The 144,179-nt window shown below is 47.0% G+C and overlaps 2 protein-coding genes and 1 long non-coding RNA gene across 4 annotated transcripts; 2 read left to right on the top strand and 1 right to left on the bottom strand.

Moving 5' to 3' along the window:
• Window positions 1-1,796: 1,796 nt before the first annotated feature.
• LOC144603870 (uncharacterized) lies at window positions 1,797-17,614 on the bottom strand. Its single transcript, XR_013548668.1, has 3 exons — window positions 17,307-17,614; window positions 7,995-8,151; window positions 1,797-2,371 (listed from the first exon to the last, which is right to left on the bottom strand). It is a non-coding gene; the product is annotated as an uncharacterized LOC144603870 (long non-coding RNA).
• Window positions 16,931-20,951, top strand: LOC144603869 (actin, cytoplasmic 2). The gene is made up of 6 exons (XM_078417641.1): window positions 16,931-17,059; window positions 18,348-18,483; window positions 18,566-18,805; window positions 19,315-19,753; window positions 19,913-20,094; window positions 20,318-20,951. The coding sequence occupies exons 2-6, from the start codon at window positions 18,361-18,363 to the stop codon at window positions 20,459-20,461; spliced, it is 1,128 nt and encodes a 375-aa protein (XP_078273767.1). The 5' UTR covers window positions 16,931-17,059; window positions 18,348-18,360; the 3' UTR covers window positions 20,462-20,951.
• Window positions 20,952-37,887: 16,936 nt separating this feature from the next.
• fbxl18 (F-box and leucine-rich repeat protein 18) lies at window positions 37,888-85,059 on the top strand. Of its 2 annotated transcripts, none has more exons than XM_078417642.1 (4): window positions 37,888-38,337; window positions 47,830-49,409; window positions 59,395-59,613; window positions 84,215-85,059. In XM_078417642.1, the coding sequence occupies exons 1-4, from the start codon at window positions 38,098-38,100 to the stop codon at window positions 84,369-84,371; spliced, it is 2,196 nt and encodes a 731-aa protein (XP_078273768.1). In that variant the 5' UTR covers window positions 37,888-38,097; the 3' UTR covers window positions 84,372-85,059. The 2 variants fall into 2 exon arrangements, with proteins under 2 accessions (XP_078273768.1, XP_078273769.1); XM_078417643.1 differs by lacking the exon at window positions 84,215-85,059 and adding an exon at window positions 74,135-74,423.
• Window positions 85,060-144,179: the final 59,120 nt, after the last annotated feature.

Raw genomic sequence — 144,179 nt, forward strand, 5'->3', positions numbered from 1 at the left:
CACGCCCTCAACAGCAAGAATATCCTTCCTCAAATTTGGAGACCAAAACTGCACACAGTACTCCAGGTGCGGTCTCACTAGGGCATTCTCCCTTTTTTATTTTATTTTCCCTTCCTCAAGACTCCCTTTGCCCACCTTTGCTGAATTCTAAACTTCTCCCAGTCCTCAGGTTTGCTACTTTTGCAGGCCTTTTTATTTTTCTCTATTTGGAACTAATACCATTTGTAATTTCTTTTGAAATCAGCAGCAGAGCTGGCTGAGCTGCTTCCACACAACTGCAGCGAGCTGGGACTCAATCCTGACCTCTGTTGCTGTCTGTGTGGACTTTGCATGTTCTCCCGATGACCACAAGTGCTTCCTCTGCGTGCCCCCACCTTCCAAAGACCTTGTGGGTTGCTAGGTTAGTTGGGCCTCTATAATTTGCCCCTGGCGTCGTTTGATACTAGAATTGATGGAAATGCGGTGAAGCATGGGGAAATGGGATTTCTCTGTGGGCCAGTATTGACCTAATGGACTGAACGGGCTCCTTCTGTGTCAAATGAAATGTGGAAACATGGTCGAGTTACTTTGTCTGTTTTAGTTTTGTGCCAGACAGGATTGAACAACGGTTGTAATTCATTCATGCACTCCTTGGAAGGAAGCCATTGGCTAACCACTGTGAAGGCTTTATGTAATATTCCCCAATCGATCACAGGGAAGTCACATCTCATTCTTTCATTGTTTCCTCTGCGTGGATTCAGGATCCGAGTTGCAGAATCTACTCCCTTGTCCTCCATCGCATTGCACAATTCTATCATTTCTGGCTGTTCATCGCAAGGGACCCTGCACAACAGGTCTGTTTATGAATCTCTTCCCCTTATTGGGAAAGGGGATTTCCGGACTGCAGTTTCCACAATTCATTTGACACAGAAGGAGCCCGTTCAGTACATTAGGTCCAGGATGGTCCTCTTTCGGGTTGATTCCTCCACATATTGTTTCGAAATGCCATCACAAATGCAATCCAGAAATTCCGACCCTTTTACTAAATTGGATTGCCCAATCTTTAGGTGGATTATGTAGATTGCAGGCACTCATAATTGAAGTCATACCTTCAATGCATGTGCTTCTCGTTTCCTGTTCAATGCAACCTCCTACATTACTGCATCTGTGTGGGGGTCTATATAAAAATCCACCGATATTTCCTGCCCCCTCGTGCTTTTTAGCACCACCCATGCAGATTCCTCAATGGGTTGCTTGGGGCAAAAGCCTTTCCTCGCTGTTGTGTTTGCAAATCTATGCAATGTCTGCCTGAGTACAGGTGTGCAAATGTAACAATTTCAAAGCAAATTAAAGTAGATGAATGTTGGAAAATATGTTTAAGGTTAAGAAAATATGCACTGTAACAATCAAATCTGAATTGGTGAACTGCACAATATTGAAAACCGTAAAGCACTAATATGTTAAATAGTGAAAATGCATCATTTCAACATGCATAATTTTGCTAGATATTCATAAAGTCCATGCAAAAGTTTGCAATTTTACAATAAGCTAAGCTTTTCCAACATGTAATTGTGTAAGATTAATTTATTTTAAACGATTTATAAAAAATCAGAGGTTTTGAGCAATTTAAGAAATAGGTTAATTGAAAACAGTTATTTACTTTCAAAAATGTTTATTTATTAACTGACTATCCATTCAACAATTTGTGAGTTTTGGAGTTTATATAAAGCTGTAATAAAACTGAAAGATCATATCAATTTATAGGCTATTTCTTCTAAATAATATTTTTTAAAGCCTTACTCTTATCAAGTTGTAACTGAAAATGCAAATTATAAATAGGAGGTGAAATAACATGTTCAATAAAGTTTCATTCCTAAGGAGGCTTTAACATTTTGACCTTCTCTTCGGTCACCAGGGGATATTGTATGTTTGCCCGAGTTGAACTTTTCATTATTACAGGATGTTAGTTTCTGCTTCAGAGCACTTCTGGTTCTTTGGTGATATTGATTGGCTAATGTACTTCACACGCTGCCTCTTTAAAAAAAAAAAAATCAACTTTAGAAAAGTCCATATAAAGAAAGGTTTTCTCATGAGTTTCCCCTGGTCCATATCCTGTTTTCGTCCATCTCCATGTTAGGGCTTGAAGGTCATTTAGTTGAAATTCCTGAGCAATATGAAGCCCTTTTGAATGCTTTAAACAAAAGACAGATGAACTTTGGTGATTTTATACACCATTATACCACGTGAACAGGCCCTTCTCATAATGTTCATGCTGTGTTTTAAATACATTTGCTTTAAAGATGCATCAAACTTTCTCACTGAACACCGTCTGTGATAATTATCGTGGGTATGTTCAAATCTTCTTGTCATTCCTATTATTGTTGCCATGCATCTGATAAAGGAAACCAATGTTTAAGTTAGTTTAAGCCCAGCACAAATACCGCGGATAGCGGCACACAGTTCTACTAGTGTTCTTTAAGCAAAATTAACAGATATCACATTGTCCATGTGATCTTCTAAACTAGTTTTGATCGCCTGAGGGAATTTTTCAGTATTATTTCGCTTGGCACTTGATTTTTCTTCATTTTTGGCATTAGCCTGGGAGGTCACATGAGTGGGAGGGATTAGGAATGGGTGTGGGGGGATTTGTCTAAATATGATCCTCTGATTACCATGAATATTCCGTGGATAATCTTTCCTTTGGGGCCTTTTCTTCCATCAGGCAATATATTTTCAATTCTCAGAATGTACACATCAACACTTGCTTTTCATTCTGCTGAGGCTACCATGTTGGACTGCCTATGAGCAGGAGATGGATTTCTATCATTCATAATTTCTATAATTCCGAAGAAGGGTCTCGACCCGAAACATCACCCATTCCTTCTCTCCTGAGATGCTGCCTGACCTGCTGAGTTACTCCAGCATTTTGTGAATAAATACCTTCGATTTGTACCAGCATCAGCAGTTATTTTCTTACAAATTTCCATAATTCGGTCATTTCCTGCGTATAGATTTTAGATTTAGAGATACAGTGCGGAAACAGGCCCTTCGGCCTACCGAGTCCACGCCGCCCAGCGATCCCCGCGCATTAACACTATCCTACACACACTAGGGACAATTTTTACATTTACCCAGTCAATTAACCTACATACCTGTACGTCTTTGGAGTGTGGGAGGAAACCGAAGATCTTGGAGAGATCTTGGGGAGAACGTACAAACTCCGTACAGACGGCGCCCGTAGTCAGGATCGAACCTGAGTCTCTGGCACTGCATTCGCTGTAAGGCAGCAACTCTACCGCTGCGCCACCGTGCCGCTTAATAAAGCACGGCCATCAATAAAAGCTTTAAGATTTGTGCATTCATTTACCCATCAGAGTTTTTAGGCACCACAAGGACAATAGACAATAGACAATAGACAATAGACAATAGGTGCAGGAGTAGGCCATTCAGCCCTTCCAGCCAGCACCGCCATTCAATGCGATCATGGCTGATCACTCTCAATCAGTACCCCGTTCCTGCCTTCTCCCCATACCCCCTCACTCCGCTATCCTTAAGAGCTCTATCCAGCTCTCTCTTGAAAGCATCCAACGAACTGGCCTCCACTGCCTTCTGAGGCAGAGAATTCCACACCTTCACCACTCTCTGACTGAAAAAGTTCTTCCTCATCTCCGTTCTAAATGGCCTACCCCTTATTCTTAAACTGTGGCCCCTTGTTCTGGACTCCCCCAACATTGGGAACATGTTTCCTGCCTCTAATGTGTCCAATCCCCTAATTATCTTATATGTTTCAATAAGATCCCCCCTCATCCTTCTAAATTCCAGTGTATACAAGCCTAATTGCTCCAACCTTTCAACATACGACAGTCCCGCCATTCCGGGAATCAACCTAGTGAACCTACGCTGCACGCCCTCAATAGCAAGAATATCCTTCCTCAAATTTGGAGACCAAAACTGCACACAGTACTCCAGGTGCGGTCTCACCAGGGCCCGGTACAACTGTAGAAGGACCTCTTTGCTCCTATACTCAACTCCTCTTGTTACGAAGGCCAACATTCCATTGGCTTTCTTCACTGCCTGCTGTACCTGCATGCTTCCTTTCAGTGACTGATGCACTAGGACACCCAGATCTCGTTGAACATCCCCTCTTCCTAACTTGACACCATTCAGATAATACTCTGCCTTTCTATTCTTACTTCCAAAGTGAATAACCTCACACTTATCTACATTAAACTGCATCTGCCATGTATCCGCCCACTCACACAACCTGTCCAAGTCACCCTGCAGCCTTATTGCATCTTCCTCACAATTCACACTACCCCCCAGCTTAGTATCATCTGCAAATTTGCTAATGGTACTTTTAATCCCTTCATCTAAGTCATTAATGTATATCGTAAATAGCTGGGGTCCCAGCACCGAACCTTGCGGTACCCCACTGGTCACTGCCTGCCATTCCGAAAGGGACCCATTTATCCCCACTCTTTGCTTTCTGTCTGTCAACCAATTTTCTATCCATGTCAGTACCCTACCCCCAATACCATGTGCTCTAATTTTGCCCACTAATCTCCTACGTGGGACCTTGTCGAAGGCTTTCTGAAAGTCGAGGTACACCACATCCACTGACTCTCCCCTGTCAATTTTCCTAGTTACATCCTCAAAAAATTCCAGTAGATTTGTCAAGCATGATTTCCCCTTCGTAAATCCATGCTGACTCGGAATGATCCTGTTACTGCTATCCAAATGCTCAGCAATTTCGTCTTTTATAATTGACTCCAGCATCTTCCCCACCACTGATGTCAGACTAACTGGTCTATAATTACCCATTTTCTCTCTCCCTCCTTTCTTAAAAAGTGGGATAACATTTGCTATCCTCCAATCCACAGGAACTGATCCTGAATCTATAGAACATTGAAAAATGATCTCCAATGCTTCCACTATTTCTAGAGCCACCTCCTTAAGTACCCTGGGATGCAGACCATCAGGCCCTGGGGATTTATCAGCCTTCAGTCCCATCAGTCTACCCAAAACCATTTCCTGCCTAATGTGGATTTCCTTCAGTCCCTCCATCACCCTAGGTTCTCCAGCCCCTAGAACATTTGGGAGATTGTGTGTATCCTCCTCAGTAAACACAGATCCAAAGTAACGGTTTAACTCGTCTGCCATTTCTTTGTTCCCCATAATAAATTCCCCTGCTTCTGTCTTCAAGGGACCCACATTTGCCTTGACTATTTTTTTCCTCTTCACGTACCTAAAAAAACTGCAAAGGAACTGCAAACGCTGGAAAGCGGGTCAGACTACATCTGCGGAGGATTTGGATGGGCACCATTTTGGATTTGGACCCTTCTTTAGACCTGAAATTATTCAGACTTCTTAGGTGGCTTTTCAGTCAGCTGGCCAGCACTCATACCTAAATATCCAAGAGACTTTCCCAAAAGTGTTCCTCATGGTTCTAGGCATACTGTTCACTTTAAACGAACTGCTCCCAAAAATAATGTTTGCAGTTTTGGACTTTTGTCAAGGAGAGCTGAGGATTCTTGTGAGTTTAACCTAGAACCATACCAGCAACAGTGTGGTTTCAAACAGATACCAGGCTGAGAGACGGTCCCAGTAGTTAGGACGCAGGGCCGGTTGGGTAAAGTAATCATCTCAGCCCTGTCCATATTTAATTGCTGGCAATTTCTCCTGTTGATCACACAATCTGGTAATTTAAGACTAACTGTGGTAAAGAGAAGCAGGGTGTTGTCAGCATTCGTGGGCATACTAAAGTTGTGTCTCCAGGCAATATTGCCAAGGGACATCACAGAGATGAGACCCGAGAGAGAACAAGCATAGATCCTTCAGAGGCACCAGATCATATGATTCCGTACCTCTGTGGATAGACAAGAGGGGAACATGAAAACAGACAGTGCAGTGCCACCCAGCACTGGTGAACGATGGTATGTATCAAATGAGTCCAGAGTTGTACGTCAAATCAGATAAGATGGGATGAATATTGTGATAGCCGTTAAAATATTCATCATTGCAGGAGATCTCTGGTGCTTGTATTTCATGGAATTCAGTGGCAATTGCGTTGCATCTTAAAGTTGTAGGATAACACAACTGGAATCTTTTTCTATTCATTATTCTGGGTGCAACATCATTGGCAAGACTAGCATTTATTACCCCTCTGTGATTGCCCTTCAGAAGGTGGTGGTAAACCATCTTCTTGGAGTGATGCAGTGCTTCCTCAGGTAGACACAAAGTGCTGGAGTAACGGGCGGCATGGTAGAGTTGCTGCCTTACAGCGAATGCAGCGCTGGAGACTCAGGTTCGATCCTGACTACAGGCGCCGTCTGTACGGAGTTTGTACATTCTCCCCGTGACCTGCATGAGTTTTCTTCGAGATCTTCGGTTTCCTCCCACACTCCAAAGACGTACAGGTATGTAGGTTAATTGACTCGATAAATGTAAAAATTGTCCCTAGTGTGTGTAGGATAGTGTTAATATGCGGGGATCGCTGGGCGGTGCGGACCCGGTGGGCCGAAGGGCCTGTTTCCGCGCTGTATCTCTAAATCTAAAATCTAACTCAGCGGGCCAGGCAGCATCTCTGGAGAACATGGATAGGTGACATTTCGGAACGGGACCCTTCTTCAGACATAACACACCTCTCCATGTTCTCCAGAGATGCTGCCTGGTCTTCTGAGTTACTCCAGCATTTTGTGTCTATCTTTGGTATAAACCAGCATCTGCATGTCCTCCCTCAGGTATGTTTACAATGACCAAAACACAAAGTGCTGAAGGAACTCAGTGGGTCAGGCGGCATCTGTGGAGGGAATGGGAAGACGACTTTCATGTCGGGACCCTTCTTCAGTCTGAATAGATCATTTGCTTCTATGTATCACTGGAACTGGTTTGTACATTCTCCTCGGCAATTATCAGCCTGCATCATATCCCTCACCACGACAAGTGAACTCCATGTCATCTCTTGCATTCCTTCCCTCCGCACACATACTTTCTGCTTGCTGCCTTCATTTCTTCTACTCATAACATTTTGCATCCATCTGGTCTTTTGATGAACCACTCCTCGTCCTGACATCACTTCCTCAAATCATGCTTTCCATCTTCGACACTGCATGTAAAGCTTCATACATGTAGCTCCCTCTGCTCGGACATCTGAAACTCCTTCGTTACCACGCTGTCACCAAAGGCACCATGAAACACGAGGCAGGGAGTGTTACAAATTGTTACCTACACCTAGCTGGTTCAGGTGGTGAAGGAGATGGGAAACCTAAAGCAGGCATATTAGATATTATGGACTAGTGAATCAGGAGAATAGCTGCTTTTCACTTGCAGCCATTATGAACCATGGAAAAATCACAGGTTAAACCAAATTCACAGCCCAACCGTCATGAATATACATACAAATTCTCATGGTCATTCTAACTCTTATTGCATTCCTTTCATTCTATATCGCCACACCACTTCAGTGGTGTCAGGGGTTATGGGGAGAAGGCAGGCGAATGGGGTTGAGAGGGAAAAATGGATCAGCCACGATTGAATGGCAGATTAGATGCGATGGGCCGAATGGCCTAATTCTGCTCCCAGAACTTATGAACTTTGTCGCAGAAAGTCAAACTGCAATTACCCCCAATGATTACATTCCTTTTCACAAAAGCTTTTCACTGTACCTCAGTACATGTGACAATAAACTAAACAAAAGCTAAAACAGAGGACATACGCTGAGAAGATTCCATCCAACATTGGAAACTCGCCGTTCATGAGCAGAGTCAACAGCATCGTGCATTGAATGCTAAGTACCGGTGAATCATCATCATCACTGCTGCCACCATTTAAAAAGAAAATTGGTCTCCTTGTGGTAAGCTTACACATTGCTGAGTCCTAGATACGCAATATCCTGAGTTACACCCTGGAAAGTTTCAGAAACAGGCAATGGTTGGTACTTTAACAACCACCAACAATTAACAGCCACTAGATTTAGAGTCACCATATTCCCCAGTGTGACAGAGAGCGAGTCTTACCGTAGGAAGTGGCAAGGGTCAGAAATAAGTTGAGCCCTCAGGCACTGCTCCACAGATCAGTCTGGACTCTACTGAGCGGGTTACGAGAAACCCTCTTCTCAGGGCTGCAACCTCTTCCGCACATTGGGAATTCCATCCGTGCGTTTAAAAGAAAAATCTAGGCCACAGATAAAAGATGCATCACCACAAGTATTTAATAATTTGCCCAAAAATAGATGTCATGCCAGATGATCGCTAGATAGTTATTGCAATACCTTTATTGATGAAGAGGATTAATGTTCAGAGAATCATGGACCAATCAGCTTACCCTGAGTTGTAGTAAAAATAACAGAATCTTTACTGGGATAGAAGAATCTCCAGAGATGAAAAGTACAAAGTATAATAATGACTGATCATCAACATGCATTTCAAAAGGGGAAACTCACTTGAAATGTTTGAGCTGACAGAAAGAAAACTATGGTAATGCAGTAGATTTGAAGTTATCTAGGATTTCAAAAGGCCTTTGATAAGGTACTCCATAAAACACTATGGTCAGAGAATTCAGAGACAGGAGAGTCGTAGCAGAATAGATTTCTTGTGGGAATAATGGATGGCTTTTCACAGTAGATAACGGTTTGCAACTAGCATTGAAGAAATGGATCGCGGAATCAAAAAACATAATTTCTAAATTTCCAGATGATTCCTAATCAAGGGGATGTAATTAATAACGACAAGAGTAGCATTAAAAAGGAGAATTAGATGCAAAAATGATTGGGAGAGATAATTAGTGTCGTATTTCGGATCAGGCAAAGATGGTGTTATAAAATTTAAGTAAGATGCTCCACATCTGGTGAACAAGATTGGTGAGTTGCAGCAACATTTACCAGGTGGGTGCACAATGTCATGGCAAAAAACAGACATTAAAAAAAAGCAGGAATGGATTGTAAATATTCCTCGATACAGGATATGTAGGAAAGATGGCAAAGGGCAAAAAAGATGGGAAGTGGCATTAATGATTAAGACGAATTGGAGAAAGTGGATGCCCTTGAACGATCAAGAAAATAAACTCTCAATTTTTAATTAAGAAACAACAGAGATGTGGTTGAGATTCTGGATGGGATAAAACATGATAAGGAAGAGATCTAAGCAGGTCTGTCAACACAATGCGGCACGGTAGCGCAGCGGTAGAGTTGCTGCTTTACAGCGAATGCAGCGCCGGAGACTCAGGTTCGATCCTGACTACGGGTGCTGCACTGTAAGGAGTTTGTACGTTCTCCCCGTGACCTGCGTGGGTTTTCTCCGAGATCTTCGGTTTCCTCCCACACTCCAAAGACGTACAGATATGTAGGTTAATTGGCTGGGTAAATGTAAAAAAATAAATTGTCCCTAGTGGGTGTAGGATAGTGTTAATGTACGGGGATCGCTGGGCGGCACGGACTTGGAGGGCCGAAAAGGCCTGTTTCCGGCTGTATATATATGATATGATATGATAATGAATGAAGCACATGGTGCCGCTGCGATGCATCATAGATTGGTAGAATGAATGCAGAGATAGAATTGACACTTGTGAAAAGGAACATTCGTCGAGGCTGTCAGTATGTGACAGTCACCAAGTAATCCAATAGCAAATTCAAGGGAAACATGTTTACTCAAAGAGTGGTGAGAATGTCCAGGAGCAGTGAATACCTGATCTACATTGAAATGGAAGACAGACACAAAAAGCTGGAGTAATGGGACAGGCAGCATCTCTGGAGAAAAGGAATAGGGTCGAGACCCTTCTTCAGACGTCTTCATGGTCTACCAGACCCCTTGCTCTACTATCACTGATGATATATGCAGAAGAACATGCTTGGAACAGCACCAAACATACCAAATTATGTTGAGGTATACTGTCACATATATGTGAGAATCCAAGCTGGTGAAAGTGGAACAAACACAAGACAAAATGCATGCTCGACAACAAAGACAGAGCTGAATGATCTGCATATAACAGATTAGATCAGAGCTCTGTGGTCCTGGCAAATCCAGCCATCAGCGGGAGTGGACATTTAAACAGCTTAGGTGCAAAGGGGACTCCAAGGAGCTCCTCATTCTCAATGACAGTGGAGCCCAGTAAGTGACTGCTGAAAAGGATAAAGTGTTTTCAATCATCTTCAGTGACAAATGTCACATAGTTGATCCATTGCAGCTTCCTCGAGATTCTCGCTGTCACAGACGCCAGTGTTCAGCCAATTCAATTTACTTCAAGTGATGGAAATGGCCGAATGCCCAGAATACAACACAAATGATGGGACCACACAACATTCCAGTTTATCTCCCAGAACTCTGACCACACTATTGATGGTCACAATACTGGCATCCACCTGACATTGTGGGAAATTGCCCAGTGTGTCCTGTCCATAAAATGTACAACAAATCCAACCCAGCTGAAACGATCAACTCTGAATCACCAACAAAGTGACCGGATATATAATTATGCTGCACTTACTGCCAGTAAGTTGTTCACTAATGCGTAGGCTCAGGTTCTGTGTGGATCACTTGACTCGAGATCTCAGTCCAGTTCCAAACCAAAGAGCTGTGTTTCACTGGGGAGGTCATGGTGACCATCCCTGCCTTCAGTGCAGAGACTAACTGAGTGCGGAGGTCTGGTCAAACAGGAGTCAATGCGGACCTTTCACCGTCCGGCGCGGCCTGGAACGTGGCAGGTACAACAGCCTGACCGCGGGAGAAGACGGCAGGGGAAGAGAAAAGACATTCTGGCCTTCCATCACAGTGAGGAGGTGACTGGAGGAGACTCGCTGTGATGGATGTTTCTTTTTTTTGTGTTTTGTGTTGGTTGGGGTTGTGTAATTTGCTTATTTTATTGCTCGTATTGTTGGACTGTGGGTGACGAAATCTCGTCCAAAAAACTTGTTTTTTGGATGACAAATAAAGATATCCTGAATCCTGAATCCTGGTTCTCCACTGGTTGCAGTCATTCCTCAGACAGAGGAAGGTGGTTGTAGTTGTTGACGGTCATGCACCGCAGCCACAGGATATTTGATGCGGATATTCTCAGCAATGTGTCTTCGGCCCAATAAACTGTCAGCTACACCAATGATTTTCGTCAGTGAACCGAAAGAGGTTATAAGTGATGGTGGAGATAAATTTTGTCTTTTGCACTGTTGACTTCATTTGGAGAGTTTAATGAGGACAAGTTTCCAGTGTTCATGGAAATCCTGATCAAATGTCAAGCTTCAAGTTTCCCGCCAGTTGCAAAGAAGCAGAGAAATATGCACAATGGGCCAAACGTGGAGACATGAGACTACATTTAGACAAAAGTAGTAGTGATCTTCATAAAGCAGGTGGAAACCACAGATTGAAGTATGGGGAGGTTAAATCTCCTGCCAGCTAATCCACGCAGGTTCTGAGAACACGGCTGGGGACTCCATCTGGGCTAGTCACTTTTGTAGGTTTGCTCTCAGGAAAGTGATCTGATGTCTTTAATGGTGACCGAGGATACAAGTTCACCCAAGACTGCCAGGACAGGTTTACATTATTCCACTGTCTTTCTGTTCTGTACAAGCATAGAATGCCTTGAGCTCATTGGGGAGGGATGCATAGTGCCAACGAATCTGCCCAGTTTCACTTTGTATGGCTCTTTATTGCATGCAATCTTTGCCAATTTGTGTCATTAATCCGGGACTCTAGCCTGGTTCAGCAATGTCCCTCGACATTCCTGATGGCTTTGCGAAGGTCATTGCACCTTCCCTGTGCAGGTCGGAGACTACCTATTTGAATTCTTCAGACTCGGATCATCTAATCAGAGAAGATTTTGTCTACTTTGCTTTTTGCCCACAGCAGAAGAGGAATTTGTCAGAATTGCAGACAGCCATAGACTGAAGAAGGGTCTCGACCCGAAACACCACCCATTCCTTCTCTCCAGAGGTGCTGCCGCGGAGTTACTCCAGTCTTTTCAGTGTATCTCAGCCATAGACTGTAATCATCTCGAGTGATTGAGGACCTGATGAGCCTTTGTGGCTCCTTTATAGTGCTTTTACCACCCTGTCTAGATTTTTCCGAAGCCCTCCTTCCCATTAATGCAACATCATTGTTTAAGCAGATGCACAATCCATTAGCCAAAAGTATGCTCTTGTAATGTGGCAATTCCCATTAAAGTCCATCCGCCAAGGTTGCAGCTGCTAGGCTAAGTGCCAGCAGTTGCAAGATTTTGCAATAGATTAACAGGATCTGAAAATGACAGGGGATGGCATTGCACGGGGAAACTGGACAACACTATTCTGGAACCTTTGCAATTGAAGATCAGCATGTTGATGGGATTTTTTAAAATAGCACTTGGGCAATAAATTAAAATGGTTTAACGTAATCAAAAGCATTGCTTGAGCCAACAACTCCTGATCTAAACACTCTGGACAGAAGAAACCACTTCTCAGCGTTTACCCTGTCAGTCCCGATCAGAATCCTACACTTGATTAAGATCGCCACTTATTCTTTAAGTTTCATTGAGTATTAACATATCGTACGCATTTTATCCTTGTAGAATTAATCACTCTTTTCAGGAATCAACCTGGTGTATCTAGTCTGCTCGGCTTCAGGGGTTATTATGTCCTTCTTTGGTGACGGACATTGTTGCTACTCTTCAGTTGCTACCCCCAAGTCCTGCATAATTGGACCATTATATCTTTATTCTAGTACTCCAACAACCTTGCAATATTACCATTTGTCTTGTGTAGGAAGAAACTGCAGATACTGGTTTACTCCGAAGATAGACACAAAATGCTGGAGTAATTCAGCAGGTCAGGCAGCATCTCTGGAGAAAAGGAATAGGTGATGTTTCGGCTCGAAACCCTTCTTTCCTGAAATGTCACCTATTCCTATTCTCCAGTGATGCTGCCAATGCCGCTGAGTTATTCCAGCTTTTTGTGTCTGCCATTTGTCTTCATGGTTTGTTGTACCTGGAGCTAACATTGTGTACTGCTACAATCCCAAAAAACAATATTTACCAATTTATCACCATTTTATCTATTCTTCCTCATGTATGAAATGCCTCCTACTGTGTTATCAGCCACCCTTTTAACCCACAAACTCATTAGATCCTCATACAGATCACTTTCTCAGGTGTGGCATGGTGCTGTTAGCTTGCAGCTTTAGGAACAGTGGTCCAATCATGACCTTGAGTGTGTTCTTTGCAAGTTCTCTTTCTGTGGTTGTGTGGGTTTCCTTTGGGTACTCTGGTTTCCTCTCACATCTCAAAGATCTGCTAATAGTAAACCGGGTCATGAACTTAACGGCAAAAAGATCAAAACCGAAGCCGATGGGCTTGTGTGCGAGAGAATACTTTGCCAGGGTACAGGAAAAAATGGGAAGGGGAGGGTATGGGACTAAATAGGATTGCTCCTCTGATAATCAGCATGGATGAAATGACCTCAGTCTGAAGAAGGGTCTCGACCCGAAAGGTCACCCATTCCTTCTCTCCAGAGATGCTACCTGTCCCGCTGAGTTACTCCAGCTTTTTGTGTCTCTCTTCGGTTTAAACCTGCATCTGCAGTTCCTTCCTACACGTGTCGTTATAAGAACTGCGTACGTGAAGTCTGCCGTATGATTTTACTGGATTGCACGCAACAACAAGAATTTCACTGGACCTAGTTATATGTGACAATAAAGTATAATCGTATCATTGAATCATTGAGATAAGATTATAATCATCGGCATGCAACATGAACCGTTTCTCTCTCTATGGATGCTTGCCGAGCTTCTAACTATTACTAGCATTCTGTTTTACATTGCCAACAAATATGGAGACAATACAATTCATTATGTACAGGGATTGCAAATAGCTTGGGAGTCAACACTGATCCTTATGTAAAACCCCACCAGTAAACCTTTCTGGGGCGTCCTGAGGACGAGTGAACTGTTTTTATTTTAATACATGTCCTTGTTCAAAAGCACAAGTACATGGTTAGTGTCGGGAGGGATGATGGACCACCCTTCAATTGCTATATCAAGTGCTTCTCTTAAATGATGCGATTCATTCAGGTGACATTTATGGGGACAATAGGAGATGGAACTTATCAAGGTTGGATTGAGGGTTCACGACTTGTTTAGTGGTATAAATACGAGATTGTCCGAGAATGTTAAAATCATGGTGCGTTATGTTTTTAAATAAATAGTGCTTTTAATAATAGCAAGTGATTTAATAAGTGGTTTAAATAGTTTTGTGTTTACTCCACAAGGACGATTTTTTAAAGTCCAATAAATATTCCTGGTAGCATTTATCTGTGTTAACAACAATAATTTAAATGATCTGTTTTTCCCCAGCCAGGGTATGGATGGGACAGCTAACAATTGTTAAGCTGTTTATGATTGCAGCTCAGTTGAAAATTGAAGGCCTCTTGCAAATGCCCTGCAAACAGTATATTGAATGTATTTTTGTCTAAACATTTTAGCGTTGCCACACTGAATCCTGAAGTTCGAGTGCAGCAAATCACGTGGTTAACAGATTTTTTTTTCACTCCTCTGAATTGCAGAAAGCAGAAGTGTTTCTCTCCCCACCACAAACATTTCATTAAGAATTATAAATAGCGGAAGCAAAAATGTATATAATGGTGGTCAGTCAGTGGATTAATCTCAGCCCTTTTCACTGATTATAAACCACCCTTGAGCAATAATGTTAACAGTCTGTGCAGTAATAGTTCTTTCTGCTTTGCATGTTTCCCATTTCACTTCACTACCATGTTTTACAGTAAGCCCTGGTCTGAATGTTCGGTTCCACAAGTGGAGCGCACTGATCTGTAATTAACGAGAAAATGGAATCGGAGAACTGCACCGTAAGGAAGGATCATTTGGCCCATCCTGTTTGCAAGACTGGAAAAAAAACGCCCTTCTTACGGGAGCCCTTTGTTTTATTCATCCTCTTTAAAATATTTATCCACTAAATCTGTAACGTGTCCTGCTTCCACCTATTTGCATATGTATTTTGTTTTTTTAAGTGGAAATAAAAGCCCCCAAGTCAAGAAGGGGAGGAGGTGGGGGTCGTCATTCCCAATCCACTAGCGGCCCCGAGGTAGAGCAATGATCCAGTGTTGGATGGAGAAGGCGAAGGGAGGTGGGGGAAGGGAGAGGAAAAGGGGGGAAGGTGGTGCAGCCTTTCCCAGCGTGAATGCATTAGGGGTTGGGAGAGCCAAGGGGCTTCGGACACCGTGGTTCCGAGGTAGAGTAATGACCCCATCTGTTACTGGTGGGGATGGGTTGAGGGTTATTTCCTATGTGAATGCACAAGGGATTAGGGATGGGGAGAGCAGCGGGCGTTGAGGCCCCAGAGGAAGAGCAATTGCTGCTGGGGAGCAGAAGGAGGGAGGTATCGCCCTGTCCGACGTGATCACATTGGGGATGGGGGGAGCAACGGGGGCATCGGACGCTGCTGCCCCGAGGTAGAGCAATGATCTTGCCATGTTACCGGGGCGAGTAGAGGAGGGGGGAAGTGGGAGAAGATGAGTATGAAGGAGATGGGGAAAAGTGGAAGGGAGCAAGTGGGAGAAGAGGAGAGAAGGGGAGTACAGAAGGGGCAAGAAGAGTAGAGGAGGGGAGAGGAGGAGGAGAGATATGGAGGAAGGGAGAGGGGGGGGTGGGGTAGCTATTTCCAATGTTCATGCATTGAGGATGGAGAGTGCTGCCCCGAGGCCGTGCGATGGTCCTGTGGTGGGGGTGGGGGTGGGGGATGGAGATGGGGAAAGTGATGTAGGAGAGCGAGGGTGGTGGAGGAAGGGGGAAAGGAGGATAAGGGGAAGAGGAAGGTGATGTGGGAGAAGGAAGGGGTGATGGGGGAGGGGGTGATGGGGAGGGGTTGAGAGAGGTGATGTTGGGGGGGGGGGGTGATGCTGGGGAAGGGGATGTGAGCGGTGATGTTGGGAGATAGGGGGAGATGTGATGTTGGGGGGGGGATGCCGTGGGGAGGGGATGTGAACGGTGATGTTAGGGGGAGGGGGAGATGTGATGTTGGGGGGCGAGGGGATGCTGGGGGGAGGGGGATGTGAGAGGTAATGTTGGGGGGGAGGGGGAGATGTGATGCTGGGGGAGGGGATGTGAGAGGTAATGTTGGGGGGAGGGGAAGAAGTGATGTTGGGGGAGATGTGACGCTGGGGGGGTGATGCTGGGGGGGAGGGGATGTGAGCGGTGATGTTGGGGGAGGGGGAGATGTGATGTTGGGGGGGGGATGTGAGAGGTAATGTTGGGGAGAGGGGGAGATGTGATGTTGGGGGGTGATACTGGGGGGGAGGGGATGTGGGAGGTGATGTTGGGGGGGAGGGGGAGATGTGATGCTGGGTGGGGGAAGGGGATGTGAGTGGTGATGTTGGGGGGAGGGGACGTGTGAGGTGATGTTGGGGGGAGGGGATGTGGGAGGTGATGTTGGGGGGAGGGGGAGATGTGATGCTGGGTGGGGGGAGGGGATGTGAGTGGTGATGTTGGGGGGGAGGGGACGTGTGAGGTGATGTTGGGGGGAGGGGGAGATGTGATGCTGGGTGGGGGGAGGGGATGTGGGAGGTGATGTTGGGGGGAGGGGGAGATGTGATGCTGGGTGGGGGGAGGGGATGTGGGAGGTGATGTTGGGGGGAGGGGGAGATGTGATGCTGGGTGGGGGGAGGGGATGTGAGTGGTGATGTTGGGGGGGAGGGGACGTGTGAGGTGATGTTGGGGGGGAGGGGACGTGTGAGGTGATGTTGGGGGGAGGGGGAAATGTGATGTTGGGGGGTGATGTTGGGAGGGGAGGGGATGTGAGCGGTGATGCTGGGGGGGAGGGGCGACCTCGCGAGCTCGAGCAGAGCGGGCGGGCGCGCGCGCTGGAGGGAGGGAGGGGGTGGTGGGCGAGGGGGGAGGAGCCAACCCCACTGACGCTCGGCCAATGGCGGCGGCGCTTTCGCAAACCTTCCCTTATATGGCGGTGGCGGGGAGTGGGCGTGTCCGGGGCCGGGTATAAGAGCGGCGGCGCGCCGGGTGCCCGCACTCTGAGGCGCGGCGTCGGGACCTTGCACCTGCAGTAGCACCAACAAGCGGAGTACGGCTTTTGCACTTGTGGAAGGAAACTAACGGTAAGCACCCAAATCACTAACAAGGGGCCCGTGAACCACCTCGCCTTTTTAAAGAAGAAGAGAAAAATTTTAAATCCACCAGCCATCGGTGTCCTCTCGTGAGTGGGTGGGTGGGTGAATTTATGGGGGAGTTTATTCTCCGGATGGGTTTGAATGGATGGGTCGTTTGGTGATTGGTGTTTACATATTAAATGAGATATATTTAAACTCTTAATAAAACGGAGTTTGGGGGTGTGGGAGTATTTACCGTCGGTGCCTGGGGGTGTGGAGCTGCCGGTGTCCGCGTCCTCCTGCCGGGTCTGAGGTGAGGGGCGTGCCGTGCCGGGCTGGCCATGGATCTTTCTGGAAGCGCTGGCAGACGCAGGGAGAGGTGATGGCGGGCGAGCGAGCGGCTCCGGGTCCGAAGGTTAATAGTTCGGGGGCGTGGCTCGTCTCCTTTCTTCTTCACTCCACTCACTCATTATTCTCGCCGAGGGGTGGTGTTTTGGGGGACAAAGCCTCGCTCTCCCGAACACAAAAGGCAAGGCGGGATGGGAGGGGGAAGGGGAGGCGTAGATGGCGTCGCCGCCGGCTCCTCACGGATAACGGGTCCGCTCGCCGGCGCATGCGCCACGCCCATTTCTCAACTACAACTCCCAGCGTGCCGCGGCGAGAGAGGCTTTATCTGCGCGTGCGTCGTGCCCTGTGGAACTCCAACTCCCAGCCTGCCCCCACCCCTTTGGTTCCGCACATGCGACGCGAATTAGGGCGACTACATCTCCCATCGCGCCCCGGGAGCGAGGGGTCGGCTCTGCGCTTGCGTAGACTGCATCTCCTGGCATTCCTGGTCAGTGTATGGTGAGAGAAGGTTGGCTCGCTGCGCTTGCGTCGTGCGGCAGAGGGAGGGGGGGAGAGACTACACATCTCCCTATCTAGATGAGGCTGTGTGACATCCTGTGGAGACTTGGGCGTGTGTGGAGTCTGTGTTCAGGGAGTGGCAGCAGCCGTCTCCCGAGTCTGGCCGAGTGCCCACTACCAGCCATTGCCTTTTATGGTCGTGAGAGGTTCGGCCGGCTGGCGCTCCTTTGTCTGTGCCGGGAGTGCAGTGACTGCGCCCTCTGCTGCTGGTGCAGGGATGGGGCAAGTCTGCACAGCACTCGGGCGGACCAGCTGAGATGCCGGTACTAAAAAAAATAGCTGTTTGCCTGTACTTGCAACAGGCTGCCATAGTTCCAGCTTTCATTTTCACATGAAATCTGAATTTTATTTTTCGTTAAAATCAAATTTTCTGCTTTCTTTTTTCCCCCAGGTAAAATACAGCCATGGACGATGAAATTGCAGCACTGGTGGTTGACAATGGCTCTGGTATGTGCAAAGCTGGCTTCGCTGGAGATGATGCCCCACGAGCTGTCTTTCCTTCCATTGTTGGCCGCCCAAGACACCAGGTATGGAAATGACTGGATGTTTTTGCACTAGATTGTATTCTTCACATTGGCTGTTTGCTATAAATGTCTTTATGTTCTTCAGGGTGTGATGGTCGGCATGGGACAGAAAGACAGCTACGTTGGTGATGAAGCCCAGAGTAAAAGAGGTATCCTGACATTAAAATACCCCATTGAGCATGGCATTGTAACCAACTGGGATGACATGGAGAAGATCTGGCATCATACTTTCTACAATGAACTGAGAGTTGCACCTGAAGAACACCCAGTCCTGCTTACAGAAGCTCCCCTGAACCCCAAAGCCAACAGAGAAAAGATGACACAGGTACTGAAAATGAAAGTGACCACATTGTGCCACCTTGTTGTCCTTCCTTTTTTCCTTCTCTGAAAACTCTTTCATTCTTTCCTATCCTTGTTCACAGGGAATCTTTCAAAGGTGACATTCTTTCCTGAAAATTTCAAGGTTTCATTTGCTTTCTCACTGAGTTCCATTAACTTATGCATGTTTTGTGTGCTGTTCTAATCTTCAGTTGTTTAGCTGGTATTGCAGGTTGGGGATCTGGGTATTGATTTGGACCAATCTGCAATTTGGGGAAGGTGACTAATAGTTTCTGTAGATGGGTTATGAACTAGTAAGAGTGAGTTGGCATTTTCATAACTGGAATAGAATTTTGCTGTAAACCATTGCATGCTTAACTTTTTGACTGGTTATGATACACAAGGTCTTGGTTCAGCTTGTTGATGCCTCTAATTCCTTAATAGTTAATTTCCTTCAATTCAACTGAAATTTGGACCAATAAACATCACACTGAATGTTTGCTCGTATCTTTGCAGATCATGTTTGAGACCTTCAATACCCCTGCAATGTATGTTGCCATCCAGGCTGTGCTGTCCCTGTATGCCTCTGGTAGAACCACTGGTATCGTGATGGACTCTGGTGATGGTGTAACCCACACTGTGCCCATCTACGAAGGTTATGCCCTGCCCCACGCTATTTTGCGTCTGGATTTGGCTGGCCGTGATCTGACAGACTACCTCATGAAGATTCTGACAGAAAGAGGCTACTCTTTCACCACCACAGCTGAGAGAGAAATTGTCCGCGACATCAAGGAGAAACTCTGCTACGTTGCACTGGACTTTGAACAAGAGATGGCCACTGCTGCTTCATCGTCTTCTCTGGAGAAGAGCTACGAGTTGCCTGATGGGCAGGTGATCACCATTGGCAATGAGCGATTCAGATGTCCAGAGGCCCTCTTCCAACCATCTTTCTTGGGTATGTAGATCACCAGTTTCATTTTACTACACATTTATGTGTATGTAACAAATAAACGACTATTGATTGACCAGCACTTTATAAACAGTAAATGTCACTAGTACTTGGCTCTTATGATAAGAAGGCAGTTTGTTGATTTAAAAATATTTGTGCCAACAGGTATGGAATCCTGTGGTATACATGAGACCACTTTTAACTCCATCATGAAGTGTGATGTCGATATTAGGAAGGATTTGTACGCCAACACTGTCCTGTCTGGTGGTACTACCATGTACCCTGGTATTGCTGACCGAATGCAGAAGGAAATCACCGCTTTGGCTCCAAGCACCATGAAAATCAAGGTAATTAAAATTAAATTCTACATTCTAATTGTTTTGGGATAAAGTTGATGGGTGACATTAAAGTTGGTAGACACAATGCTGGAGTACCTCCGTGGTCAGGCAGCATCTCGGGAGAGAAGGAATGGGTGACGTTTCGGGTCGCGACCCTTCAGACTTCAAACTCTAAAGTTGGGCTGATTAAAGCCATCAGTGTGGTGTATTAATGAACTTAATTTTGTTCCAGATCATTGCCCCACCTGAGCGCAAGTACTCTGTCTGGATTGGAGGTTCTATCCTAGCTTCCCTCTCCACCTTCCAGCAGATGTGGATTAGCAAGCAAGAATACGATGAGTCTGGACCTTCCATTGTCCACCGTAAATGCTTCTAAGTGGACTGTAACTATCACAAGTGATTGCGCGAGATGAATTGGCATGGCTTTAGTGCTTGTCTCAGGAATAAAAACTGGAACAGTGAAGGTGTTGGTGGTATTTTTGGCAACAAGCATCCCAGAAGTTCTACAATGAGTTTCAAGGACTGAATTGTACATTTAGGCATTCCAAATATTGATGTAAAGGATTGCATTGTCTTAAGGTTATAAAGCCTCTGTGAAGGCTGCCCAAAGTGGGAGCAAATACTTAACCTTGTGTAGTATTGCTTATATGTAAATTATGTAACCGAAAAAAAATGTCCCGTTTTGTACTTTTCCGCCTTAAATTTTCGGTCCTCTTTGATTTTGGTATGCAAAAGCTTTACCTTTATACAAACACACAAGTGAGGTTTACATCCCCGGGCACAAGACAAACCATTTAAAACTTCATGATGCCAGTTTGTGGGACCTACACTGACTAATACAATAAAGTGCACATGTTTAAATGGAACATTTGAGCTTTGTGTACATTTGTTGTTCAGAGAATCTGCTACTGTGCTGACTTGAATTCCTGTGTTGGGTGCAGGATGGTCTGCAATTCAAAGTGCTTATTTTTGGTTGTATTAGCCCTAGCTGAGATTCTGTCATCCGTGTTGTAACCTTACTCTGCCCCTGACTTGCAATGGGTGTAGAAGATGCATCTTTCCTCAATTAAGTTACATTGTTCTTCCAATTGTAAATCATGCAGCCACAAAGGCAATGCTGTCTTAACTAAACATTTAAAATTCACAGTAAAAAAAAAATCTCTGCAATGTTCCAGAATGGGGAATTAACTAACTTGGAGGATCAAAATGTCACTACTTTGTTTGTCAATTTCAGGGTATTTAAGGACAATGGATTTATCTAATATTCTGGGTAAAGTATGATCCTATTAAATTGCAATTTTGGTGATCACAATGACATGAGGCTATATTGTATATTCTCTGAAGACTTGAGTCTTGGGTCAGAATTGTAGGTAAGTGGGCCAATGTATTTATATAACACAGCATTCAACTATTCCTTAAATCCTGGGAATGTGATTAGCCATAAGTATCCATGGCAACAAACTGGTAAGCTCGTGTATTGTGAGAAAAGAAAATAGAATCAAACTGGCTATTTGACCCATTAACATAAACTATTGAACCACCATGTAAATGTCATTTTGTATGATAGAGTGGAGAATTTTGTTTCAGGAGGTGATATATTGCTAAACTAATATTTATTCAGTAAGGCCATCTTTGTTTAATATTTTCAACTATTAACAGTTCTGTTGCAAAGAGTATTTAGTCATTAGAATCATGTTGGCAAGAGTGAAATTCTATACTGAAGCTAATGCTTAACATGAAAATTACTAGGCTGACTTTTGGGATGGAGATGGAATTTTGGGCTCATGGTAGTCTAAGAAATCAAGATACTAAGGCGTGAGGAATGTTTGAGTTGCCTTGGGCTAATTTGTCGGCTCGACCAACAATTCAGCAGTAAGATCAAATGTTCAGACATTTCAATAATACTATATACAGGATAGACACAAAAAGCTGGAGTAACTCAGTGGGACAGGCAACACGGGAGAGAAGGAATGGTTGACAAGTCAGGTTGGAACCCACGAAGGGTCTTGACCTGAAACGTCACGCATTCCTTCTCTCCAGTGATGCTGCCTGTCCCACTGAGTTACTCCAGCTTTTTGTGACTATCTTTGGTTTAAACCAGCATCTGCAGTTCCTTCTTACACAACATGATACAAGAATCGTTTATATTATTTGAGGGCTGACTTGGGCGTGATGAGCTGACCTCTTTGTAAGAACAAGAAAAAATAATTCACTCAGCCCATGGAGCCAGCTGTAATATTCAATAAGATGACTAATGTTATCTTGGCCTCAATTACTCACCCGTCTTTGAGATGTGGGAGGAAGCCAGAGTTCACTGAGGAAACCCACATAGTCGCGGAGGATGTGATGTGCAAGCAGCAACCGAGGATGATTGACGGAGCCGCTCCACCCAACACTGCCATGCTGTCCCTCTCACTGACCCCAGAATTATGAATATTACCCCTCCTCCAACCACGTCCTTCATCAACTTAATGTCCGTACAAGTTCAATCTGGCTTGTCTTTGTAATCATTCTAAATAGAACCAACAGTGATGGAAATGGCCACTTTAACGGGGATGCATGTACCCCATGTCTCAGTTCTACATCATATCTTCAGGTAAATCCAAATGTCTGCAGAACCAGCAGCATAGGTGTGTGTTACATTTTAGCCCAAACACCCCTACATGCCTTATAAATATTTGTAAATTAAAGATCAGGAGTAGGATGATACTACATTGTGACTACTCGCTGACCTGAAAATCAATTCTTTGTCCCATTCTCTTGTGTTAATTAGCTAATCCTCTACCCATACAAAAGGTATTGTGGTCGATGCAATAAACTTGTGCAGGATAGTCTTTTATCCAATACTACTCAAATGCATTATCCAAGCACACCAGATTCATCGGCTTCCTTTTGTCCAGTCTGCTCCCAAAGAGGCTTCTTTTTGTCCAGTCCGCTCCCAAAGAATTAAAATAGACACCGTCTTACTTTCACAAAACCCAGTTGGAGTTTTATTTCATTGTATCAATAAAATGAAAATAGGATACAGTGATACTGCAGCAGTTAAATTAACAAACATGTAATCCAGATCTACAATCAAGTGGCCCTCTGCAGCTGAAGGTGAGGGGCAAAGTTTATGTGGGGCGCAACTTTTTACAGGTGGGTGGGTGCCTGGAACGAGCTGCCGTGGTTGATGGTTGAGGCAGATACAATAGTGGCATTTAAGAGGCTTTTGGATAGGCATGGATACACAAGGGATTTGTGGATAATGCAGTAGATAAGAGGTTCCTGGTGTCATGTTCATCACAGATAGAGCTCTTCAGGATAGCGGAGTCAGGGGGTATGGGGGGAAGGCAGGAACGGGGTACTGATTGAGAATGATCAGCCATGATCACATTAAATGGTGGTGCTGGCTCGAATGGCCTACTCCTGCACCTATTGTCAGGCACTGTGGGCTGAAGGGCCTTTTCTGGTGTTGTAGGGACATAGGGATTGGCCAGGTAATAGAACCCTCGGATTGGGTTACGGTCACGGGGTGAGGAAGCGCGGGGTATTTAAATGCTTGGCGCCAAACTTTAGATTAGAGATTAGATTAGTGAGTGAAGTTAGTGTTTGTCCAGAAAGAAGTCTGTCGCGTTTGTTACGGGTTTTATACTAATAAAGGATTTAGATAATACCACTCGTCTGGACTCACTACATTGGTGACCTCGACGTGATCCGAACACCCGACAAGCTGGCCAGGGCGCGAGAGGAGTTCCTAAACTTGGAGAGGTTGGGAATTATTCGGCCTTCGAGTAGTCCGTGGGCCTCCCCCTTGCACATGGTTTCCAAAGCATCTGGGGGGTGGAGACCATGTGGTGACTTCCGTCGACTCAACGCGGCAACACGGCCGGACCGCTACCCGATTCCACACATTCAGGACTTTTCAGCTAGCCTGGAGGGGGCGACAATATTTTCAAAAATTGATTTGGTGCGGGGATACCATCAGATCCCGGTCCACCCGCCGGATATTCCGAAAACAGCGACCAGCACCCCGTTCGGACTGTTTGAGTGGTTGCGTATGCCTTTCGGCCTTAAAAATGCAGCCCAGGCATTCCAGCGTCTGATGGACCGGGTGGGTCGAGGGTTGCCGTTTGTCTTTATTTATCTAGACGATATTTTGATTGCCAGCCGTTCGGTCCAGGAGCACTTGGTCCACCTCCGCACGGTGTTCCAGAGGCTGCAAGACCATGGCCTGATTCTCCATCCGGACAAGTGCCAATTTGGCCTGTCCGCGGTGGATTTTTTGGGTCATCGGGTTACTCCGGCCGGTGCCACTCCCTTACCAGCTAAGGTGGACGCGGTCCGCTCTTTCCCCCGCCCGACTACCATCAAGGGCTTGCAGGAATTTGTGGGCATGGTCAATTTTTATCATCGGTTCGTGCCTGCAGCAGCTCGGGTTATGCGTCCCCTTTTTCAATGTCTCGCAGGTAACCCCGCGGAGTTGGTATGGTCCGTAGCTGCGGAGACGGCTTTTGTTGCGGTCAAACAGGCCCTCGCCAATGCCACCATGCTGGTGCACCCGCGCTCCTCCGCCCCCACAGCTCTGACGGTGGACGCCTCAGACGTGGCGGTGGGTGGGGTTTTGGAGCAGCAGGTTGACGGTGAATGGCAGCCTCTTGCGTTTTTCAGCAGGCAGCTCTCTCGAGCGGAGCTCAAGTACAGTGCGTTCGATAGGGAGCTCCTGGCCCTTTATTTAGCAGTCCGGCACTTCCGTTACTTTTTAGAAGGCCGTTCTTTCGTGGCCTACACGGATCACAAACCTTTGACATTCGCTTTTGCTAAGGTTTCTGATCCGTGGTCGGCTCGCCAGCAGCGGCACCTAACCCTCATTTCGGAGTTTACGACCGATGTCCGTCATATTGCGGGTAGGCTGAATGCCGTTGCTGATGCCCTGTCCCGGCCGGCCATTCCCTCCGTAGCCGTGGTTGGTAAACATGTGGATTTCCAGGAGCTAGCGGAGGCTCAGCGCCTGGAAGGAACTGCCGCGGTGTACGCCTCCACAACCTCGGGACTGCGTTTAGAGCAGGTGGCGTGTGGCCCCACAGGTACCAAGTTGTGGTGCGACGTTACTCTCCCGCGCCCTCGCCCGGTGGTGCCTGCCGCTCTGCGGCGTAAGGTTTTTGAGGCCATTCATGGCCTGGCACATCCGTCCATCAGGGCGACTTCAGCCATGGTGGCCGACCGGTTTGTCTGGCATGGCCTGCGAAAGCAGGTGGCAGCCTGGGCACACGCCTGCATTCCGTGCCAGACCTCCAAAGTCCATCGTCATGTCCAGCCCCCGCACCAGACATTCGTGGTTCCCCCCGCCCGTTTTTTCCACATCCATGTGGATTTGGTGGGTCCATTGCCCTATTCTAGGGGTTACACTCATCTACTGACGGTGGTTGATCGGTTCACTCGTTGGCCGGAGGCGCTCCCGTTGTCGGACACCTCGGCGGCCTCCTGTGCACGGGCCCTGGCGTTGCATTGGGTGGCTCGTTTCGGGGTCCCGGCTATCATCACTACAGATCGGGGAGCCCAGTTCACCTCGTCTCTCTGGGCCGCGCTGGCGCAGCTTTATGGTGCTCGATTACAGCAGACCACCGCCTATCATCCCCAAGCCAACGGGATGGTTGAGCGTTTCCATCGGCAGCTGAAGGCGTCCCTCTGTGCTCGCCTGACTGGCTACGATTGGGCTGACCAGCTGCCTTGGGTCCTCCTCGGCATCCGTACGGCCCCGCGGGCTGAGCTGGGCACATCTTCGGCCGAGCTCGTCTACGGTTCGCCCCTGCGGGTGCCGGGCGATATTCTCCCTTCCATTCCCGCCTTGCCGCGATCCGTCACGTCAGTCTTGGGCTCCCTCCGGGAACGGGTGGGTTCTCTGGCTCCAGTCCCCACCTCTAGTCACGGAAGCACAGCAGTTCACGTTCCTTCGGAATTGCGGAGCTGTGATTTCGTGTTTCTTCGGAAAGATTGCCACCGTCCCCCTCTTCAGCCGGTTTACCAGGGCCCGTTCCAGGTGCTCAAAAGAGGGACTGTAACCTTCACCTTGCAGGTAGGAAATCGTCAGGAGCTGGTTTCAGTGTCCCGTCTCAAGCCGGCCCATTTAGACCAGGACCTCCCCGTGTCGGTGGCTCAGCCGCCGCGCCGGGGCCGGCCTGTGGCTGCTCGACTGGTCCCGTCAGCGGCGCCCAGTTTACCACCTCTTGGGCCTCCGCCGCCTATGGTTGGTCCCGGGCTGCCGTTGTTCATCAAGTGCCCCACGTCACCTGCACCCTCCGCTCCAGTGGACCCCCCATCGCCTCCAGCGGCGGCGTCCCCCCTGCCTCCTGTCACGCTGGGGGTATCGGTTTCCCCCATCCGTACACGTTCTGGGCGGGAGGTTCGGCCGCCCGTGAGGTATGGTTTCGAGGGTTCTGGGGGGGGTCATGTAGGGACATAGGGATTGGCCAGGTAATAGAACCCTCGGATTGGGTTACGGTCACGGGGTGAGGAAGCGCGGGGTATTTAAATGCTTGGCGCCAAACGTTAGATTAGAGATTAGATTAGTGAGTGAAGTTAGTGTTTGTCCAGAAAGAAGTCTGTCGCGTTTGTTACGGGTTTTATACTAATAAAGGATTTAGATAATACCACTCGTCTGGACTCACTACAGTGTACCGTTTTATGTTCTATAGCAACTATGAAATTTAAATTCAGTTGATTTCTAAAAAAATAAGGCATAAGCCACAAAAACTCCGAATATTGTAAAAATCATTGTATTCACTAATGCCATTTTTCAGTTCGAGTGGTAAATTTTGACAAATGCAAGAAACAGACACAAAGAATTGCAGATGCTGGAATCTTGAGTAAAACAAACCGCGAGAGTAACTCAGTGGGTCAGCCAGCATCTGTGGAGGGAATGGGTAAGTGATGTTTTGGTTTGAGACCATTGGGACTAGGGTGAGGGGGGGGGGGGGGGGGGGGGCAGTGGAAGCTGGAAAAGAGAGGTGTGGATGAGACAAAGCTAGTCTAATGCTAAGGTTTATGTTAGGATAAATTAAGTTAGGATAACTTTGTGTCTACCTTCGGTACATGCCAGCATCTGCAGTCCCTTTCTGCACATTCTGTCTATCTAATGCTAAGGTTGTTGCCTGTTTCTATGTTTTAGTCAAATGGCTTGCTAACCATTACCAATTTGGAGTCAAGCACATTTCTTCATGCCTGAAAACACATGTAGGGCAGGTTCTTTCTGGAGGTTGGATTTCGTTCTCTTCGTGCCATGAGCAGATAAATCTTTAACGAATCAGGGAGTTTTATGATCACCATCACCGATGAGCTTTAAATTTCAGATTATTGTAGGCAGAGACCATCTCAGTGGAAGAGTTCTTTTTCAGATCTTCTTAGTGGTCAGTCCCTCAAGGGTGACGCCTGACTTGTTCCCAAACAGCAGCAGGCGGGCTGGCGAGGTGAGGATCGTCTAAGGGAAGGCCAACGTCACCAGGGCAACAGTACCAGTGCCAGCTGCACATAAGGCAACTCAGACTCTGAACGATGGCGCCAAAACCTGGCAACCCTTGTATATTGCCTGTGGACTATTTCCACTTATACTTTGTACTTAATCTATGATCATGTTTAAGTATAGTAATACTTTGTTGAACCGTATGCAAAAAAAATTTTCACTGTACCTCACTACATGTGACGATGAAGAATGTTTCGCTGAACACCTCCGCTCAGTCCACCAAAAAATCTACCCGACCTCCCGGCTGCTAAACACTAATTACCCCTCCCAATCCCACACTGGCCTTTCTGTCCTGGGCCTCCTCCATTGTCAGAGTGAGGCCCAGCGCAAATTGGAGGAACATCACCTCATATTTTGCTTGGGTAGTTTACACCCCAGCGGTATGAACATTGACATCTCCAACTTCAAGTAACCCTTGCTTTCCCTCTCTCCATCCCATCTCCTTCCCAGTTCTCCGATCAGTGTTACTGGCTCCGACTACATTTTATCTCTGCTTTGTTGTTACCTTCTCCCAGCTAACAATGATCTATTCTACATTTTCCTTGACCTTCATTCCCTTTGCCCTATTTGCACATCTTACACTTCCTTATCTATGTATCTCCCTCTCCCGACATCAGTCTGAAGAAGGGTGTCGACCCGAATCGTCACCCATTCCTTCTCCCCCCCAACATCACCTCTCACATCCCCCCCCCCCAACATCACCTCACATCCCAGCATCACCCCCCCAACATCACATCTCCCCCCCAGCATCACCGCTCACATCCCCTCCCCCCCCCAGCATCAACCCCCCTAACATCACCTCTCACATCCCCTCCCCCCCCCAGCATCACCCCCAACATCACATTTGCCTGTCCCGCTGAGTTACTCCACCATTTTGTGTCTATCTTCAGTTTAAACCAGCATCTGCAGTCCTTCCTACACTATTGAACCATTGTCAGATGGAGGCCCACAGCAGCCTGGGGCTTACCTGGAACAGGCACTGCTCATAATACAGAGAGCGTGACCTACAGGCCCATCAGGCTCTTGAACACTGCACAAAACTAACCTCAACTATGAACTTCTATGGACTGTCTTTGGTTGCACGAGTATTGTCGTTATTCATTTATTGGGCTTTTGCTTATTACATATTATCTGTAGGTATTGTGTCTGTGGGCCTGTTATGTTGCTGCAAGTAAGTATTTCATTGTTCCGTTGTCGGTACATATGGCAATTAAACACTCGAGATTCTTGAGATAATTTGCAGAAAGCAAGGCCGGACAATTTGCTCGTTGATTATGAATAATGGAGTAGGATCTTTTGTTTCCATTGTACGAGATACTTGGGCTCTCAGTACCAGTGGCAGGATTGCATCATTAGGTTTCCAACTGTAGTCTAATTAGTTTAAGGAAACAAATTTTGACCTTGCCAGTAATGTGACTGCATTTTAGTAGATGCAACGGAGGCGGGTTGAAATCCAGAACGGTATTGAGATCAGTGATCTCGCCTGAGAGTTCGGATATTAATACAAGTGTTAGACTAACCAACACAAGCCTGAGTTTGAAGGAAGGTCGTGACCCAAAATGCCGTCCATCAACGTTCTCCAGAGATGTTGCCTGACCCTCTGAGTTAGAACGTAGAACAGTACAGCATAAGAATCGGCCTGCAACGTCCCAACCATTATCTACCACATGATGCCACGACCATCTATCTCCCAGCGCATAATCCATTTTCCCTCCAATCCGCACATGTTCATGTGCCTGCCCAAAAGCCTCTTCAATGGCACTATCATATCCGCGTCAACCACCAACCCTGGCTACGCATTCCAGGCATTCACCACCCTCTGTGTAAAAAAGTACATCTCCTTTAATCTTTGTCCCTCTCACCTTAAAGCTATGCCCTCTAGTATTTGATTTTTCCATCCTGGGAGAAAGGTTCTGACTGTACCCGACGTATGTCTGTCATAATTTTATATACTTCTAACAGATCTCCCCACAACCTCCAGCGTTCCAGACAGTTACTCCAGCACTTTGTGGTTTACACCAGATCCCAGCATCTGTAGAGTGCCTTGTGTCTCCTATTTTCTCGTGTTCTTCTATATTTCCTACACCATTTGGAAAAATAACATGTAAACCTCCAATAAATTCTGAACTACATAGACTCGGGGGCATTGGTTTTGTCTTTTTGCACGATTATTGTTTGCTTACAGAGAAAATAGGTGCAGGAGGAGGCAATTTGGCCCTTCGAGCCAGCACCACCATTCATTGTGATCATGGCTGATCATCCACAATCAGTAACCTGTGCCTGCCTTCTCCCCATATCCCTTGATTCCGCTAGCCCCTAGAGCTCTATCTAACTTTCTTTTAAATTCATCCAGTGAATTGGTGTCCACTGCCCTCTGTGGCAGAGAATTCCACTAATTCGCAACTCTCTGAGTGAAAAAGATTTTTCTCGCCTCAGTTTTTAATGGCCTCCCCTTTATTCCTAGTCTGTGGCCCCTGGTTCTGGACTCCCCCAACATTGGAAACATTTTTCCTGCATCTGGCTTGTCCAGTCCTTTCATAATTTGACACGTCTCTATAAGATCCCCTCTCATCCTTCTAAACTCCAGTGAATACAAGCCCAGTCTTTCCAATCTTTCCTCATATGACAGCTTGTTTTTTTATGTGTACATATGTTTCTGTGTGTGTGTGTATTTATATGTGTGTATACATGCACACTGAACTGTTGTTTTCTTGTTTATTATATTATTTACCGTGTATGATGTTTCCATATTATAGACAATAGACAATAGGTGCAGGAGTAGGCCATTCGGCCCTTCGAGCCAGCACCACCATTCAATGTGATCATGGCTGATCATTCTCAATCAGTACCCCGTTCCTGCCCATACCCCCTGACTCTGCTAACCTTAAGAGCTCTATCTAGTTCTCTCTTGAATGCATTCAGAGACTTGGCCTCCACTGCCTTCTGAGGCAGTGAATTCCACAGATTTACAACTCTGACTGAAAAAGTTTTTCCTTATCTCCGTTCTAAATGGCCTACCCCTTATTCTTAAACTGTGGCCCCTGGTTCTGGACTCCCCCAACATTGGGAACATGTTTCCTGCCTCTAACGTGTCCAACCCCTTAATAATCTTATATTCTGTTGTGCTGCTGCAAGGAAGAATTTCATTGTTCTATCTGGGACATATGACAATAAAACACTCTTGAATCAATGTCAAGCAGCCAACTAGTGCACCTTTCATAGAAAGGAACTGCAGATGCTGGTTTATACCGAAGATAGACACATAGCTGGAGTAACTCAGCGGGTAAAGTCACCTGACTTTGAGTCAGCATCTGACTTTGCACTTTGTGTTGACCTTTACTGCACCTGTATTTTATTTTATTTTTCAATTTTTGGCGCCTTCATTTAAACTTCACACAGGTGTGTCTTAGATTTTTGTTAGCAGTGTGCAGAGGAACGGGGAAAGACGGGAAGGGTGATCATGCATCGATTGTATTTTAAACAGAGATGAAGAGGGTTCTGAATATTAGGGGAAACAAGGAATATTCGGATAGGTAAGCAAAATGACGTGGAAGCTGCAGATCATCCATGATATTGGTAAATGGCAGAGTGGACTTGAGTCACCAAATGCCTCCTGGTGGTCATACGTTATGTTTGTTTTAGTGGCGCAACTGGTAGAGCTGCTGACTCACTCACAATGCCAGAGACCCACCCGGGTTTGATAATCACCCTGGGTGCTGTCTGTGTGAAGTTTGCACGTTCTCCATGTGACCACGTGCTCAGGGCGATCTGCTTTCCTCCCACACCCCAAAGACGTGCAGGTTTGTAGGTTAGTTAGCTTCTGCAAATTGTCCCTAGTGTGCAGGGAGCGGAAGAGAAAGAGGTACTGTGTAACATAGAACTAGTGTGAGTGGTTATCGATGATCGGCATAAACCCAGTGGGCTGAAGAACCTATTTCCATGCTGTATAAGTAAACCGTACGATCCGAACGATTTATTTATCCTAGGAGGGAAATTGATCTACCAACAGTCATAATACACAAGATACAGTAAATTAAAGTGACGAGTGGAAAGGATTGGGGATGTGCAAAGATTTGGGGGGGGGGGGAGGAGTGGGGGGAAAGGGGAGTCAGTCTACCCCACGACAGAAGGGGGAAGAGTTGTACAGTTTGATAGCCACAGGGAGGAAGGATCTCCTGTGGCGTTCTGTGCTGCATCTTGGTGGGACCAGTCTGTTGCTTAAGGTGCTCCTCAGGTTGACCAGTCAGTGTGTCATGGAAGGGGTGAGGTGTATTGTCCAGGATGCTCCGCAGTTTGAGGAGCACCCTCCCGTCCAAGACCACCTCCCATGAATCCAACTCCGCCCCCAGCATGGAGCCGGCCTTCCTGATGAGCTTGTTGATCCTGTTGGCGTCCGCGGCCTTCGCCCTGCTGCCCCGGCACACGGCAGTGAAGAACATGGCACTGGCTACCACTAACTGGTTGAACATCTGCACCATCTTGAAGGAGCGGAGTCTTCTCAAAAAGTGCAGCTGGCTCTGTCCCTTCTTGTCCAGGGCCTCGGCGTTCCTAAACCAGTCCAGCTAAACTCCAAGGTACTTGGTAAACTGCACATCCACACCATTGATGGTGACCGGGGACAGGGGTGTTCCTCTCCTAAAGTCCACCACTAATTCCTTACTCTTATCGGTGTTGTGCTGCAGGTGATTCAGCCCAAACCACTCAACAATGTCATTGACTACACCTCTGTATTCAGCTCCCCTCTCCTCACTGATGCAACCCACAATGGCAGAGTCACCCGAAACCTTCTGCAGGTGGCAGGAGTCTGAGTTATATCTGAAGTCTGAGGTGTAGATGGTGAACAGGAAGGAAGAGAGCACACGCCCACTGTGGGGCGCCTGTGTTACTCACTACCATGTCCGAGACACAGTTCTGCAGCCTGACATATTGCGGTCATCTAGTCAGGTAGTTGGTGATCCAGGACATCAATGAAGCTTCCACCCACATCTTCGTCAGTTTGCTCCCTAGCAGTGCACGCAAATATGTCCTAAGAATATCAGTGCATGTACACAAACTTACTGAATATATTGAAGGTATCACAAAAACTGGAGTAACTCAGCAGGTCAGGCAGCATCTCTGGAGAGAAGGAATGGGCGATGTTTCGGGTCGAGACCCTTCTTCAGACTGATGTCGGACAAAGAAAGGATACAGGTGGAGACAGGAAGATAGAGGGAGAACTGGGAAGGGGGAGGGAAAGAGAAGGACAGAGGAACTATCTATAAAGTTAGAGCCGTCAATGTTCATACCGCTGGGCTGCAAGCTGCCCAAGCGAAATATGATGTGCTGTTCCTCCAATTTGCGGTGGGCCTCACTATGGCACTGGAGGAGGCCCATGATAGAAAGGTCAGAGTGGGAGTTGAAGTGCTCAGCCACTGGGAGATCAGGTCATACATTTCAGATTTCCAGCATATTTTTCATATAATTCAAATCTCCACAATTTTTTTATTTCATTTTTCCAGCAACCCCAGTTATTCCTCGGCTTGCCTTTTCTCTGACATCTGAGACACCTGTAGGTGGTGCTGTGAGACAGACTTTTCATATTGGGCTTTGCGCACAGGAGTGACGTTATTGTACTGTAAAGGACACAAAGTGCTGGAGTAACTCAGCCGTTCAGGCAACATCTCTGGAGAACACAGATAGGTGTTTGTTTCGAGTCGGGAGTCTTCTTCAGTTCAGCCTGATGGGGGGGGGGGGAGAAAGCTGGAAGAGAGAAGGGGCAGGAAAAAGCGTGACGGATACAGCAGATGGTTGGAACAAAAGCCAGAGATAAAAGTAGAAGGTGTGAGAAAGGATTGAAGAGTTGCAAGTTGTGAAGTCAGAAGAAGGAATGTAGGGAGAGGTGCAGGGTAGAAATAGGTGCTAGTCCAGGTAGGACACGGGGAGGAGAGGGGTGGGGGGGGGAGGGGGGGAGAAAGGGGAGGGGGGGTTGTTAAAGGTTACCTAAAATTGGAGAATTTTGATAGGGTGATGAGGGGAGATAAAGAACAATGATTGAAAGATAAACAAAAAAGTGACGATGATAAAGATGAGAAGCTGTTTGTAGGGTGAAAACGAGAAGTTAGTGTGACTTGGGTGGGGGAGGGATAGGGAGAGAGGGAATGCAGGAGATGCAGAACTCTCGTCGGACAGAGGAGAACTTCTTCAAAGTAGACATACCTTGAGGAGATTTTGCAGTGGAGCAGACGAAATGTGTAAGAAGGAACTGCAGATGCTGGTTTAAACCGAAGATAGACACAAAAAGCTGGAGTAACTCAGCGGGACAGGCAGCATCTCTGGAGAGAAGGAATGGTTGACGTTTCGGGTCGAGGCCTTTCTTCAGACTGGTTAGGGATACGGGAAAAGCGAGATACAATGAATGAATGAATGGATTAGTTTATTGGCCAAGTATGTGCACACACAAGGAATGTGCCTTGGTGCTCTGCTCACAAATGACAACACAAACATACCGTTAACAATTAAGAATAAAGCATAACCACATCAAAACAATAAGGGTACAACATTACGGTCTAAACATGTGGGTGAAAATAAACCAGAGCAAAAAGGAGACTACAGACTTTGGTTATTGAGCTACTATTCATGGAAAAAAAGCTGTTTTTATGTCTGGCTGTGGCTGCTTTGACAGTCCGGAGTCGCCTTCCAGAGGGAAGTGCTTCAAATAGTTTGTGGCCAGGGTGAGAGGGTCAGAGATGATCTTGCTTGCTCGCTTCCTGGCCCTTGCAGTGTACAGTTCGTCAATGGGGGGAAGGTTGCAGCCAAAAACCTTCTCAGCTGTGCGAACGATCCGTTGCAGCTTCCGGATGTCGTGCTTGGTGACTGAGCCAAACCAGACCATGATGGAGAAGGTGAGGACGGACTCAATGATAGCAGTATAGAATTGGACCATCATTGCCTGTGGCAGATTGTGTTTCTTCAGTTGCTGCAGGAAGTACATCCTCTGTTGGGCCTTTTTGACCGTGGAGTCGATGGTGGCCCTCCATTTAAGGTCCCTGGAGAAGATGGTTCCCCTCTGTAGGCAGATTCCTCCCCATCCTGGATCAGTCCAATCAGGGTAGTGTCATCCACAAACTTGAGGAGCTTGACAGAGGAGTCTGTGGAGGTGCAGTCGTTGGTGTAGAGAGTAAAGGAGAGGGGAGAGTACGCAGCCTTGCGGAGCTCCTATGCTGAGGGTCTGAGATGTGCTTTCCCAGCCTCACATACTGCTTCCTGTCCGTCAGGAAGTCGATGATCCACTGACAGAGGGGTTCAGGCACAGTCAGCTGGGAGAGTTTGTAGTGTAGTAGCTTTGGCACAATGGTGTTAAAAGCAGAGCTAAAGTCCACAAACAGAATCCTGGCATAGGTCCCCTTGCGGTCTAGGTGCTGGAGGATGAAGTGCAGGCCTAGGTTGACTGCGTCGTCCAGCGATCTATTGGCCCTATATGCAAACTGCAGGGGTTCCAGCAGGGGGGTTTGTGATGTTTTTCAGCTGGGCCAGCACAAGTCTTTCAAAGGTCTTCATGACTACAGAGGTAAGTGCGACAGGCCTGTAGTCATTAAGACCAGTGATCCTTGTCTTTTTGGGTACAGTGGAGACCTTGAAGCAGTCAGGGACAGTGCAGGTTTGCAGGGACTGGTTGAAAATGTCTGTGTAGATCGGTGCCAGTTGTTCGGCATAGAGCTTGAGGGTGGAGGGGGAAACATTGTCCAGTCCTGGCGATTTCCGGCTTTTCTGTTTTCTGAATAGTCTCTCCACCTCTGCAATTTCTATTGTTAAACTGGAGTCATTCCGTGAGGATGTGCAAATTGGTGATTGCAGAGGGGTTGGGGGGGGGGAAAGGGACAGTCTTTGCAAACTCCAGGCAGTCTCTGAGTAGGTGTGAATTGCTGCTTGGGGAGTAGTGGGTGGGGACGGATCCAGTCTTTGCAAACTGGAGTCAGTCTTTGAGTACGTGTGAAGTGATGATTGGGGGTGGGGGGGAGGGGGTCCCAGGGTTATGTTTCGGTTTCTCGAACCTGCAGTAAAAGTCGTTCAGGTCGTTGGTCAGCTGACGATTGTCCAAGGAACGTGGGGTTTTCCTCTTGTACCTGGTGATTTCTTGCAAGCCCTTCCAAACTGAAGAAGAGACATTAGCTGAGAACTTGCTCCTCAGCTTCTCAGAGTCCCTTTCCTTGGCAGCTCTGATTCCTCTTCTCAGCTTGTACTTGGCCTGCCTGTAGAGGTCTGTATCCCCGCTCCTGTAGGCCTCATCTTTTGACTGGCGGAGCGGTCTGAGTTCTGCTGTGAACCAGGGCTTGTCGTTGTTGAACCAGATCCGGGTCTTCGTGGGAATGCAACTGGACTCGCAAAAGCTGACATAGGATGTCACAGTAGGATATAGTATGAAGTAGGATATAAACGGTGATGCCAGGAAAGAAAGGTCAATATGGGAAGGGAAGTGATTAGCAACCAACCTTGGCGGACATTACAATTCAAATCAGAACTCTCATTGGAAAAATCGAAGCCTACCCAGAAATTAGGAAATCTTGCTGACACAGATTGGCATAATTTTGTTTTAAAGACAAAGCATTAGTCTTTAATGCTTAAGACAGACCTTTCCAACATGTTCTCACGAGAATGCACCCTGACTATTTGACATGTAATGCAGGTGTGCCAGGGGTTTGCTTACCATTACCACAGGCCACCAGGACTGTTAACCCTCATATCACCAGGGACTAATTAAATTTACTGTATTAATATATTTTTTGTGTTAATTTTTTTTTCTTCTATTCTGTTTTGTAGTTTAGCACAATCCGTAGGCGTTGCCACTTTAATTTCACTGCACATCTTGTATATGTATGTGACAAATAAACTTGACTTGACCATCCATGTCTGTTTAGTTAGAGCTCAGTCTCCTGACTATGATGTCTTTGATCTTCCATAGTAGGCATATATTAAATTATGAGAGGCGTGGGTAGGTAGGGTGGAGAGTCAGATCCTTTTTCTTCGGGTGGAAAAATCAAATACTAGAGGGCACAGGGTTAAAGTGAGAGGGGCAAAGTTGCAGAAGCGTGAAAGTGCACACCAGAAGACTCAGGTGTGCGTGTGTACGTAAAGAAATATGACAAATAAATTATATTAACGAATAATAAAAACTGTCTGAAGAAGGGTCTCGACCCGAAACGTCACCCATTCCTTCTCTCCAGAGACGCTGCCTGTCCCGCTGAGTTACTCCAGTGTCTACCTTTAATGAATAATAAATATATATAAATCAAATACATAAATAAAAATGAAGATTATATATATATATATATATACAATATCTACAATATATGTTACAGTTAAATATATATTTAATGTATAGTAAATGTATAACAAATAATGGACAAAAATTATAATATATACAAACTATGTAATATAATTATATATAAATAATCTATATAAAACATATAATGAATAAAATCTATATATATATAAAAAAATATAAATATTAAATATTAAATATTATTACAAACCTTAAAACTGAAGCCCTTTTGCGCGTTTGACAATAAATTGGATTTAGTTTGACCTGCGTTGGTTAATTTCTTTATTTTGTATTATCTCCACAGTTTTGCTGATAATCTCTCCGTCTAGAGGGGGCTGGGCTAGTACGGGCACGCCGGGCTGAAGGGCCGCAGGCTGGGCTGGCACGGGCTGAGGGGGGTAGCACGGGCACTCCGGGCTGAAGGGCCGCGGGCTGAGGGGGGTAGTACGGGCACGCCGAGCTGAAGGGGGCGCTGGGCTGAAGGGCCGCGGGCTGGGGGGGTGGGCTACCACAGGCTGAGGGAGGAGAGAGCTAGTACGGGCACGCCGGGCTGAAGGGCTTGGGCTGGCACGGGCTGAGAGGGGGGGGCTAGTACGGGCGCGACGGGCTGAGGGTGGAGGGGGCTGGGCTAGCACGGGCTGAGAGAGGGGGGGAAGGGCTAGTGCGGGCGCGCCGGGCTGAGGATGGGGGGGGGGGGGGGGGTAGTACGGGCGCGACGGGCTGAAGGGCTGCGAGTTGATGTGGCGGGGTTTGCGAGCACGGGCTGAGGGAGAGGGGCTAGTGAGTACGCGCCGGGCTGAAGAGGAGGGGCTGGAACGTGCGCGCCGGGCTGAGGGAGGGAGGGGGAGGGGCTAGTGCGTGCGCGCCGCGCTGAGGGGGGAGGGGCTAGTACGGGCGCGCCGGGCTGAGGATGAGGGGCTAGTGCGTGCGCGCCGCGCTAAGGGGGGAGGGGCTAGTACGGGAGCGCGGGCTGAAGGGGGAGGGGCTAGCACGGGCGCGCCGGGCTGAAGGGCCGCCGCTGGCGTCGCCGGAAGTGTGTGTGCGCGGGCGGGCGGGAGGTTCCTGTCGGTCGGTGCCGGGCCCGCGAGGAGGAGACGCCGCCGCCGCCGCCGCCGCCTTCAGTGTTAAACCGCCTTCAACAACACACACTTGCCCAGCGGTTTTATAACCCATCCCGTGCGGCCGCGGGAGGTTTCCCGTCCGTGTCCCGCCGCTGATGGAGAGCGGGGAGGACGCTGCTGAGGCGGAGCCAGAGTCTGGGCGCCAGCACCCTGAGCCCGGCCCCGGACCGGCCCGCAACTTCACCGAGTTCTCGGACGAGATCCTGCTGAACATCCTGGGCTTCGTGCCCAGCTGCGACCTGCTGCTCAACGTCAGGAGAGTGAGCAGAAAGTTGGCGGCCCTGTGCGTGGACAAGAGCCTGGTCAACTCCATCTCCCTGCACAAAGTGTACCAGGTAACCGCGGGGACCATTGCCCACCCCGCCTCATTGCAAACCCCCTGGCACCAGCGATGTAACTCACTGCCACACACACCAACAACAACAGCCCAGAGCACCAGCGATGTAACTCACTATCACACACCAACACAAACCCCCTGGCACCAGCAATGTAACTCACTGCCCCACACATCAACAACAACCCAGAGCACCAGCAATGTAACTCACTGCCACACACCAACACTAACCTAGAGCACCAGCAATGTAACTCACTGCCACACACACCAACAACAGCACAGAGCACCAGCAATGTAACTCACTGCCACACACACCAACAACAACCCAGAGCACCAGCAATGTAACTCACTGCCCCACACATCAACAACAACCCAGAGCACCAGCAATGTAACTCACTGCCCCACACATCAACAACAACCCAGAGCACCAGCAATGTAACTCACTGCCACACACACCAACAACAGCACAGAGCACCAGCAATGTAACTCACTGCCACACACACCAACAACAACCCAGAGCACCAGCAATGTAACTCACTATCACACACCAACACAAACCCCCTGGCACCAGCAATGTAACTCACTGCCCCACACATCAACAACACCAACAACAGCACAGAGCACCAGCAATGTAACTCACTGTCACACACACCAACAACAGCCCAGACCACCAGCAATGTAACTCACTGCCACACACACCAACAACAACCCAGAGCACCAGCAATGTAACTCACTGTCACACACACCAACAACAACACTAACCCAGAGCACCAGCAATGTAACTCACTGCCACACACCAACAACAGCCCAGAGCACCAGTAATGTAACTCACTGTCACACACACCAACAACAACACTAACCCAGAGCACCAGCAATGTAACTGTCACTGCCACACACCAACAACAACACTAACCCAGAGCACCAGCAATGTAACTGTCACTGCCACACACCAACAACACCCCAGAGCACCAGTAATGTAACTCAATGCCACACACCAACAACAGCCCAGAGCACCAGCAATGTAACTCACTGCCACACACACCAACAACAACCCAGAGCACCAGCAATGTAACTCACTGCCACACACCGACAACAGCCCAGAGCACCAGCAATGTAACTCACTGTCACACACACCAACAACAGCCCAGAGCACCAGCAATGTAACTCACTGCCACACACACCAACAACAACCCAGAGCACCAGCAATGTAACTCACTGTCACACACACCAACAACAACACTAACCCAGAGCACCAGCAATGTAACTCTCACTGCCACACACCAACAACAGCCCAGAGCACCAGCAATGTAACTCACTGCCACACACCAACAACACTAACCTAGAGCACCAGCAATGTAACTCTGGCACACACACCAACACTAACCTAGAGCACCAGCAATGGAACTCACTGCCACACACCAACAACAACACTAACCCAGAACACCAGCAATGTAACTCACTGCCACACACCAACAACCTAGAGCACCAGCAATGTAACTCACTGCCACACACCGACAACAGCCCAGAGCACCAGCAATGTAACTCACTGCCACACACCGACAACAGCCTAGAACACCAACAATGTAACTCACTGCCACACACCAACACTAACCTAGAGCACCAGCAATGCAACTCACTGCCACACACCAACAACAGCCTAGAGGAGAGGCACCAGCAATGTAATCCTCACTGTCACTTCCCAACAACAACCTTATGGCAGCATCAATAAATTCTCAGTATCACACACCGACAACAGACCAGTGGTATCGTCAATGTAATTCTCACTGTAACATACCAACAGTAACCCAGTAGTATTATCAATGTGATTCTGACTGTTACATTCCTTAACTACCCAGTGCCATCAGCAATTTGATTCTCACTATCACATACCCACTACAACCCAGTGGAACTATTAATGTGATTGTGACTAATATAATCCACAAAAATCCAGTGGTACCGTCATTGTAGCTCTTGCTGTCACACAACAGCAACAACTGTTAAGTATAAGAAAATAACTGCAGATGCTGGTACAAATAGAAGGTATTTATTCACAAAATGCTGGAGTAACTCAGCAGGTCAGGCAGCATCTCAGGAGAGAAGGATTGGGTGACGTTTCGGGTCGAGACCCTTCAGACTGAAACGTCACCCATTCCTTCTCTCCTGAGATGCTGCCTGGCCTGCTGAGTTACTCCAACATTTTGTGAATAAATACCAGCAACAACTGTTAATCTCACTGTCACATAACCAATGGCATTGTCAATGTAATCTCATTATCGCACTCCAACAGCAATCCACAGGCACCATCAATGTAATTCTGACTAATGTAGTGCACAACAACCCACTGTTATTCTCACTGTCACATACCAACAGTAACCCAGTGGTATCATCGATGTTATTCAGACTGTTACAGTCCTTAACTGCCCAGTGCCATCGACAATGTAATTCTCACTTTCACATACAAACATCAAGCCAGTGGCACCACCACTGTAATTCTCACTTTCACATACGATAAGTGCGAAATTCTCACTTTCACATACCAATATTAACTCAGTGGTCCGATTAATGCAACTGTCAATGTCATTCTTACTACCACATACCGACAATAGCTCAGTGGTACCGTCAATGTAATCCTGCCTATTATATTCCTTAACTACCCGGTGTCAGCATCCATTTAATTATGACTAATATCGTCCACAACAACCCAGTGACACAACCAGCAATGTCATTCTCACTGTCACATACGAACAACAGCTCAGTGGGCACGACCAGTGTAATACGCAGTGCTGGACTAACTTAATGGGTCAGGTAGCAGGTTCTCTGGAGAACATGGATTGGTGGCATTTCAGGTTGGGACCCTTCTTTAGTCTGAAGAAGGGTCCCCACCAAAAATGTCACCTGTCCATGTTCTCCTGTGATGCTGCCTGACCTGCTGACTTACTTCAGCATATGTCTCTTTTTGTAATCCAGCACCTGCAGTTCCTTGTTTCGATCACCAATGTAATTCTGACTATAACATTCCAACAACAGCCTAGTGACACCAGCAATGTAACCTCCTCTCCTTTCTTCCAGTGCCTCCCATCATCACCACCCCAATCCGTACTATTTCTCTCATTGTCCTGCCCACCCTCCCCCTGTCCCCTTCATCCCCCACCTCATCTGATCCATTTCTCATGCTATCCTGCCCCATTTTCTCTTGTGCCCCCTTCCGTCATTCATCTTATCTGACCCCTTTTGCCTTTTTATCTCTAGCATTTGACTATACATCTGCCCACCAAACTTCCCTCGCCTGTCACCGGTCACTTGCCAGGCTTTGTCCTATCCCAACTTACTTTCAGCTTTCTCTGCCTACTGCAATCAGTCTGCAGAAGGGTCCCGACCCAAAATTTTGCCTGTCCATGTCCTCCAAAGGTGCTGCCTGGCCCGCTGAGTTACTCCAGCACTTTGTATTTCAGCCAGCAATGTAATTCTAACTGTCACATTCCAACAAGAACATGGTGGTGCAGCTGGTAGTGCTGCTGCCTCCCAGTGCCAGAGACCCAGGTTGAGTCCTGCCTTCGGGTGCTGTCTATGTGGAGTGTGCATGTTCTCCCCGCGACCGCGTGGATTTCGTCGGTGCTCCGGTTTCCTCCCACATCCTAAAGATGTGCAATATAAGTCTCAACCACTCCTTATATAGATTGTAAACAGTTCAGGCTTGATTACAGCTTGCTGCTTTGAAAACAATCACTTTTGTCCTGACTTTCTGTGTTAGTTTGGCAATCCTCTATCCATTCCGATGTGTTGCTCCTCAGACCGTGAGCTCTTACCTTTTGTCGTCGTCTTTCTGGTGACATCCTGTCAGTTGTGTTGTGGAAAATTAAATGCACAACTGCTTGTTTCCCTTTATCTAGCCGACGACGTTAAAAAAACAAATACATTTGTCAAGTGTAATTTCCCTTTTGTAAAATCCTTCTTAATTATATTATGATTTGTAATGACCAGCTTTAAGTAATGGATTTGGCATGTTTCCAATAATGATGTAAGGTTGGCCCATGTTTAGTTTCCTACTTTGTCTCCTGAGTTACATTTCCTTCCTATGGGCAGCACCAGAGACTCGGGTTCGATCTGGACTACGGGTGTTATTCGTATCCAGAGTTTGTACGTTCTCCCTGCGTGGGTTTTCTCCGGGTACTCCGGTTTTCTCCCACACTCCAAAGACGTACAGGTTTGTAGGTTGATTGTCTTGGTATAATTATAATTTGTCCTTAGTGTGTGTAGGATAGTGTAAGTGTGTGGACTCGGTGGGCCAAAGGGCCTGTTTCCGTGCTGTATCTCAAAAAAAAAAAAAAGTTTAGTGAATCACCACCGTTGTATCCACCTAGGCACAAATTGCTGGAGTAACTCAGCAGGACAGGCAGCATCTCTGGAGAGAAGGAATGGGTGATGTTTCAGGTCGAGACCCTTCTTCAGTCTGAAACGTCACCCTTCTCTCCAGAGATGCTGCCTGTCCCGCTGAGTTACTCCAGCATTTTGTGTCCATCTTCGATTTAAACCAGCATCTGCAGCTCTTTCCTACACACGTGTTCACCTATCTGCAACCATTTCTCCTTGTGCCCTGGGACACATGTCAAGTTCAGCGTACTTCCCTGCCTTTTGATCTATTTGCTTTAATGCTTTTCACTCGAGTATTTGTTATTTTAAGTGCTTCCCTCCCCTCTCCCCCTGGATTTTCTACATTATCGTATTTCTTTTAATCATCTATAAAAATAGATACAAAAATATATGTTCAAGGTCTTGCCCTTTCCCTTATTACCCATTATTTAATTTCCTTTTCTCATCCTCTAAAGGACCAATATTTACCTCTGCTGTTTTCTTTTCAGTGGTTTTTAATGTCATTTAAAAAGAAATTCTTGCTACCTTTAGTCTTGCCATTGATTTTCTCTTTTCGTCATCCTTTGCTGATCTCTGATATGTTCCCAATTTTCTGAACTGCCACTAATCTTTGCAATAATGTTTCTCGTGTCTTTCAGTTAGGTACTTTCTTTAGCTGGGGGTAGATGGATTGTTCGTTTAGTATTTATTTCTCAATGGAATATATCTTTGTTGAGAAGTGAATTATCTCCTTGATTATGCCACTGCTTATCCACTCTCTTCTCTGTTAATTTATCTTCTCGGTCCACTTTAGCTGACTCTGTTTTTGCGCTTGGGACCTTTCTTCAGACTGAGCTGCTCACTATTGCATTGATTGCATCCTTTATTAATGTCGCTCCTTCATCTCCTTTTCCTTTTTGACTATCTCCCCCAAAAGCTTCATGGCAATAAAACTAATTCCAGATCATCCAGCTCTTGGTTCTCTTCAGGACTCTGATCCATCCGCTCATCCCCTTCAATGTTGTTCATTTATTCCGACAAAATATGTTGGCTATCTTCTCAATTGAGGTCAAATGATTTAAAGCCCCCAAAAAACGGATCTTCTTAATATGAACATCTATCTTCTATCTATATACTATTAAAACTCAGATCTTGTATGTATATATATATATTCCACTGATGTCGGCTGAATACGGCAATTCCGGCAAAACGGTGAACCGTAGCGAGCCCAACGGGCCCACTTTGTCTAGTAAAGATTAAAATTGAGAACTACAATTTGTGCAATAATACGGATTCTCTTCTGTGGCTTTGTGATTTAATGCATGAGCTGAGATACAGATTCTGTCTATTCTGCTTAACTGGATGAAATCTCTTGCAATAGTTACATTTATTGACAGCCAATCGTCAAAAATCTGACATTAAAAGGCCCTCTATCACCCCGGTCGGTGTGTGTAGAGTTTTGCATTATTGTGCTTGTCTATGGGACTGGAATCGTCTAAGCAAAGATAATGATTGCATCTTGTTCGTGACCTTTGCTGGTCTGGTAAGCAGTGAAGGAAGCGCTATCATTGAAGTGTTTGTGTTTGTCAGAATAAGCAGATGTAAGTCTTTGCATTGACCCCTATTTTAAGTTTTCAGTTGTCTCACCGGATTTTATTTGTGGAGAAAGCTTCAGCAAATTCAGTTGACATTTCACGGGCTTGATCCTCCATGCACTGGGCCTCCCCTCTCACCAAGCATGCGTCCTCATGCATGTGCGTCCATGTGTGAAAGCTGTGAGAGTAGATTAAACTGCTGCCACTGGCATTCCTGAATTCCCATCCAACATTAGGCGCCACAGTGGCACAGTTGCGTTGAAACGGCCATCTTATTGTAGCAGAAACCCGGGCTCGATCTTGACCTTGGGCGCTGTCTGTGTGGAGTTTGTGACCATGTGGGTTTCCTCTGGATGCTCCGGTTTCCTCCCACATCGCAAAGATGTGTGGGTTTGTAGGAGAATTGGCCTCTGTAAATTGCCCCTTGTGTGTAAGGAGTGTTTGCGAAAGTGGGATAACATTGAACTAATGTGAGGAGTGATCGGTTGTCAGTGTGGACTCGGTGGTCTGTGGGGCCCATTCCCATGCTGTATTTCTCAACCAAACATTATAGATCAATATGTCATTCAGCTCTGCTGCAAAGCAAAACGAGCTATGTGTGCACGAGGGTACATTGCTGGACAATGACCAGTTGTGGCTGCTGGAGCTGTTTTTGTTTCCCTGCAACTCAATGAATCTGCCCCAACCAGCCAGAAAAATCCTCAGGATTAAATCTAGGAACATTTAGTTTTGCACGATTTCATCACTCCACAACAAACTTCCTGAACCATAGGTTAGAGTGGGAGAGAAACATTGGCATAGCGCCTTCAATGTAATAAAACCTACAGCAAATTTGGACAAATGTTGACAGTGATGTAGTGGTTTAACATTTCTCAAACGTAGAGTGCCTTCCAGTGATGAAATGTGGGATCACTGCCTGGAATATCTCAGATTTCAATTCTAGTTATTCATTTGGCTGTGCGTCTAGTTTCAACTACTTGCAGCTTTTGGGCTAATGAGATACATCAGTCATTCTAAAAGAATAGGGGCACCACGGAGATGCTGCCTTGCAGCCCCAGAGACCCGGGTTCGATCCTGACCTCAGGTGCTTGTCTGTACGGAGTTTGTACGTTCTTCCTGTGACTGTGTGGGTTGTCTCTAGGTGCTCTTGTTTCTTCCCACAATCCAAAGACATACATGTTTGCAGGTTAATTGGCTTGGTATAATTGTAAATTGAAATATTCCAGGCAGTGATCCCACATTTCGTCGGCGTAGACCAGCGATCCCCGCACACTGACACTATTCTTCACATCCTAGGGATAATTTTACCAAGCCAATTATCCTCCAAACCAGTACGTCTTTGGAGTGTGGGAGGAAACCAGATCACCTGGAGAAGACCCACGCAAGTCACAGGAAGAACGTACAAACGGCATACAGACTGCACTTGTCAGTATCGAATATGGGTCTCTGGCACAGTAAGGCAGCAACTCTACCGCTGCACCACCCTTAAATAGGATGGTTTAGTGATAGCGTTGAAACATCTCTGGATCAAACATGACAAGGGGGCAAATTTCAGAGTAGCCAGAAATGAAAATTGTGTGTGTGGTCAGTAAATTCATTATCTGGTGGCGTAGATACTGCTGGGATGCATATGTAAACAGTTGCAACCTTCGTAGATAAGTATTCACGGTTAATCACGAGTGCTTTGTACAAATTACATTGACCATGTGTAATGAGTAAGCTTTTGTGGCAGAAAGCATCACGATTGGTAGATCCTGGTCTGGACTGTCATTTTGTATTTATATCTTGATTCTTTGAATGAAAGGGAGATAGAAAGCAGCAAAGTGCAGGACAGTTAGTTTAATGTGTGTTATTCAGAAAATATTCAAAGCTATTATTAAAGATGTTACAGCAAGTTACTCAGAAAAATTCAAGATAATCAGGCAAAATCAATGAGGTTTTGTGAAAGAGGAGATCAGGTTGACCAATTTATTGGAATTCTTTTTAAGAAATCACACGAGAAACTGATAAAGGACAACTAATGGATGCACTAAGTACTTGGATTTTCAGAAGACATTTGATGAACTGCCACATCTTATCAAGGAAAACAAAAGCTGACGATGTATGAGGTAACGTGTTGGCATGGACAGCTTGGCTGACTAACGGGAAATGAAGTAGGCACAATGGGAGATCGACACAAAAAACTGGGTCAGACCAACTCTGGAGAAAAGGAATGGGTGACTTTTCGGGTCGAGACCCTTCTTCACACTGAGAGTCAGGGCAAAGGGAAACGAGAGATATAGACTGTGATACGATGTGGCCTTTTCTGGTGGGCAATGATTGTCTTGCGGATCACTAGAGAGCCCTCAACCTCTGACTATTTATAGTGATGGCTTGGGAGAAAGTACTCCAAAATTGCTAAATGTGCTAATGACGTAAAGATTGGTAGGAAAGTAAGTTGTGAAGAAGATTTACGGGTGCTGCAAAAGGACACATATAGATTGAAAGGGCAAAGGTCTGGCAAATGGCTGGGGAAAATGTGAAATTGCCTCTTGTGTGCAGAAAAGCAAAGAAGTTGCATACGATACAACTGGCGAGAAGGTGCAGAGAGATCTGGGTGTCCCAGTGCATGATTCATAAAGGCTAATACACAGTAATTAGGAATTATTATTTATCACTGGTGGAATTAAATATAATAGGAGGGAGGTTGGGCTTCAGTTATATGCACATTGATGTAACCTCGCTTGACGTATTGTGTAAAATAGTGGTTTCTTTTTTTAAGGAAGGAGGTTAATACAATTCAGGGAAGGTTTACTGGAATGAGTGGGTTGTCTTAGGAGGAAAGGTTGGACAGGTCAGGCTTGGCTGCTTGAATTTAGACCAATAAGCTGTGAGTGGGGAACATAGAACTTCCTAGATTGTATTTAAGTTCCCGAGCAGTTTTACCAGAGTGGAATTAAAGAAGATATTTGCTTTTATCATAGGATCTACAAATAGGGGCATCCATGGAATGTAGAACAGTACAGCACAGGAAGGTATTTATTCACAAAATGCTGGAGTAACTCAGCAGGTTAGGCAGCATCTCGGGAGAGAAGGAATGGGTGACGTTTCGGGTCGAGACCCTTCTTCAGTCTGAAGAAGGGTCTCGACCTGAAACGTCGCCCATTCCTTCTCTCCCGAGATGCTGCCTGACCTGCTGAGTTACTCCAGCATTTTGTGAATAAATACCTTCGATTTGTACCAGCATCTGCAGTACAGCACAGGAACAGGCCCTTCGGCCCATGAGGGCTGTGCTGAATATGATGCCAGGTTAAACTAATCTCCTCTGCCTGCAAATGATCCATATCACTCCATTCCCTGCACATCCCCTTAAACGCCACTATCGTATCTGCCTCCACCACCACCCTGGCAGTGTGTTCCAGGCCCCCACCGCCACTCACTGCAAACAAAGAGTTGACAAACCTTGACTTCACTGTAAATATGCTTATTTATTTTGTGATAAATGAGGTTCTCCTCAAACTATTTACTGTATTTTCACAGTTTTGAACCAAGTTCTGCTCTGTTTGCAGGAAAGCGATGCGAAGGTGACCTCGCTCCTGAGGGAGCTAGGTGGCAGCATGCAGCTGCTGAAGCTGAGCGGCTGCTACTGGCTGTCGGGCTCAACCATCGACCTGGTGGCCAGGTGTAAGAACATCGTGAAACTTGACCTGACGGGGTGCCAGATGACGTCACAGCGACTCTCCAAGCTGCTGTCCTCGCTGCGGAGACTCCGCTCGCTGGCCTTGGACATCAAGCAAGGGTTCGACGTGGGCCAGCTGAGCAGCACTTGCAAGGCGACTCTTGGCAAAGTCACCGACCTGAAGCAGACCCTGTTCACCCCCTCCTACGGCATCGTCCCCTGCTGCACCAACTTGGAGAGGCTGCTGCTCTACTTTGAAATCCCCGACCGGACTCGAGAGGGCGAGATGCTCTCGGGGCAGCTGATGGTCGGACAGAGCAACATTCCCCACTATCAAAACCTCAAGGTGTTCTATGCAAGGTTATCACCAGGCTACGTCAACCAGGAGGTGGGGAGGTTTTACCTGTCAGTGCTGAGTATCCGGACTCCTGAGAACCTGCGTGCCTTTATCCTCTCCGTCCCGGGCATTTTTGTCGACACCGGGTGCTCCACGTGGAACTTCCTCGACTGTATGACCAAAAACTTCAGCCTGGAGGCATTGCAACTCCCTCGATCCTGGTTGAATGGGTCATCGCTTCTGCACTCCTCGCTTCTGCACACCATTACTTTGAGTAACCCGGTCTATTTAAACTTCAGCCACTGCATACTCTCCGGGTGCCAGCTGAGCCATCAGATCATTAACGGTGGCAGAAACGTTCAGTCGCTGGTCAGTCTGAATCTCAGTGGCTGCGTCCACTGCTTACTGTCAGACTGCTCTGTCTTTCGCAAGGCCAAAGATGACATTGATTTTGACGTGGTGGAAGCGCTGGTGAACTGCTGCCCCAACCTGAAGCACTTGAACCTGTCAGCGGCTCACCACCACAGCCCCGAAGGCACGGGGAAACACCTGTGCCTGCTGTTAGCCCGGTTGCAAAAGTTACGCTCGCTCTCGCTGCCTGTGTGCTGCATCGTGCAAAGCGGCAAAAGCGGCGACAAGCTGCCGAGCCACACGGTGTCAGCTTTGGGCCCGCGATCCGTGCGGCGGGGCGTGGGCAAGAAGGTGCGGATTGGAGTTGCCACCTATCCAAAGGATAGTCAGGAGCAGCCGCCCGTGGACACGCCAGCACCTGTGTTTGGTACTCTGCTGGAAAACGTTCCCTTCTTGGAAGAACTCGAACTGATCGGGTCGAGTTTCTCCTCGAACGTGCCTCGGAACGAGCCCGCCATCAGGAACATGCAGCCCCCCTGCGAGCGGGCGCAGGGCATCCGCGATGAAGAGCTGATGCTCATCGGACAGTTGCAGTATCTGCGCCTTCTGACTTTGGCTCAGCTACCCGGCATTCAGACTGGGTCGGGCCTGATTGCCATCGGCTTGAAGTGTCAGCAGCTCCAAACGCTGTCACTGGCAAACCTGGGTCAGCTGGGGAATGTTTCCTACTTGCCTGCTCTGTGTGAAATGCTGAAACACTGCAAACAATTGAAGGACTTGAGGTGAGTGCGACTAATCTGATTTTGATGAGAGATATTACAGGAGCGAAGGGTGCACTTTGTATAAGATATAACAACATTTTACATCTTATTGTGGTACAATTTGTAATCCCCCATGTGAAAACGGGAGATCACATTTTTATAGCCCTTGTTGCTAAACGCTTGGGGAGCCACAAGGAATATCGGATCCTGGTGATTTTAAGTGAAGTCATTCGCTGCATTGACAAGTGAAGCAGCAGCCTGCACGGAAAGTCCCGCAAATAGCACTGAGATAAAGAAACAATTATATTTGTGTTGTAGTTATGATGCTGGGCATGTAATCCTGAGACTTGGATTAATCTGGAGAAATTGAGTTCATATCCTATTATGATAGATGGAGAATTTGACTTTGATTCTTTTTCTTTCAACAAAAGACTGGGAAAGAAGGTGATTACATTAAAATTGAATATTTTTGATGTTTCCGAAAAAGAACATTGGTGAACTAATATCCCGCTGCAACCTGGAACAGACCTCTAAGTTGCCAAGCAAGCCAGGCCTTTTTATGAATGGACAAGCTGGAAAGGGTGCAGAGACGATTTACAAGGATGTTGCCAGGACTGGAGGGCCTGAGCTATCGGGAGAGGTTGAGCATGCTCGGACTCTATTCCTTGGAGAGCAGGAGGACGATGAGTGATTTTATAGACCAGTGCTTCTTAAACTGGTGAATGAAATTCTTTTTGGAGTGAATGAAACTAAAGGGATGAATGACTTAATTTATTCAGATATTTATATATATTTTGTCTATACATTAAAAAAAAGGCATTGCCATTAAAGTTGTTAGTCAGCTCTTATTGGTTTTAATGGCAGTGGAGCTGGAAATTTGATATATTCACAAAATGCTGGAGTAACTCAGCAGGTCAGGCAGCATCTCGGGAGAGAAGGAATGGGTGACGTTTCGGGTCGAGACCCTTCATCAGACATCAGTCTGAAGAAGGGTCTCGACCCGAAACGTCGCCCATTCCTTCTCTCCCGAGATGTCTGCCTGACCTGCTGAGTTACTCCAGCATTTTGTGAATAAATCGATTAGTTATTTTCTTATACTGGAAATTTGATATGTTTTTTCTCTCTACCTATGGTTTTCTAATTTCAAAGTAGCGGGATATTTCCCAAATTTACTGTAATATAACCTTTTAGTGAAGACCAGACGAGCTAATGGGATCATAAATTTATAAATGGCAACACTGGAGGATCGCTGTAGGCAACTGTTGAACTGTAACTTTACTTTGTGTTGCAAATTTAACTACTTTTCTGCTAGAACTAGAATTCTATATATATTTACTGTATTTCAATCTACCAGTACTTATTTGCATCAAACAACATGAATTCTAGCTATATTAAGGTGATTTGAGCCCCGTTTTTAGGCAATCTAAAGTTAGATTGTGCCATTTTCTTCTAGTGATGTTCTGCATTTTCTATTCTAGCAATTTCAGTATTTTGTGAGTTTGATTTGCAGATTAGGACACTATGCCTTTGTTGAAGTACCTAAAGAAACCAGATCTAGAGGTAGAGTGTGCAGGAGGAAGTAGTTCATTTCTGAAAGAAAGTGAAACGAACAGGACCTAAGAGGAGGTATGTTCAGGAGACAGGTCGCTTGTGAAGGGTGACAAGGAAACTGAGGATAACGAACAATTGTCGTTTCCCGGATCAAAGCTTGGGAAAAATTGTCGAGCATTTTCTCTTTTGCTTGCCAGTCGGAGAGCAAACTACAGGTGAATCTATATTCTCCAAGCTTGGCGAATTCATGGAAAATGAACATTTATCTTGGAGCAAAGGTGTTGCTGTGACTACAGACGGTGCTGCAGCCTTGATGGGGAAACATAAAGGAGCCACCCCTCGCATCAAAGAAAAATCCCATGATTGCACCTTTTTACATTGTTGTTTACACCAGGAAGCACTGGCTGCCAAGAAACGGAACACTTGTTGCAATGACCAGAAAAACGAGATGGAAGAATTGTGGCAAGATGTGGTGAAAATTGTCAAAGCTATTCACCCACAAGCAAAATAATGTCAGCTGTTTTCAGAGCTATGCAAGGATATGTCTGCAGATCACATGATTCTCCTCCGGCATTCTGAGGTTCGATGGCTGTCACGTGGAAGAGTCCTTGAAAGAGTACTGCCCCTGAAGAATGAACTGTCTGTATTTTTTACTGAGCAAGGTGGCGTGAAAGCAATGCATTTCAACAATGATTTTTGGCTGGCCAAATTGTGTTCTATTTTTGAACATTTGAATCGGCTCAACTAGTCACTTCAAGGTAAAGGAGGTGACATCTTCGATGTCCTTGGGGAAAATAGAAGCCATAAAAATGAAGATCACCATGTGGCATATTAACATTCGTAAAGACAATTTCTCCAATTTCCCACATTTGGAAAGCTTCCTCAAAGAGTGTGAGTGGGAAGAAAAGCAACCTAATCTGGAGAAAACACTGAAGGAAATCATTTCTGACCATCTGCAGTTGCTGTCTAAACACTTTGAAGCGTATTTTCCTCAGAGCATCTGCAGGACTTGGAAAATCAGATATGGATAGTTAATCCTTTTATCACCAGCCGCATCAAGCGAGCAGATTTTGGGGAAATGTCAGGTGTTGATAGAGCTTCATTACGACTTCACTCAAATTTTGAAATGGACTCCTCCTGTGGAGACGATTGGAGTACTTGCTTTCCATGAATACAAATCAATTGCCTTGAAGGCCCTTCAACCACTAGTAATGATGACAACAACTTTCCTGTCTGAACAAGGATTTTCGACCTTGGTAGAATTGAAATCCAAAAAACGCAATTCAATTCAGTATGTTGGTTCGGTAATGCAGGTTGCTTTGGAGTAGAAAATTGAACCTCGGTTTGAGAAGCTTGTCACAGGAGTACAGGAACATCCCCCTTAACCAACCTGATCTTCCGGTGGCTGAGCACTTCAACTCCCCCTCCCACTCCCAGTCTGACCTTTCTGTCATGGGCCTCCTCCAGTGCCATAGTGAGGCCCACCGCAAATTGGTGGAACAGCACCTCATATTTCGCTTGGGCAGCTTGCAGCCCAGCGGTATGAACATTGACTTCTCCAACTTTAGATAGTTCCTCTGTCCCTCTCTTCCCCTCCCCCTTCCCAGATCTCCCTCTATCTTCCTGTCTCCACCTGTATCCTTCCTTTGTTCCGCCCCCCTGACATCAGTCTGAAGAAGGGTCTCGACCCGAAACGTCATCCATTCCTTCTCTCCTGAGATGCTGCCTGACTCGCTGAGTTACTCCAGAATTTTGTGAATAAATATCCTTGTCATTGATGATAAGTGTAGAAGTATACTGCTTGTCATTTATTTGTGGTAAACGTACACAATAAGAAAACATTGTTTCTAAGAATCTAATTCTAAGTTCTAAGACAGTTGTTTACTAACTTTACTTTATGTAAACTAGAAACATTCTAATAATCTTTCTATTCTTAATTTTTTTGTCACTCCTAGTTGGGAGGTTGGGAGGGCGGCAGATATTCAGAACTGAGCAACAGGCAATGTTGTGATGATGTTTTGAGCATGCATGTGACATGTACATGTCAGTACACATGCACAACTTTTAAAATATATCTGGATTTGGAAGAGCCAACTTCTGGAGAGAAGTATACCAAATATTATAAGAAGATAACTGCAGATGCTGGTACAAATCGAAGGTATTTATTCACAAAATGCTGGAGTAACTCAGCAGGTCAGGCAGCATCTCGGGAGAGAAGGAATTGTACAATTCCTTCTCTCCCGAGATGCTGCCTGACCTGCTGAGTTACTCCAGCATTTTGTGAATAAATACCTTCGATTTGTACCCTCGACCCGAAACGTCACCCATTCCTTCTCTCCCGAGATGCTGCCTGACCTGCTGAGTTACTCCAGCATTTTGTGAATAAATACCTTCGGAGTATACCAAATATGGCAAGTTGATATTTGGCGGTATTGTGTGCTTTCGTCGGTGAGAGTTATATTAGTTGGATACTAATATATCCCATAATCCATGGTTTTTTGAACTAGTTTTCCCAAGAAAAGATTATTTTTCCAAGTAATCAAAGCCCGAAAGGGTTAGGATGGGGCTGAACCCCAGTGTTTAGATGTTGGAATGGTTATTAAATCATTAAATTATATATAAAATTAAACACATTTATATGACGAAAATTACCAAAAAACATAAGAAAATTTAGTCGAGGGTGAATTACATTTTGTGATAAAGACTCAAGGGTGAATGACACTGAAATAGTTTAAGAAGCACTGTTATAGAGGTACACAAAATCATGAGAGAAATCGATTGGGTAAACGCAGAGACTCTTGCCCAGAGTAGGGGAATCAACAACCAGAGGACACTAGTTTTAAATTAGGGGGGAAAGATGTAATAGGAACCTGAGGAGTCATTTTTTCCCCCACAAAGGGTGGTGGGTGCATGGAACGAGTGTTAGTGGAGGTAGTTGAGGCAGGGACTATCGCAAGGATTATGAAGCATTTAGACAGGAACATGGATAGGACAGGTTTAGACTTTTCACTGTTCCGAGGTACACGTGACGATAAACTAAACTGAAATTAGAGGTTTATGGGCCAGACGCAGGCAGGTGAGACTGATGTAGCTGGGACTTGTTGCCGGTGTGGGCAAGTTGGGCCGAAGGCTCCTTTCCACACTGTTTCACTCTATGACTATCTCAAAAAGGCAATTCATTTTCTGGTAATGTCAAAAGAAACTTCCTCTCAGTCTTCAGCAATTCTCATTATCAGTTGAAAATGTTGGGTGAAGGAAAACAATATGTATAATTATTGGAATAAAAGTCTGAGGAAGGGTCCCTCTGTTGCATCACCTATCCGTTTTCTCCAGGGATGCTGCCTGACTCGCTGAATTACTTCAGCACTTTGTGTCGATCTTTTGTATGATTATCGTTATTGATCTAGTTACAGTTATGTATCTGTCGTAACACAATCAAACTACATTTGATTGATTAAGCTGGAGTAAATCAGCAGGTCCGGCAGGAGAAAAGGAATCAGTGACGTTTTGGTTCGAGACCCTTCTCTGAAACGTCACCTATTCCTTTTCTCCAGAGATGCTGCCTGACCTGCTGAGGTACTCCAGCTTTTTGTGTCTGTCTTCAGTTTAAACCAGCATCTGCATGTCCTCCCTGCACATGTATTTCATTCATTGTTTGGTACCCCAGTTTTGTCATTGTACACATTTCACACTCATTCAAGTCTCTTGTTAGTCTACCCTATCTTATTTTGTGGCACATTTTTCTGCGAGTTTCACTGTCGTCCAGGTGAGTTCCATTGTCTGCAACTCGTTTTCACCTAGCCCACAGCTACCAATGGCCTGTTTCCTTTATCGCCGTTACCTTTTTGCATCTCTTTCATTCATTTGTTCTAGATCCCTCTACATCACCGTCTACATCTCTCGTTTCCCTTTCCCCTGACTCTCAGTCTGAAAAAGGGTCTCGACCCGAAACGTCACCTATTCCTTTTCTCCAGAGAAAAGTCGGACCCGCTGAGTTACTCCAGCTTTTTGTGTCCATCTTCTTTTATTTTGTGGCGAGTTTTATTTATTTCATGTCGAAGGTTGAAAACGGATACAATAACTGTGTGCATCGACAGGGAGAGTTACCATTCAGTGCGTTCCAGCTGTTCTGCTCGTGAACAGCTTTGTTAGGTGCTGCATTGTTCATTTGTGAAGGTCAATTTTGCGACACGTTCTTGGACCCCAAGGAGTAATATTTTTGTCCCAACAAATGCTTATTCATTCTGATGTCCAATTAACATAAGTAAAACTGCACATTTAAATAATGTTTATGTGATGAGACTGGAGTTGTGGCCACAGGGAATACTGCATCGGGTTTTAACTGCCGTGGTTATTAACTACCTAATGTTACTTGTACTGGCCAGGCAACCTCAGTCTTATTGCTGCTGCTGCTGCTGCTTGTTTTGTTTATTTATATATTGCAAACGTCTATCTTATTTGTCATCTTAATGTTGCTTTTTTCCCCCTCTTTTTGTTTCCTCCCCAAACTCTCCTTTATGGCATGTTGAAAGCACTGCCTAAGGCTTCATTTTCAGCAGTCTCTCACTGCTTTGGCTGCATTTCAATCGTGCCTTCCCTCGTCGCTCCTTGCAACATCCTGATCTTTTCCCCATCTCCACCATTTCCTGTCTTTCCTCAGCTTTCCTCATGCTACTTTCCCATTTCACTTCTTCCCCCCCTCCCCCCCCCCCCCCCCCCCCCCAATTCATTGTCACTAGAGGTGAATCTTTTTTTTTTTGACAATACCACGGTTTCATTGTTACAGCTTTTTCAAATTAGGTTTATTTAAATACTTACACTCTTCACCTGCCGTGGTGGGATTTGAACATGGCCCATATTTCCAGCTGCTAATCCATTCATTTAAGCACTGCCTTGAAAATCACTTGGACAAGGACATGGATAGGAAAGGTTTGGAGGGAGATGGACCAAACACATGCAATGGGACTAGCTTAGATGGGGCATCTTAGTCAGCATGGGCAAGTTGGGCCGAAGGGCCACTTTCCATGGGCTCTTTGACTCTCTCATGTAAAATGGATGGCTGTCTTCAGTGGGGAAAATAAGAATTTATTATTTACCTATTTTCTGCCATTATTTTACCCTTTTACCACCACCTCCATTCTTTATTCATCCTGCTTTCTACTCTCCTGGTCTTTGCAATACTCTTCTCCCTGTGACTCAGTTAAGTTTTAGAATTGAAAATTTAAATATCCTTTTCTGCATATCTTTGGGATTGGCACAGGGGCTCAGATGAGAGAGCTGCTGCCTCACAGCGCCAGAGACCCAGGTTCAATCCTGACCTGTGGTGGTGTCTGTGTGGAATGTGCATGTTCTTTCTGTGACCGCGTGGGTTTCCTCTGGGTGCTCCGGTTTCCTCCCAAATTGTAAAGGTTTGCAGGTTACTTGACCTCCGTAAATTGCCCCCTGCTGTGTCGGGAGTGGATGCCAAAGTGGGATAAGATAAATCTAGTGTGAAAGGTGATTTATGTTCAGCGTGGACCAAAGGGCCTGTTTCCATGCTGTATCTTTCAATCAATATCCCTATATCGTCCCTCACTAAGACAGTTCTGGAAATACTATCATCTTGTGGGAGGGGAATAAAGAAATTATTGGATCCAGTTATGCTCATGTTTAAAGCAGAGATCGACAGATTCTTGATTAGTACGGGTGTTGGGTTACGAGGAGAAGGCAGGAAAATAGGGTTAGGAGGGAGAGATAGATCAGCCATGTAGGAAAATAACTGCAGATGCTGGTACAAATCTAAGGTATTTATTTCACAAAATGCTGGAGTAACTCAGCAGGTCAGGCAGCATCTCAGGAGAGAAGGAATGGGTGATGTTTCGGGTCGAGACCCTTCTTCAGACTGATGTCAGGGGGCGGGACAAAGGAAGGATAATAGGTGGAGACAGGAAGATAGAAGGAGAACTGGGAAGGGGGAGGGGAAGAGAGGGACAGAGGAACTATATAGAGTTGGAGAAGTCAATGTTCATACTGCTGGGCTGCAAGCTGCCCAAGCGAAATATGAGGTGCTGTTCTCCCATTTTCAAGTGGGCCTCACTATGGCACTGGCTGAGGCCCATGACAGAAAGGTCAGACTGGGAGTGGGAGGGGGAGTTGAAGTGCTCAGCCACCGGGAGATCAGTTTTGTTATGGCGGATTGAGCGGAGGTGTTGAGCGAAAACGATCGCCGAGCCTGCGTTTGGTTTCGCCGATGTAAAGAAGTTGACATCTAGAGCAGCGGATACATAGATGAGGTTGGAGGAGGTGCAGGTGAACCTCTGTCTCACCTGGAAAGACTGTTTGGGTCCTTGGATGGAGTTGAGGGGGGAGGTAAAGGGACAGGTGTTGCATATCCTGCGGTTGCAATCAGCCATGATTGAATGGAGTAGACTTTAGTCTGAAAAAGGGTTTTGACCCGGAACGTCACCCATTTCTTCTCCCCAAACATGCTGCCTGACCCGCTGAGTTACTCCAGCTTCTTCCTTCGATTTAAACCAGCATCTGCCGTTTTTCTCCTACACGATAATTTTTTAACTTCTGTTTTCATTTCAACTTAATGCTTTAACCCGTTTCAGGGTCTTAATGTGCGTTTAATGTTATTTGTAATTATTCTCAGCATTTGTAGTATTTCCTAAGGTTCTCTGGGTATCACAGGCAGTGATTTCAGACAAAATGCCAGCAACCTTTCACTACTGTCAGTGGAGCAGCTGGTAGAGCTGCTGCCTCACAGCCCCAGAGACCTGAGTTTGATGCTGACCTCGGGTGGTGCCCTTGTGGAGATTACACATCTCCCTTTGACTGTGAGGGTTTCCTCTGGGTTTCCATTATGTTCAGTGTGATTTCAGTCAATCTTAAACTTTCCCTTTCTTTCCCATTGACTTTAATTTTACTCGGGGCCAATTGACAAGCCCTTGTGTGTGGTTCAATAACATCAGCTGTGATTCTTCTAAACTCTGGAGGTTAGATCCAGCCTGCCTAATCCTTCTTCATAGAACAATCTTCCCCTCCCCAGGAAACAATCTAGTTTACATTTTTAAGTGTAATCTTCCATTAGGTAACGAGGCCAGACCTGTACATGATAATCCAGGTGCAGACTTACCAGGGTCCCATTTAATTGCACAAAAAGGCCTTTATTCTTGCACATAAATCTTATTGCAATAAAAGCCAACATTTTATGGTGTTGAGTGAGACTGCTATGTGTTCAAACAAAGTCACAAAGCTAAATGTTTTCTTATCTGAGTGTGCAAAATCTGAGGCATGGAGTTTCCTCCTCCTTCCATAATTCTCCAAACATCACCTGAAGACTGACAGAAAGAAGCTCAGGTACAATGTCAAGGTTTACCTGCAAGGTCACTCCTTGCTCAAAAGGTTATTTGTTAGTTTAGAGATACGGCACGGAAACAGACGCTTTGGCACACCGAGTCCGCGCCGACCAGCAATCCCCGCACTATCTTACACACACTAGGGTCAATTAACAATTATACCAAGCCAATTAACCTACAAACCTGCACGCCTTTAGAGTGTGGGAGGAAACTGGAGATCCCGGAGAAAACCCACGTAGGCACGGGGAGAACGTACAAACTCCGTACAGACAGCACCCGTAGTGAGAATCGAACCTGGGTCTCTGGCGCTGTAAGGCAGTACTGTTCCGCTGCTCCACTGTGCAGGCCTTCTTGCTGTGTTCAGTGAATCTAACCAGACTGTATGATTGAGTGGTTGCAGTGCAGTTGTAGACTATTCTTGATGGGACTGCCTTTACACTAGTGGCCAATTAACCTACAAACTCGCACGTCTTCGAGATGTAGGAGGAGACCAGAGCACCTGGAGATAACCCACGTGGTCAGAGAGAGAGCCTGCAAACTCCACACATGCAGCACCCGAGTTCAGGATTGAACCCGGGTCTCTGGCGCTGTGAAGCAACAGAGCTACCAGAGGCGCCACTGTGCTGACGAAATAATTTCTGTTATAGATCTTATCGTTGAAACGTTAGCTGTTGGGGATAGGAGGTGGTGTGAGGAAACTGAGAGGAGCTGTGGAGATTTATCACTTATCTGAAACCTGGTGTAATTTCTTTCATCAGCTTGGTACTTTATCAATGATCTAGGGAAAGCCCAAGTAGATAGAAACGGAGGTTCCGCCTAAATCCAGTGAAAGACGCATATCTTTATTTATTACAATTAACGGAATATTTCAAGTTTTAATTTTTTGAGTGGGGTAGGTCTGTGCCTGATCTTTTTCGTTGCTGGCGATTCAAAGGTATTTTATTGTCATATGTGCCAAGCCACAGTGAAATTCAAATTTTGTGTACATACAGTTCAGTAAAAAATATTATACATAATCACAATCTTAGTGAAGTACAATTGGAGAGGACGTTATACGGCTGTGTCCACATTTGTGAGGTTTAGTCTTCACTATCTGCTGTTCCTTTCTCCTGCAGATTGGAGCAGCCGTACCTGTCGGCCTGTGCGCAGTTCTTCCAGGCGTTGGGCCACTGCTCGTCTCTGAGACGGTTGTGCATAGTGTCTCGTCACGGAACGTTCCAGCACGACGCAGTCCTCTCGTTCATGACCAAGTGCTCGGACGTCATCATGTGCCACATCTTCACGGGAGCAACCCTCGTGGCTTGCAAAAAACTCCAACACGCACTGACCCGAGGGTAAGTGGCTCGTATTCACAAGCAGCCAGTTACCAATGGTTCGCAAGTTCTCGGAGTAGATTAAGGCCATTCGGCCCATCGAGTCCACCATTCAATCCTGGCTGATCTCTGCCTCCTAATCCCTCTAATCAATGAATGGTTCTATGGTTTCTTTATTGTCACGTGTACCAAGGTACAAAGAAAAACTTTATTTCTGCATACAGCTCAGCAACACTATCCCCGTACATGAGCACTGTCCCCGTTATTACTGAATGTACAGAACAGCTCACTGAGTCCATATGCAAGTGAGCAATGGAGCAAAAATACTTGATACCCTGTCTAACAATGCCCATGGGTTAGTATCACCAACGATCGCTAAACAAATTGCATTGATTCCCCATATGTAGGTAGGAGCTGCAGATGCTTGTTTACACCGAAGATCGACACAACATGCTGCAGTACCTCAGCGGCTCAGGCAGCATCTCTGGAGAAAAGAAATAGGTGACTTTTCGGGTCGAGATAGTCTGAAGAAGAATCCCGACCTATTCCTTTTCTCCAGAGATGCTGCCAGACCCGCTGAGGTACTTCAGCATTTTGTGTCTATCTTCTGCATTTATTCAGCAACAGTTTATCCTTGTATCTCATCAATACATTTTTCATGAGTTGTCAGATGCTTTATGAAGGACGAGCAATTATTTAAAAATTCATAACAGCATCTTTTGTAACGTTTGCCACATGGTGACAGTCTACCGCTCTGGTTTCCAGCTTTTGGAACATAGAACAGCACAAGAACAGGCCCCTTTGGCCCACAATGTCTGTGCCGAACATGATAACAAGACCAACTCTTATCTGCCTGCATGTAGATTACATGCAGGCAGGTAAGGGTTATAGTCTGTCAGCATTCATTTCCATGTCATAGTCATGACATAGTCATACAGTGTGGAAACAGGCCCTTCAGCCCAACTTGCTCACACCGATCAACATGTCCCATCTACACTAGTCCCACCTCCTGCCTTTGGCCCATATCCCTCTAGACCTGTCTAAATGTTTCTTAAACATTGCGATAGTGCTTGCAAAGGCAGTAGTTGGTCTTGGTATCATAGCTATAATCCATATCCCTCCTTTCCCTGCAGGTCCATTTGCCTACCCAAAGGTCTCTTAAATGTCACGAATATATCTGCCTCCACAATCACCCCAGGCAACACGTTCCAGGCTCCCACCACTCTCCTTGTAAAACAAAAATTGTCATGCACATCTCTTTTAAACTTTGCCCTCTCACCGTAAAGCTATGCTCCTTAGCATTTGATTCTCTGTAGAAGGGCCCTGACCCAAAATGTCACCTAGCCAACGTTCTCCAGAGATGCTGCCTGATCTTCTTTTTGTTGGACATATCTTTACTTTGGCAGTAGGGGGCAATGTTGCCAGAGGTATTTGCCTGGAGTCGCCGTTCCAACTTCCATACGTGGCTGTCACCGAGCCCGTTCTACAAGCTGAATTCTAACAAAATATGAATGGGCCTAAAGTATTGTGTTTAACTGCAGCGTTGTGACACATTGAACACATCCTCTAAGTGATGTTTCAGCTGAACGGTTGCAAATAGCTCCGGATTTTTTTATTTTTGCTGCCCTTTACTGTCTCGTTCTTGTACTGAATCGCCCAAGCACGTACCGTGTGAATAAAAGAGTAGCGGCGCTGCAAAGTTATTAGTGGATTGTTTGATTTATACGGTCGATGTGGACTCATAAATGATTCATGTGTACATTATCCTTTTCATAATGGATAGAGGTACTTAATCCCTCTGGATTTCCTGAAAATGTTATCTGTAATCTACATTCCTGTGTGTGATGTATGTGCATTTGAGGTAACTGCGCTCGGGAAGGAGAAATGGGAGGGAAAGACGAAATGAATGGCTTTCGATCACAGAATAGTAAAATATTGAAAGACTGCATTCGGAGCAGTGTTGGGAGGAAATTAACAGCAATGGCAAATGGCACAGGGAATGTGCATTGAATTGCCCACTTTTATATCCTCCTAAAAGGCTGGAATTGAGTAGACTTTCCTCCTTACGAAGCATAAGCTTTATAATTTCATTGGAATAAGAGTGTGTTTTGGCAGATGTATTTAGATTTTAATGTACGTTGCTTTTGCAGAACCACTCGCTGATTCAGTTATGGAGCTCTCTGGAAAAGATAGCCTGAAGCACTTACCTGTCTATTCTCTCAAAGTTCTCCTATTGTAGGTTTTGCATTCACCCTCTCATCCCTCGTCGTCCCCCCCACCCCCCCCCCCCTCGTGTCCCCCCCCCCCCACCGTTTACCTCTACATGCTATAATTTCACTGCAGTGTAGTTAATCACACAAGGAACATGAAACAAAAAGATGTCTCTGCTGGCTTTAAATCCAGTTGTGTTCTTGGTTCACGTTGCGTGGAAATGTATCACAGTTCACACCTAACACAGTAACTGGATTTGCTATTTGGCAGCTCGCTAATAAACGCGATGCTTTGCGGTGGTTCTATTTGTGGGAGTCTTCGTGCCAGGACAAGATGAACTCACTGCTGGCTTCTAAGGGTAATAGAATTTTAGATGGGGGTAATACTTCTAACAGTAAAGAGCATTAGACTTTATTTGGTGTGTTCCATTGATCTTATTAGTTAATGGTGAGCGTCGGGGAGAATCTCTGCATTCTTGAACAACTTTCCCACCAGCCCCTTGTGATTCTAATTTGCAGTAACTTCATGATACATGGTTTATTTCCTGTAATTTCACAGATCATTTGGTGGGAGTATGCAGAGAAGCTAGTCAGGCAGGCTTGCTACATTTATTGGTGCATCCACAAGATGGGTTATCAATCATGCTGCATAGCCCTGGCAGGTAATTTTAATATGATGGTTGGCTCGGTACATTAAGCATGACATCTATTTATGTGAGAGCTTCTGCTCTGGTTGAAAAATAGAAAGGGTTAACCCAGAAAATTGATAAGAATTAAAAGTTAATATGTAGCTTCATTGGCAAAAGAGAAAAATTCAATTCAGAAACTGCATGGTGGCGCAGCGGTAGAGTTGCTGCCTTACAGCGAATGCAGCGCCGGAGACTCGGGTTCGATCCTGACAACGGGCGCCGTCTGTACGGAGTTTGTACGTTCTCCCCGTGACCTGCGTGGGTTTTCTCCGAGATCTTCGGTTTCCTCCCACACTCCAAAGACGTACAGGTATGTAGGTTAATTGGCTGGGCAAATGTAAAAATTGTCCCTAGTGTGTGTAGGATAGTGTTAATGTGCGGGGATCACTGGGCGGCGCGGACCCGGTTTCTGCGCTGTATCTCAAAATCTAAAAAATCTTTTAAAAAAATTAAAAATTATGAATCTAGAGTGTAATTTATCACCAATCTTGATTTAATTCAGTAATTTCTACCCTTCCTCTGTCTTCCACATACACCCTCGACTATAGCTTTTTCTCTCCATTGATTTGCCAACCAGATCCAAATCCGTTGCCGATTTGAAGAAATACCATCTGTTCCCCCACCTTCAATATATTTTGAGACTAACTATTTTTTCTCTTGTAGAAACAAGGAACTGCAGAAGCTGCTTTACAAAAGAAGGCACAAAGTGCCGGAGTATCTCAGCAGGTCAGGCAGCATCTCTGGAGAACATGGATAGGTGATGTTTCAGGTCTAAAGAAGGGTCCCAACCCGAAACATCACCTGAAACATATAAGATAATTAGGGGATTGGACACATGGCAGGAAACATGTTCCCAATGTTGGGGGAGTCCAGTACAAGGGGCCACAGTTTAAGAATAAGGGGTAGACCATTTAGAACAGAGATGAGGAAGAACTTTTTCAGTCAGAGAGTGGTGAAGGTGTGGAATTCTCTGCCTCAGAAGGCAGTGGAGGCCAGTTCGTTGGATGCTTTCAAGAGAGAGCTGGATAGAGCTCTTAAGGATAGCGGAGTGAGGGGGTATGGGGAGAAGGCAGGAACGGGGCACTGATCAGCCATGATCGCATTGAATGGCGGTGCTGGCTCGAAGGGCTGAATGGCCTACTCCTGCACCTATTGTCTATTGTCTATATTGTCTATCCATGTTCTGCAGAGATGCTGTCTGACCTGCTGAGTTACTCCAGCACTTTGTGTCTTCTATTTCCTCTCTTTCCCAGTTCGACTGAAGGGCATTCGACATAAAGCTTTAATTCTATTTCTCTTTCTACAGATGCCACCAGCCTGCATGTTTCTGGTATTTTCTGCATAAATTTTTTTTTTTTTAATGTCCATTTACAGGCTGATCAGCATGATGTATTTTGATGCAATCAAAATGGTTCAATGCAAAAGATACCCATGCTTATTTAAGAGGGAAGATCTGGAACACCGCCCACAGGCTGGAAGGTCACTGGTACATCTTTGCTGTACTTTGGTCTGCACTCGGTTGGGTAGTCTGGGCAAGACCGAGTCCATTAGGTCACCAGGGATAGAAACCAACTCAATAACATTTGTCTGACTGCTCAGCAGACACCGGTCGGAAGGCAATTTGGCCAACTGCATCTAACGGGTTAGAGGATTCACCAACTGCTGTGTTATTGACCTTATGGTGTTGGCGGTTACTATGATTTAGTTGACTTCAGCATTACTTTTTTTTTGTTTCTCTTCTCCCAGTGCCACGTATTCCCTGGATATATAAATCCTTTTTGTCAATATTTCCTCTCCTGATCATAATAACAAAATGGCCTCTTATCGAGTCACCAATGACAGTCCTATATCTATGTATTTTATTATTCCTTGTTTCTAAACCATTTTGAATCTGTTTGCTCGGTAGCCCTGGTGATTATTCCCCACTACCTCTATCAGAATCCTGCTTAGTGGAATCGTACTTGCTTTGTTCCATTTCTATCAATCCAGAGAATCAGCTGAAATGGTTTATCTTCCTGTGCCCAGGCAGTCAACATTGATGTTTACAATAGATCGGTCTTTGGCCTCATTCTGTTATTTTTATCTGCACGTTGACCCATGACAGCAACTTTGCAAACAAACAGAATCCGTCTGAAGAACGCTCCCGACCCGAAATGTCGCCTGTCCATTCCCTCCGCAGATGTTGCCCGACCCACTGAGTTCCTCCAGCATTTTGCTTTGCTTGAGATTCCAGCATCTGCACTCGCACGTGATTCCAGCATCAGTGTCTGCGTCTACACTGATGATCCCCAATTTAACTCCGCTGCACTTCTCTCACCCCCACCACCAACACAGTGGCGCAACGGTAGAGTTGCTGCCCTACAGCGCTAGAGACCCGGGTTTGATCCTGACTACGGGTTCCCCCGTAACCTGCATGGGTTTTCTCCGGGAAGCTCTGGTTCCTGCCCACACTCCGAAAACGTACTGGTTTGTAGGCTACTTGGCTTGGTATAAATGTAAATTGTCCCTAGTGTGTAGGATAGTGTTAAAGGGTAGTGCACACTTACACTACCCTTGCACACTAGGGACAATTTACATTTATACCAAGCAAATTAACCTACAAACCTGTATGTCTTTGGAATGTGTGAGGAAACCGAAGATCTGAGAAAACCCACACGGTCACGGGGAGAACGTACAAACTACGTCCAGACAAGCACCGGTAGTCAGGATCGAACCCGGGTCTCTGATGCTGTAAGGCAGCAACTGTATGGCTGTGCCACCATGCCGCCCTGATAATGGCTGAAGAATGCCCATCGAGATGAGTAGAGGCCATTAATGTAGTTGTAATACTAACTGTGTTTAAATTGCAGCCTCCAGAAGAAAGATGAGGGAAGAGAAGAAAGTTTCTGCCTTCTGGATTGGCAATAATTAATATTGCAAATAGATTGATCATATTCTTGTTCATTTTTGCATTCTTTGCAGCACAGAGATTAAAAACATGCCCAGATTCCTGAAATGTCATCCTTAGTCAACTGGAATATTGCTTTCATTGTGAAGCAATTCAATTCTAACTTGCTTCTTTGCTATGCATTGATAACTGGAGTGTATATTTTACATTGCAGCATAGTACAAGGGCACATCAGCTTTTGTTCAGGATTCTAAACGTTTTAAAGTTCAGTAGGCAAGCACTTTCCTTGGAAAATATATGCATATAAAAGCACAGCATTGTGTACCCCCGAGTGTTTTAGCCTGACTGAGAAATTACAACACAGATCCGGTGTGTCCTGACGCATGGGAAAAGCACAGATGTGTGCCTCAGTCATTAGCCATGCATTACGCCTCATTGAAGCCCAGATTTCTACACCCAGCTCGCTGTATCTGTCAACTACAATCTCAGCAGCAAGATGCGAATAAGCAAGGAACTAAGGCCGCCTTTGTTCTGCAGGCTTGAGCAGCACCAGCAACTAACGTACGAACTGCCAAGCTAGACTGAAGTTACCAAATGCACAGAAACATCTCTTTACTCTGCAAGTGGGGTGACGCCATCATTAGTTTGTGGGCAGCAATGTGAGCTTCGTTCTTCTCATTTGGAATATTTTTGGCCTAAACAAATCGGGCACGAATAATGTTTAACGTCTGACTGGGGCTCAAGGAACTACAGATGCTGGCATACAAAAAGAAAACTGGCAAAGTGCTGGAGTAACTCAGGGGGTCAGGCTGCTGCTGTGGAGGGCATGGATAGGTGACGTTACGGCGCCAGCTCTATCGGCTGCACCACTCTGCCACCCTAAATCTGTTTACATATTCTGCTTCAGTTAGCTTGGCTTTCAACCTGCTTTCCTCTGAATCCCAAAGTACCACATGAAAGATTGCACACCAAGGAAAAGGATCCTGTGTTAGAATTTGGGTCGGCTGTTAAAAAATGGAAGCTGCTGCAATTGAGTCCGTAGGACTCGCTGGAACAACATTCGAGAAGTTGGGTAGCTTTGTTTTGCCAAATGGAAGATGAACTAAACGTTGTTGAATTGGATTGTTTTGGGTTGTGCAGCTCAGTGTTCATTTACCCACTGAGCCCCTCCCGGGAAGAACCATCCTGTCACAGAATTCACAAATTGCCTTTAACAGGTTCCAACGTCTCCTGAGCTCCTTCTCCACAGAAAGCTCACGCAAACAGGCAATGAAATCAAATACTATGTATTTTGCTGCCGGTGGACAAATAATTATTGACCTAAAACTCAAAGGGAAAATTTCCCTGATCTTCACGACAGAGCCATGGAATGTTTTATGCCCATCTCAGACTTAGATGGCTCCCCTCACCTACCTGTGACAGGACAATCAAACAGCCCAACCTTGTGGCACGGTGGTGCAGCGGTAAAATTGCTGCTTCACAGCGACAGAGACCAGGGTTCGATCTTGACTACTGGTGCTCTCTGTACGGAGTTTGTACGTTCTCCCTGTGACCGCGTGGGTTTTGACCGGCTGCTCCGGTTTCCCACATTCCAACCACGTGCAGATTTTTATAGGTTAATTGGCTCCTGTAAATTGTCCCTAGTGTGTAGGATAGAACGAGTGTCTGGGTGATTGCTGGTTGGCATGGACTCGGTGGGCCGAAGGGCCTGTTTCCGCACGGCATCGTTAACCGAAGAAGGGCTCTGACCTGAAACGTCACCCATCCTTTTACTCCAGAGATGCTGCCTGACACACTGAGTTACTCCAGCACTTTGTGTCTATCTTTGCCCATCCTGGAAGCTCTTTATTGAAGGCTAATCCAGTGACTGGAGTGAGCTGTTTTTTATTCTTGCTGTTTGCGCCTGCTAATAACATTGTTCATTCTGATGCTGACCATTATCTCAAAATTGCTGAATGACTTGCTCTAGTTCAAACTGCTAGTAAATATTAATATGCTTTGCACAGGAGAAACCAGATTAACACTTGCCTTCCAGTCTGCAATTGCAAAATAAGGTCCAAACATGAAACATACAAACTAGTTGATAACACTGATAAATAGGAAAGGGTGAGGTTTGATCTTCTATGTAAGTAACACAAATAAATTGACTGACCAGTGTGCAATCTGATAAATTGGCAATCAAATGCATAAATTAATATCAAATTAAGGAACGTTAAAACAAGGCATCAGTGTATAATCCACTGTAATTATCATTTGGATACTAGTGAAAGCAGCTGTTAAGAGACTGCAGCTTGCAGGACCAACATAGTGAAAAGGTACAAGTACCAGGAATCGAGGCACAGTGAGTTTTCCATTTACTGACACAATGACCCCTTTGTTGAACCAGCTTGGTGGATTGTAAAGCTCTTGGTAAGAGAATGCAATGTTGAATATAGTTTTTGGCTCAAGGTTTTTTGATGTTTTAATAATGTCTAGTGCATGGTCTCGCTAGAAGGATAAGTGTTTTGTTGTCAGCAGTCCTGATTTTAGTGAATGCCTTGACATATCAGCCCTGCTAATGAGTAGAAGTACCAGCGACAGTTGTTGTTGTCGTTGCTGGTGTTGTTTTATCATTGAGTTTCTGAAGCAACTATATGTGGCTTGGATGTGGAGGCTTTGGAGAGGGTGCATAGGAGGGTTTCCCCTAATGCTGCCTGCATTAAAGAATGTTAGGCATAAGGAGAGGTTGGAGCTGGAGCATAGAAACATAGAAACATAGAAAATAGGTGCAGGAGTAGGCCATTCGGCCCTTCGAGCCTGCACCGCCATTCAATATGATCACGGCTGATCATCCAGCTCAGTAACCTGTACCTGCCTTCTCTCCATACCCCCTGACCCCTTTAGCAAAAAGGGCCACATCTAACTCCCTCTTAAATATAGCCAATGAACTGGCCTCAACTACCTTCTGTGGCAGAGAATTCCACAGACTCACCACTCTCTGTGTTTGAGACTGAGGCTGAAGGGAGAACCTGATAGACGTATATAAAATTATGAGAGGCATAGAAAAAGTAGACGATCAGAACCTTTTTCCCAGAGTGGAAATGTCAAAGACAAGCGGGCAGAGCTTCAAGGTGAAAGGGGCGACATTTAAAGGAGATGTGTGGGTCAAGTAGAGGGTAGTGGATGCCAGGAATTGGGGATATAGTGAGACTCCACTGTTCTGTTTGTAAGGAAAAGAATTTCACTGTTAACAATGAACATATGTGACAAAGAAACGCTAATGACTATTGACTATTAGAATGCGCTGTCAGGGGTGTTAGTGGAGGCAGTAATGATAGTGGCGTTTAAGAGGCTTTTAGATAGGCAAATCGATGTGCAGCGGACGGAGGAGTATAGATCATGTGCAGGCAGATGAGATCAGTTTAGTTTGGCATTGTGTTCTGCACGTATATAATGGACCGAAGGGCCCTTTCCCTGTGCTGTACTTTTCAATGCTCGATTCCGTAATGAAAATCAGGAACTAATTTCATTATTGCGATCTTTTGCTTCAGGTCAAGTCAAAATTATATCCAGCAGATAAAACAAAGGCTTAGTATCATTAATATTTTAAGCCGATGTCACCAGGTTTATCTGGCTATCATAACATTTTAGTTTGTGGGTTCTTGTAAAATTAGTTGCTCACGTACAGCTGCAGAAAACAAAAAAATGCAAGTTTTTCTTTATGTGAAGCCACAAAGAAAGCAGCTGGCTACCGGCTAATTCTTCAATGTTTAATAGACAATAGACAATAGGTGCAGGAGTAGGCCATTCAGCCCTTCGAGCCAGCACCGCCATTCAATGCGATCATGGCTGATCACTCTCAATCAGTACCCCGTTCCTGCCTTCTCCCCATACCCCCTCACTCCGCTATCCTTAAGAGCTCTATCCAGCTCTCTCTTGAAAGCATCCAACGAACTGGCCTCCACTGCCTTCTGAGGCAGAGAATTCCACACCTTCACCACTCTCTGACTGAAAAAGTTCTTCCTCATCTCCGTTCTAAATAGCCTACCCCTTATTCTTAAACTGTGGCCCCTTGTTCTGGACTCCCCCAACATTCCTGCCTCTAATGTGTCCAATCCCCTAATTATCTTATATGTTTCAATAAGATCCCCCCTCATCCTTCTAAATTCCAGTGTATACAAGCCCAATCGCTCCAGCCTTTCAACATACGACAGTCCCGCCATTCCGGGAATTAACCTAGTGAACCTACTCTGCACGCCCTCCATAGCAAGAATATCCTTCCTCAAATTTGGAGACCAAAACTGCACACAGTACTCCAGGTGCGGTCTCACCAGGGCCCGGTACAACTGTAGAAGGACCTCTTTGCTCCTATACTCAACTCCTCTTGTTATGAAGGCCAACATTCCATTGGCTTTCTTCACTGCCTGCTGTACCTGCATGCTTCCTTTCATTGACTGATGCACTAGGACACCCAGATCTCGTTGAACTCCCCCTCCTCCTAACTTGACACCATTCAGATAATAATCTGCCTTTCTATTCTTACTTCCAAAGTGAATAACCTCACACTTATCTACATTAAACTGCATCTGCCATGTATCCGCCCACTCACACAACCTGTCCAAGTCACCCTGCAGCCTTATTGCATCTTCCTCACAATTCACACTACCCCCCAGCTTAGTATCATCTTTAAGAGCCAACAGGATGTGCAATGAAGCTATCAGTTCATTGGGTCCCATGATATCGATCAATAAATACAAATGTGCCAATCCAGAAATCAAAAATACTTCAACCTTGCTTTCCCATGAAGTGTGTTGATGGTCAATAGACAATAGGTGCAGGAGTAGGCCATTCGGCCCTTCGAGCCAGTACCACCATTCAATGTGATCATGGCTGATCATTCTCAATCAGTACCCCGTTCCTGCGCTCTCCCCATACCCCCTGACTCCGCTATCCTTAAGTGGTCTGTCTAGCTCTCTCTTGAAAGCATTCAGAGAACTGGCCTCCACTGCCTTCTGAGGCAGAGAATTCCACAGATTTACAACTCTCTGACTGAAAAAGGTTTTCCTCACCTCTGTTCTAAATGGCCTACCCCTTATTCTTAAACTGTGGGGCCTGGTTCTGGACACCCCCAACATTGGGAACATGTTTCCTGCCTCTAATGTGTCCAACCCCTTAATAATCTTATATGTTTCAATAAGATTCCCTCTCATCCTTCTAAATTCCAGTGTATACAAGCCTAGTCACTCCAGTCTTTCAACATACGACAGTCCCGCCATTCCAGGAATTAACCTAGTAAACCTACGCTGAACAACCTCAATAGCAAGAATATCCATCCTCAAATTTGGAGACCAAAACTGCACACAGTACACCAGGTGCGGTCTCACTAGGGCCCTGTACAACTGTAGAAGGACCTCTTTGCTCCTATACTCAGCTCCTCTTGTTACGAAGGCCAACATTCCATTGGCTTTCGTCACTGCCTGCCAAACTTCAACCTTGCTTTCCCATGAAGTGTGTTGATGGTCAGTACGATTATCATCAAAATAAGCTACTTCATGTATGTGTAGGAAGGAACTGCAGATGCTGATTTACACTGAAGATAGACACAAAACGCTGGGGTAAATCAGCAGGACAGGCAGCATCTCTGGAGAGAAGGAATGGGTGACGTTTCGGGTAGAGGCACTTCTTCAGACTAAGAGTCAGGGGAGAGGGAAACTATACACCTCCACTCAGTCCGCCTAGACCTACGTGATCTCCCGGTGGCTAAACACTTTAACTCCCCCTCCCATTCTCATACTGAGCTTTCTGTCCTGGGCCTCCCCCACTGTCAGAGTGAGGCCCAACCCAAATGGGAGGAACAGCACCTCATATTCTGCTTGGGCAGCTTACAACCTCGCAGTATGAATATTGACTTCTCTTCTTCCAGTAACCATTGCTTTCCCCCGCTCTCCATCCCACCCCAACCTAAGTCGTACCAGCTTCAAAGTCGTCTTGTTGAGCCTCATTGTCTGCAACTAGTTTTCACCTAGCCCACAGCTAACAATGGCCTGTTTCCTTTACCATCGTTTCTTTTTTGCATATCTTTCATTCATTTGTTCTATATTTCTCTACCGTACCATCAATATCTCTCGATTCCCTTTCCCCTGACTCTCAGTCTGAAGGAGGGTCTCGACCCGAAACATCACCTATTTCTTTTCTCCAGAGATGCTGTCTGACCCGCTGAGTTACTCCAGCTTTTTGTATCTATGCTCCTTGTACCTTTCCATATCTCCAGTTTTCCTCTCCCCTGACCCTCAACCCGAAACTTAACCCATTCCTTCTCTCGAGAGATGCTGCCTGTCCCGCTGAGTTACTCCAGCATTTTGTGTCTATCTATTTAATGTATGTGTAGTTTGCTCGGCGTTGAACATTGCCTTAACAGTGCGTTGCTCCATGTTCTCCTTGCTTGCACCATTTGATTTAGAGGCAGATGGTCTCGGAGCTGGCAGCAACTGAGTGAATATGAATAATGTTGTCAAGCCCAGTAGTGTATAACTCCATAAATTAGAGGGATGCTTCATATCCTTCATGAAAGAGAAAAGGCACCAAGACTTAGAATAGTTGAGCAATTCTAATCTCGAATTGCTTGGCATTCTGACACTTTTACCTTAGCCATTAAGCAAAGATGGTGTAAGAAGGAACTGCAGATGCTGGTTTAAACCGAAGATAGACACAAAAAGCTGGAGTAACTCAGCGGGACAGGCAGCGTCTCTGGAGAAAAGGGATTAGGTGACATTTCGGGTCGAGACCCCTCTTCAGACTTGAACATATGTCTGAACAATAGGTCTGCAGAAGGGTCTCGACCCAATTCGTCACCCATTCCTTTTTCTGCAGAGATGCTTTCTGACCTGCTGAGTTACTCCAGCTTCTTGTGTCTATCTTAAGCAAATATGGTGACCCTCACTGAAGTCCTTTTAGTACCAACAACTTGTAATATTAAATTTCCGCAGGGTCCCACACACAGGAAATATTATTTTAAAAGCCAATGAGTGGCACGGTTTAATGGGTAGTCTTTGATACCTTTTATTCTCCAGTAATGTAGCATGTATTTTATATTTCATAATGTTGGGTGACATGTTATCTCAGTAATTATTTGTAATGTATACTTTCACATGGACTTGTCTAAATACTTGACAACTCTTGAGGGGAAGCTATAGGGTGAGTGCTCAGAGCCTTTTACCCAGGATAGGGGAATCAGAAACAAGAGGGACATACGTTTAAGGTGAGAGGAGCAAGATTTAATAAGTACCTGAGGGCCACCTTTTTCGTTCAGAGTGAGGTGCCCCTGTGTACAATGACAATAAAGATATATTGTATTGTATTGTATTGTAGAGCAAGCTGCCAGAGGAGGTAGTTGAGGCGGGTGCTACCACAGCATTTAAAAGACACTTGGACAGGTATATGGATAGGAAAGGTTTAGAAGGACATGGGCTAAACGCAGTCAGTGAAACTAGGTTAGATGGGGCTTGTTGGACGGCATGGGACGAGTTGGGCTGAAGGGCCTGTTTCCATGGTCTTTGACTCTATAATGTAAAATGGTTGGCTGCCTTCAGTGGAGAAAATAAGAATTTTCTGTTTTCAGACAAGAGTAGAAAAATATAATTTAAAAATAGGAATTCTGATCAAATCGGTAGAGTTGCTGCCTTACAGCGCCAGAGACCTGGGTTCAATCCTGACTAAGGGCTCTGTCTGTACAGAGTTTGTACGCTCTCCCCTTGACCACGTGGGTTTTCTCCGGGTGCTCCGGTTTCCTCCCACACAGCAAAGACGTACAGGTTTGTGGGTTAATTGGCTTTGGTTAAATTGTCCCCAGTGTGTAGGATAGTGCTAGTGCATGGGGTGATCGCCGGTCAGAGCGGACATGGTAGGATGAAGACCTTGATTCCGTGCTGTATCACTAAAGTTTTTGAAGTCTAAAGTAAATCTAAAGAAAGTTTGAATAATGGTTAAAATCCTACAAGGAATATTATTTTCAGTTCAATTCTTTTCAAGACTTCATCCAAACCCTTGGCCAGACGGCTTGCTGCCAGGCCTCACTCTGCCAGTGGCAACCTGTGATTACCCAGCAGAAGGCTGGACGGATGAGCCAGGAAGTTTCTCCATCTCCCCCTGTGGAGATGCACCAAACACCAGCTCTCTGGCCACGTCAGCAATATGTTGACTTGGATTCTATGCCACGCTTCATCCACAGCCTCAAAAAAATAGCACCGATTTACTTTTGCTCCTTAACAAGGTACATAATTGTACAGAAGCCAATTTGAGGTAATTTGCAGGGTAACACCATGGTGTACATAGTTTGAATTAAGTTTTTAAATGTTTCGTTATCTTTTATCCCTTCTACCACTTGCCTTCTGGCTATCCTTCCACTAACCTTCTGGCTATCGCCTTTTACACCAATTAGATGGTAGATGTCATTAGTTTACTTTTGTTTAGAGATTCAGCATTCTACAGAGGGCAATCAATCTACAAACCCGCACGTTTTTGGAATGTGGAAGGAAACCGGAGCGCCCAGAGAAAACTCGTACCTCCTCACGGGGAGAAGGTACAAACTCCCTCCGCACAGCACCCGAGGCCAGGAGTTAACCCGGGCCTCTTGTGCTGTGACACGTTTGGCTGGAAGATTTCTCTACTGACATTGATGGCACTCGGAAACCTTGCCACATGGCCATGTGTTGTCTCTGTGAGCCAGATCACTGAGTGTTGATTCGTTATTTGATTACCTTCCAAATTGATTCTTGCAGGAGCGCTCATTTTGAGGTGACTTGCCCGGGTCACGTCAGTTGGACTGAACAGGTTTAGATACTGGATAGTGACCATCTGTGAATCTGATGGCACGAACAACAGCTTAACCTGGTGGCACAGGTATGCTATTTAAACAGAGGCAGGGAATAAGTTCTAGGGGCAGAATTAGGCCATTCGGCCCATTGTCTACTGCGCCACTTAGTCTTGACTGATCTTTCTTTCCTCCTCAACCCCATTCTCCTGCCTTCTCCCTATAACCCCCTGACTCCCGTACTAATGAAGAATCTGTCCATCTCCGCCATTAAAAATATCCGTCGGCATGGCTGCCACATCTGTCTGTCAATGAATAATGTGAAACCTCTTCACTTCCAATAATAAAATTGTCAGTGTAATTAAAGCACATTTTGAATAGGTTTCATGTACTCTTTTTATCACGACTGGTTTCCCCTTACTCCTCTCAGTAGCTTTTGTTTCTCCTTCTACATCGGGTTGCATTTCCTTTCCGCTCGCAAGTGGGATCATGCACCCTTCAGTCTTCTGGAGCGACTCGTCGGGTCAGGCAGCATCTGTGGAGGAGATGGGTAGACAACATCTCGGGTCGGGGCCCTCCGTGAGCCTGACAAGGCTTTCATCTCCACTTTAAGTTGCACTTTTATAAAATGTGATGCTCTTTGAAAGGAGAGAGATGAAGAAAGCGAGGCTGTCCAAACCTTATCCTACTGAAGCGAGCGAGTTCCATCCATGTTTGAGCTTTGGTACCTGTGAAAAATTTCAATCCAGAATTTCATGTTTCCTTTGGACAGATGCAATAAAAAACGGGGAAGAAATGAGAAACAGCATTCTGGTTACCATGGGGACTCTGTCCAGTAGATTGAAAAATATATATTTGTGCTCTTCTAAATGATTTCTGCGCACACAGGAGTGGGGCATAGTTGTTAAGTCCAGTTTCGTTTCTGCCTGATTCTGCACATACCTTTCTAAATTAAAATATTAGATAAGGGCAATTGTGAGAGAGAGATAGAGAGAGAGATAGGGGGACAGAGTTAACCTGTGCTCAGAAAACTGGAGTAGTGGAATAATATTGAGTGGAATTCGGAATCGAGAGAGAGGTGACATTAGTGGGAGTTGTGTATTAACCCCAAACACTTGTGGTAAAACATGCCACCATATTAATCAGAAAATTAAAATTGCATGTAACAAGGACAATGTAATATTGGCTGCTTATAGACTAGGTTGGAGGATGAATTAATTCATTATATAAGATTTGTTTTCTAGTTTAGTTTATAAGGGATTGAGGAAGGAGGCTCTTTTGTTTAAGTATTTTGTAAGGATGATTTGGAAGCTAAGGGGTCTTTGGGGAGCTGTTTAAAAAAAATGATAGAATTTTGTTTAGAGATTGTAAATGATTTAGTCCAATCTGAAACCACAATCTTAAATCTAGATAAACCAATAGACAATAGACAATAGGTGCAGGAGTAGGCCATTCAGCCCTTCGAGCCAGCACCGCCATTCAATGCGATCATGGCTGATCACTATCAATCAGTACCCCGTTCCTGCCTTCTCCCCATACCCCCTCACTCCGCTATCCTTAAGAGCTCTATCCAGCTCTCTCTTGAAAGCATCCAACGAACTGGCCTCCACTGCCTTCTGAGGCAGAGAATTCCACACCTTCACCACCCTCTGACTGAAAAAGTTCTTCCTCATCTCCGTTCTAAATGGCCTACCCCTTATTCTCAAACTGTGGCCCCTTGTTCTGGACTCCCCCAACATTGGGAACATGTTATCTGCCTCTAATGTGTCCAATCCCCTAATTATCTTATATGTTTCAATAAGATCCCCCCTCATCCTTCTAAATTCCAGTGTATACAAGCCCAATCGCTCCAGCCTTTCAACATACGACAGTCCCGCCATTCCGGGAATTAATCTAGTGAACCTACGCTGCACGCCCTCCATAGCAAGAATATCCTTCCTCAAATTTGGAGACCAAAACTGCACACAGTACTCCAGGTGCGGTCTCACCAGGGCCCGGTACAACTGTAGAAGGACCTCTTTGCTCCTATACTCAACTCCTCTTGTTACGAAGGCCAACATTCCATTGGCTTTCTTCACTGCCTGCTGAACCTGCATGCTTCCTTTCATTGACTGATGCACTAGGACACCCAGATCTCGTTGAACTCCCCCTCCTCCTAACTTGACACCATTCAGATAATAATCTGCCTTTCTATTCTTACTTCCAAAGTGAATAACCTCACACTTATCTACATTAAACTGCATCTGCCATGTATCCGCCCACTCACACAACCTGTCCAGGTCACCCTGCAGCCTTATTGCATCTTCCTCACAATTCACACTACCCCCCAACTTAGTATCATCTGCAAATTTGCTAATGGTACTTTTAATCCCTTCGTCTAAGTCATTAATGTATATCGTAAATACCTGGGGTCCCAGCACCGAACCTTGCGGTACCCCACTGGTCACTGCCTGCCATTCCGAAAGGGACCCATTTATCCCCACTCTTTGCTTTCTGTCTGTTAACCAATTTTCTATCCATGTCAGTACCCTACCCCCAATACCATGTGCCCTAATTTTGCCCACTAATTTCCTACTCTGAAGACATGAGTTGGTGTGTGGTAGATTAGTAAACCTCATTACGAGACGTGACAAATCAATGGATAATATTTTTTTTAATATGTAGGTTTCAAGTAATATAAACCCATTTAAGGCAAACGAGGTCCTATGTTCCTGCCCTAGGTATTGAGAGAAGTTAAAATGGTTGAGGATCAAAGAAAAACACAATAAATCTGTGGATTGAGGAACAATTCAGTATCCAGCAAAGGTGACTGGAAAGGAAGGGAGAAGTAAAATAAAAGGGTAGAGTAGTAAGAAAGATAAACTAGACTAGACACTTCATAAAGATATGTGAAAACAAAATGAATAGCTAAAGCAATTGTGAGCCCTTCACAAACTGTGCACTGACTCAGTGGTAGAGCTACTGCCTTACAGCGCCGGAGACCCGGGCTCGATCCTGAACACGGGTGCTATCTGTACGGAGTTTGTACGTTCTCCCCGTGACCTGCGTGAGTTTTCTCCGCAATCTTCGGTTTCCTCCCACACCCCAAAGACATACAGGTTTGTAGGTTAATCGGCTTGGTATAAGTGTAAATTGTCCCTAGTGTGTGTGGGATTAGCGTGAACGTGCGGGGATCGCTGGTCGGCGCGGACTCAGTGGGCCTTTTTCCACGCTGTGTCTCTAAACTAAACTAAATATTTGGATTGGAAAAATTTAGCATCCAGCAAAGAAGAATGAAAAGGAAGGAAGACGTAAAATAAAAGGGTAGACCAGCAAGAAAGATAAAAACCAACTAGAAATTTTAAATGAAATATTAAATACATTTTATATGCCTGATGAAGGTCTCGACCCGAAACGTCACCCATTCCTTCTCTTCCCGCTGAGTTACTCCGGCATTTTGTACCTATTTTCGGTTTAAACCAGCATCTGCAGTTCCCTCCTACGCTAGAAATTTTAAAAATATGTAAAAAAACAAAAAGATTAGCTAAAGTTATTGTAAGTCCGTCACAGACTGAAATGGAAGAAATTAAACAGGTTGGATTGACCAGAATCGGAGTTCACAAGATCGGGGTTAGATACCGTTGCAAACTGTGGATTGGTAGAGAGGCAGAAAACAAGAGTAGGATGAAAACAGAGTAGGCAATGTTCTGGTTTCTGTGACAGCGGGGTGCTGCCAGCATGCTGGAACACCAGGTGTTCACCATCTGTGTGGATGACTCGGTTAAATATAGAAAAGGTTTGCTGATGTTACAAAGCTAGATGGCAGTGTGGGCTGTGCGGAAGATGCAGAGAGTGCTTCAGGGAGATGTACATAACTCAAGTGAATAGGCAAGGACATGGCAGATGAAATATCATGCTGAAAGGCGTGAGGCCATCACTCGCCCTGGAAAAGGAAGAGCGTCTGTATTGAAAGTGTTGGGGTTCTGAGGAGCCAAGGCGCTTTATAGGAGAGAGCACCGAAATGATCACTTCCATGCCGAATGAGATGCCCATAGTTGCCGATCCGATTGTCCAGTCGCAGACCCTTACCTGCAGCAGAATTTGAGTACGAGGAGGGATGCCTTTCTCCAGTTGTAAAGAATCCAGTGCAATCGCATGGTTTTCCCCCTCCCTGACTCTCAGTCTGATGAAGGGTCTCCTATTCCTTTTCTCCAGAGATGCGGCCTGACCCGCTCAGTTACTCCAGCATTTTGAGTCTGTCTTTGGTGTAAACCAGCATCTGCAGTTCCTTCTTAGGCACCTGGAATATTATATACAGGAGAGGGCACAAAGAGTAAGTCAGCGAGTCAGGCAGCATCGCCGGAGAATGTGGATAGGTGACGTTTTGGGTCAGGATCCTTCTTGAGACTGAAACGTCATCTATCCATGTTCTCCAGAGATGCTGAGTTACATCAGCATGTTCTGTTTTTGTAAACTACCATCTGCAGTTCATTGTTTCTCTGTTACAGGCAGGCTTGGCTTCCTTACCCAAGGGAAGCCATGTTTGCACAAAGCAGGTGTACAGTGAATGTTCACCCGATAGATTCCAGGAGTGACAGGATTATCATACAGGAGACACTTGCCTGACTAGATCTACGTTTCAGGTTAGAAGAATGAGAGATTCTTTCATTGAAACAAACAAAATTCTGCTGGAATCACAAGGAACTGCAGATGCTGGAATCTTGAGTAAAACACAAAGTGCTGGAGTAACCCAGCGGGTCGGTCAGCCTCTATGGAGAGGAGATGTTTCGGGTCCAGACCCTTCTTCTGAAGCAGAGTGATCTAGATGTGGAGTTGATGTTTCTCCTGGCTGGGGGAATCGTTTCAAAATAAAAACTGGTGTTTAATAAAAGAGTTGAGAAGAGATGGAGCGTGAGATTGGAGCTGAGGTAAAAGATCAATTGTGATGTTTACTTTAGACTTTAGCGATACAGCGCAGAAACCGGCCCTTTGGCCCACCGAGTCTGCACCGACCAGCAATCACCACGTACACTAGCGCTATCCTACACACTAGGGACAATTTACAATTTTACTGAAGCCAATTAACCTACATATCTGTATGCCTTTGGAGTGTTGGAGGAAACGGGAACACCTGGAGAAAACTTACATGGTCACAGGGAGAACGTACAAACTCCGTACCGTACAGAGAGCACCTGTCGACAGGATCGAACTCAGCTCTCTGGCGCTGTGAGGCAGCAACTCTAACGCTGCTCCAATGTATGAATGACCTATTTTCATTTTTAAAAAAATTTCTTTTAGGCAGAGTTTGCTGAATAGTGAAAGAGGCCAATTATACTGTTTAGTTTAGAGATACAGCGCGAAAACAGGCCCTTTCGGCCCACCGGGTCCGCGCTGACCAGCGATTCCCGCATATTAACACTATCCTATACCCACTAGGGACAATATTTTACGTTTTCCAAGCCAATTAACCTACAAACCTACACGTCTTTGGAGTGTGGGAGGAAACCGAAGATCTCGGAGAAAACCCACGCAGGACACGGGGAGAACGTACAAACTCCGTACAGACAGCTCCCGTGGTCGGGATGGAACCCGGGTCTCCGGCGCTGCATTCACTGTAAGGCAGCAACTCTACCGCTGCGCCACCGTGCCGCCATACTCTGTCTGCATGTTGCCTGCACTCTGCAGTAAGACAGGTTGAAACCCAGAGGTGTTGGATATTACTGAGCATTGCCTTGACTAACATGGGCATGAAATACCGAGTGGTAAAAATGAAAATTGAGGTGGATTTGACAAAACCAAACTTTTAGATGAATTATTCACAGATAAAGGATGAAAAGGACCCTGTCGAAACATCTTGAATCATGATGGTTATGAGAAAGTAATAGATGGAAATTATTTGGTGTCTGCTGCTCTGCTGCCTAACCTTGAGTGTATCTTATTTGCTCACTCTCACTCGCTCTCCCGATCGCACACTCGCTCTCCGTCGCACACTCACTCACACTTCCTTGTACACTCACTCACTCATTCCCACTCACACTCTCTCGCTCTCAATAGGCAACATATCCCAGTCTTCATAGAATACCACAAGAAGACAGGCAGCCCTTGGGCCCAGTACACTGTTCTGCCTCGTAAGAGCTGTGCAGTTAATTCCGCATCCCTGCTGTGAGCGGACTTCAAACTGCCTGCCTCTCTGCATACAGATGACAGATATAACATTGCATGTTTGAGAGGAGTAAATGAGGTGCCTGAGTTGTTTTTACCCCTTTATGCGGGGAATATCTGTACGTAAACTTCAATTGCTTCTGGTTCTGAGAAAACCTTGAGGCTTTTGAACAAATTCCAAAAGCGTTTGAACAGCAACAGACAGTTATCAAATACTTCAATATTCACATATAAATTAACTGTGGGGGGAAAAAACAACTTAATTACAATTGCCTTAATAAATTGCCACTTATTTTAATATAAATGTCATTCCCCTCCGTTGTAATAGGCCTCCACAATTTGCACAAGTGGGAATTGTACGTTCTGCAGTTTTGGAAGTGAAAGAGCAAGGTCGAACTTGGGGGGTTTTCTACAGCTCGGCACTTTCATAGAGAGTACCGCTTTCAGTAAGGGCTTTGAACATCAAAGCACTTTATCACAAAAGCTTTAAAGCATTAACACTTTCTTCTAACCCTGTTATATAAATGCTCAACTTTTTTTATCGATTTGGTTTCTTCAAGAGTGATGTCCTTCATTTTGCCTTTTTTTTGTCCTTCAAAGTTAACGCTTTGATGTCTCACACTTGAATCAGTATTTACTTGCACTTTCTGTCCGTGAAAGTTTAGAGCCCTAAAATTACGCATTGACTCTGATCTTAAGTACAATAGCCTGAAGTATTAGTAGAACAAAACTTCGGATCGCAGCCATGAAAGTGTTAAACAGATCATTGTGTCATAGCTGCGGGATATTATTGACTTGAAGGTTTTGAATTTATGTTGTTCCAGTAACTACTTGCTGCCTGTTGAGGGGATAATGAATTATGTTGAAGATTCTTCTGAAATGCAAGTTGATTCCGTTGGATCTAGGGTGAAAAAATTGCACCACGTGAAAGAAAGCTTAAAATTAAAAATGAAGAATATATTTTGGGCGTAGTGGCCCATTTGGTGAGTGAGGGAATGTGAGGCATGTTCCGAGCATGTTCCCATCTCTGCAAAATAAATCACGCAAACATCTTATTGAGGCTAGATCATGCAACCTCTGCAGGTAAAAAGAAATCAATGAGCGGCACGGTGGCGCAGCGGTAGAGTTGCTGCCTTACAGCGAATGCAGCGCCGAAGACTTAGGTTCGATCCCGACTACGGGCGCCGTCTGTACGGAGTTTGTACGTTCTCCCCGTGACCTGCGTGGGGTTTCTCCGAGATCTTCGGTTTCCTCCCACACTCCAAAGACGTACAGGTATGTAGGTTAATTGACTGGGTAAATGTAAAAAATTGTCCCTAGTGTGTGTAGGATAGTGTTAATGTGCGGGGATCGCTGGGTGGCGCGGACTCGATGGGCCAAAGGGCCTGTTTCCGCGCTGTATCTCTAAATCTAAAAAAAATCTAAATCTAAATCTGAACGGTGGCGCAGCGGTAGAGTTGCTGCCTCACAGCGCCAGAGACCCGGGTTCGATCCAGACTATGGTACAGAGTTTGTACGTTCTCCCCGTGACCTGTGTGGGTTTTCTCCAGGTACTCCGGTTTCCTCGCACACTCCAAAGCCATACAGGGTTTGTGGGTTAATTGGCTTCGGTTAAATTGTAAATTGTCCCTAGTGCGTGTCGGATAGTGTTAATGATCCGATAAAGTAGTGTTAGGATCTGTTTCTGCGCTGTATCTCTGTGTCTATAACTTCATAGGGTTGCACTGAGACGTATGGTGACGTTCCGAGGCACCAACTATTTAGTTTTCAATTGGTGCTATCTAATCTGCGGAGATTGTACAGCCACTACCTTCTGGAACTTGGCATTTCCACACAAAGAAAAGAACCACCTACCCCTATCTATGCCTCTCATAATGTATTTCTATCAGGACTTTGCGTTTTTATCCAGTGTTGCCTTGTGAAGGACTTGACCTCGAGAGGAACGTAAAAGAAAATGCCAATCTTTGTTGGCATTCGATTAAGTTAAGGAATATCTCACAAAAATATAGTGCAACATATGCTACATCTGGAATTGAGAAAAATGCTACAAATACTTGTCTTGTCGGTCAGGACAAGTTTCTTGCCCTCACCACAGCTGCTGTTTGCAGTTTCCAACATTTACATTTTTATTCTGAATTTCTGGCAATCCCGACAATTAGCTAATGTTTGATAAATGCCACACCTCAGTTTAGTTTAGAGGTACAGCATTGGAAACAGGTCCTTCAGCCCACCGAGTCCACACTAACCATCGATTACTATTGAGGGCGTGCAGCGTAGGTTTACTAGGTTAATTCCCGGAATGGCGGGACTGTCATATGTTGAAAGACTGGAGCGACTAGGCTTGTATACACTGGAATTTAGAAGGATGAGAGGGGATCTTATCGAAACGTATAAGATTATTAAGGGGTTGGACACGTTAGAGGCAGGAAACATGTTCCCAATGTTGGGGGAGTCCAGAACTAGGGGCCACAGTTTAAGAATAAGGGGTAGGCCATTTAGAACTGAGATGAGGAAAAACCTTTTCAGTCAGAGAGTTGTGAATCTGTGGAATTCTCTGCCTCAGAAGGCAGTGGAGGCCAATTCTCTGAATGCTAGATAGAGCTCCTAAGGATAGTGGAGTCAGGGGGTATGGGGAGAAGGCAGGAACGGGGTACTGATTGAGAATGATCAGCCATGATCACATTGAATGGCGGTGCTGACTCGAAGGGCCGAATGGCCTCCTCCTGTACCTATTGTCTATTGTCTATCACCCGTCCTCGGTAGTTCCATGTTATCCCATTTTCGCACGCACTCCCTGCACACTAGGGGCAATTTACCTACAAACCCGCACATCTTTGAGATGTGGGAGGAAACCTACGCGGTCACGGGGAAAGCGTGCAAACTCCACGCAGACAGCACTGGAGGTCAGGATGGAAGGCGGGTCTCTGCCGCTGTGAGGCAGCAGCTCCACCCGCTGTGTCACTGCTCCACTGTTACTTCTCTTCCAGGGATTCCCTTCACGTCGTCGTGGCCTCGATTCTGATGGGATATTTGTTCTGCTCTGCCACCCCACCTTTCCATCAACCTGTTTGTGTTGAAAACCTGTCACATCTGCAGCTCATTCATGTTGTGATACGAGATCCTTTACCTGAAATGTTAACTCTGTTGCTCTCCCCACAGATGCTGTCTGACCAATTTATTTCATCATGTTTTACATTTTAATTAAATAAATCCGTTGATTAGTTTAGTCGGTGAATTCAGAGGTACTGCCATAGAGTCACGAGGAACTGCAGATGCTGGAATCTTGAGCAATGCATAAAGTGCTGGAGCAACTCCAGTGGGTCAGGCAGCATCTGTGGAAGGAAAGACACAAAATGCTGTGGTAACTCAGCAGGTCAGGCCGCATTGCTGGAGACTATGGATAGGTGAAGTTTCAGGTCGGGACCCTCCTTCAGTCTGTCATACCTTGGCCATATCTTCAGGGACATTTCTTCCCAGCTGTTGTCAGGCAACGGAACCATCCAACCACAACTAGAGAGCAGTCCTGAACTACTATCTACTTCATTGGTGACCCTCGGACTATCTTTGATCGGACTTTGCTGGCTTTACCTTGCACTAAACGTTATTCCCTTATCATGTGTCTGTACACTGAGATTGGCTCAATTGTAATCATGTGTTGTCTTTCCGCTGACTGGTTAGCGTTGAACAAAAGCTTTTCACTGTAGCTCGGTACACGTGACAATAAACTAAACCGAACAATACCGCGGGTTTGATCTCTATGCCATCTTTAACTCTACAGAATACCCTGATGCTCTGTCCTCCGTGCCATTATAGGTTCATCTCCAACTTTAACGACATTGTTAAATATTGAGAGGAAATGGAGGATCGGTTTGTCCCGTCTAACGTGTTGCCTCGACTTTCCTTGCAGTTTTCAGGCTGACAGGCCGGCTTTGAACGTGGCCATATTCCCACTGCTCCACGAAGGGCTTGCTGATGTCATCCGAGATGTTCCAATGATGCACCTGGATGAGATAACTCTGTTCAAAAGCCGTGTGGCGGAGGATCCTCTGAACCTGTGGTGGTGACGTGAAGGACCAGGCGTTGAATGCATTGGTGTTGTGTAACCCCCTTGTGTGATTATCTTCTTGAATTTCCCCTACCTGTTGACGATCAATTTTATTTTTAAAAACACACACTGATTAATGTCTTGTAAAAACCGTACCAAGTGTCGAAAGTTTGGAAAGCTGCCTAAGTGTTTTCTATCTTTTTTCCATTGCCATGTTTCTCCTGCGAAACTTCACAAGATTTGGGTCAGTACCAGTAGTGATGGATTTTGTGCAGTAAGTTTTTTTATGTTATGCCTGTTGTACTCTTTACGATCTTCAGATTAGGAACTCAAACCCAAGGACAAATAATAAATCATTGTCAGCCCCATGGTGCACACACTCTCTGAGAATAGCATTGCATTCTATTTTAAGAGTAACTAATGTTTCAGTGGGTTGTTTCCTCTGATTCTACTTTCCTTGCTTGATCTTTGTAACAATCTAGGTGAGACCAAGTCCCCCCCCCCCCCCCCTGTATCCCCATTAACTGCTGCTTTTCTAAACTGTGCATGCACCTCAGTTATTGTTCAAGCTTGGACACTGTATAAGAGGATCAGTCTAGTTCTTTGCACACTCTTCAATGTTTTTGTGTGTTCTTTGTGATTTAATAACCAAATTAAATACACTTCCAGTGTGATCGGATCAGTGTCTTGAAGTTCTCTTGGCGCCTCTATTCTTGCTAAGCATCTCGCCCTTCTGTTTGGCAATCTTTTATAAAAGTTACTTTCTGCCAATATTGTAAGTGAAGAATTCTTTCCATTTCCTGCTCTGTTTCCTCACTGCAGCCTGTTATATGTGTGTGTGCATATTGTCAGCAACTTTGAGAGCAGAAGCAAGCCAAAGATAGACACAAAAACCTGGAGTAACTCAGCGAGTCAGACAACATCTCTGGAGAGAAGGAATCGGTGAAGAGGGTCTCGATCCGAAACATCACCTATTCCTTTTCTCTGGAGATGCTGCCTGACCCTCTGAGTTACTCCGGCTTTTTGTGTCTAACTTTGGTTTAAACCAGCAGCTGCAGTGCCTTCATACACAGAGTCAAACCATTTCACCCAACCAGTTGGTTCATACTAGTGTTGTATTTACATGAGCTTCCTCCCACCTGCTTTTCATCAAATTTATAAATATTTATTTTATTCCATTCTGGTTAAGTGATTGCCTGGCTTACTGTTAAACACATCAGATTATTCTATCTAGTGGATGGAGCATCTTGGCCAGCTTGGACAAAAGGGCTTATATCTAAGCTGTATGAATCTATCACTCTAAAAAGCTGAATCTTCACGATCCGGGTAAGAATTAGATTTAGATTTAGAGATACAGCGCGGAAACAGGCCCTTCGGCCCACCGGGTCCGCGCCGCCCAGCGATCCCTGCACATTAACACTATCCTACACACACTAGGGACAATTTAAAAAAAAACATTTGCCCAGTCAATTAACCTACATACCTGTACGTCTTTGGAGTGTGGGAGGAAACCGAAGATCTCGGAGAAAACCCACGCAGATCACGGGGAGAACGTACAAACTCCGTACAGACGGCGCCCGTCGTCGGGATCGAACCTGAGTCTCCGGCGCTGCATTCGCTGTAAGGCAGCAACTCTACCGCTGCGCCACCGTGCCGCCCCGATGCTGGTGGGAGCTTTATCTCAGATGATTTAGCATCTTCTGGATCCTTGCAGGAAGAAACTACACAGGCCTTGCATCTACAATGTTTAGCCAACTGTTTTTGGAGTTTTAGAAACAAGGTATTGTAGATGCTGGTTTGCACAAAAGGACACAGAGTGCTGGAGTAACTCAGCGGGTCAGGCAGCATCTCTGGAGAACATGGATAGGTGACGTTTCACAGAGTGCTGGAGTAACTCAGCGGGTCAGGCAGCATCTCTGGAGAACATGGACAGGTGACGTTTCGGGTTGGGGCCCTCTTTCAGTCCCAAGAAGGGTCCCAACCTATCCATGTTCTCCAGAGATGCTGCCTGACCCGCTGAGTTACTCCAGCAGTTTGTGTCCTGTTTTTGGAAGTGGTCATTTTAACCTGTTGCAGTACTCTGAACCACCTGTTGGTTGTGCTCCTGAGTCATTAACTATCTGTTGTTTCAACAGCACCATCAACTTGAATATAACCGTGTAATAGTGAGTCAAAACCACTTTTGTGTTACATGCAGTTTGGTTTAATAACAATAATAATAATTTTTATTTGCCATATGTAGTTTGGCACAAAGTCAACGATACAATGAAATGTATTTGACAAGACAACAGGTCACCTCAGCAGTAATATTCCAAGGATAAATAAGATTAAAATGACATTAGTAAGGTAAAAAGACAATATTAAAAATAGGTAAAAAGACCATATTAAAATAATCAACATAGATGATGTGAAATGTGTTTATGAGTTCAGAAGCCTGATGGTACAAACTGTTCTTAAGTCTGGTGGTACGCGCAGCCATACTCCTGTATCGTCTGCCTGACGGTAACAAGGAGAACAGCCTGCGTGCTGGGTGGCTGTGGTCCTTGATGGTGCTGCGTGCCTTCCGCAGGCACCGCCGGTAGAAAATGTCCTGAATGGCCGGGAGACAGTTGCCAGTGATGTGCTGTGCCGTCTTCACCACTCTCTGTAGTGATTTGTAACTGTGGGCAGAACAGTTCCCGTACCAGACTGTAATGCAGCCCGTCAGCAGGCTCTCGATGGTGCATCTGTAGAAGTTTGTGAGGATGCTGGCGTTCATGCCAAACTTCCTCAGACTTCTCAGGAAAAAGAGCCGCTGGTGGGCCTTCTTTGTTATTGTGTCCGTGTGCAGTGTCCAGGAAAGGTCCTCAGTGATGTGCACACCGAGGAACTTAAAGCTGCTGACCCTTTCAACCTCAGCATTACCGATGTGGATGGGGAGGTGTCCACTCCCCCGCTGTCTCCTGTAGTCCACGATCATCTCTTTAGTTTTACTGACATTGAGAGAGAGGTTACTTTCCTGGCACCAGCTGTTTAGTGCCTTTACCTCCTCTCTGTAGGCCGTCTCATTGTTGTCTGTGATGAGGCCCAAGATGGTCGTGTCGTCAGCAAACTTTAGGAAGCTGTTTGAGCTGTGCTTAGCAGTACAGTCGTGCGTGAACAGGGAGTACAGGAGAGGACTGAGCACACAGCCCTGTGGTGTGCCTGTGTTGAGGATCAGTGAGGGAGAGGTGTGGCTGCCAATTCTCACCACCTGGGGCCTGCCCGTCAGGAAATCGAATATCCATCCGCAGATGGAGGTCTCCAGTCTAAGATCAAGGAGCTTGGGATCGGGTTTTGAGGGAATAATAGTGTTGAATGCCGAGCTGTAGTCAATAAAGAGCATTCTCACATATGTATTTCCTTTGTCCAGGTGGGTGAGTGCAGTATGTATTGCCATGGCGATGGCATCGTCTGTGGCCCTGTTTGGTCTATATGCAAACTGAAGAGGGTCCAAGGTGTCAGGGAGAGAGGAGCAGATGTGAGTTTTGACTCGTCACTCGAAGCACTTCATGATGACTGATGTCAGTGCGTCAGGACAGTAGTAATTTAAACAGGAGGTTACTGGTTTCTTTGGAACAGGAACGATGGTGGATGCTTTGAAGGAGGTGGGAACCACAGACTGACTCAGAGAGAGGTTGAAAATGTTGATGAACACCTCTGCCAGTTGATCAGCACACCACGCTCTGAGGGCCCGCCCTGGAATACCATCCGGCCCTGGAGCTTTGCGGTCGTTGACCTTTTTGAAGGACCGCCTCACGTCTGCCGTTTGTAAGGACAGTGTGGTAGTCCCCCTGCACACCTGTGGACTCATGGTGGGCGCTGTGTTGTCTGCATCGAACCGGGCGCAAAAGTTGTTAAGCTCGTCCGAGAGCGATGGGGTCGGCTGAACAGTGCTCCTGTTTTGTAGACTGTGACGCAGCGTAATCCACTCCACATGCGTCTGGAGTCCGAGCTGTAGTAGACAATAGACAATAGGTGCAGGAGGAGGCCATTCGGCCCTTCCACTTTGTTTCTGTAGTCTCTCTTGGCTTTCCTGATGGACTTCCGGAGGTCATATCTGGCTACCTTGTAGGCGTTGAGGTCGCCTGAGTTGGAGGCAGTAGTCCGTGCTTTAAGTTGAGCACGGATTTCCCGTCCGACCCAGGGTTTCTGATTTGGGTAAGTGCAGTTTTATGGGCCAATGTACAATTTTATAGATACAAGGAGGTCATTCGACCCCTAGCTTGCCTGTAAGTAGTGCTAGCATTCCGTATTCAGGGCCACCACTGATGTTTCCAGCAACTGGGGGTCCGGCACCTCCTTTGATCCGGACAAAATCATGAGGGTCCCCCCGAAAACGTGGCGGCCGGGCCGGGCGAGGCGGCCGATCTCGACCTCACCGGGACTTCCGTGGCCGATGGGCGGGTGGAACTTGCCCGCTGCGGCCGGGTCTCTGGAACTCCGGCAGATCCGTCCCCATCGCCGACCTCCGCGGCCCATTTTGCGGGTCGGTATCTCGGCCCCTCCAAGGCCGTGACCTCGGTCGGTCCGGCAAAACGGATAATACGGCAAGGCTGTGGATCCAAGGGGTGCCGGAAAACCGGTGGTGGCCCTGTACCATCAATTTCTGCTTTGGGTCATTCTCTTAATTGTTTTATAATAATTCCTTCAACAGAACTGTTCTTTGCAGGCCCTGAGTTGAAGCATAACCGGAAATAGGTGCTCCTTTTTTCTCCCCCCCCCCCCCCTGTTCTGCTAACTTTCAGTCCAGATTATAAAGACCATGTTTGGGTAGCACAGTGGCACGGCTGGTGCCAACTAATGCCCCGAAGCGCCAGAGACCCGGGTTTATCCTGACCTGGGGTGCTGTTTGTGCGGAGTTTGTGACCGAGTGGGTTTCCTCTCTTGCATCCCAAAGGCGTGGGGGGGGTTAGTAGGTTAATTGCCCCTAACGTCGGGAGTGGATGAGAAAGGGGGATAATGTAGAACTAGTGCTTATTCACACAATGCTGGAGTAACTCAGCAGGTCAGGCAGCATCTCAGGAGAGAAGGAATGGGTGACGTTTCGGGTCGAGACCCTTGTTCAGACTGAACTAGTGCGATCATCACTGATGATCAATGGTCCATGTAGACACAGTGGGCCGAAGGGCCTGTTTCCATGCTGTATCTTTCATTCATTCATTTATTCAGCCGTCTTCCTAATTTGATTACTGTAATTGGAAGTTAAGTTTCAAGGGAGCTTCTGTTTAGGTAAAGACCTTTGCATCCCATTAGACTACCTTGGCTGTTTACCAGTTGTTGCCAAATACTGATACAAAACTGTAGCGGCGTTTCAGCCGCAGCAGGGAAATCACTTGTGAATAAAAAGCACACATGGATAAGTCTGAAAGTGCACATCTTACTGCACTTGGCACATTTTTGTCTTGCTTTCGCATGTTCAAAAACCATTAAGCTGCATTTTTTTGTTCCCAGAGATCATAACCTAAATTATATAGATAAACAACTTAGGAATGCACAGAGCTGAGGAAGCAATTTGGAGCCATCTAACACAGCTCACGCAAAATTCAGCTCATTCCCCTTTTGACTCACTTAAATTTCTCATTTCTAATGTGCGTAACATCCCTTATGCTGTCTGCCTCTTTCACTATACTGGACAGACCGTTTACAAATCCTCACCAGCCTTTGTATGTGTTGTTTAGTTTAGAGATACAGCACGGAAACAGTCCCTTCGGCCCACCGAGTCAGCATCCACCAGTGATCCCCGCACATTAACACTATCCTACACACACTAGGGAGGATTTGCATTCATACCAAGCCAATTAACCTTCAAACCTGTAGTGTAAGAAAATAACTGCAGAAGCTGGTACAGATCGAAGGTATTTATTCACAAAATGCTGGAGTAACTCAGCAGGTCAGGCAGCATCTCAGGAGAGAAGGAATGGGTGACGTTTTGGGTCGAGACCCTTCTTCAGACTGAACCTTCAAACCTGTACGTCTTTGGAGTGTGGGAGGACACCGAAGATCTCGGAGAACCTCCACGCAGGTCACAGGGAGAACGTACAAACTTCATACGGACAGCATCCGTAGTCAAGATGGAACCCGTGTCTCTGGTGCCTTGAGGCAGTAGCTCTACTACTGCATCTTCTCTCTGTCTTTGCCCTTTTGCTATCATCTCGGGCCGGGTCATTTCTCAGGTTTTAACTTAAGATCTTGAAATAGAGTCTGATGGCGTGGAAACAGGCCCTTCGGCCCAACTTGCCCACACTGGCCAACAAGTCCCAGCAACACTTGTCCCACCTGCCTGCATCCAGCCCATATTCCTCTAAACCTGTCCAATCAATGTACCTGTCTGAATGTTTGTTAAACGTTGCATTAGTCCCTGCCTCAACTACCTCCTCTGGCAGCTCGTTCCATACACCCACCACCCTTTGTGTGAAAAGGTTACTGCTCAGGTTCCTATTCAATCTTTCCCCCCTCACCTTAAACCTATGTCCTCTGGTCCTCGATTTCCCCAACTCTGGGCAAAAGACTTTGTGCGTTTACCTGATCGATTCCTCTCATGATTTTGTGCAGCTCTATAAAATCACCCCTCATCCTCCTGTATATAGCTCAGGCCCTCGAGTCCTGGCAACACCCTCAAATCTTCTCTGCGCTCTTTCCAGCTTGATGCTTCGATAAGATCCATTCTCAGTCTTCCATGACATGAAAAACAGCGGGGCGGGCCGGTGGCGCAGCTGGTAGTGACGCTGCCTCACAGCGCCAAAGACGCTGGTTTAAGCGGTAGAGTTGCTGCCTTACAGCGAATGCAGGACCGGAGACCCGGGATCGATCCCGACTACGGGCGCTGTCTGTACGGAGTTTGTATGTTCTCCCCATGACCTGCGTGGGTTTTCTCCAAGATCTTCGGTTTCCTCCCACACTCCAAAGACATACAGGTTAGGTTTGTAGGTTAATTGGCTTGGTAAATGTAAAAAATAATTGTCCCTAGTGGGTATAGGATAGTGTTAAAGTGCGGGGATCGCTGGTCGGCGCGGACCCGATGGGCCGAAAGGGCCTGTTTCCGTGCTGTATCACATTGAATGGCGGTGCTGGCTCGAAGGGCCGAATGGCCTCCTCCTGCACCTATTGTCTATTGACCCAGGTTCATTCCTGACTACAGGTGCTGTCTGGGAGGTATTGGCATGTTCTCCCGGGAGCTCCGGTTTCCTCCCACATCCCAACGACTTGCAGGTTGCCGGTTAATTGGCTTCTGTAAACTGGCCTGAGTGTGTAAGATGCGGAAGTGGGATAACGTCGGCCTAGTGTGCGGGCGATCATCGGTCGGTGTGGACTCGATGGGCCGAAGGGCCTGTTCCCACGCTGTATCACTAAATTAAAAGTAACCTTCAGCATCTTTCGGTCTCTTAACTCAATTGATTAATTTCCCTTACCCTCTTTGTACAAAAAGAATGAAGCAGAGAGACTGTTTCTATTGGCAGAACAGCTGGTAACCCACAAAACATAAGGTTTGAGGTGATGTAGCCAAAAGAAGCAGGTGAGGAATGGTTTACACAGTTGTTGTGAGGAATGCATCACAATGAAAGAACAATGCAGGCAGAATTGGGAATCACTTTTGAAAGCGTGTTGGATGAATACTTAAACTTGCATCGGGCAGGAGGTACAGAAGCCTCAAGTCCCACAACACCCAGGTTCAGAAGCAGCTACTTTTCTGCCACCATCAGGGTTCTTCAACCAAGTGTGTAGGAAAGAACTGCAGTTGCTGGTTTAAGCGGTAGAGTCGCTGCCTTACAGCGAATGCAGCACCAGAGACCCGGGTTCGATCCCGACTTCGGGCGCTGTCTGTACGGAGTTTGTTCGTTCTCCCCGTGACCTGCGTGGGTTTTCTCCGAGATCTTCGGTTTCCTCCCACACTCCAAAGACGTACAGGGTTAGTTTTGCAGGTTAATTGGCTTGGTAAATGTAAAAAATAATTGTCCCTAGTAGGTGTAGGATAGTGTTAAAGTGTGGGGATCGCTGGTCGGTGCGGACCCGATGGGCCGAAAGGGCCTGTTTCCGCGCTGTATCTCTAAACTAAATCGAAGGTAGACACAAAATGCTGGAGTAACTCAGAGGGTCAGGCATCATCTCTGGAGAGAAGGAATGGGTGACATTTCGGGACGAGACCCTTCTTCAGACGTAAGTCCCAACAGATGCTGAGTTACTCCAGCATTTTGTGTCTACCTTAGATTCTTCAACCAACCTGTAAACCCTCCCACTCCCAATGCCTGATCCACCGGATCGCTATGGACCACATCTTGTACCACCGTAGATTTGTTTTCTAATCGTGTTTTTTCTAATTGTGTTTTGCACTAATGCCTATTTTTTCCCCTACCGTCTTTATCTTTGCACCGTCTGGAATTTGTGCGTCATTTATGTGCAGGTCCACCACCGATTTTCTGGCACCCTTGGTTCCAGAGCTTTGCCGTGCCTCTAAAGGACCATGGGCAGCTAGAAACTCAAATGACAAATTAACAGTTGACAAAGGCGTAAACAATGCCTTTCAGGTCAAAGGCCCACACAACCTAAAAGAGTTGCTCTCACATAATGCTCTCGTAACGTTGTCCGGATTAAAGGTTGCACAGTGGCACAGTGGTAGAGCTGCTGCCTTTCAGCCAGCGACCTGGGTTCGATCCCGACTATGGGTGCTGTCTGTACGGAGTTTGTACGTTCTCGCCGTGACCTGCGTGGGTTTTCTCGGAGATCTTCGGTTTCCTCCCACACTCCAAAGACGTGCAGGTTTATAGATTAATTGGCTGGGTATAAAGGTAAAATCGTCCCTTGCGATTTTACATTAATGTGCGGCCTCGGTGGGCCGAAGGGCCTGCTACTGCGCCGAATCTCTAAACTAAACTAAACAATAGGTGTCAGACCACCAGTTGCCGGAAGATTGTTGGTGTATCTGTATAGTTTCATTTGGTGTGTTGCCTTGGTCAATGTGCATGTGATGATATTCATCGTACCTGTAGCTCACCAAATGTAGACAGAGGACCCCAGTATCCCAGATGGTCTACAACCTGCCCTCCATAGGCGGCACGGTGGCGCAGCGGTAGAGTTGCTGCCTTACAGCGAATGCAGCGCCGGAGACTCAGGTTCGATCCTGACTACGGGCGCCGTCTGTACGGAGTTTGTACGTTCTCCCCGTGACCTGCGTGGGTTTTCTCCGAGATCTTCGGTTTCCTCCCACACTCCAAAGACGTACAGGTATGTAGGTTAATTGACTGGGTAAATGTAAAAATTGTCCCTAGTGGGTGTAGGATAGTGTTAATGTGCGGGGATCGCTGGGCGGCGCGGACTCGGTGGGCCGAAGGGCCTGTTTCCGCGCTGTATCTCTAAATCTAAAAATCATACCTACAGCTACGCCCTGTCCCTCTACGTCTACACTTCTACACATAAACCTATTCTGTCAATGACCTCTCTGGTCATTAGCTGGACTGGGCCAATGCCAATCTCAAGACGTGCATGTGCTTGTTGCTGCGGCCTCTCTTTCCTTGCAATGGGAATATTAACCGCATGATTTACATGTACAATGTTTTTGCAAAAGCAACTTCAGACTTGACCTTGTTGGATATTGCTAGCCAGAAGCCTCCCAGAGATCAGACATCTGCTCATGAGCTCATTCCTCCCCTCCCTCGTCCCTTGCAAGTCAGATGTGAGAGATGGTATTTTTTATAATTAAAACCACTCTTGCTCCTGCAACTTTAGAGTAAACATCTCTTTATAATTTTGCACTAAACACCCTAGACTAAATTTTGTGTCTTGTCTTTCTGATTCCCCTTCCCACTCAAAACAGAAACAAACCCATTTGTTCAAATTTTGAGGAGTTTTATAGGATAAACGAGGGGAAACTGTTTTCACTGGTCATATCGTTGCTAACCCGAGGATATGGGTTGAGGTTCATTGACAAAAGAACCAGGTAACCCGATGCAAGTGTAGGGGGGATGGCTGGTCAGCACGATGGGCCGAAGGGCCTGTTTCCACGCTGTATCTCTAAACCATTCCTTTGGTCACCGAATATGAATAAATCCCGGTCAATCAGATGCCTGGAAGAAAAGAAAAAGAGTACGAGTGTCACTCTTTGTAAGGTGAAAAACCCTTTTGTTTTAAATTAAGTAAATTTAGTGGCAGGAGAGATTTTTTTGAAACTAAAACCTTGTGATTTTTTTTGATTCACTCATGCCCCCGGGGTTTGGCTGCTGAGATTTAATCTTATTCATTGGGATATTTTCATAAACCATCGCTCCTAGGTATGTGTTCTCAACGTGAGTAGACGTGCACACAGTTGTCACCGTATCTCTGGATTTGCCTGTTTCCATTTCTCCCCTAGTTTGCATCGTTAGAAAGTGGTGGCTGTTCAACAATAACTATTGCTCTGCCTGTTTAGTTTAGTTTAGAGATACAGCGCGGCAACAGGCCCTTCGGCCCACCGAATCCGCGCCGACCAGCGATCCCCGCACACTAATACTATCCTACACACACACACATAGAAACAGAGAAAATAGGTGCAGGAGGAGGCCATTTGGCCCTTCGAGCCAGCACCACCATTCATTGTGATCATGGCTGATCATCCACAATCAGTAACCCGTGCCTGCCTTCTCCTCATATCCCTTGATTCCACTAGCCCCTAGAACTCTATCTAACTCTCTTTTAAATTCATCTGGTGAATTGGCCTCCACTGCCTTCTGTGGCAGAGAATTCCACAAATTCACAACTCTCTGGGTGAAAAAGTTTCTTTTCACCTCCGTTTTAAATGGGCTCCCCTTTATTCTTAGACTGTGTGGCCCCTGGTTCTGGACTCCCCCAACATTGGGAAAAAATTTCCTGGCATCTAGCTTGTCCAGTCCTTTTATAATTTTATGAGCACAAGGGACAATTTATACGTACACCAAGACAATTAACCTACGAACCTGTACGTCTTTGGAGTGGGGGGGGGATCGAAGATCTCGGAGAAAACCCACCCAGGTAATGGGGAGAATGTACAAACTCCGTGCCGACAGCACCCGTAGTCAGGATCGAACCCGGGTCTCTAGCACTGTGAGGCAGTAGCTCGACCAGTGCACCACCCCTTTCTCGAAGCGATATTTTTCAAGGCACGGTTTCGATAATTTGGTCACCGTTACAAGGTGTTTTCGTATTAACATTCATGACATTCTACTTGTGCCACAGATTTATTTTATATCGGAGACATTAATTCAGTTGTCATTATTTTCTTGGATTCCTTTTCCTTTTAACCTTTCGTTTAAGTTCCATGCTAAAATGTTATTATGAAGATAACTTAGACTTTATGTTAGCAGAAACAGAAGTAGGTGGATTCCTTTCCTGACCTTTAAAGACGTCACCAGAAACAGCTAATTGAGGCTTTAGGCTTTAATATACAGCGCGGAAACAGGCCCTTCGGCCCACCGAGTCCGTGCCGACCAGTGATCACCCTGTACGAGAGGGGATTTTATTGAAACATGAAAGATTATTAAGGGATTGGACACGCTAGAGGCAGGAAACATGTTCACGATGTTGGGGGAGTCCCGGACCAGGGGCCACAGTTTAAGAATAAGGGGTAGGCCATTTAGAACGGAGATGAGGAAAAACGTTTTCACTCAGAGAGTTTGAAGCTGTGGAATTCTCTGCCTCAGAAGGCAGTGGAGGCCAATTCCCTGGATGCATTCAAGAGAGAGTTAGATAGAGCTCTTAATGATAGCGGAGTCAGGGGGTATGGGGAGAAGGGAGGGACGGGGTACTGATTGTGGATGATCGGCCATGATCACGGTGAATGGCGATGCTGGCTCGAAGGGCCGAGTGGCCTACTCCTGCACCTATTGTCTATTCTACACTAGCACTCCCCGCGACCCCACTTGGCGTTGTCTACAAACTCACTAACCAAAATACTCACCGGTAGTATCACAGTCGAACACTATTATAATTTAGGGCACATTCTATACTGTACATTGTATTATTTAGGGTGGCGCAGTGGTAGAGTTGCTGCCTTACAGCGCCAGAGACCCGGGTTCAATCCTGACTAAGGGACCTCTCAGTATGGAGTTTGTACTTTCTCCCTGTGACCGTGTGGGTTTTCTCCGGGTGCTCCGGTTTCCTTCCATACCCCAAAGTCAAACAGGTTTGTAGGTTAATTGGCTGAGGTAAAAATTGTAAAGTGTCCCTAGTGTGTGTAGGATAGTTTTAGTGCTCAGGGTGATTGCTGGTTGGCACGGACTCGGTGGGCCGAAGGGCCTGTTTCCATGTTGTATCTGTAAAGTCTACATTATAATATAGTTGAATAAGTAGAATTAGGAACCGAGAGCCAATGGAGATGTATTGCAACTGTAAACTAAAGATAGAAATGCATTAAGACAAAGAATATAATATATAATATTATTCTTATTCACGTGAAACAGCAACAATTACCTATAATTGAACAGTACACCTGATGCAGCCATGGAATAATTAATAATGAGATGTGAAATACACAGGAGATCAGGTGGAATCTGGGAAAAGAAAACAAATGAACAAGTCTTTGATAAGACGGTATACAGAAAGCTACAAGATAAGGACTCTGGGGTTTCGGGGTAGCATATTAGCCTGGGCAGGGAATTGCTTAAAAGATGGAAGCCCATATACGGATAAATGAGTTGTCTTTAAGTTGGTACATGTCTGCTAATGGGGTACCACAGGGAACAGAGTTTGTTCCTCCACTGTGCACGATTTCTATAAATTACACACATAAAGAGTGTGGGAGAAGTGGATCCCAGTTTGCTAATGACACACAGCAAGCTTGGAAATTCAGTCGCAAGGCACGGTGGCGCAGCGGTAGAGTTGCTGCCTTACAGCGCCAAAGACCCGGGTTCGATCCTGACTACGGGTGCTGTCCGTACAGAGTTTGTACGTTCTCCCCGTGACCTCATGGGTTTTCTCCGGGTGCTCCGGTTTCCTCCCACACTCCAAATACGTACAGGAGGTTTGTAGGTTAATTGGCATCGGTAAAATTGTAAATATTGTCCCTAGTGTGTAGGATAGTGGTAGTGTACAGGGTCCTCTCTGGTTGCTGGATCATTCTGGCTCGATATTCAACTTTAGTCCATTGTTAAATGAGTACGAATGGATAGATGATGTTTAGGGTCGACCCTTCTTCAGTGATTGTGGGGGGGGGGGGGTGGAGAAGAAAGCTGGGAGGGAGGAGTGGCAAGACATAATGTAGCAGGTAACAGGTGGACACAGGCGACAAGGAGGGGGGGGGGGGTTGATAGGAAGATAGTTGGAATAAAGACCAGAGAATAAAACAGAAGGCGTGAGACAGGATTGAAGAGTTGCCAATTGTGAAGCTAGAGGAAGGAATGAGGGGGAGGGGAGCCCAGGTGGGGATGGGGGGGGGGGGGGGGGGAGGGTTGGAGGGCAGAGGGGGGGGGGGAAGGGGTGTTTGTTAGATGTTACCGAAAATTAGAGAACTCAAAATTTGAAGCCTGAAGACTCAACTTTGTGATGAGAGCCCATTGATGTGTAAGAATGTGGACACTTGGAATCACAATGATAGCTACTGTAAACCTCAAAACGTTTCACATGTGACTCAAACTTCCCAATAAAGTTTTATAGTGTGTACATAATCCATACAGAGGCCTGGCAATAATTACAAGGCAGTAATCTAATTGAAGACTTGATGCCATGTCCAGGCACAGCATGAGGTTTGCACTCGTGTTTAATGACATCAACTTAACTCTTTAATTAGATTATAGTCTTATAATCATTCCCAGGTATCCATGATCTTGAAATTATTTTGCCAGTAAGTTGGGTTTCAGTTGGAAGTGCGTTTTGTACACTGGCAACAGCTGTACTTTCGCAAGGCCGTGTGTAGACAGCACAGGCAGCATGTGGACGATTTCATCCATAAATAGTTATTTTCTTGGTTCCAATGCATCAAGGCTTTGAATGTCGGAATTTCTTTGCAATAGGTGTTTCAGGAGCCATGTTTAGGGGTTGCCAACTATCTCACTCCCAAATAAGGGACAAGGTGATGTCACCACTCCGCGCCCCACCTGACCTCACCCCGCCAGTGGCCATGTGCTCCCACTCCACCAATGGCGGCTGCCCGGGCCGGGAGGCGGGTTGCCATGCAACCTCCGCTAGGCGGCGCCTACACTGTCCGGGCCTACAGCGGCCCCAGGGCCTACAGTGTCCGGACCTACACTGTCCGGACCTACACTGACCGGACCTACACTGTCCGGACCTACAGCATCCGGCCTACACTGTCTGGACCTACACTGTCCGGACCTACACTGTCCAGACCTACACTGACCGGACCTACACTGTCTGGACCTACAGCATCCGGGCCTACACTGTCTGGACCTACACTATCCGGACCTACACTGTCCAGACCTACACTGTCCGGACCTACACTGTCCGGGCCTACAACGTCTGGGCCTACAGCATCCGGGCCTACACTATCTGGACCTACACTGTCCGGACCTACACTGTCCGGACCTACACTATCCGGACCTACACTGTCCGGGCCTACAGCATCCGGGCCTACAACATCCGGGCCTACAGAGCTCCCCAGGCCGAATACGGGACAAGGGCGGTCCCGTACGGGACAAACCAATGTAGCCCAAAATACAGGAGGCCCGGCTAATACGGGACAGTTGGCAACCCTAGCCATGTTCCCATTTACTCCTCTTGCCTTGTTTAGTTTTATTTAGAAGTACAGCATGGAAACAGGCCCTTCGGCCCACCGAGCCTGTGCCGACCAGCAATCACTCCACGCCTCAACACTCTCCTACACACACAAAGGTTCATTTTGCAATTTTACCAAGCCAATTAGCTGACAAACCTGCACGTCTTTGGAGTGTGGGAGGAAAAACCGGAGAACCCGGAGATAACCAAAGCAGGCCACGGGGAAAAGGTACAAACTCCGTACAGACAGCGCCCGTAGTCAGGATTGAACCTGGATCTCCAATGCACCACCAATGTCATATATATGGATACCAGTAGTTGCTTATACTGTATGACAGGTCTTTATGAATTTACCACCTATTGCGGGGAGGGGGGGGGGGAGAGAATGATAGCTGAGCCCCTCCATGCCCAACGAAGCATTAGGCTCAGTATCCTCCTTCAGACTGATCATGGAAAGGAATAGTTTAGAGGGATGATAGACACAAAGTCTCGCAGAGTTACTCCAGTATTTTGTGTCTATCTTCGGTGTAAACCAGTGTCTGCACATCGTTTAGAGGGATAAGTGCCAAATGCAGGCAGGTCGGACCAACTCAGGAAAGCACCTTAGTCGGCATGGAGCGGTGGGGCCGAAGGGCCTCATTTGTGTTCTGTAACTGTGTCTCCAGCATTGGTCACGGTTTGGTGATAACACTGTCTCTCTGCGTCTCCATGTTTATGGGATGACGTGCCACACGCCAGATGGTGGAATGGCGAGTAATTTCTGGACTAACACGTGGCGGCGCCTAACGGCAGCGGCTGACTAGCAGTCTGTCCGTCTTTTTTTTGTTGAGTGTCGGTGTTGGGATGATTTTTATATATATTTTTTTTGGTTGTGTATGTGTGGGAGGGGGTGGTGGTGTGTGGGGGGCGGGTGTGGGTGGGTGGGTGTGGGGAACTTTTCTCTTCCTCACGGCGCGGGGTGCGGCTCGGCTGCGGGGCCTAACATCCCCCGGTGCGGCTCGGCCGCTGGACTTACATCCCCCGGTGCAGCTCGGCTGCGGGGCTTAACACCGCCCGGTGCAACTCGGCTGCGGGACTTAACACCGCCCGGTGCAACTCGGCTGCGGGACTTTACTTTACATCGCCCGGTGCAGCTCGGCTGCGGGGCTTAACACCGCCCGGTGCAACTCGGCTGCGGGACTTAACACCGCCCGGTGCGGCTCGGCTGCGGGGCTTAACACCGCCCGGTGCAACTCGGCTGCGGGACTTAACACCGCCCGGTGCGGCTCGGCTGCGGGACTTAACACCGCCCGGTGCGGCTCGGCTGCGGGACTTTTCACCGCTGGTGCGGCTCGGCTGCGGGACTTAGCTGCGCAAGGCTTGGTCGCGGGCCTTTCATCGCCCGGTTCGGCCGCGAGACGTTTCAGCGCCCGGTGCGGGGACTGTGCGGGTCGGTCGGGACGAGCTGTCTGTCCGTGGGCGTGGGGAAGAGAGGGGAAGTTTTGTTGCCTCCATCACAGTGAGGGGGTGTTTGGAGTCACTGTGATGGACGTTTGTGTTGGGGCTATGTGTCTTGTGTTCTTTTTTTTTTCTATGACTGCTATGTAGTTTCGTTCGGTACTTCGGTACCGAACGACAAATAAAGCTCTGTTATACCTGTTATATACCTGTTATACAGCCAGACTCACGAGTTTCAAACGCTCTTGCAATTCAGAAATTCAAATTCACTATATAAATATTCATTTGAAAACCCATCTGGCTCTCAGTTCACTTCGAGGAAAGAAATGGCACCATCTTTCCCTGCACTGGCACACATAGGGTTGCCAACTTCCTCACTCCCAAATACGGGACAAGGTGACGTCACCGCCCCGCGCCCCACGTGACCTCACCCAGCCAGCGGTCACGTGCTCCCGCTCCACCAATGGCGGCCGGCCGCCCGGGCCGGGAGGCAGGTTGCCCGCAGCCCATGACAGAAAGGTCAGAAATTTGTAATTAAAACAGAAAAGGCAGGAAATGTGCATCAGATCAGTCACCTATGACAAATGATTAGACGTTGAAATCTTAGCTTGTCAGGGGGATAAAATGGATCTATTTATAAAGACCATTATTTTTTCTTTAAGCATGTTGACAGCTGCGTTTTTTATTTCCAATGTTTTCTTTTTGCCTTTATTTCCTCACTCATCTTTTCCTACTTTTTCCAGACCCTGACAAATGTATAAACATGCTGTGGATGGATAACTCACAGATGCACCTGCTGTCTATCCAGCCCCACTCTTTAGGTTTCTAGTTCATCGCCCTTTCAGCTCGACAAAGTTCTGGTTATGTTTCCACCACTGGCAGAGTCTGTGATCAGAGTCCGTAGCTTTGTTTAGTTTAGTTTAGAGATACAGGCCCTTCGGCCCAGCAAGACCGCGCCGACCAGCGATCCCCGCGCACTAACACTGTCCTACACAACAGGGACAAATTACACACACACCAAGCCAATTAACCTACATACCTGAGAACGTACAAGCTCCGTACAGACAGCACCCGCAGTCGGGATCGAACCCGTGGTCTCCAGCGTTGCATGCGCTGTAAGGCATCAACTCTACCGCTGCGCCACCGTGCCGCCCTAAATAGCTTCTGAAGAAGGGTCTCGACCCGAAACATCACCCATTCCTTCTCTCCAGAGATGCTGCCTGACCCGCTGAGTTACTCCAGCATTTTGTGTCTGCCTTTGATTTAAACTAACATGTGCAATTCTTTCCTAAACAACGTCTACATCCTGTAAATGTAAAACAAAATTCTGATTGTTATTCACAATGCAATCCCAGTGTGGCAGTGCACACAGAAGTCTTTCACGTGACACTTATTTTTATTCTGAGTCTGTATCTTGTGAGCTTTTTTATCAAAAATGGTCAGCCTGGAGTCCAGGGGCATACTGTGATAGAAAACCAAAGAAAAGTGTTTACTCAGACATGGAACAAATGAAATCACTCATGCCAAGGGTTGGATCGAGAGAGACCGTGGAAGTACAAACACGCGCAATCTGGAGAGGAAACTCCTGGAATTGGTAGAAAGGCAAGAAAACCAGGCAGACTCGAGAGGCTGGAATCTCAAACTAAACACAAAATGCTGGAGGACTGCAGGAAGGAAGCAATTCTTCAGAATAGACAAAGAACTTCTATCTAGGCTATGACCTGGAAGGTCTATCTCTCCGACGATAGACACAAAAAGCTGGAGCTACGCAGCGGGTCAGGCAGCATCTGTGGAGGGAAGAGACAGTTGACGTTTCCGGTCGGGGCCCTTCTTCAGACTCCTTGAGGCTAGGGGCAAGAGAAACGGAGAGATAGACTGGTGTGAGGAAGGGTCTCGTCCCGAAACATTTCCCCCAGAGATGATGCCTGACCCTCAGAGTTACTCCAACATTTTGTGTCTTATCTTTGGTGTAAACCAGCGTCTGCCATTCCTTCCCACACAGAGAGATAGACTGGTCTGGATAAAGGGCCCTGACCCAAAACATCACCCATCCATTTTCCCCAGAGAGGCTGCCTGACCCGCTAAGTTACTCCAGCTTTTTGTGCCCGTCTTCGGAGAGATAGACCTTCCAGGTCATAGCCTGGACAGAGGCTCGTTGTCTTATCCTGGAAGATTGCTTTCTCCCTCATTTGTTTTAGTTATTGATGGTGAAACTAATTACACTGGAGCATGACATGACGGCACGATTGTTTCTGAGCCCAGACTGCTGCAGAATGAGGCCGCCCACGCTGGTGTACAATGGCACCCTAAGTAGATTACTGGTCTGTTCATCTGGGAACTGGGGCTTGGAACGCACGCCACAGCACGGCGACTTCAATTCAATGAACTACATCGAAAATTTAAAAAACTTTTAGTATCAGTGACCAGGGAGGTAGGAAGTTGCCGTAAAAAATGTAACTGATTGATGAAGGCCCTTCATCAGCTTGTACACACTGGAATTTAGAAGGATGAGAGGAGATCTTATCGAAACGTATACAATTATGTTGGGGGAGTCCAGAACAAGGGGCCACAGTTTAAGAATAAGGGGTAGGCCCTTTAGAACGGAGATGAGGAAAAACTTTTTCAGTCAGAGAGTTGTGAATCTGTGGAATTCTCTGCCTCAGAAGGCAGTGGAGGCCAATTCTCTGAATGCATTCAAGAGAGAGCTGGATAGAGCTCTTAAGGATAGCGGAGTCAGGGGGTATGGGGAGAAGGCAGGAACGGGGTACCGATTGAGAATGATCAGCCATGATCACATTGAATGGCGGTGCTGACTCGAAGGGCCGAATGGCCGAATGGCCTCCTCCTGCACCTATTGTCTATTGTCTATTCAGAAAGGAAACCTGCCACATTTCTCCATCACATGACCTGCTAGAGTAGCTTACGTTTATCCAGTGTGATTTATATGCAACCCCCAGAACTCTTACAGTGTTCATTTCTTCTCACTCTGCCCACTGGGACTAAACATCCTGAAGATGGACACAAGGTGATGGAGTAACTCAGCGGCTCAGGCAGCTGGAGCTTGAACCGGGAGAGAACTGACAGTTTTGCAGATTCTCTGGAGGGAAAAAGGATGGGTGACATTTTCGGTTGGAAAGTTCATTTCTTCCCGAATGAAAGTAGAGGGTTCCCAGTAACGTCTTGGTGTTTACTGGGCGGCACGGTGGCGCAGCGGATAAAGTCGCTGCCTCACAGCGCCAGGGACCCGGGTTCGATCCTGACTGCGGGCGCTGTCTGCACAGATTCTGTTCGTTCTCCCCGTGACCGCGTGGGTTTTCTCCTGCACACGGCAAGGACGTACAGGTTTGTAGGTTAATTGGCTTGGTAAATGTGAACATCGTCCCTAGTGGGGATAGTGTTAATGTGCGGGGATCGCTGGTCGGCGTGGACCTGGTGGGCCGAAAGGGCCTGTTTCCACGCTGTATCTCTAAACTAGATGTAAGATAGAACTAGCATACGGATGATTGCTGGTTGGCACGGTCTCTGCGGGGCAAAGGGTCTGTTTCAACTCTGTATCTGTAAAACAGGCTTAAAAAGTCAGATCTTGAAGTACTATTATTATTAGTTTCTTATTGCCACCTGTACCAAAGTACAGTGAAAAGCTTTTGTTAGTGCGCTATCCAGTCAAAGAAAAGACTGCACATTAATACAGCAATTTATTCACAAAATGCTGGAGTAACTCAGCAGGTCAGGCAGCATCTCGGGAGAGAAGGAATGGGTGACGTTTCGGGTCGAGACCCCTTCTTCAGACTCATTAATACAGCAAACTGTCCACAGCGCACAGATACAAGATAAAGGGTACAGCATTTAGGACAAGATGTAACAATGAAGTCCGATAAAACCTGATTAAAGATCGCTCAAAGATCTCCAATTAGGTAGATGTGAGGTCAGGTCTGGCTCCTAACTGATAAGAAGATGGTTCAGTTGCCCAATAACAGCTGGGAAGAAACCGTTCCTGAATCTGGAGGTGTGCGTTGTCACACTTCTGTACCTCTTGCCTGATGGGAGAGGGGAGAAGAGGGAGTGACCGGGGTGAGACTGGTCCTTGATCTTGCTGCTGGCCTTGCCGAGGCAGCGTGAGGCGTAGATGGAGTCAGTGGAAGAGAGGTTGGTTTGTGTGATGGCCTGGGCTACTTCCATAACTCTCTGCAATTTCTCGCGGTCTTGGATGGAGCTGTTCCCAAACCAGGTCGTGATGTATTTCAGTGAGATGCTTTCTACGGCGCATCTGCAGAAGTTGGTGAGAGTTGGTGAGGGAGGGGGGGGGGGGGGGGGGGGAGGGGGGAGGGGGGACACACACGCCGACGTTCCTGAGCCTTCTAAGGAAGTAGAGGCGTTGGTGTGTATTTGGTCGTCTATTGGTGACCCCTGGGATTAGCCAAGCAAGCGTTCGGGTCAGGCAATAATACTGGAGAAGACGGTGAACTCCACGAATGAATGAATAAATACACGTAAAGCTAATGGCCCTTGTCGGTATGGAGGGGAATGTTTATTATCATCGTAACCACAGGCTGGTGCGCAATAGCTTTTTTAAAGGGCAATTAAATATAAAATAACATTGCTCATCCCAGAGGAATACTTTCTTCACAAACCTCGTCGTCGATAAATACAGGTAGAGCTCATCTCCTCACGACTGCATACAATACAATACAATACAATATATCTTTGTTGTCATTGTACAGGGGTACAACGAGATTGGGAATGCGCCTCCCATACAATGCAATAATTTAATTAATTTAAACAACAACAACCCAACGAGACAAATTGTAACAGTTTTAAGACAGAATAAAGTGCAAGTAGATCTGTGCCGGTTCGCTGTGCGATGTGACCATCCGGCTCAGCAGGACCGGTTCATAGCAGCTATGGCCCTGGGGATGAAGCTGTTACTGAGTCTGGAGGTGCGGGCGTAGAAGGCCTTGTATCGTCTGCCCGATGGTAGAAGTTCGAACAGACTGTTGCAGGGGTGTGAAGAGTCTTTGTGGATGCTGGTGGCTTTTCTGAGGCATCGTGTGCAGTAGATGCCCTCCAAGGCTGGTAGCTGTGTTCCGATGGACCTCTGAGATCTATGGACTACCCGCTGAAGAGCTTTCCTCTCTGCCTCCGTGCAGCTGAGGTACCACACAGGGATGCCATGTGTTAGGATGCTCTCTGTGGTGCAGCGGTAGAATGTCGTCAGCAGCTGTTGGGGTAGACCAGACTTATTCCCCTTCTGCTGTGCAGGCTCTTCACCGTACACACGTTACGATTGATTCAGGATAGCGGCCGGCCTCAGTTAGACGGCACATATAACAAGCTGGTGAAGCAAGCATTATCCATTGCACTTATCATTTCTGCGGCCCTCTTCACTTAAAACGGAGTCTGAGGACAGATCGCTTGTGATATTTTCCTGCCACGTCGCGATAAAAGGAGGTTCTTTCATTGTAGAGCCACTCTATTCATTATAAAGCTCGGAGGCAGCTGCACACTGTGCTGTACCTGTAGCTCTACACAGCTAGTCAACACCAACAGTTCAACAGTTCAACAACAGAGCTTTATTTGTCATTCGGTACCAAGATACCGAACGAAACTACATAGCAGTCACACACAAAAAAGAACACAAGACACATGACGGCACGGTAGCGCAGCGGTAGAGTTGCTGCTTTACAGCGAATGCAGCGCCGGAGACTCAGGTTCGATCCTGACTACGGGTGCTGCACTGAAAGGAGTTTGTACGTTCTCCCCGTGACCTGCGTGGGTTTTCTCCGAGATCTTCGGTTTCCTCCCGCACTCCAAAGACGTACAGGTATGTAGGTTAATTGACTGGGTAAATGTAAAAATTGTCCCTAGTGTGTGTAGGATAGTGTTAATGTGCGGGGATCGCTGGGCGGTGCGGACTTGGTGGGCCGAAAAGGCCTGTTTCCGCGCTGTATCTGAAATATGAAATATGAAATATGAAAATAAATATGAAAATATGACCCCAACACAAACGTCCATCACAGTGACTCCAAACACCCCCTCACTGTGATGGAGGCAACAATCACAGGCTTCGTCCCAGCCCCCACCTCTCCTTCCTCGCATTCTCCCTCCTTCTCCATCAGTCTGAAGGTTCCCGACCAGAAACGTTGCCTGCCCATTCCCCTCCACGGATGCTGCCTGTCCCGCTGAGTACCTCCAGCAATTTGTGTCTACTCCATTAAGGCTGTTAACTTTGGAAATACTTTTTTGACAAAAATTATGTTTTGTTATTATTTTTATTGGCTTGCCTTTCTAAACCAAAACGTGGCTGAACTCCTAGTTCTCTGTGGGACTATGACTGCAACAACATCACAGATTTGTTCAACGTCTCTCATAGAGGCGGCACGGTGGCGCAGCGGTAGAGGTGCTGCCCTACAGCGCCAGAGACCCAGGTTCGATCCTGACTGTCTGTCTGTACGGAGTCTGTATGTTCTCCCTGTGACTCCGGGTTCTCCGGTCTCTTCCTACCTTCCAAAGACGTACAGGTTTGTAGGTTAATTGGCTGCTGCAAATTGTACTTAGTGTGTGTAGGATAGAACTAGTGTACTAGATTGGTTGGGCCTGGTAGGGCGAAGGGCCTGTTTCCATGCTGTATCTCTAAACTAAACTAAACTAAACTGAACTGTACTAGGGTGGCACAGTGGCTTAGCGATAGAGCAGGCAGTAAAGAAAGCTAAAGGCATGTTGGCCTTCATAACGAGAGGGTTTGAGTATAAGAGTAAAGAGGTCCTTCTGCAGTTGTTCAGGGCCCTGGTGAGACCACATCTGGAGTATTGTGTGCAGTTTTGGTCTAATTTGAGGAAGGACGTCCTTGCTATTGAGGGAGTGCAGCGTAGGTTCACGAGGTTAATCCCCGGGATGGCGGGACTGTCATATGAGCAAAGATTGGAAAGACTGGGCTTGTTTTCACTGGAATTTAGAAGGATGAGAGGGCGATCTTATAGAAACATATAAAATTATAAAAGGACTGGACAAGCTAGATGCAGGAAAAATGTTCCCAATGTTGGGGGGAGTCCAGAACCAGGGGCCACAGTCTAAGAATAAAGAGGAGGCCATTTAAAACTGAGGTGAGAAAAAAACTTTTTCACCCAGAGAGTTGTGAATTTGTGGAATTCTCTGCCACAGAGGGCAGTGGATGCCAATTCATTGGATTAATTTAAAAGAGAGTTAGATAAAGCGCTTGGGGCTAAAAGAATCAAGGGGTATGGGGAGAAGGCAGGCACGGGTTACTGATTGTGAATGATCAGCCATAGTCACAATGAATGATGGTGCCGGGTCGAAGGGCCGAATGGCCTCCTCCTGCACCTATTTTCTATGTTTCTATGCCTTACAGTGCTTGCAGTGCCGGGTTCGATCCTGACTACGGGTGCTGTCTGTATGGAGTTTGTACGTTCCCCCCCGTGAATGGGGGGGATTTTCTCCGAGATCTTCGGTTTCCTCCCACACTCCAAAGACGTGCAGGTTTGTAGGTAAATTGTCTTGGTATAAATGTAAAAATTGTCCCCAGCTTGTGTAGGATAGTGTTAATATGCGGTGTGGTGATAGTGTTGATACGCTGGACGGCACGGACCCGGTGGGCCGAAGGGCCTGTTTCCGCTCTGTATCTCCAAACTAAACTAAACTAAACTAAAAAGAACACGAACCTATCTAAGCAGCCTTTTTAGTTAGTTACATCTGCACACTGGCAGTAAACCACAAACTAAAAATTATATCCCAGTAACATTGCCCGGCAAGTTAGTGAAGAACAGTTTCTTTGTATCCATCATTTGGCAAAACATTGGTGGTAGGAATTGGATATAAATAGTTCAAAGGGATTACTAACCCTCAGTAAAATAAATAAAAAAACCTTTGGATGATAGGTTGAATGTAAAAATTTATTGGCAAAATGTTATTGCTTCCTTTCATGTTTAAAGCTCTTTGCAATTGAATATAAGTTTAATAGTGGGAGGCCGGAATGGAAACCCCATTTCTATTCATAAAGATATGGAAGGGGAGGGAGAGTCGGCTGGTGCTCCTGCAAATTGATTCAACATGGTTCAAGGCTGGATCTCGGGTTAGACCGGGCATTGATCTGAGCCATATTAGATTCAGCCCTGGCAGAAAACAATCTTCCCACTGGGGGTCGCCAACTGTCCCCTATTAGCCGGGACATCCCGCATTTTGGGCTACATCAGTTTGTCCCGTACGGGACCGCCCTTGTCCCGCATTAGTAGTGGTTGCCAACTAACCCTCCCAAATAAGGGACAAAGGGCGACATCGCCGCCCCGCGTCTCCCACGTGACCTCGCCCAGCCAGCGGCCCACGTGCTCCCGCTCCACCAAAGCGGGAGCACGTGGCCGCTGGCTGGGCGAGGTCACGTGGGAGCGCGGGGCGGCGACGTCACCATTTGTCCCTTATTTGGGAGTGAGGAAGTTGGCAACCCTAGTTCCCACTGCCACTGTACGTGTCCACACACACGCGTGCCTGCATGCATGCACACGAGTGTGTGCAGATGTTGCGCCCGTATGTCCGCATATATGTGCCCATTTATTCGTGGATGCACGGGTGTGCGTTCACGGGTACAGAACATACTAAGGTCTGTAGAACACAGGAACAGGCCCTTCGGCCCACGATGTCCGTGCCGATCACGATGCCAAGATGAGCTCATTTTCTCAGCCTGCACGTGATTCGTATCCCTCCATTCCCTGCATTTCCACGTGCCCATCTAACGGCCTCTTAAACACCGCGGGCACGTTTGCCTCCACCACCACCCCTGGCAGCGCCTTCCAGGCACCCCCCACCCTCTGTGTAAAACAACTTGGTCTGCACATCTCCTTCAAACATTCTGACCCGAAAATCTGCTTATGTGCGTACATTCATGTGGGTCTCTGTCTTGAGGTGTGTGTTTTTATGTCTGTATATCCATGCACGTGTATTGTCTGTGTGTACTTATGTTTGTGCGTGTGTCAAAATGTTCAAGTATATGTGCATTGTATGTGTGTACTTCTGTGTGGGTGTGTGTGTCTGAATGTTTATGTACACATGTATGGACAGTGTACTTGTGCTTGTGTGTTTGTTTCAATATGTTCATGTATATGTGCATTGCATGTGTCTAGTTATGTGGGTTTCTGTGTGTGTTTGTGTGCTTATGAGTGTGTGTATGGGTGTGTGAGGGTGTAGGTGTGCATGTGTGTACACGTATGTGTGTGTAGGTGTGTGTATGGGTGCATATGTGTAGGTGTGTGTAGGCATGTGTAAGGATGGGTGTATGCGTCTGTGTATGTATATGGGTGTGTGTAGGTGAGTGGACGTGTGTATGTGGGTGTTGGTGTGTGTAAGTGTGTGTGGGTGTTGGTGTGTGTATATGTGTATGTGTGTGTGTGTGTGTATGTACGTGTGTGTGGGTGTTCATGTGTGTGCATGTGTACAGGTGTGTGTGTGTATGCACAGGTGTGTGTGTGTGTGGATGTGTACAGGTGTGTGTGTGTGTACAGGTGTGTGTATGTGTACAGATGTGTGTGTGTGTGCATGCGTACAGGTGTGTGTGTGTGTGCATGGGTACAGGTGTGTGTATGTGTACAGGTGTGTGTGTGCATGTGTACAGGTGTGTGTATGTGTACAGGTGTGTGTGCATGTGTACATGAGTGTGTGTGCATGCGTACAGGTGTGTGTGTGTGTGTGTGTGTGTGTGTGTGTGTGTGTGTGTGTGTATGTGCGCGCGCATGTGTACAGGTGTGTGCATGTGTACGGGTGTGTGTGCATGTGTACAGGTGTCTGTATGTGTGTGTGTACATGTGTACAGGTGTGTGTCTGTGTGTGTGTCTGTGTGTGTGTGTGTGCATATGTACAGGTGTGTGTGTGTGCGCATTTGTGCAGGTGTGTGTGTGTGTGTGTGTGTGCGCATGTGTGCAGGTGTGTGTGTGTGTGTGCATATGTACAGGAGTGTGTGTGTGTGTGTGCATGTGTACAGGTGTGCGTGTGTGTGTGTGTGTGTGCGCATGTGTACAGGTGTGTGTGTGTGTGTGCATGTGTACAGGTGTGTGTGTGTGTGTGTGTGTGTGTGTGCGTGTGTGTGTGTGTGTGTGTGTGTGTGTGCATGTGTACAGGTGTGTGTGTGTGTGTGCATGTGTGCAGGTGTGTGTGTGTGTGTGTGTGTGTGTGTGTGCGTGTGTGTGTGTGTGTGTGTGTGTGCATGTGTACAGGTGTGTGTGTGTGTGCATGTGTGCAGGTGTGTGTGTGTGTGTGTGTGTGTGCATGTGTACAGGTGTGTGTGTGTGTGCGCATGTGTGCAGGTGTGTGTGTGTGTGTGTGTGTGTGCATGTGTACAGGTGTGTGTGTGTGTGTGTGTGTGTGTGTGCATGTGTACAGGTGTGTGTGTGTGTGTGTGCATGTATTTTAATCTCCAGTGCAGTCAGCTTGCTTGGGTGGGACCAGCCCGTGTCCAGTTGATTCTCAGACACACACCACGGCAGCATGTACCGAGGTTTGAGAGCAGCCAGCAGCTGCTAAATCAGACCTCTGTATCAATCATAAACTTCAAGGAGCAGGGGCAGGAAATTGAGTCATGAGTCATACTAATAGTGGATGAGGAGCTGGAAAATGATGTTTATCTTCTGCAAGATAACATCACCAAAGCACCAGCATCCCACAGCCAGCTAATCACCCAAGATAGACACAAAAAGCTGGAGTAACTCAGCGGTACAGGCAGCATCTCTGGGGAGAAGGATTGGGTGACTTTTCGGGTCGAGACCCTTCTTCAGACTCTGTCGGTTTAAGCCAGCATCTGGAGTTCCTTACTACACATTTTGCCAGGCTAATCACCAATCAGTTCAACCTTTACCTCAGCACCAGCTCTCGACGAGGGTCACTTCACAGTGGAATGCCAACTATCTCACTCCCAAATAAGGGACAAGATGACGTCACCGCCACCGCGCCCCACGTTACCTCATCCAGCCAGCGGCCACCTGCTCCCGCTCCACCAATGGCGACGGCCCGGGCCGGAGACGGGTTGCTACGCAACCTCAGTTAGGCGACGCCCGGGCCTCTGGGCCTACACTGTCCGGGCCTACACTGTCCGGGCCTGCACTGTCCGGGCCTTCACTGTCCGGGCCTCCACTGTCCGGGCCTGCACTGTCCGGGCCTGCACTGTCCGGGTCTACACTGTCCAGACCTACACTGTCCGGGCCTACAGCGGCCCCCGGGCCTACAGCACCCCCCCGGGCCTAATACGGGACAATGGCGGTCCAGTACGGGACAAACCAATTTAGCCCAAACTACGGGATGTCCCGGCTAATACGGGACAGTTGGCAACCCTAGTGGAATGCCACGCAGTTTCAAACATTGGGAAATGTTCCATAGACAGATAAAAATCCAATCTTGCATCTGTGAAGCCTTCTCTTGCCATATTTTGCACTCGGTTTGTGTAGATGCTTTTGGCCAAATTTGGAACAAAACTTTGCCCAAGTGTGATGTGTAACTGCTTAATCTACCCGTCAGATTCCAGTCACGCAGGATGGGAACTGAGTGAAGCATTACTTCATACTCAGGACTGGATCATTTAAAGTTAAAAATAAAGGTATACAAGTGTAATTAAAACATGAAAGAGCAGACGAAATGTGTACGAAGGAACTGCAGATGCTGCTTTACACTAAAGATAAACACAAAATGCTGGAGTAACTTAGTGGGACAGGCAGCGTCTCTGGAGAGAAGGAATGGGTGACGTTTTAGATTATCCATGATCATAGTGAATCAGCCATGATCACAGTGAATGGCGGTGCTGGCTCGAAGGGCCGAATGGCCTACTCCTGCACCTATTGTCTATTGTTGTGGGTCGATAGAAACAGGAGTCAGCCATTTGGCCCCTTGCTCTCCCTGTTTATTAAGATAGTTTAGAGATACAGTATGGAAATGGGCCCTTCGTCCCTCTGAGTCCACGCCAACCATCGATCACCCGTTCACACTAGTTCTATGTTATCCCACTTTCTCATCCACTCCCGACACGCAGGGGCCAATTAACCTGCAGACCCGCACGTCTTTGGGATGTGGGAGGAAACCGGAGCACCTGGAGGTAACCCGTGTGGTCACGGGGAGAACGTGCAAACTCCACACAGACAGTGTGCGAGGTCAGGATCGAACCCGTGTCTCTGGCGCTGTGAGGCAGCAGCTCTACCCGCTGTGCCACCGCGCCGTCCTTAGACAATAGACAATAGGTGCAGGAGGAGGCCATTTGGCCCTTCGAGCCAGCACCACCATTCAATGTGATCATGGCTGATTATTCTCAATCAGTACCCCGTTCCTGCCTTCTCCCCATACCCCCTGACTCCGCTATCCTTAAGAGCTCTATCTAGCTCTCTCTTGAATGCATTCAGAGAATTGGTCTCCACTGCCTTCTGAGGCAGAGAATTCCACAGATTCACAACTCTCTGACTGAAAAAGTTTTTCCTCATCTCAGTTCTAAATGGCCTACCCCTTATTCTTAAACTGTGGTCCCTGGTTCTGGACTCCCCCAACATTGGGAACATTAAACTTAACGAAATAGCAACTTTTTTATCTCGAGAGACACACTCCAGTAAAGGAGGCAAATAAACTGTCCAGTTGTGACGAAGCTTTAGTATTTTCTGGTGATGTACACAACTAGGGCGGCACGGTGGCGCAGCGGTAGAGTTGCTGCCTTACAGCGAATGCAGCGCCGGAGACTCAGGTTCGATCCCGGCTACGGGCGCCGTCCGTACGGAGTTTGTACGTTCTCCCCATGACCTGCGTGGGTTTCCTCCGAGATCTTCGGTTTCCTCCCACACTCCAAAGACGTGCAGGTTTGTAGGTTAATCGGATTGGTAAATGTAAAAACTGTCTCTAGTGGGTATAGGATAGTGTTAGTGTGCGGGGATCGCTGGTCGGCGCGGACCCGGTGGGCCGAAAGGGCCTGTTTCCGCGCTGTATCTCTAAACTAAACTGAACTAAAACACTGCACCTTACAGCAGGCAGTAATTTCAAGTCACCACTGCATTCCCTCCCCTCTCTCCTACCCTCCCCCACCCCAGTCGTTCTACCAGTTCCACTGGTCACGTCACACCTTCCCCAGCCAACAATGAGCCATTGTGGGCTCCACCCTTCCTGAGGTCATCTGTTACTGGCCCCTGGCATGTCCTGGCCTTTTCTCACCTCCAGTTTATTCCTCCCCACCTCCCCCACTTCTACTTTCAGTCTGAAGAAAGGTCCTGACCCAAAACATGCCACTTACTCCTTTTCTCCAGAGATGCTGCCTGAGTTACTCCAGCACTTTGTGTCTATTTTCGGTGTAAACCAGCATCTGCAGTTCCTTAAGTGTACACCTTAAGTGTATTTAAAGAGTTTTGAATCGTTGCTGTGAACTGCAGATACTGGTTTACACAGAAGATAGACACAAAGTGGTGGAGTAACTCAGCGGGACAGGCAGCATCTCTGGAGAGAAGGAAAGGGTGACGTTTCGGGTCGAGACTGAGGAAAGGTCTCGACTGAAGACTGAAGAGACCCGTTTCTGGTCTGAAGAAGGGTGTCGGCCCAAAACATCACCCATTCCTTCTCTCCAGAGATGCTGCCTGTCCCGCTGAGTTACTCCAGCACTTTGATTAGTTCCTCCTGGCTCATGTGTGATCAAAAGAAACTTAACAGGAAACACAAACAGCTGTAATCACGTTTTCTATTTCAATGAATGCAAGCGAAACTCTGTTAAGTAAACTTGTAACTTCAAAGTGGAAACGTGGGGTTTATATCGCCCCCAATCTGCACCATTTATTTTAAATATTTACACAGCCACAAAGCTGGGCAGCACACAATGTGCATGTTTATGCTGAGCCTAGGACTGCTGTGTTGGATTGTAAATGGAAATAATAAACCTCTTTACTGTGACGTTTCGGGTCGAGGCCCTTCTTCAGCCTGAACCCGAAACGTCACCCATTCCTTCTCTCCAGAGATGCTGCCTGTCCCCCCCCCCCCCCCCCCCCCCCCGCTGAGTTACTCCAGCGTTTTGCGTCTACCTTGGGTTTAAAGCAGCACCTGCAGTTCCTTCTTGCACTGATTGCATGCCTCTCTGTCACCTTCCCCTCAGCTAACAATGAACCATTGATTCCACCTTCCCTTATCAGCATCAGCTTTGATCTGTGGTTTTCACACCTTTTGTTCTATATCTCTCCCTGTATCACCGTCTACATCTCTAGTTTCCATCTCCCCGCGACTCTCGGTCTGAAGAAGGGTCTCGACCCGAAACGCCACCCATTCCTTGTCTCCGGAGATGCTGCCTGTCCCGCCGAGTTACTCCAGCACTTTGTGTTTATCTGCGGCGTAAAGCAGCGCCTGCAGCTCCTTCCCCACATTGTCAACAGGGGTGGACTGGTCAGGCTAGTTTTCACGCCCTTGGGTAAATCTCTTTAAAGAACTCCACCATTCAGTGCTGCTGTGTGCGGGTTTGGATTGGGGTGAGTTTGCAGATTGCTTCTCCTAGATCAGTCGATCTCCTACATTCCTTTTAAAGGCTGGTAATTATTAACAGAGCAGGGAGTGGAGGAATGGATGAAAATAATGTTGTCCTGACACTGAACTCAGCATTCTCCACGCCTGACTAATCCGAACTCTGGGCGGCAGGGTGGCGCGGCGGGTAGAGCTGCTGCCTCACAGCGCCAGAGACCCGGCTTCCATCCTGACTACGGGTGCTGTCTGTACGGAGTTTGTACTGTACGTTCTCCCCGTGACTGCGTGGGTTTTACCTCCGCGTGCTCCAACTTACTCCCTCATTCCAAAAGTGTGCAGGTTTAGCGGTGAATTGACTTCTGTAAATTGCCCCTGGCGTGTGTAGGATAGTGTTAGTGTAAGGTTGATCGCTGGTTGGCATGGACTCAGTGGGCTGAAGGGCCTGTTTCCGCACTGTCTCACTAAACTACACTAAACTAAACTAAACTAAACTGAACTGAACTGAACTAAGGTGAAGCTAAGTCTAGATGGGGCATGTGGTTGGCATGGGCGAGTTGGGCCGAAGGGCCTGTTTCCTTGTTGTACGACTGTATGAGCTTTTTTCACACAGAGGTGGGTGTACGGAACGAGCTGCCGGAAGAGGTAGTTGAGGCAGGGACTATCCCAACCGTTTGAGAAACAGTTAGGCAGGTACATGGATAGGACAGGTTTGGCAGGATATGGGCCAAACACAGCCAGGTAGCCTGGGGCATGTTGGCCAGTATAGACGAGTTGGGCCGAAGGGCATGCTTCCAGGCTGTATCACTCTATGACTCTAAGCCTGTGACCTGTGTAGATAGATGGCAGATGCAGGAGACCAACCGCTAAGCTGATGTGTATCCTTTTTACTTGCCCGTTGACCCAGCTGTTTCCAGCTGTTGCCAGCTGTTGCCAGCTGTTTCCAGCTGTTGCCAGCTGCAAGCGGGACTGTAATTGGTGGTGGGACTCTGACGTGAACTGCAAAGTATCCTGGCTGGCTGTAATTTGCCGGCAGCTTGCAGGGGGGCCAGGGATAGAGATGGGAGTGTATCCTACTGCAGTATTCATTGTGGTTCCCTCAGCCCTACCCAGGCTTGCCAACAGTCCCCGTGTTAGCCGGGACATCCTGTATTTTGGGCTAAATTGGTTTGTCCCGTACGGGACCGCCCTTGTCCCGTATTGGGCCCGGGGGGACGCTGTAGGCACGGAGAGTGTGGTAGGAAAAAAAACTGCAGATGCTGGTTAAAATCTGTGCCTACCTTCCGGACTGTGTAGGTGCTGTGCGGACAGGTGTAGGCCCGGAGGCCCCAGCGCTGCCTAATGGAGGTTTCCTAGCAACCCGCCTCCCGGGTAGACGCAAAAAGCTGGAGTAACTCAGCGGGTCAGGCAGCATCTCTGGAGAGAAGACCCGAAACGTCACCCATTCCTTCTCTCCAGAGATGCTGCCTGACCCGCTGAGTTACTCCGGCTTTTTGTGTCTACCCTCGATTTTAAACCGGCATCTGCAGTTTGTTTTCCTGCACAACCCGACTCCCGGCCCGGGCGGCCGGCGTTGGTGGAGCGGGAGCACGTGGCCGCTGGCTGGGTGAGGTCACGCGGGGCGGTGACGCCACCTTGTCCCGTATTTGGGAGCGAGGAAGTTGGCAACCCCTACCCCCCTACCCCAGGGCCCAGAGAGAGGGAGGGAGAGAGAGAGGCAGCAGTTGGAGAGATAACGCTGGCATTTGAGTTTCAAGTGTTCCTTTATTCCGAATGTGCCTGCCTCCAGTCCCAGCGCTCCCCCAGCTCCTAAATCACAGCCTGGCACAGATCTGTGTGAACAAGCCCCCACCGTGATGTTGTGCAGATGGAGCGGCCCAGATCCGCAGCAAACTTCATCCAGGCTCCCCGAGTCCCAGGCATGATGTAGTCTGTCCAATCCATCGGGGAAGTGACATATTTAAAAAGGGAAACTAGGTAAGTACTTGAGGGAGGAGGGAAGGAATGGTGGCACGGTGGTGCAGCGGTAGAGTTGGAGGGAAGGAATGGTGGCACGGTGGTGCAGCGGTAGAGTTGCTGCCTCTCGGCGCCAGAGTCCCGGATTCCATCCCGGTCTCCTCCCACACTCCAAGGACGTACGGGCTTGTAGGTTAACACAGAATGCTGGAGTAACTCAGCGGTCCAGGCAGCATCTCGGGAGAGAAGGAATGGGTGACGTTTCGGGTCGAGACCCTTCCTCAGGCTTGTAGGCTAATTGGCTTGGTGTAAATGCAAAAATATCCCTAGTGTGTGTAGTATAGCGTTAGTGTGCGGGGATCGCTGGTCGGCGCGCTTTATCTCTAAACTAAACTAAACTAAATCTCACTGGTACATTCTGCACTGCACTAATGTGTTCTTGATGATAGATTGTTGGATACCATCAAAATTGGATGCACTCTAAAGTAAAGGAAGAATTATTTTTCCATTAGACTTTTCGTGGCCTCAGCTAAGCCTAAGTGCTTTTATAGTTAATGAAGTGGTCTTTCAAAGTCTCTAATAATTATTCATTCCTTTTAAACAATAGTTTTTGTCTTCTGATTTTTGCCTTCAATATATCTGCACTTCTCTGAGATGATGTTTCCCATACAGTCCTCCTCTCGTGTATGTGTCTAGTTTAGTTTACAGAAACCGTGTGGAAACAGGCCCTTCAGCCCATCGAGTCTGGGCCGACCAACGATCGCACAAGGAACAATTGACAGAAGCCAATGAACCTACAAACCTGCACGTCTTTGGAGTGTGGGAGGAAACCGGAGAAAACCCACGCTGTCACAAGATGAACGTACAAAACTCTGTACAAACAGCATCCGTAGTCAGGATCGAACCGGGGTCTCCGGCGCTGTGAGGCACTGTGGTGCACTGTGCACTGAGTTACTCCAGCAATTCGTGTCCTTTTGTGCAAAACAGCATCTGCAATTCCTTGTTTCTGCGCAACCTGAATCATTACTATAGATAACAACAGTTATTTAGAGTCATAGAGTCGTAGAGTGATACAATGTGGAAACAGGCCCTTCGGCCCAACTTGCCCACACCGTCCAACTAATCCCACCTGCCAATGTTTCGTCCGTATCCCTCCAAACCTGTCCTATCCTTGTACCTGTCTAACTGTTTCTTAAACGTTGGGATAGTCCCAGCCTCAACTACCTCCCCTGGCAGCTTGTTCCATACACCCACCACCCTCTGTGTGGAAAAGTTACCCCTCAGATTCCTATTAAATCTTTTCCCCTTCACCTGAAACCTGCGAGGGTTAATTCCTCTGGGAATTTCTGGGAATAAATGTAGAACATAGAAAGGTACTGAACAAGACCAGGTCTTCAGCCCGCAGTGTCTCTGCCAAACACGATGCCAAAGTAACTTAATCTCATCTGCCCGCAAGGGATGAATATCCCTCCATTCCAGGTGCTTGTTTAAAAGTCTTTCAACGCCACTATCGTATCTGCCTCCACCATCACCCCTGGCAGAGTGTTCCAGGCACCCACCACCCTCTGTGTAAAAACAAATTGCCTTGCACATCTTCTGTAAACTTTGCCCCTCTACTTAGTTAGTTAGTTAGTTCGTTTAGCTTATTGTCACATGCCGAGGTACAGTGAAAATCTTTTGTTGCGTGTTAACCATTCAGCGGAAAGACAATACATGATTACAATTGAGCCATCCACTGTACAGATACAGAATAAAGGGAATAACGTTTAGTGCAAGGTAAAGTTCAGTAAAGTCCAATTGAAGATAGCCCGAGGGTCTCCAATGAGGCAGATGGTAGCTCAGAACCGCTCTCTGGTTGTGGTAGGACGGTTCAGTTGCCTGATAACAGCTGGGAAGAAACTGCCCGTGAACCTGGAGGTGTGCGTTTTCACACTTCTGTACCCAATGGGAGAGGGGAGAAGAGGGAGTGGTCAGGGATGTGACTGGTCCTTTATTGTGCTGCTGGCCTTGCCGAGGCAGCGTGAGGTGAACCTCCTTCAACTAAACGAGAGCAAGACTGAGGTCATCCTATTCGCCCCCCCCTGACTCCATCAAAACGATAACAGGCAGTCTTGGAAGCCTATCCTCTCTAGTCAAACCGCATGTCAAAAACCTTGGCGTGATATTTGACTCTGCATTAAAGTTTGACAAGCAAGTCAACGCTGTGGTAAAAGCCAGCTTCTTCCAGCTTCGCACCATAGCTAAAATCAAACCATTCGTCCAATTTGACGACAAATGTATGTTCGTTCTTAGTACCTGAACTGATGTACAGCACTTCAGTCTGAAGAAGGGTCTCGACCTGAAACGTCGCCCATTCCTTCTCTCCCGAGATGCTGCCTGACCTGCTGAGTTACTCCAGCATTTTGTGAATAAATACCTTTGATATTGTACCAGCATCTGCAGTTATTTTCTTATACAGCACTTTGGTCAACGTGGGTTGTTTTTAAATGTGCTACACAAATAAAATTGACTTGGCTTGACTAGATGGAGGCAATGGAAGGGAGGTTGGTTCGTGTGGTGGTCTCGGCTGTGTCCACAACTCTCGGCAATCTCGGGTGGTCTTGGAGAGAACTGATCCCAAACTGTGCTGTGATGTGATGCATCCCGATAAAATGCTTTCCTCTTCTCACCTTAAAGCTACGCCCTTGGTGAATCAGGTTCAAAGCCTAATGCAAGGGAATTTAAGTCTTACGAGAAATGTGCTGTATTATAATAATCAGTCTCAGCCTTAGTGTATAGCTGGGGCTAATCCTCTGCTACTTCTTAAACCTCTCTGGCCGATGTGTCACACTGCCGGTAAATAATCTGTCTGTCGAGAGATCATTCCCTTTCCTTGCCGCGGTCTTTACGTTGGGAGCAAGGACTACTTTAAAACTTTGCACAAAAATAACCATTCCTGATTATGCGGCATTTGTGTGGGAAGGAACTGCAGATGCTGGCTTACACCGGAGATAGACACAAAAACGCTGGAGTAACTCAGCGGGACAGGCAGCATCTCCGGATGACGTTTCGGGTCGAGACCCTTCTTCAGACCTGAGAGTCGGGGGAGAGGGTGACTTCCCAGCTCTGAAACGTTAACCTTTGTTCCTCCTACTGCGGATGCTGCCTTACCCTTCTGAGGATTTCAGGTCATAGAAACATAGAAACATAGAAAATAGGTGCAGGAGGAGGCCATTCGGCCCTTCGAGCCTGCACCGCCATTCATTGTGATCATGGCTGATCGTCCACAATCAGTAACCCGTGCCTGCCTTCTCCCCATATGCCTTGATTCCACTAGCCCCTGGAGCTCTATCGAACTCTCTCTTAAATCCATCCAATGATTTGGCCTCCACTGCCCTCTGTGGCAGAGAATTCCACAAATTCACAACTCTCTGGGTGAAAAAGTTCCTTCTCACCTCAGTTTTAAATGGCCTCCCCTTTATTCTAAGACTGTGGCCCCTGGTTCTGGACTCCCCCCAACATTGGGAAAAAATTTCCTGCATCTAGCTTGTCCAGTCCTTTTATAATTTTATATGTTTCTATAAGATCCTTTTCTGCTTTCGTTTTGCATTTCCTGGGTCGCCAGGTTTGTTTGTGACTTTCGGGATAAACTGGACACTAGACTTGGGACATTGTGTTGTGTGAAGGTTGTGTCACACAGGTCTATTCAATGAAGCTTTGTGCTAAAAGCTTTGTAAACTCATGACACAATCTATCTAACTTTAATATCGTTATACTGTGGCACAACAACAGTGTGATTTCTTTTATCTTAAGTCAACAAAACATTGAGTCAACACTGTTAATAGGCTGAATTGGGGAGGGTGTGCTTGTTGCTATTTGTACATTCAAAGGTTGGTGGAAATTTTACACCATTCATAAAATGTTGTTGACAGTAGGCCAAATGTGATTGAAGGAACTGCAGATGCTGGTTTAAACCAAAGATAGACACAAAAAAATACTGGAGTAACTCAGCGGGACAGGCAGCATCTCTGGAGAGAAGGGATGGGTAACGTTTCGGGTCGAGACCGTTCTTCACACTGGAAGTCACGGGAAAGGGTGATGTAATGTCCTTTTGCTCGATGTAGACTCTCGATGGGTCTCAACCTGAAACGTCATCCGTTCCTTCTCCATATTTAAAAAAAATAACCTGCATAACAGGTTTACAGGCGGCACGGTGGCGCAGCGGTAGAGTTGCTGCCTTACAGCGAATGCAACGCTGGAGACTCAGGTTCGATCCCGACTGCGGGCGCCGTCTGTACGGAGTTTGTACGTTCTCCCTGTGACCTGCGTGGGTTTTCTCCGACATCTTCGGTTTCCTCCCACACTCCAAAGACGTGCAGGTATGTAGGTTAATTGGCTGGGCAGATGTAAAAAATTGTCCCTAGTGGGTGTAGGATAGTGTTAGTGTGCGGGGATCGCTGGGCGGCGCGGACCCGGTGGGCCGAAGGGCCTGTTTCTGTGCTGTATCTCTAAATCTAAATGTAAATCTAAATCTAAACATGCATAATCCTAATAACATTACTAGATTTCATGTAACTGACACCGAATGCTCTTTGACATTTCAATAAATCGATGTTAAAACTGACAACAATATACAGTAGGAATATAATTAGGAAAATTCACGTTTCGTTGTTTCTCTGTGAAACTGCATACAGATTGATATTTAGAGAGGTATTTATCCACAAAATGCTGGAGTAACTCAGCAGGTCAGGCAGCATCTCAGGAGGGAAGGAATGGGTGACGTTTCGGGTCGAGAGGGCAATTTAGAGAGGGCAATTCTCAAAGTACAAAATATACAAAGGCGACCTGAAGAATAACAGTGGATAGCACTCAGTGAAAGCTTTTCACCCTCCCTGAAGAAGGGTCTGAAGAGGGGTCTCGACCCGAAACATCACCCATTCCTTCTCTCCAGAGATGCTGCCTGTCCCGCTGAGTTCCCCCAGCATTTCGTGTCATTGTTTTAAGATAAAGACACAGAGTGCTGGAGTAACTCAGTGGGTCAGACAGCATCTCTGGAGAACATGGAAAGACAACTTCAGCCTGATTCAGGAGTCCTGCCCCACTTCAGTTGAAGAAGGGCCCTGACCCAAAACACCACCCACTCATGTTCAACAGAGGTTCCACCTCTGACCTGCTGAGTTACTCCAGCCCTTTGTTTTTTTCGTGCAGGAAGGAACTGCAGATGCTGGTTTAAACCGAAGATAGACACAAAATGCTGGAGTAACTCAGCGGGACAGGCAGCGTCTCTGGAGAGAAGGAATGGGTGATGTTTTGGGTCGAAATCAGTCTGAAGAAGGGTCTCGACCCCTTCGGAGGGGCCAGAGGGCCTGAGTTACTCCAGCATTTTGTGTCTATCTTCGGCGAATCCAAACCCCCCATTCTTATTCCTGCCGGATTCTCCCTCAAACTTCCATCTCTCTGAAGAAGGGTCCCGACCCCGAAATGTTGTGTGTATCCATGTTCGCCTGAGCCACTGAGTTACTCCAGCACTTTCTGTTTCTGGTTTTGTAAACCATCACCTGCAGTTCCTCACGTCTGCAGTTGTTCAAGGAACCCTTGCCCTTCATAACAAGAGGATTTCAATATAGGAGTAAATAGGTTCTTCTGCAGTTGTATAGGGCCCTGGTAAGACCACATCTGGAGTATTGTGTACAGTTTTGGTCTCCTAATTTGAGGAAGGACATCCTTGTAATTGAGGCAGTGCAGCGTAGGTTCACGAGATTGATCCCTGAGATGGCGGGACTAACATATGAGGAAAGATTGAAAAGACTAGGCTTGTATTCACTGGAGTTTAGAAGGGGATCTTATAGAGACATATAAAATTATAAAAGGACTGGACAAGCTAAATGCAGGAAACATGTTCCCAATGTTGGGGGAGTCCAGAACCAGGGGCCACAGTCTTAGAATAAAGGGGAGGCCATTTAAAACTGAGGTGAGAAGGAACTTTTTCACCCAGAGAGTTGTGAATTTGTGGAATTCTCTGCCACAGAGGGCAGTGGAAGCCAAATCATTGGATGGATTTAAGAGAAAGTTAGATAGAGCTCTAGGGGCTAGTGGAATCAAGGGATATGGGGAGAAGGCAGGCACGGGGTACTGATTGTGGACGATCAGCCATGATCACAATGAATGGCAGTGCTGGCTCGAAGGGCCGAATGGACTCCACCTGCACCTATTTTCAATGTTTCTATGTTTCTAGGAGAGGGTTTCATAACCATTTCACGACTCTCAAATCTACTCAAATCAGACCGGGGTGATGCCAGGCGACTCCTCATGTGAACTGGTGCAAACGTCAGCTGAAGCGAGCCCCAGGAACGCCATACGATCTCCCTGCCCTCGTGGTCTCAGCCCGAACGCTAGCTTGTTTTCCATTCTATTGAAAATTCGGAGAGGGTAAGTAAAAAATATGATTTCAATCAAGCAGAGATATTTCAAATCAAGAGAACTGTCGTTTGCAACGCAGGCAGGTAACGCGTCTGATATCCACATGAAACGAGGACGACCGACCGCTGGCATTGATCCTCTAAGCTGTCCAGTTATAGGTTTGCCTCCCACCCTTCACCAAGCGGTCGGTTACAGGGGGCAAGGCAGCTGGGGCCTGCTTCAATCGCAGAAGGAAAGGCCACGTAACGGCAGAATAGAAGGAGATAAAGTTTTTAATGTATTCCAGACTCTGCTGCACTGCACTTGAGGTTTCCAGTGAAGAAAGTGGAGGCTTCAAACTGATCTATGAAAGAAGCAATTTCCTTCCAGTTCTCCCAAAGCCTTTGGAGTTTTGCAGCAGTTACGTCTGCTTCGACCCAGACACCACAGAGAGGAGCTGGAAGCCTCTTCTTTAAACCGCCTGTGCTGTTTACAAAGCTGTGAGGCCCTGTATATAAACAGGCCGGTCGGTCCCTGCTGCTGTTCACCGCGTGTGTTGTTAGTTGATGTCAGCCAGAAATGTGGCATCCAATGGGCAGGTCAGAGAGGAGCCAGACAGGGGGCTGATTAACTCACGTCTCAGTGTGTGAGCTCGGGCCACAGTGGGCAGAGGCTTCATTAAAGGATGGGAGCAAAGAAACACACAAAGACACACACACACACACACACACACACACACACACACGCACACACGCACACACGCACACACGCACACACGCACACACGCACACACACACGCACGCACGCACGCACGCACACACACACACACACACACACACACACACACACACACACACACACACACACACGCACACGCACACACGCACGCACACACACACGCACACGGCACATCACACACACACACACACACACACACACACACACACACACACACGGCACATCGCACACACACACACACGCACACACACACACACACGCACACGGCACATCACACACACACACACACACACACACACACACACACGGCACATCACACACACACACACACACACACACACACACACACACGCGCACGCACACACACGCACACACACGCACACGCACACGCGCACACACACGCACACACGCACACACACACACGCACACACACACATGCATGCACACATCACACAGTCGCACACACACACGCACACACGGACACACGCACACGCACACACACATGCATACACACATCACACACACGCGCACACACACACACACACCGCACATCACACACACACACGCACATACACGGACACGCACACACACGCACACACACACACACACACACACACACACACACACACACACACACACACACACACACACACACACACACACACACACACACACACACACACACACACACACACACACACACACACACAGGGTTTACTCAGTCTTTGAAACAAATTCAATGAATCATTCTGATCAGTATTCAGTTCTACTTAATCACCTTCACACCGCCCCATCTATCAGACCTGAAAGCCTCAATTGGCCAGCTTTCAAAGATAGATACAGAAAGCTGGAGTAACTCAGCGGGACAGGCAGCATCTCTGGAGAGAAGGAATGGGTGATGTTTCGGGTCGAGTCCCTTCTTCAGACGAAAGTCACGATAAAGGGAAACGAGAGATACAGACGGTGATGTGGAGATAAAGAGCAATGAATGAAAGATGTGCAAAAAAGTAACGATGATAAAGGTAACAGGCCGTTGTTAGCTGTTTGTCGGGTGTAAACGAGAAGCTGGTGCAACTTGGGTGGGGGAGGGATAGAGAGAGAGAGGGAATGCCAGGGCTACCTGAAGTGAGAGAAATCAATATTCATACCACTGGGCTGTAAGCTGCCCAAGCAAAATATGAGATGCTGTTCCTCCAGTTTGCGTTGGGCCTCACTCTGAATTCTGGACTCTGGATTCATCATCTCCATTCCAGGGAAGGTCCATCCATGATGGTCAAATGGTGCAGTGGTAGAGTTGCTGTCTTATAGCGCCAGAGACCCGGGTTCCATCCTGACCATGGGTGCTGTCTGTACGGACTTTGTACCTTCTCCCCGGGTGCTCCGGTTTCCTCCCACACTCCAAAGACGTGCAGGTTTGTAGGTTAATTGGCTACTGTAACTAGTCCCTCGGGTGTAGGATCATGCTGGTGTGCGGGGATCGCTGGTGGGCACAGACTCGATGGGCCGAACGGCCTGTTTCCTTGCTGTGCCTCTAAAGTAAAGTCTAAGGCCTAAAGGACTACCTTGCTCACACTGTTGCCAGTTTTAGTTTAGCGTTTAGAGATACAGCGTGGAAACAGGCCATTCGGCCCACTGAGTCCGCACCGACCAGCGATCCCCGCACATCAACACTATCCTACACACACTGGGGACAATTTTTACATTTACACCAAGCCAATTAACCTGCAAACATGCACGTCTTTGGAGTGTGGGAGGAAACCGAAGTTCTCGGAGAAAACCCACGCAGATCACGGGGAGAACGTGCAAACTCCGTACAGACAGCGCCCGTTGTCAGGATGGAACCCGGGTCTCTGGCGCTGTGAGGCAGCAGCTCTACCCGCTGCGCCACCGTGCCGTTCTGTGTTGAATAGTCTGCCTCCAAGCTGCCCACAGTCACTGAAAGGAAGCATGCAGGTACAGCAGGCAGTGAAGAAAGCCAATGGAATGTTGGCCTTCACAACAAGAGGAGTTGAGTATAGGAGCAAAGAGGTCCTTCTGCAGTTGTACAGGGCCCTAGTGAGACTGCACCTGGAGTACTGTGTGCAGTTTTGGTCTCCAAATTTGAGGATGGATATTCTTGCTATTGAGGGCGTGCAGCATAGGTTTACTAGGTTAATTCCCGGAATGGCGGGACTGTCGTATGTTGAGAGACTGGAGCGGCTAGGCTTGTATACACTGGAATTTAGAAGGATGAGAGGGAATCTTATCGAAACGTATAAGATTATTAAGGGGTTGGACACGTTAGAGGCAGGAAACATGTTCCCAATGTTGGGGGAGTCCAGAACAAGGGGCCACAGTTTAAGAATAAGGGGTAGGCCATTTAGAACGGAGATGAGGAAAAACTTTTTCAGTCAGAGAGTTGTGAATCTGTGGAATTCTCTGCCTCAGAAGGCAGTGGAGGCCAATTCTCTGAATGCATTCAAGAGAGAGCTAGATAGAGCTCTTAAGGATAGTGGAGTCAGGGGGTATGGGGAGAAGGCAGGAACGGGGTACTGATTGAGAATGATCAGCCATGATCACATTGAATGCCGGTGCTGGCTCGAAGGGCCGAATGGCCTCCTCCTGCACCTATTGTCTAATGTCTATTGCCCACTTCCCACTGCGGTGCTTCCAGCTCGTGTGCTGGGATGGATCAGAGGGTGAATTGGAAAAGCACCAGTCCTGGCCACATTCTGCAGCATTCCCATCAACATGTGCACAGATGGTGCCTCCAGCACCGTGGGCACGTTGCAAACTGTGGGGGAATGGCCAGCTCCCAATCCCCAGTAATCCATTCACAGCTGGACTGCCAATCAACCTTTTATGTCAGGATGCCTCTCTCTGGATGTGAAGGATACCCAGACAGGACTGCTTTTGTTCAATCACAGCTGGATGAGGGATTGCCAGAAGATAGACACAGAACGCCAAACACAGCTGGTTTAAATAACACCCCTCTCTCTCTCTCTCTCTCTCTCTGTCTCTGTCTCTCTCTCAACCTTCCCTATCTCTCTCTATACCTCTCCCTCTCTCTATATCCCCATTTCTCTCTCTCTGTCTCTGTCTGTCTCTCTCTCTCTCTCTCTCTCTCTCTCTCTCTCTCTCTCTCTCTCTCTCTCTCTCTCTCCCTCCCTCCCTATACCTCTCCCTCTCTATATCCCCATCTCTCTCTCTCTCTCTCTCTCTCTCCCCCTCTCTCTCTCTCTCTCTCTCTCTCTCTCTCTCTCTCTCTCTCTCTCTCTCTCTCTCTCTCTCTCTCTCTATCTCTATCTCTATCTCTCTCCTTCTCCCTCTCTCTCTCGTCGGCACACATTACAACCCAGCAGTATGAACGTTGATTTCACTAATTCCAAGTAACCCCTGCATCCCTCTCTCTCCTCCACCACTAGTCATCCTACTAGCTCCACTGTTCACATCCTTGTATTCCTTCGTGATCTGCTCGTCCCCAGCCAACAATGGACCATTGTGGGCTCCACCCTTCCTTGGTCATCTATTCCCCAGCCAACAATGGACCATTGTGGGCTCCACCCTTCCTTGGTCGTCTGTTGCTGGCCCTGATTTGTTCAGTCTGAAGAAGGGTCCCGACCCGAATCGTCACCCGTCCTTTTCCTCCAGAGATGCTGCCTGACGCGCTGAGTTACTCCAGCACTTTGTGTCTGTCTTCACGTGTGGTGCTTTTGCAAACACTAATCTCCCGTGCTTTAGGGTTGGGGAAAGCTGACAGAGCAGGCCCATGCAGGACATCCAAACGTGTCCACCTCAGCCTTGACTGACGTGGTGTTGCAGCAACGCCCATCAGAAAGGCCTCCCTGGTCATTTGGCAGGTGGGTCACCTCTGTGTGTCGAGAACAACCACAGATACTGGTGCGTACCGAAGGTAGACGCAAAGTGCTGACACCATCTGCAGTTCCTCCATGCACGATAAGGTGGGGAGTGCATTCAGCTACTCAACTGAAGTAGGGCAAGGGCAATAAACAGTGGCTGTCACAAACAGCAACTGGGTTGTACAAACACTTGCATCTTCACTTGCAAGCCAAGTGGGGCAATGGACCAGGGTCTCAAACCAGGCTCCATTTACATCCGTTGAGTGGGCTAATCCTCCCCACGAGAGCTTTCTCCACAGCACAGAGCACTGAGCGCCCAGCGAGAAGCTGAAGGGCGGGATGAGGATTCATGAGAGCGATCTCATGTATTTTCATGTTTAGTCGGAGTTCGTGTTGAGTGCCGCTCGGCCCGGTGAGTTACCAACAGGAATGTTAAATGTTCCGTCATTTCCGCGGGGACCGTTGCTCTGTCTGATGTTGCCCTGCCAATGACACTTTGCTTTCACTCCGTACGTGCTCCGTGGAGAACAAGTCCCAGCATCCTTCACGCAAGCTTTATCAAGCAGAATCTGGCACGGAATCTTACGCTAAGATATCAGATCGACAGATCAGAGATTCTCGATTTGTACGGGTGTCAGGGGTTACGGGCTAGGGTTGCCAACTGTCCCTTATTAGCGGGGACATCACGTATTTTGGGCTAAATTGGTTTGTCCCTTACGGGACTGCCCTTGTCCCGTATTAGGCCCGGGGGGGGGGGGGGGCGCTGTAGGCCCGGACGCTGTAGGCCTGAACACTGTAGGTCCATACAGTGTAGGCCCGGAGGCGCGGAAGCCGCCTATCGGAGGTTGCGTAGCAACCCGCCTCCCGGCCCGGGCGGCCGCCATTGGTGGAGCGGGAGCACGTGGCCGCTGGCTGGGTGAGGTCACGTGGGGCGCGGGGCGGTGACGTCACCTTGTCTCTTATTTGGGAGAGAGATAGTTGGCACCCCCTATTATGGGGAGAAGGCAGGAGAATGGGGTTGAGGGAGAGAGATAGATCAGCCATGTTTGAATTGCAGAGTAGACTTGATGGGCCGAATGGCCTAATTCTGCTCCTACCACTATTGAACCTCTTAGTTTAGTTCGTTTAGTTTAGGGGTTTGGCATGGAAACAGGCCCTCTGGCCCACCGAGTCCACGCTGACCAGCAACCCCCCATTCACATTAGTTTAGTTAAGTTTAATTTGGTTTTATTTGGTTTAATATAGTTTAGTGTAATTTGCTGTCAGATATACCGAGAAAAGCTTTTGTTGTTGCTGCGTGCTATCCAGTCAACGGCAAGACAATACACGCTTACAACCATGCAGTCATAGTGTGCAGGTACAGGATAAAGGGAATAACCTTTAGTGCGTGATAAAGTCCAGTAGAGTCTGATTAAAGATAGTCCGAGGGTCTCCAATGAGGGAGATGGTATCTCAGGACTACTCTCTGGTTGTGGTAGGATGGCGCTGTTGCCTGCTGACAGCTGGAAGATCAAAACTTGTAAGCTGCCCAAGCAAAATCTGGAGGTATTCAAACTTCTGTACCTCTTGCCTGTTGGGGGGGGGGGGGGGGAGGGGAGAAGAGGGAGTTGCCGGAGTGGGACTCGTTCTTGACGTATACTGCTGGCCTTGCCGAGGCAGCATGAAGTGTAGGCAAGCAGAGGGGAGTTCAGGATAGACAATAGACAATAGACCATAGGTGCAGGAGTAGGCCATTCGGCCCTTCGAGCCAGCACCACCATTCAATGTGATCATGGCTGATCATTCTCAATCAGTACCCGTTCCTGCCTTCTCCCCATACCCCTGACTCCGCTATCCTTAAGAGCTCTATCTAGCTCTCTCTTGAATGCATTCAGAGAATTGGCCTCCACTGCTTCTGAGGCAGTGAATTCCACAGATTTACAACTCTCTGACTGAAAAAGGTTTTTTCCTCATCTCCGGATGGGGGAGGGGAGGGAAGGTGAGTGGGACGAGAGAAGGCGAGGGACGGGAGGGGTTGCTAGTGAAGGAAGTGAAGGGGGAGTGAATGAAAGTGTAGAGGAGGGAAGGAGAGATAGGGTACAAGAGGGGGGAGAAGATTGACACGGGGAAAGAGTGTGGAAGGGAAGTGGTGCATGGAAAGGAAAAGGAAGCGGAGTGGAGAGGAAAGATTTATACAACAGATGCCCATCTATTTTCTACATCCCTACAAGCAGGAAAATTCAAAGGACTGTCAGAATATAAACTATTTACCAATTTGCCTTCTGTTTCTGGTCATTTGCCACAACATGGGCCCAGACAGAACACTCATTGTCTGGACTGTGTCAGGGCCAATCCATTTGAATACCCTTCCTGAAAATAAGAGAAGTAAGTTGGCACAAAGATACACCTCAAACAAGAGCCCTTTCAAAACTATGATTTTGAATCCATATAAGGAGGAATCCCACTGAAAGACTGTACCAAGAAGGAACAAATTTCCAAGTCATCTTTCACAAACACCTTCATGGGCCAATGCTCGCAGTCAATTAATTGCCTTTGAGGAGCAGCCATTTTAGTGATGTGGCGGCATTTTGTTGAGAGCAGGAGCCACACTCCAACACAAACTTCTCCTTCTTGCTGCCCAGAGGTAAATATTCGCCAGGAATCTGGGACTAACACCCCTCCCTCTTTTTTTAAGGAAAGGCCTTGGAATCTAACGCCCACTCAATAGAGTCAGCAAGGGTTTATTTTCACAACTCATCTGAAAATATACAGCGTGTCACCCGATCCAGGATCACAATGGATCGTTGGATGGTCATAAGGTCATTAGTCAATAGACAATAGACAATAGGTGCAGGAGGAGGCCATTCGGCCCTTCGAGCCAGCACCGCCATTCAATGTGATCATGGCTGATCATTCTCAATCAGTACCTATTAGTGATAGTAGATTTAGGCCAATCGGCCCATCAAGTCTACGCCGCCATTCAATCATGGCTGATCTATGTCTCCCTCCTAACCTAATTCTCCTGCCTTCTCCCCATAACCTCAGGAGAGAAGGAATGGGTGACGTTTCGGGTAGAGACCCTTCTTCAGACTGATGTCAGGAGGGAGAGATAGATCAGCCATGATTGGATGGCGGAGTAGACTTGATGGACTGAATGGCCTAATTCTACTCCTATCACTTATGATCTTATGATTAATAATGTAATTATATTAATAATGATAATATTAACAGTAATAATATAGCCCATGTAGTTTGTCCCCCTTTGTTCTCTGTATTCCCCCCCCTTAGTTTAGTTTAGTTTAGAAATACAGTGCGGAAACAGGCCCTTCGGCCCACCAAGTCCGTGCCGACCCGATTAACACTATCCTACACACGCTCGTGACAATTTACACTTACACCAAGTCAATTAACCGACAAACCTGCACGTCTGTGGAGTGTGGGAGGAAAGCGAAGATCGCGGAGAAAACCCACACGGGTCACGGAGAGAACGTGCAAACTCCGCACATGCAGCACCCATTGTTGGGATTGAACCCCCGTCTCTGGCGCTGTGAGGCAGCAGCTCTACCGCTGTGCCACCTCGCCGTCTGTCCACCTCGGCCCGACCTCGAGACCCCGGCCGGCGGTAGCTCCGCGTGACCTACAGGGGGCGACATGTTGGCCTGGCGTGGAAGCTGTTATTTCACGAGCGTGCGTGTGCCTGGAGTGTGACTGACTGCAAATCAGCCTCTGTGCACGAACAGGACATGGTACGATACGATGCGATACGATACGATGCGATGCGATACGATACGATACGATGCGATACGATGCGATACGATACGATGCGATACGATACGATGCGATACGATGCGATACGATGCGATGCGATACGATGCGATGCGATACGATACGATGCGATACGATACGATGCGATACGATACGATGCGATACGATACAATACGATACGATACGATGCGATACGATAACGATATGATACGATGCGATACGGTGCGATACCATATGATATGATACGGTGCGATACGGTGCGATACGATCTGATACGATATGATGCGATACAATACAATGCGATACGATACAATGCGATATGATATGATACGATGCGGTACGATACGATACGATACAATACAATGCGATGCGGTACAATGCGATACGGTACGGTACAATGCAATACAATACAATACAATACAATACAATACAATACAATACAATGCGATACGATACGATACAATGCGATTCGATGCGATACAATGCGATACGATACGATACGATACGATGCGATGTGATATGGTGCGATACGATGTGATACGATACGATACGATGCGATACGATAGAACTTTATTCATCCCCAGAGGGAGACTGTTCTGCCGACGGTCACAACACACGACAAGTTACACGAAAAAAAATGTTGATTTGTACGCAAACATAAAAGGTACAGTAATGACATTGACAGTGAGGTTCGCGACGACTCTCCTCCATGCAACTCCTCACTCAGCAAAGGCATTCACTTATCCAGTTACCTCTGCGTTCTGGAGGCTGTGGGCGGGATGATGATAACGATGCATTGGCTGGTCAATCTGATATTTGCATTTTAGCACACAGTAATTGGATATTTTGCTCAAGAGTTTTTATTCTGTTTAACTGGAACTTGTGGGACAATGTCGGCCTCTGGGGAGATCTAACGCAGACAAACAAAATAAATTCTGCCGGCAATACAGGGGCTAGGGATCTCAATATTTTAAATAAAGGTATCGCATTATTTATCAGCGCATTAGTCAAAGACCCTCTCCCCACACTGTTCCCCCCAAAGGTTCCACGGGGCTCCGGTGTCCCAGGCTGGCAAATCATTGTGATTTATTGCAATGCCGTCCTAATTAAAGGGTGAAAAACCTTGCTGCACAACCCCTCCCTTCCCTGTAATGTGCGGCCTGCTGGCAGCCCAGTGCCCCCGTTGTACGCACAACCTTCAACGCCAGCCCAATGCCTCCCCCTGAAGCCTGCAAGCATAATGCCAACTGTGCAGTGAGTGGCGTGGCGAACCTTTCATCCATCGCCTGGGGCTCCTCTCCCCGGGACCCACTCAGAGTTTACAGAGGACTTTAGTTTAGTTTAGTTTAGTTTGAGAAGGTAGACTGCACATAATCTGTAATCCACCGTTCCCTGCACGCCCTTGTGCCTATCCATAATCATCATAATAATCATTATCACGATCATACTTTATTGGCCGAGTATGTTTTGCGAGGAATTTCATTTGACGTAGAGTCGTGCCGATTCTGTCTTAAAACTGTTACAATTTGTCTCGTTGGGTTGTTGTTGTTGTCCAAATTAATTAAATTATTGCATCGTATGGGAGGCGCATTCCCAATCTCGTTGTACCCCTGTACAATGACAATAAAGATATATTGTATTGTATTGTATTGTATTGTTAAAAAGCAACAGGACTCACAGCGTACATTTTAACATGAACATCCACCACAGCATTCCTCACTGTGATGGAAGGCGAAAAGAAAGTTCAATCTCTTCCCTCCTTTGTCCTTCTTTGTCGGGGGCCTCGAGCCTTCCGTAGACGGGACGATCTTGACTCCCGTAGCCGGTGGTCGGGACCCTCCTCGTCGGGGCGATCAAGCTCCTGCATCGGGGGGAATCTCAGCTCCCCCCGCGCCGAGCGATCAGACCTGGATAACTGCACGTAATCTATACCCCTCCCTTCCCTGCACACCCATGTGCCTCTCCACTATCGTACCTGCCTCCACCACCACCCCTGGCATCGAGTTCCAGGCCCCCACCACCCTCTGTGTGACGAAGCTTTGCCCCCACATATCTCCTTTAAACTTTGCCCCTCTCACCTTAAAGCTGTTCCCGCTAGTCTTTGATATTCCCATCCTGGGGATAACGGTCCTGACTGATAGAAACATAGAAACATAGAAAATAGGTGCAGGAGTAGGCCATTCGGCCCTTCGAGCCTGCACCGCCATTCAATATGATCATGGCTGATCATCCAGCTCAGTAGCCTGTACCTGCCTTCTCTCCATACCCCCTGATCCCTTTAGCAAAAAGGGCCACATCTAACTCCCTCTTAAATATAGCCAATGAACTGGCCTCAACTACCTTCTGTGGCAGAGAATTCCACAGACTCACCACTCTCTGTGTGAAGAAATGTTTTCTCATCTCGGTCCTAAAAGACTTCCCCCTTATCCTTAAGCTGTGACCCCTGGTTCTGGACTCCCCCAACATCGGGAACAATCTTCCCGCATCTAGCCTCTCCAACCCCTTAAGAATTTTATATGTTTCTATAAGATCCCCCCTCAGTCTTCTAAATTCCAGCGAGTACAAGCCCAGTCTATCCAGTCTTTCCTCATATGTAAGTCCCGCCATCCCAGGGATCAATCTGGTGAACCTTCTCTGTACTCCCTCTAAGGCAAGAACGTCTTTCCTCAGGTTAGGAGACCAAAACTGCACACAATACTCCAGGTGCGGTCTCACCAAGGCCCTGTACAAATGCAGCAGAACCTCCCTGCTCCTAAACTCAAATCCTCTTGCTATGAATGCCAACATACCATTCTCTTTCTTCACTGCCTGCTGCACCTGCACGCTTGCTTTCAATGACTGGTGCACCATGACACCCAGGTCACGTTGCATCTCCCCTTCTCCCAATCGGTCACCATTCAGGTAATACTCTGCTTTCCTGTTCTTGCCGCCAAAGTGGATAACCTCACATTTATCCACATTATATTGCATCTGCCATGCATTTGCCCACTCGCCTAATCTATCCAAGTCACTCTGCAGCCTCCTAGCATCCTCCTCACAGCTAACACTGCCACCCAGCTTCGTGTCATCCGCAAACTTAGAGATGTTGCATTCAATTCCCTCGTCCAAATCATTAATATACACTGTAAATAACTGGGGTCCCAGCACTGAGCCTTGCGGTACCCCACTAGTCACTGCCTGCCATTCCGAAAAGGACCCGTTTATTCCTACTCTTTGCTTCCTGTCCGCCAACCAATTTTCTATCCACCTCAACACTGAACCCTCAATACCGTGTGCTTTACGTTTGTACACCAATCTCCTATGTGGGACCTTGTCGAAGGCCTTCTGAAAGTCCAGATATAACACATCGACTGGTTCTCCCTTATCCACTCTACTAGTTACATCCTCGAAAAATTCTATAAGATTCGTCAGACATGATTTGCCTTTGGTAAATCCATGCTGACTTTGTCCGATGATTTCACCACTTTCCAAATGTAATGCTATCACATCTTTAATAACAGACTCTAGCATTTTCCCCACTACCGATGTTAGGCTAACAGGTCTATAATTCCCCGTTTTCTCTCTCCCTCCCTTTTTAAAAAGTGGGGTTACATTAGCTACCCTCCAGTCCTCAGGAACTACTCCAGATGTAGAAACAAAGAACTACAGACACGGGTTTATACCGAAGATAGACACAAAAAGCTGGAGTAACTCAGTGGGGAGGGCAGCATCGTGGAGAGAAAGAATGGGTGACGTAAGTTTACTTTAGTTTAATTTAGAGATACAGCGCGGAAACGGGCCCTTCAGCCCACCGGGTCCGCGCCGACCAGCGATCCCCGCACACTTACACTATCCTACACCCACTAGGGACAATTTACATTTACACCAAGCCAATTAACCTACAAACCTGTACGTCTTTGGAGTGTGGGTGGGAACCGGAGATCTCGGGGGAAACCCTCGCAGGTCACGGAGAGAACGTACAAACTCCGTACAGACGGCGCACGCAGTCGGGATGGAACCCGGGTCTCCGGCGCTGCAAGCGCTGTGAGGCAGCAACTCTACCGCTGCGCCACCGTGCCGCACAATTTGACGTAGCGAATCTCCTCAAACTCGGACGAAGTAGAAGCGTTGATGGACTTGCTTTATGAAGAGGAAATCGAGGGGGCGTCAGGCAGCAAAAGGCCGGGGAGAGACACTGAGGCAAAACAGGGTAGGAAGCTGCCAAGGCCAAACGTGTTAACAAAAGAGAGCTACAAGGAAAAGAGGCTAAGACAGACACAAAACGCTGGGGGAACTCAGCGGGACAGGCAGCGTCTCTGGAGAGAAGGAATGGGTGACATTTCTGGTCGAGCCCCTTCCTTCAGACCCGAAACTTCACCCATCCCTTCTCTCCAGAGATGCTGCCTGACCCGCTGAGTTACTCCAGCGTTTTGTGTCTACCTTCGATTTTAATCCAGCACCTGCAGTTTTTTCCCTGCACTTCTTCAAAGTAGACATATGCACCTTGAGGAGATTTGGCAGTGGAGCAGACGAAATGTCCAGGAAGACAATAGACAATAGACAATAGGTGCAGGAGGAGGCCATTCGGCCCTTCGAGCCAGCACCGCCATTCAATGTGATCATGGCTGATCATTCTCAATCAGTACCCCGTTCCTGCCTTCCCCCCATACCCCCTGAGAAGGAACTGCAGATGCTGGCTTGACCCGAAGATAGACACAAAACGCTGGAGTAACTCAGCGGGACAGGCAGCATCTCTGGAGTTGAAGGAAGGGGTGGCGTTTCAGGTCGAGACCTTTCTTCAGTATAGCAGCTATGCTGGGTAACAGATGGTGGGGGCAAGATACAGCTGGGGTTGAAACCCTGCAAATATTTAGCCTTTCATGTTTATTTGTACAGTGTTATTGCTTAAAGTGACCCGGTCCCAGCATTCACAGTCGGCCAAGTGTTAAAATGCAGACGTTCAAAATGTCTAAACATGTCAGTGTTGACTTCCTCAAACTTTATGTGAACCTGCAGGATATTTGTATTCTCTGCCACTGCTTGTGTGACAGGAGGTGAATGCGTGCGTTCTGAACGATTGAGAAACCCCCCCAACCATTGTGGAAGAATAAATACAGCGTGTTTGGACGAAGGCAAAGTTTCTCTCAGCCAGGCAGGTGGGAGGTGCTGTCTTGTGGAGTTTAGATTAGTTTAGTTTAGAGATACAGCGCGGTAACTGGCCCTCCGGCCCACCCGAGTCCACGCCGACCACTGTTGAGTTTGGTTGAGTTTAGTTTATTGTCACGTGCACCGAGGCACAGTGAAAAGGTTTTTTTTGCGTGCTATCCAGTCAGTCAGCGGAAAGACAATACGTGATTACAATCGAGCCGTCCACAGTGTACAGATACACGACGAGGGAATAATGTTTAGTTCAAGGTAAAGCCAGCAAAGTCCGATAGTCCAAGCGTCACCAAAGCTTCACCAAAGCGTCACCAAAGAGTTCAGCACTGCTCGCTGGTTGTGGTAGGATGGTTCAGTTGCCTGGTAACGGCTGAGAGAAACTGGTCTCCCGGTGGCTGAGCACTTCAGCTCCCCCTCCCACTCCCAGTCTGACCTTTCTGTCATGGGCCTCCTCCAGTGCCATAGTGAGGCCCACCGCAAATTGGAGGAACAGCACCTCATATTTCGCCTGGGCAGCTTGCAGCCCAGCGGTAAGAACATCGACTTCTCCCACTTTAGATAGTTCCTCTGTCCCTCTCTTCCCCTCCTCTTTCCCAGATCTCCCTCTATCTTCCTGTCTCCACCTGTATCCTTCCTTTGTCCCGCCCCCCAACATCAGTCTGAAGAAGGGTCTCGACCCGAAACGTCACCCATTCCTTCTCTCCCGAGATGCTGCCTGACCCGCTGAGTTACTCCAGCATTTTGTGAATAAATACCTTCGATTTGTACCAGCATCTGCAGTTATTTTCTCTTATACTACCTGAATCTGGAGCTGTGCGTTTTCACACTTCTGTGCGAGAGGGGAGAAGAGGGAGTAGCCGGGGTGAGACTGGCCCTTGACGATGCTGCTGGCCTTGCCGAACGTGCCTGTCAACAGCATTGAAAATTGCTGCTTGCTGAGCCAGCCAGAGTCAACATCATTGACTTTCCAGCTCGCTCACTTTCTTTAGTCTAAGGTTTCTCTGTGCTGGGTTGCTGAGTGATGGTGCTGGAACATTAAACAAGCTCCCCACCCACTACTGTGTGTGAGCCTGCAAACCTTCCACATCAGCTGCACCATGCCTCTCACGGAATATTCTGGAAGGGTCTCGACCCGGAACGTCCCTCCGGAGATGCTGCCTGTCCCACCGAGTTACTCCAGCACTTTATGTCTCTGTTCGGTGTAAAACAGCATCTGCAGTTCCTTCCTACGCAGGTTCCCCCACAGGGCAAGCTCTCAGTCCGAACAGGCAGCCCTAAGTTTTCATCCACACCACCAGGCCGTGCAGCGTAGGTTCACGAGGTTAATCCCCGGGATGGCGGGACTGTCATATGAGGAAAGATTGGAAAGGCTGGGCTTGTATTCGCTGGTGTTTAGAAGGATGGGAGGGAATCTTATAGAAACGTATAATATTATAAAAAGGACTGGACAAGCTAGATGCAGGAAAAATGGTCCCAATGTTGGGGGGAGTCCAGAACCAGGGGCCACACAGTCTAAGAATAAAGGGGAGTCCATTTAAAACTGAGATGAGAAAAAAACTTTTTCACCCAGAGAGTTGTGAATTTGTGGAATTCTCTGCCACAGAGGGCAGTGGAGGCCAATTAACTGGATGAATTTAAAAGAGAGTTTAGATAGAGCTCTAGGGGCTAGCGGAATCATGGGATATGGGGAGCAGGCAGGCACGGGTTACTGATTGTGGATGATCAGCCATGATCACAATGAATGGCGGTGCTGAAGGGCCGAATGGCCTCCTCCTGCTCCTATTTTCTATGTTTCTATGTTTCTATTCCCTGACCTCTACTATCTTTGATCGGGCTTTACTGGCTTTACCTTGCTCTGAACGTTATTCAGGTTATTCCGTTTATCGTGCTTCTGTTCACTGTGGACGGCCCGATTGGAATGGTGTGTTGTCTTTCTGCTGAATGAATGGATGCTTCATTGTCACATGTGAGAAGTCCTGGTGCCATTCCCTGCTTGCACACCTTGCTGGCTGGATAGCACGCAACAAAATCTTTTCACTTTACCTAACCCTAACCCTAACCCTAACCCTAACCCTAACCCTTTTTTTTTTAAGTGGTAAAAGTTTAGTTTTTTGAAAAATGACAAAACTCAACAAAAGTCAAACTTACATCACTGACGAATATACACACAATTGAAAACAAAACACATTAATGTGCTGGCAGGACATTTCAAATGTAACTGTGAACAGAAGCATGGGGGAATCAGTACACAAGTTGTCAAAAGGTATTCTCCTAGGCTCAATAAGCACCATATACATCTAACCTTTTTTTTTTTTGCACCATTCTAATTCAGTCTTCCTTCACTGAAGGTAGATACTGTGCCACTTTATACACGTGACAATATACTAAACTAAATTAAACTGAACTATACTAAACTAAACTAAACTTAGCTCAACTCTGAGTGATGTTACTAACTTCCTGACGATTTAGTCTTTAGACTTTAGAGATACAGCGCGGAACCAGGCCCTTCGGCCCACCGAGTCCATGCTGACCAGCGATCAGCTTGAACCCCGTGACCTGCGTTTGTACGTTCTCCCCGTGACATGCGTGGGTTTTCCTCCGAGATCTTCGGTTTCCTCCCACACTCCAAAGACGTACAGGTTTGTAGGTTAATTGACTGGGTAAATGTAAAAATTGTCCCTAGTGGGGTGTAGGATAGTGTTAGTGTGCGGGGATCGCTGGGCGGCGCGGACTTGGTGGGCCGAAGGGCCTGTTTCCGCGCTGTATCTCTAAATCTAAAAAAATCTAACCCATGGTAATGACTGAGAGACGTGAGGGTATGGGGGAGGGCGGGAGGGAAAACATGCCCCACATTCTTGACCTTGTCACTTCGAGCTGACTAGTCTTTTCTAATTTAGTTTAGAGATACAGCATGGAAACAGGCCCTTCAGCCCACCGAGTCCACGCCAACCTGCGATTCCCACACACTAGCACTATCCTACACACACACACAAGTGACAATTTACAATTTTACCGATGCCAATTAACCTACAAACCTGTAGGTGTTTGGAGTGTGGGAGGTAACTGGAGCACCCGGGGAAAACCCACACAGGTCAGAGGGAGAACGTACAAACTCCGTACAGACAGCGCCCGTAGTCAGGATTGAACCCGGGTCCCCGGCGCTGTGAAGCAGTAACTCTACCGCTGTGCCACCGCGCCGCTGCTCGTCGATGAGTGATCTCAAGGGTCTTAACCGCCGTCGAGATGCAAGTGACTCAGACAAACGCTCGGTTACAAAGCACTTTGTAATAAAAATGCCTGTGAAATAACTCTGCCCTTATTTACAGCGGTTGCTTCTGTTTAAGCTGAGATTACCTTTCCCCATTTCAAAGCAATTGTGCCCGTCGTCCTTGACAAGAAAATGACAATTCCCACGACAACGAAACAAGGAAATCTACGCAGGGCCCAGCAATAAAAATTGTGCGGCATTATAAGTGAACAGCGAATGATTGAGGACTCGATGTACGGAGCAGGAGCAGCAGGTGGAGGAGGTCAAAACCTGTTGGACCACTGCGGTAGAGTTTAGTTTTGTTTTAGTTTGGTTTAGAGATACAGCATGGAAACAGGCCCTTCGGCCCACCAAGTCCATGCTGACCATCGATCACCCATCATCAAGGACCAGACGCCCCCCCGGCCGCTCCCTCTTCTCCCCTCTCCCATCGGGCAAGCGGTACAGAAGTGTGAAAAGGCACACGTCCAAACTCAGGGACAGTTTCTTCCCAGCTGTCAGCTTCTAAACTGATATACAGCGCCTCACATGGCGGGACTGTCGTATGTTGAAAGACTGGAGCAGCCAGGCTTGTATACACTGGAATTTAGAAGGATGAGAGGGGATCTTATCGAAACACATACGATTATTAAGGGGTTGGACACGTTAGAGGCAGGAAACATGTTCCCAATGTTGGGGGAGTCCAGAACCAGGGACCACAGTTTAAGAATAAGGGGTAGGCCATTTAGAACGGAGATGAGGAAAAACTTTTTCAGTCAGAGAGTTGTGAATCTGTGGAATTCTCTGCCTCAGAAGGCAGTGGAGGCCAATTCTCTGAATGCATTCAAGAGAGAGCTGGATAGAGCTCTTAAGGATAGCGGAGTCAGGGGGTATGGGGAGAAGGCAGGAACGGGGTACTGATTGAGAATGATCAGCCATGATTACATTGAATGGCGGTGCTGGCTCGAAGGGCCGAATGGCCTACTCCTGCACCTATTGTCTATTGTCTATTCAGAAAGGAAACCTGCCACATTTCCCCATCACATGACCTGCTGGAGTAGCTTACGTTTATCCAGTGTGATTTATACGCAACCCCCAGAACTCTTAGTGTTCATTTCATCTCTCTGCCCACTCGAATGGTGGTGCTGGCTCGCAGGGCCGAATGGCCTCCTCCTGCACCTATTGTCTATTGTCTATTGTCTATTGTCTATTGTCTATTGTCTATTGTCTATCACCATCTCGAGAGTAGTCCTGAGCTACTATCTACCTCATTGGAGACTCTCTCGGACTATCTTTGATCGGACTTTACCTTGCACTAAACATTATTCACGTTATTCCTTTTATCCTGTATCTACACACTGTAAATGGCTCGATTATAATCATGTACAGTCTTTCCGCTGACTGGTTAGCACGCAACAAAAGCTTTTCACTGTACCTCGGTACACGTGACAATAAACTAAACTCAATCTCACAGTGTCAGTCGATTCAGAGGCCTTCTTCAAAGGCCTGGCTGCTCCCAACAAAGGTGGCTGTTTGCGTGCTAGCCACAGAAGCAGATCTACAATCACATCTTACAATCACCCCACACTCTTACATCAATATCCACTAAACGTCATTCCCTTCTCATGTATGTACACACTGTGAATGGCTCGATTGTAATCATGTAAAGTCTTTCCGCTGACCGGTTAGCACGCAACAAAAGCTTTTCACTGTACCTCGGTACACGTGACAATAAGCTAAACTCAACTAGACTAAAATAAACTAAACTAAACTGAAGGCCACTCTTCCCACTGGTGACGAGGGGTGAACCGGGGGTCCCTCAGTCTGCTCTTTGGCGTTTTGTAGCACAGGCACGATGGGCTGAATGGCTGGATGTTGACTCTCTCTCTGTGCCGGAAACTTGGACTTGAGTCATGAAGAACAGCATCAAAGCTGGCAACTCTTGTGTGCTGTCTCAGTGTACTATTCCCACACACTTGTACTTCACCAAGATTGTGCTGAAATGTTATACTTTTGCCGTACTGTATGCAAAAAAACGAATTTCACTGTTCATTCTGTGGAGTCACAGAGTCCCTCTGGTCCAACCTGCCCACGCCGACCAACACGTCCCAGCTACACCAGTCCCACCTGCCTGCGTTTGGTCCACAACCCTCCAAACCTGCCCTATCCATGTACCTGTCTAAATGTTTCTTAAACGCTACGATAGTCCCAGCCTCAACCAAGGACAGATGGTGTGGCAATGCCTAGCTAACTGGCACACTGCACGGCATTTGTGCCAGGCCCATCCTTCACAACGATAGACTCTCCCACTAGTGAGAACATCCTCTCCACATCCACTCTTTCGCTGTTCGGCGAGTTTCAATGAGGTCCCCCCTTAAAACTTCTAAACTCCAGCGAGTACAGGCCCAGTGCAGACAAACGCTCACCGTGTGCTAACCCATATGAGATGCTGCCTGACCTGCTGAGTTACTCCAGCGTTTTGTGAATAAATACCTTCGATTTGTACCAGCATCTGCAGTTATTTTCTTATACCATAGGCTAACCCACTCATTCCCGGGATCATTCTCGTAAACCTCCTCTAGACGCTCTCCAGAGCCAGCACATCCTTCCTCAGATACGGGGCCCAAAACTGCTCACAAATGCAGAATGAACAAGGGCCCTATAGAGCCTTAGCATTACATCTCTGTTTGCTCCTGCAGCTACAACTAAACAGGATATAATTCCCGGGTATTTAGGTGTAGGCTTTGGGAATTGGTTTGAGTGTCTCTTTGTCACCCTTGTTTGTTAAAAGAAGTGGTTTGTCAATCTGAGCAAATCCACCCAGTAATGATCTCATCTTGTGCATCCACTGCTCTGCGCTGGGTTCAAACGTCTTGTGTTGTTTCCTGCCCATTGTCACCTGATCTGAGAACACTGGGTGTGTGTGAATAAGATTCTGCAGACTTCCTCCTCCCCTCCCACCTATTTAATTCTTCCTGGAACATTGTGACTCTGGGCGGCACGGTGGCGCAGTGGTAGAGCTGCTTCCTTGCAGCGCTTTCAATAGACAATAGACAATAGGTGCAGGAGGAGGCCATTCGGCCCTTCCAGCCAGCACCGCCATTCAATGTGATCATGGCTGATCATTCTCAATCAGTACCCCGTTCCTGCCTTCTCCCCATACCCCCTGACTCCGCTATCCTTAAGAGCTCTATCTAGCTCTCTCTTGAATGCATTCAGAGAATTGGCCGCCACTGCATTCTGAGGCAGAGAATTCCACAGATTCACAACTCTCTGACTGACTTTCAGCGCCAGTTTTCAAGAGAGAGTTAGTTATAGCTCTTAGGGCTAACGGAATCAAGGGATATGGGGAAAAAGCAGGAACGGGGCACTGATTTTAGATGATCAGCCATGATCATATTGAATAGCGGTGCTGGCTTGAAGGGCCGAATGGCCTGCTCCTGCATCTATGTTTCTATGTTTCAGAGAAGGAACGGGTGACGCTTCGGGTCGACACCCTTCTTTAGACTTCAGTCTGAAGAAGGGTCTCGCCCCGAAACGTCACCCATTCCTTCTCTCCAGAGATGCTGCCTGACCCGCTGAGTGACTCCAACATTTTGTGTCTACCTTTGAACTGAACTTAAGGTGGATCTGAAGAGGGTCTCGACCCGATACGTCACCTATTCATTCCCTGACTTACGATACCATACCCTACCACATCGTCGAACTTTCTTCATCCCCAGAGGGGAATCGGTCTGCCAACAATCACAACACACAAGGTGCATGAAAACCTGAAATTAAAATTGAATTAAAATTGAAAAAAAGTAAAAGACAAGGGGCTGTTGTTGTCTGGGTGCCGTGTGCACAGCGCCTTCACCGGAACAAACGAACAAACAAACGAACAAACGAACACAGGCTTATCCCCTGAGGATCCTAAACTAGCGCCCCTCCCCCCATGCCAGGTCCCCACTTTCCTTGTTCCTCACAGCGCCGCCTGCCCCGAGACTCCTTCCTTTGGCCCAGTTTAGTTTATCTTCACGTGTTACCGAGGGACAGTGAAAAGCTTTTGGTTGCGTGCTATCCAGACCGCTAGAAAGACAACACATGATTGCAATTGAGCCGTCCACAGTGTAGAGATACATGAGAAGGGAATAAGCTCTTTCACTGCCCCATGGTCTGTGGGGCTGTCATTTTACGTGAAGTAATCTCTGTGTTCATCTCGACC

Source organism: Rhinoraja longicauda, chromosome 21 (genome assembly GCF_053455715.1).
Source record: "Rhinoraja longicauda isolate Sanriku21f chromosome 21, sRhiLon1.1, whole genome shotgun sequence".
Taxonomy (NCBI): domain Eukaryota; kingdom Metazoa; phylum Chordata; class Chondrichthyes; order Rajiformes; family Arhynchobatidae; genus Rhinoraja; species Rhinoraja longicauda.

Excerpts from the sequence above, each read along its gene's own strand:
- LOC144603869 (XM_078417641.1), top strand. The coding sequence starts at position 18,361 with ATGGACGATGAAATTGCAGCACTGGTGGTTGACAATGGCTCTGGTATG. Across the intron at positions 19,754-19,912 it reads CTTCCAACCATCTTTCTTGG|GTATGGAATCCTGTGGTATA; the intron begins GTATGTAGATCA and ends TTGTGCCAACAG. Across the intron at positions 20,095-20,317 it reads CAAGCACCATGAAAATCAAG|ATCATTGCCCCACCTGAGCG; the intron begins GTAATTAAAATT and ends ATTTTGTTCCAG.
- fbxl18 (XM_078417642.1), top strand. The coding sequence starts at position 38,098 with ATGGAGAGCGGGGAGGACGCTGCTGAGGCGGAGCCAGAGTCTGGGCGC. Across the intron at positions 49,410-59,394 it reads AAACAATTGAAGGACTTGAG|ATTGGAGCAGCCGTACCTGT; the intron begins GTGAGTGCGACT and ends TTTCTCCTGCAG. Across the intron at positions 59,614-84,214 it reads CAACACGCACTGACCCGAGG|TTTTCAGGCTGACAGGCCGG; the intron begins GTAAGTGGCTCG and ends CTTTCCTTGCAG.